Source organism: Delphinapterus leucas, chromosome 17 (genome assembly GCF_059928025.1).
Source record: "Delphinapterus leucas isolate spDelLeu-1000000601 "Yukka" chromosome 17, BTC_Dleu_Yukka2, whole genome shotgun sequence".
In the NCBI taxonomy this organism is placed as follows: domain Eukaryota; kingdom Metazoa; phylum Chordata; class Mammalia; order Artiodactyla; family Monodontidae; genus Delphinapterus; species Delphinapterus leucas.
This window is the reverse complement of record NC_143145.1, coordinates 43,033,889-43,178,067: the sequence shown is the minus strand read 5'-3', so window position 1 is coordinate 43,178,067 and position 144,179 is coordinate 43,033,889. Positions and strand designations below refer to the sequence as shown.

General features: G+C 42.8%; 1 protein-coding gene and 1 long non-coding RNA gene across 4 annotated transcripts; one reads left to right on the top strand and one right to left on the bottom strand.

The window, feature by feature from the left end:
• The first annotated feature begins 38,683 nt into the window (after positions 1–38,683).
• Positions 38,684–47,489, top strand: PDP1 (pyruvate dehydrogenase phosphatase catalytic subunit 1). Of its 3 annotated transcripts, none has more exons than XM_022584796.2 (3): positions 38,875–38,959; positions 39,734–39,768; positions 43,358–47,489. In XM_022584796.2, the coding sequence occupies exons 2-3, from the start codon at positions 39,738–39,740 to the stop codon at positions 45,013–45,015; spliced, it is 1,689 nt and encodes a 562-aa protein (XP_022440504.1). In that variant the 5' UTR covers positions 38,875–38,959; positions 39,734–39,737; the 3' UTR covers positions 45,016–47,489. The 3 variants fall into 3 exon arrangements, with proteins under 3 accessions (XP_022440503.1, XP_022440504.1, XP_089755048.1); XM_089898922.1 differs by lacking the exon at positions 38,875–38,959 and adding an exon at positions 39,385–39,497 and having other exon boundaries at positions 39,737–39,768; XM_022584795.2 differs by lacking the exon at positions 39,734–39,768 and having other exon boundaries at positions 38,684–38,959.
• Positions 47,490–68,080: 20,591 nt separating this feature from the next.
• Positions 68,081–137,530, bottom strand: LOC149746947 (uncharacterized). The gene is made up of 5 exons (XR_016388376.1): positions 137,231–137,530; positions 100,323–100,426; positions 86,256–86,428; positions 84,661–84,750; positions 68,081–81,693 (listed from the first exon to the last, which is right to left on the bottom strand). It is a non-coding gene; the product is annotated as an uncharacterized LOC149746947 (long non-coding RNA).
• Positions 137,531–144,179: the final 6,649 nt, after the last annotated feature.

Genomic DNA, 144,179 nt, shown 5'->3' with positions numbered 1-144,179 from the left:
AACATAAATGGTCACTGCGATTACCAAGTGGCAATTACTATGTGTGACAAATGGTACTACCTAGTCCTCCTACTTTAGGACTAGTTATTGTTTAAAATATGTAAATAATAAGTTGTATCTGCTTAACTATATAAGGTGAGATGTCTTTCCGTCTTTGCAATCTCTTAGCAGATTGCCTGTGATGTGCATCACATCCTGGTTGAATGCTTATTCAATGATAAAAATGTTCCCTTTCTCCTCTACTACTGTGGACAGGTTTTATAGGTTGGCAGGGAGTTTTAGTTTCTGTCCCCAACACAAGTCACTTACTGACAGGGAGAAGAGCTCCAGCTACTCGCTACCCATATTCTCTCTACATAGGAGAACTTTCAGGGAAGCCTAATTGTCTCTAGAAGATCCCTTGGTGAGTGCCCGGGTTTAAATTGTGTACCCCCCAAAATATATGTTGCAGTCCTAACCCCTAGTACCTCAGAATGTGAACTTATTTGGAGACAGGGTCTTTACAGGGGTAATTGAGTTAACATGAGGTATTAGGGTGGGCCCTAATCCAGTGTGACTGGCTTCCTTATAAAGAAGGGAAATTTGGACAGAGACAGGTACACGTAGAGGGAAGGTGATGTGAAGACAAGACAGCCGTCTAGAAGACAGGAGAGAAGCCGGGAATGGATCATTCCTTCACAGCCCTTAGAAGAAAGGAACAAACCCTGTAGTCACCTTGATTTTGCAATCTCTAGGCTTTCCAGAGCTGTGAGACAACGTATTTCTGTTGTTTAGGTCACTCAGTCTGTGCTGCTTTGTTATTGCAGCCCTCACAAACTAATACAGAGGGTGTGGGTTCAGGGCGATGAAAGATTCATGCATGAGTTAAATGTAAAATGGAATTGGTTATATAGTCTGAGGTCCTCACCTTCGTGAAAGCCTGAGAAAAAGACGGGTCAGATCACCATCCACCACACTGCCTCCCTTCTCATCCCAAAATACTGAGACACAGTGACCCATCTTAGCCTTAAGGGGTCCTTTTTCTAGCCCCAGCAGACCACTCCCAGGTCATTTGCTCAATTACATGCAGGTCTGAATTTAGTACAAGTCCACTGCAGAGCACTGTCAAAAATATAAGACACCTTGATAAAGAGTTCAGATATGTGCTTAGAGATGGCAAGAACCTTTATTCTATCCCCAGATAGAATAATGTGGTTTGATGATCTTCAAATAAATTTAAAATTTATAAAAATACATAATACACTTGAGTGCATTTGGGGAATATACTTTAAAATTTAGTTAAATGTCTTATAAATGAAATGGAATCACAGTTTGTTGGCACTGCAGCATGCAAGGGTGAGGCCAGGTCTCCCGTCGTCCTGTATTGTGGCTTTGTGATGGAAGCAGACCTGCAGGTGCCTGTCTTAGTCAACTCCAATTGCCATAACAAAATACCACAGACTGAGTAGCTTAAACAGAAATTGATTTTTCACAGTTCTGGAGGCTGGAAATCTGAGATCATAGTGCCAGCAGGATTAGTGTCTGGTGAGAGCTCTCTCCTTGAGTTGGAGACAGCTGCCTTCTCATTGTGTCCTCACATGGCCTTTACTTGGGGAGTGTGGCTAGAGAATGAGGAAGCAAGCTCTCTGGGGTCTCTTCTTAGGGGGGCAGTAATGCCATCATGAGGGCTCCACCCTCATAACCTCCATCTCCTTCTACCATCACATTGATAGTTAGGCTTTCAACATATGAATTGTGGGGTGCGGGGACACAATTCAGTCCATAACAGTGCCCTTGAGCAAAGGATGAGCCTCTTCTTCCCTCTGGGCAGACGCAGCTCCACACCTGAACATGGTCTGGTGAAGGACGTGTGGGCTAGATTTCAGGTCCCCTTTGTTCCCCCACCTCTGGGATGCATTTGTGCAGTATGTAAATCATACATAGACTGAAAACCACCAGCATCCGTATAAAGAGGTTGTTCCACTGTAGCAGCAAGTCCTGCTTTCAGTAATAGAATATGGGAAAGGGAGGGGGTCTCAAGGTAGGTCAACGTTTCCTTTGCGGCAGTTTTCACATTGGCCAGGTGGTTCTGTAAGCCAGGTCTCTTCTAGGTACTCTGTAGGCCCTTAGGCTATTTGAGGAGATTCCTCAGAATCAGCCTCTCCCACTTATCTTCCCAGGTTCTTGTTCTCCATCTGCTTTTGCTTTGATTTTGTCTCTCTTCAATTCCCAGGTCTTGGTGTGTAGCCCCTTTACTTATACATGCACTTCCTAATTTGGGGCCTGAGGCTTTCTCCAGGATTCTATGACTTGACACGTCAGCCAGGGCAGGAACTTTCCAGTCCCAGCCTCAGTTTCCACAATTCACATCCATCTCCGGGTCAGTCAGCTAGATGCCAATGGCCCAGCCCCTGCTGGCTTTCCCTTCTCCTCCCTCCAGGGTGGGAGATGATGCAGATCATCTCCAAGAGGAGTGGAGTGGGGTAGAATGCCTGGGAACTCTGGCTGCTGGCCCAGCATGTGGAGGTGTGTCTGCTCTGCGCAGGTTGTCCAACCCTGAGATTCAAACAATCTGTGGGCAGTCCTATTTTTAAAGCTCTGTTAGCTCTAGCACAACCGCTATTGCGTTTTACTTTATCTTTTACATCAAATGGTTTGATATCTGCTCACTGCCTAAAAGTCTTAAAGCTGTGGTGTATTTTGAAAATTGAGGGGGCAGGGATAAATTAGGAGTTTGGGATTAACATTAAAAAAAGAAAAAAACAGAATTGAAAGGCCTTTCACATATGTATTTTTTTCATTGAATTGTCATAAAATCTTTGGAAGGAAGGTATTATTCTTCCCTATGGGAGAAACAGATGCTGGAGGAGGGAATTCATAACTCCCACCCAACTTGAGGTTGCTGGCTTATTGCGGCCTCACTGTTTTGACCTAAAATTCTGATCTAATGCCACTAAAAACAATAACAAAATCACTGGTAACATAGCTCCAAGTGCTTCATTTCAGTGGAACATGTATATAAAGTTCTACCTTCTGAGTAATAAAACTGATCTTTATGGAGGATGTATATCAGGTTAATCAAGAAAATGCAGTGTCCAAAGCAATTTCAGGTGATCCTTCTTTTTTTTTGTTGTTTAAATTTTTTGCTAATATTGAGATATAGTTGACATACATTATATTAGTTTCAGGTATACAGCATAACGATTTGATATTTGTTCTATATTGCAAAATATCACCACTGTCAAAGGAAAGAAAATTGCACAACATAAAAGTTGTGAGTTAAGTTTTATTTGAGTACATTACTGAGGTCTATAGCCCAGGAGGCAGCCTCTCAGAAAGCTCTGAGGAACTATTTCAAAGTGGCAAAGGAGAAGCCAGGATACATGTGAACTTTTTTTTTGCTGGGAAAAGCATGTAGTCAAGCATCAAAAGATTACTGCTAATTACTAAGAACAGACATCTCGAGTTAATGATTTTAGTGCTTTTCTATATAGGAAGATGTAAGAATCTGTGGTCATTTGAAATTTTTCCTTAGATAGGCATGTTAACTATCTAGGGGCAAGTATATCCATGGCTTTTTCTTTTTTTTTGGCCACATCTCACAGCTTTCAGGATCTTTGTTCCCCGACCAGGGATTGAACCTTGCCCCCAGCAGTGGAAGTGCAAAGTCCTAACCACTGGACCACCAGGGAATTCTCGGGGCACGTATATCCCAAGCAAAGAATGTTTCCTGTTTTTCTCCATCGTGACTGCCCTTCAGGGTACACTGTCGGTGGACTGCTGCAGTGGCTAACGGCTTGATCCCTGTAGAACTGGAATGGCAGGCAACATTTTTTTCTTAACGGTACAGTAACTCCAATTAACATCCATCAACATACCTAGTTACAAAATTTTTTTCTCATGACAAGAGCTTTCAAGATCCACTCTCCTAGGTGCTTTCAAATATGCAATACAATATTACATACAACGATACAATATTAACTATAGTCACCATGTTGTACATTACATCTCCATGACTCATTCATTTCATAAATGGAAATCTGTACCTTTTGACCCCCTTCATCCATTTCACCCACTCCCCACCCTCTCAGGTGGTCTTTCTTAGTTATTATTATTTACTAAATGCCAAGTCTATTCTAGAGGACCAGAGTACATTTTTTCATACGAAATATATTATTTTGGTGGACTAGCTGTAAAAATGGTACTAGGTATAACATGTTTGACAGTAGCTTATATTTGCTTAAGTAAACAAGGTCCAGGATATGTAAGTTGGGTATAGCAGAGCCTGTTAATTGTCTGCCTCAAATCCATTTCTGCCATTCTTCCTTAGTAATGGAACACTTACTCTTCTGGTACTTAATATTCATAATATTCTGGCCACCTCAGAATAAAGACTACATTTTCCAGCTGCCCTTGATGCTAGGTATGGTCATGTGACTAAGTTCTGACCAATGAAATACAAGTGGAGGTGTTGTGCAACTTTCAAAAATGGTCAGGGGTTAGGTGGGGTCAGGGTGGAGCAGTTATGTCCTGCTCTGGCTCTTTCTCCTTCAAACCGGCTGAAAAATAGATGTGATGGCCATGGCGGATGGCAAAAAAGCAAGGTTAAATGAGCCTGAGTCCTTGAGGGTCATGGTTTGACCACATCAGCCCTGGATCCTGCCTGTGGACCCTTCTACATGCGTGAAAAATAAACTTCTATCTTCTTTAAACCTCAGTTACTTGGGGATTTTTTGTTTTGTTTTGTTTTTTACACCTGAACCTATTCCTAATTAATACTTCTTAGGAATCTGTATGAATTGTGTTCCTGCTGAGGAATGTAAATCTTTATGCACAAGTTCTTCTTAAAATATTTATTTAAAAAATGAATGAGGATTGCCTGACTCACAAAATAATTTTGTGGATGGTTTATCCTAATAGATTTTCAGTTCCCAAAGGAATCATATGGATCCCTTCACGTTTATTTAGCACCTGCTCTGAGAGGGTCTCCGTACAAAGTGTGAGAAGGTAATCAGAGAAGAGAAGGCCCTGCTTTGAGGGCACCTACAGTCTAGCTCTGGAAGCAAATGTGTAAAATTTAAACTGTGAAATACAGTAAATACTATAATAGAAGTGTAAAAGTGTTACCAGGACAGTTAAAATAGCAATTAATTCTTCAAGAAGAATCCAAAAAGTTTCATGGAAGTAGTGCCATTTCTCCTGAATCTGGAAGGATAAAGTAGCATTCCAGTGGGATCAGGCAAAGTTACAAAGTATTGAAAGAGCCCCGCAAATAGTCCTACGTGGCTAGAATACATGGGAAGTAGAGAGGATGACTGGAAATACATCTGGAAAGGGCCCAGGATCGGGTTCTATCATCACTGACTCCTCCCTAAAGAAATGCAAGTCATGGGAAGGACTAAATCCATGGGTACATGTCCAAATGTGTGTTTTAAAATAATAATGCTGATAATGACATGGCCCTTGAATCAGAGGTGGGAATGGTATTCATGTCTGTGTTCCCAGGGCATCTTCAGCATCACTATATCTTTGTCACCCGTAGTAGATATTCCTTAAATATTTATGAAAATGAATGAGAAAACATATGAATGAAGGTAATAGCAGTCGCGGAGAGGCAGCAGTGAATGGTGGAGTGAAGCGAGATCTTAATTCCCCGCCCAGGAACTGAACCTGGGTATCCTGGATGAAAACCAGAATCCTAGTCACCACACCCCCTGGCTCTCGCCCCTAGTGAAAGATGCATTTCTCACGGAGGCAAAACTGTGAAAACAGGTACAAAGTTTATTATTAGAGACACAGCAGAACAACAACTGGGAGAGTACACAGAGAAACAATTTGTTTAGTTAAGATAGAAGCAAGGCAGTGACGCACACCCGGAGAGAAGGGGTGTGGGCATCCTCCCGAAGGAGGAGGTGTGTGTGCAGTAAAGAGGCGGTTAAGTCATTTATATAGGGCAGGTCTTCCGGGTCTTTGTTTACCTTTGGCCAATTATCTGGTTTCTTTTTCCACACCCGACCTACCTTAGGACCCTCCCCAGCACGTGTGCACAACTTTTTTACAAGATGGATTACAGCCCAGAGGCCTATGGGACGGCCTTAGCATCACATATTATGGGGTGGTGCCCCCTCCTTTTTGACCCCCAAGGAGCCTTCTGCACATGTGCAATGTCTCCCTTGCCCCAAGGATGGGAAATGCATGACCTCTTGATCTTTTAACAGGGTTTAGCCCCGCTCTGTTCCTGCCATAAAAATGTCCAATGTCCGGTTATTTACCCTATTTGTGTTGCTGGTTTTTATAACAAAGCACAGATCTCAAAATATAGACAGGAGTCCGGTCATAAATATGTAGTCTTGGAGCCCGTTTGTCTCTTACTTCCGGAAATGTAAACAGGGGGCTGATAATGAATGTCTGGCCTGGAGCCCATCTTCTTCTCACCGCAGGAAGTGTGAAGAGGAGGTCAGTAGTAAATGTCTAGCCTGGAGCTCATCTATCTCCTGCTTCAATAGTGTTGGCTTTTTAAACATATGGTCCATACTGAGTAATCTAGCAACAGTTCAAATCATCACAGCCCATCTCAGAGATTATATTTTAAAATGGAATATACTTCTATAAACAACAAACACATGGATATGAGATGATTAAAGAACTCTAGACTGGTGAGAGTGTTATAGACAATAGGAGTTAGTCCTGGATGCCACTTCCTGTACCTTCCCAAGCAGGACCAGAACTATGGTGAGACCAGTGAGCTGCCCAGGGCTCACATTCAAGGAGGTCCTCCCTTTCGGGGCCACTCGAGTGCATGGTCACCACTTGCAGGACCCTGAGAGGGAAGGCCTCCTTAAATGTTATGCGCTTGCGCCTAACTCTCTAGTCTGATCTGTTTTCAAGTCTCCACCAAGGAAAGAATTTCGAAAATGTCTTAGTTGGGCTTCTCCCAGAAGCGGACTCTGAGACAGAGATTTGAGGGCAAGTCATTTATTTGGGAGACACAGGGACCACCGGCAGGGGAATGGGAAAGTGATAGAGAAGAGAGAGCAGCCAATAATGTGTGGGTTATTAAGCCAGCTACCCTAGGGGGTGACTAGACCTTGACCCCTGGGGAAACCATGGTGTGGAACACACTCTTCGGAACCCCACCCCCTGGGGGAGGAGGGAGCTGGGCATCTGTATACCACCTCCCATCAGCCTTCACTGAGAACTGCTCTGGGGGCTGTGGCCGTTCTGAGCAAAGCTGGGGGCAAAGGCCCTTAGGCACAGAGATGCAAATACCGGAACTTTAAGGTCAAGGTGCGGCTGGGCTGGGCTGAAGGCAAAGCAATGTCTGCGGTAGAACAGAACCTAGACCTTATCTGAAGCCCCTCCCCTGAAGTCTGGCCAAGATCAGGCCTTCCGTTGCCCTTAGGCTGTCAGCATGGTGCTGAGGGAGTGGGTCCAAAGATGCTGCTAAATGAAATCCAGAAAGAAAGAAGAATCTGGGAAGTGATGTCAACAGGGCTGAGGGTGGGAAGTCCTGGACAAGAGAAGGTTTGAAGCAGGCGGAAGATGGGAGCCTGGAGCACGTCCTGTACCACACAGGGCAGTCCAGTCCAGCGGCTCATACGAGGCTCCCTCGGCTGGCCGGCAGGGCGTGAGCGGGGAGGGAGTATAGTGAGGAGAGCGAAAAGAGAGTGGCCGTGGGAGCCGAAGGGAACACAGGCAGTCCTTAGAGCTCTCGATGTTAGGGCCCAAGGGGTCTGAAAAAACATATGCCTAAACCTCTTAAGTTAGCAAAGCCCCAGCCTCTTCTGCTTGGCCTCCCAGCAAGGGTATTCCCCGGGCCCCCTCGCAGCGGCCTCTCTTCCTGCCCCACTGGGGAGGCTGCAGGAGGCCTGTGGTGGAGAGCACAGCGAGTGAGGTGTGCAGAGCCAGCCAGCCTGCCTCTCCAAGGCCTCCTACAAGCTGGGGACGTAGGAACGGGGAGCGCAGGGCAGCGGAATGGTTCTGAATCTGGTGAATTTGCCAGGCCCAGGGCAGAGGGCCTCAGACTGCACTTGGTGAAATACCCGTCTTCAGATCTGAGCCCGGGTCCTGCAGATGGGCAGATAATGGATTTTGTCAGCAAACTCAGACTTTCCCAGAAGGAGCATTGAAACGTTTCTATTTCAGGTTGCACTCACTATATCTACGACTGCTTTTTTTTTGCAGTACGCGGGCTTCTCGCTGTTGTGGCCTCTCCCGTTGCGTAGCACAGGCTCCGGACGTGCAGGCTCAGCGGCCATGGCTCACGGGCCTAGCCGCTCCGCGGCATGTGGGATCTTGCTGGACCGGGGCACGAACCCGTGTCCCCTGCATCGGCAGGCGGACTCTCAACCACTGCGCCACCAGGGAAACCCCTACACTTACTTTTAAAGTAATCAAAGATCCTTTCCTTTGCGTCTGAATGGAATGCGATGGGACCAGCCTGGGTAACTGTTGGCTTGATGCAGGCGAACACGCTTGCGCAATCGCACACCTTTGCTGGGGAGATTCAGTGCGGAGTCACACCGTTGACAGCCACCTTTTGAACACCTAATATATGTCGGATAACACATGTGGTGCTTCACACTCACTATCTCTTAATCCTCATAATAGCCTTTCAAGGTAGTTTGCAAAGGTAAGTGTTGTCTCTGGTCTGCCTGACTCCCCGTTTGTGTGCAGCTCATGACGCGAAGTGATTAAAGGGGAGGTTCATGAGCCCCCGCGTAAGAGTCTGAAGATTCAGGGCCCAGGTACGACTCTGCTGGCCCTCAGTAGCTGTGTAGTCCCAGGTCACTTACCTGTCCTCTCTGGGCCTCTGTTTCCTCTGCACAGTGAGTGCTTTGGACTCTCTTTTTCCTTGGGCCTCTTCATTTCTCATGTTCTGTGCCCTGCCTAGTCTTGCTACTTAGCATGTTTCAGACTTGACCTTTAGAGCAGCTGCAAATGTGGGTAAAACAAGATAATTAGATTCATATGATTTTATTTTATTCATTTAAGCCATCACAACAAATATTTTTTAAAATTTATTTATTTGGCTGTGTCGGGTCTTAGCTGTGCCATGTGGGCTCTTCGCTGCAGTGTGCGGGCTTCTCTCTAGTTGTGGCGTGTGGGCTCCAGAGCTCAGTAGTTGTGGCACGCGGGCTCAATAGTTGAGGCGCACGTGGGCCCTCAAGCGTGCAGGCTCAGTAGTTGCCGTGCGGCTTAGTTACCCCACGGCATGTGGGATCTTATTTCTCCAACCAGGGATCGAACCCACATCCCCTGCATTGGAAGGCGGATTCTCAACCACTGGACCACCAGGGAAGTCCCCATAGCAAATATTTTTAAAACGCTTTCTAAATGGAAGGCTCAAGGAGAGACATCCTTCGAGAAATCATTATGGGGTAAAAATTTGAACTTAGAATGTGCATATGATCCCCAAAGGCTGACTCACTTCACCCAAGCTCTCACTCGATCTCATCTCTTCACGAGAGCTCTGGGAATATGCTCTGTCAAGGGATCGCTTTCACTTCTATGTCCTCAGTCTTTCCATTTTCATTGGCTCCTTTTCTTCCGCCTAGAAATGTGATTAAGTCCCTTCCATCTACACACACACGCTCACACACACATTCCTCCACTTCGTGCATCCCTCTGGGTATTACCCCATTTGTTCTTTTTCTCTCTTTCTCTCCACTTAGCTAAAATCCACAAAGGAGTTCTCCACAATTGCTCTGCACAACTTCTCATCTCCCTTTTTCTCCTTACCTTCACCTCTCATTCATGCATTTGCATTCATTCGACAAACTTTTTTTTTTCTTCTATATGCCAGGCATTGTGCTAGGTAATGTGGATACAATGACAAGGAGCATTCCTATCATTAAAATGCACATGGTCTAGGGCAAAGAAACTCAAGCAGTGTAGTGCAGTGGTCAAGAGCCCAGGTTTAGGAGTCCAACTACCAGGCTTTGAACTGTCTCTCCTACTTACTAGTTGCAGCCTTGGGCAATTTACTTGACCTCTCTGAGCTTCAGTTTTCTCATCGGCTTAATGGGGTTCATCCTAATACTTACCACCAAAGATTGTTACAAGGATTATATGAGGTAGTGCATACAAAGCATCTAGCATGGAGCCTGGCAAATGGTGGGTATTCAATAATGATGAGCAGTTTCTGTCACTATCACATTACAGTGGGACAAGAGTCAAATAGGGGCATGCAATAGGATGCTTTGGAACATAGGGACATGGTTCTTAACCTAGATCAGGAGGGAGGCAAAGTCAGGGAAGGCTTTCTAGAAAAGAAGAATGGCCTAAAATGAGTCTTAGAGATTAACCAGGAGTTAGCCAGGGGAGGGAGAAGAGAGAGGGAGGCCAGGCTAAAGGTATTCAGGTATAGGGTGATGCCAGTGGACAGGAGGAGAGTGGACATAGCTCGTTCTGGAGCAATCCAGAGAGTGTGATTAGGATGTAGGAGGAGGAGAAATTGAGCTACAGGGACTAGAAAGGCAGGATCATCAACACGGACCTGCCCCTGCCCCTGCCCCTGCCCCTGCTTAGAGCTAGCCTGAAGGCAGGGAAACCTGTGGAGGACTTCATGCAGAGCAGTGGCAGAGCCAGATTGGCTTCTGGGGAAGATCATTCTGGAAGCTGATGGGACAGGGTTTTGGAGGGGCCAGGGGACTAGTGAATGGGGAGTTGGCTCGGTGTGATGGTTAATTTTCTGTGTCAACTTGACTGGCCCATGGGGTACCCAGATATGTGGTTAAGTATTATTTCTGAATGTGTCTGTTTGGGTGTTTCTGGATGAGATTAACATTTGAATTGGTAGGCCGGAGTGAAGCATATCCCCCTCCCTTTGGTGGGTGGGCCTCATCCAAACTACCGAAGGCCTGAAGAGAAGAAAAGGCGGAGGAAGAAAGAATTCTCTCCCTGCCCGACTGTCTACAAGCTGGGACATTGGTCTTCTCTTGCCTTTAAACTGGGACTTACATCACTGGCTGTCCTAGTTCCCAGGCCTTGATACTCAACATAATCACGTGAGGCAGTTCCTTATAAGAAGTCTCTTTACACACGCGTGCACACACACGCACATATCCTATTGGGTCTATTTTTCTGAAGCACCCTGGCTAACACTGGGGTAGTCCTGGAACCCTGTCATCCTCGTTGGTCTCTGTTCCAGGCTTCTCTCCTTTCCAGTTACTCGGTATTTCTAGCCAAGTTATCTTTCTAACATATATCTGAGCAAGCCAGGCCTTCTCTTGATATTCTCTACCTCCTAGTTACCTATAGCTCCCAATTCCTCCTCTAGAGTAAAAAGTCCTTCAAACTCTAACCCCATCCTACTGGTTCAGCCTTCCTTCCTCTCTTTCCCCAGTACCAATGCCACCATTTAAACTAATCATGGTCTTTCAGACATTTGTGTCTCTTGCACCCACTGTTCCCATTGTCTGGAGGGCCCCTTTCCCTTTTTCCGCCTGGCTGTTAACCACTGATTGGCATCCAGATGTCACCTCAGGAAATCCATCCCTGATTGCCCAAGGGTGCACAGCCTGAGCCCCACTCCATTTTGTACCTGCCTCCATCATGGCAGCTATTACAACATACTGTAGGGGTTCACGTAGTGTCCATTTCTGCCAGTTAACAGGGCTTCTCAAGGGCACAGACCATGACAGTTTAAGTTTGGGTTTCTGAGGGTCTAGCATGTAGTAGGGACACGAGTCCCTAAGTGCTGAAAGGCTGGGCGTGAATAGATATATGAACACATGGATAAAAGGATAGAAGAGACAAAGAAAGTGTGATGGTGTAGATCCCAGTTATCACAGCTCATTCTTCTCTTTAACTGTCCTGTTAAGTGAATAATCATGAACTTCTTTCCCATCATTGTTTTACACTGTGTTCCAATAACAGCTAATAATCAACTACAGAATTGTTTTCATAAGATTTTTTTCTTTTATTTTTATCAAGTTTCATCCAGTGTCTATTTGGGCTTAAAGAGCCTTGGCTCTTATTATCAGGCTTTTACTTTGTACTGGAGAAATCTCAAGAACTCATTCTGGTGTTTTTAGGACCTTTGTTCATAGCATTGTTGAATGTAAAGTTAACATTTTAGGGAAGACAGAATTTCTGAAAAGTGTTCTTTGATCTTTTGAGTTATAATTAAATACATACTTGGAGTTTTACAATTCCAGTTCTATAACTTGTGCCAGAGTGAGGGAAGACTATAGAGGAGTTATGCTTTTTAATGAAAGTTGGAAAAATATGAAATCAACATTAGGGGGCAGGCAAATTTATTGTGGCAACTGACGATTGCAGGCCCAGTGAGCTTCTCATCATAATTTCCATAAAGCAAGAGAAGAAAGAGCCTGAGTGTAGATCTTTAGAATGAAACCACAGCAGGGGCAACAGAAGTTGGTTTAATGATTTTAAAAGCAACGCTAAGACTGAAAAATGCTTTTAACATTCCTAGCACACAAAAAGAATTGGCCTCAATGTTTCGCTGCTGAGCAATTGGGAAAATGAGTATTTCCATTGTGGCCAAAAGCCTGCACATTTCTCTTATGACTCATCTCGTGTCTGAATTCTAAAAGCCTGGCATGCGGAAGAACGGGCAAGTGCCACACCCTCATTTCTAGTTAATTCCTGTCAATGTAAAGTCAGGCTGCACTTCAGGGTAAGTTTTATGTGACAGTTCAATTCAGAGTATATTTTCTAGGGCCCTTGATATTTGGGGTAAGATGTAATTTTCATCTCTAAGTTAAAAGAAATTGTAGACACTCTGTTGTATGTAAACAACAGCACCGATCCTTGACACATATACCCCTTCTTGCTCTCTATACTGTGGACTTACATAAATATCAGTACCCTGACCTTGGGCAAGTAGTTAGTATTTCTGAGCTTCATTTTCCTCATCTGTAAAATGGGAACAATATCTGCCTCATCGGTTTATTGCAGGAGCTAAATGGGTGAATGTATATAAATAGCTTAGCACAATATCTAACACATACTCATTATTCAATAAATGGTAGCTGTTGTGGTGGTTTTTGATGTTGTTCATATTATTAATGATGTAATGGAAAGAACATTGGCCTGGAAATCAGAAAAAACTAAGTTTTCCCAAAGTAACTGCTTAGCCTGTAACCTATTTTGAGCCATATTTTCTCATCTTAAAATGAAGAGTCTGGCCTAGACAACTTTCCAAATTTAGTATTTATGACTCTATGAATAAACCGGTCTTTATAGTGAAGTCCTCTCAGCTCCATCCCCTGAAGTCCCTGCATGTTTCCGGAAATATTCTTCAACCACAAGCGAGTCTTGTGTCTGAAATTCCATGGAGCTCTTGTGTCTGAGCTCCATGCTGGCCAGATCTGTGTGGGTGCACAATAGCTCTGCAGAACTGCAGAGGAAAAGAATTTTTTAGGTAATGATTTTCAAATCCAAGGACATTATGTCTAGAAAAGTTTTTAGTAATAGTGGGTACACAGATAACATTCAGACTTGTCTCCAAGAGATACTGTTCCATTGCCAGTGAGAGCGGAAGATGGATGCCTTTATCCCACAAGTCCTTGATGATATTTAACCACTTTAACTTGGAAACGAAGAAGTTTTCACCTGGGGCAATAAAATTCTCCAGACGATGCCAGTTGAGGACAGACAGCCGTAACAGCACAAAAATTACCCCTTGCATCTGTATGGCTTATTGCCTCTACAAAGCCCTTTGTCATACATTATGCCCTTTCATCCCCACAACTATATAAGGCAGATAGAGACGCTATGAATATTCCCATTGCTGAAATAAGGGAGCTGATATCCAGAGAGGTTGTATGACTTTGTCTGGGGTTGCACAGCTCATAGGGCATGTGCTGTGCCTGAGAGAACCGTGGCTTACTGGATGTGGAAGGCACCTAGGCACCCCCTTGTACTGCATCTGAGCAGCAGTAATTCTGTCTTCCCCACTCACTGGTCTTCTTGGAAACTGGCAAAACATTTCAGCATCTCTGTCAGATAAAATTAAGCAAAGTTCTCAAAAAAGGATCTACCAGATCAGCTTCTCAAGCAGGTCTGCTGGATGAATGTAAGGGGTGAGAGGAAGAGAGACCATACCCTCCTTCTCTATCAAGAGATACCATTATAATCCTTATCAATGCCTTATAATGTATGCCATTGTCTTCTATCTGCAGAACTGACTAAGCAAAATTATGAACGGGCCAAGACTGACCTTTCTCTTTTTTTTTTTTTCTTTTTTTTGCAGTACGCAGGCCTCTCACTGCTGTGGCCTCTCCCGTTGCAGAGCACAGGCTCCAGACGCGCAGGCTCAGCAGCCATGGCTCACGGACCCAGCCGCTCCACGGCATGTGGGATCTTCCCGGACCGGGGCACGAACCCGTGTCTCCTGCATCGGCAGGCGGACTCTCAACCACTGCGCCACCAGGGAAGCCCTGACCTTTCTCTTGATACATGAAACTGAATTGTTCTTGTAGTATTTGATTTATTCAATTAATAAAATGTTTATATGCTGTTTTTCCTTTATAATCGGTAGATAAATGTCTCCATTAAATGTCCTAAATGACTGTGCTTTTGAACTGAGTGTCACTCTCTGTGGGTGATTTTTGTGCATTTTGGAATGTGAATCATTTGACAGTCCTACATTTACGTAGGTGGTAAAAGGTGGTGGCTCCTGCCTTTCACCACTAAGCAGCATTGCCTCTGCACGGGCTAGAAGAAGGGTCAGAGCTTCCGACTGAAGGCAGAGCTTCTGGAACTTGGGACCAGCCCGTCAGCGTGCTTGAGCGCTGCTTCCTTCACTTACTCACTCTTGCCTCCCCATCCACTCTGAACTCTACCCCGCATTCTACAGATGCAACTTCTCTTAGAGACACTAGGAAATACATAGACAAAGCCTGGAAAGGAAGAAAGTTTAAAAGGTTCTTGGGGTATGACGGAGCTCAGTATCAAAATGTGCTTGTGTCTTTAATGGGGGTCAATGTCAAAGTGTGTGTGTGGATATGTGTGTGTTTCATGGGGGTCACAAGGGGCAGTATTAAAGTGTGTGTGTAACACACACACACACATACACACACACATAGACACACTGGACCTGTGATAGGGACTCGCCTGTATAAACAAGAAGCAGGGAGCAGGCCTTCTCTGTCCTTCATAGCTCCAGTGAGTGCTGCCCAGAATAGCATTGGCCTCACTGTGGCCTCATCACGTTACAGAGCAGCATCTCCGTTCCCGTCCATCAGTCTGCCCAGGTGCTTCTCAGCCTCTCAGCTGTCCTTTCTCTCCTGACCTCTCTACCTTTGCTGTGGATTAGTTCCCTGTGGCTAGTTTGGTTTGTACTTCCCCAAACCGAATCCTAGTTCCTCCCTCCCACTCTGCACCAGCTCCTTTGGACCTCAGCTCTGGTTTCCGTCTCTGGTCTTTGAAGCACCCGCTGTGCCTGCTCTCTTCTAAGTTATTAAGAATAGGTGTTAAATGAGGACAGCCTGGACCAGGTCTTCAGCCTGATGCCTCTCTGGAGCCAGCTACCAGCTTGTCCCTGAGATGGGCACCGAAATGCTAATGCTTAGCCTCTAAAGCATGCTTTGAATCCCAGCTCTGCCACCTGGCTAGTGCTTTACTCCCTGAGTTTCAGTTCTGTGATCTTTATGATGGGCACAGTAATCCCTTCCTCAAAGTGTTGGAAGTAGTTAATGAGACAACGGTATAACATACTTAGCATGTGACAGCTATTAAAAAAGTTCTAGCTCTTATTAATAGTATCATTATTACTTGACATGGTCCTCCCCACTCATGTGACACGGATCTTCCCTCATTTTCCTTCCTCCTCCCCAGTATTTACAATTTCTAAAAAAAAATAAATTATCTCAATAACCTTTACAAACAGATGTTATCACCTCAATTTATAGGTAAGGAAATAAAGTCACAGACAGGTTATATCACTTTCTCAAGGTTGCATCATTTGGAATAAAAGCAACTGGGATAAATTAGTTCCCTCTCTGACTCCTTCAGGAAAACTTTTCTGGCTGCTTCTGGTGCCATGAACATTTTAGGTTCTGAGGAGACTGTGGTGATTAGACATGGGCCTGAGGTGGGGCCCAGTCACATGGGGAAAGTCAGTAACAGGATAATTATGGAATAGGAGGATACAGGCATCCAAATAGGTAGCCAGGGACCTGGGGGCACCCCCAGGTAGCAGGGCTCCAGAGCCCATGGTCTTTCCATCACCACAGAGTTTACATAATGCAAGCTGGAATGTGTCCTAGGGTCCGGCACGATGGGGTGCCCTGGAGGAGAGAGTCATTCTGACGGGGAGAAAGGGAGCAATCCGGGAGACCCCGTAAGGGCAGGCAGCATCGTTAGAGACAGCGTTCGGAGGACGGGACTTTGGCAGCAATTCTGAAGGCAGCACACACTTCATACCTCTCAGCAGCCACCCTTCTTCAAGGACAAGGAGACCCTTTCCCATGAGTCCCCTGAAGACCTTCTCTCACAACTCTTTGACCAGAATCGCATCGCAAGCCTGTGGAACACCATGATTGACTTAGGATAACAAGGATCTACTCATAGGCTGTGGAGGTGCCCTGTGAAAGCTAAAGCAAAATGGGGGTTCTAGCAAGGAAGAAGGGGCTGCCTGGTGGGTGATTGGCCACCAGTGTCTGCCACAACCATCCGTTATTGTTATTATGATTATTTTGGTTCTTGATTTACACATTAGCTAATTTTTCTCTCCTGTGCTTTGGTCCATATTCCTTCTTTTTGATGATTGGGGATGTTGAAATGCCCCCAGCTCACTATTTTAAGCATCAATTATTTTATTATACTGAGTTCTAATATGTTGAGGCTTGGAAGAACGGGCTGAATTTATAATTTGGAAGGCATACTTTGCATAAGTTATGAACATTCACTTGTATGATTTACCTTTTAATTCTAAAAGCAGAGCGCTGAAAAATATTGCTGGCTATATTGCCAGCCTCCCATTTTAGTTGTTTCTCTTTTGGTCAATCTCATTTGATTCCCTAACAAACAACAGAGTAGGCTAAGTACTAGAACCTCTAATTAGGGTCAGACAGGTGAAGAGACTTTTGTAAGGCCACCATAGCAAGTTTTAGGCTTCTTGGTTGCAGACTTCTCACTAACTATAGTGTGATGAGCAAAACAGTCTGAAAATGACCATGACAGCTGGCTCTGGTTGCCTGCCCAATGAGCTAGCAGGCACCAGAGACCTCCTTCTCCCAGCAGAAGTGCTACACCCAAGCTTGGCTTCCCATGGGACTGGTAGTATCCTTTGCCTGCAGCATCCTATGGACCTTCCCTGCTGGCTTTCCCAGCAGCCCCTGTAAACAGCTGGGCCCCCCAATCCAGACTATCTGGATCAAGCTGCCTGAGTATTCTCCCACTGACAAGGCAGCTTATACTTGCTTTATAGAAAAGGCAGAATAAGGAGGGATACTGTTCCTCTACTGGGACATAAACCCACACCATATTTCCTGCCAAGCACGCTTGCCTGTCTCTCTGTGGGACTGTGGGAAGTAGGGAACCCAGTACTCTCTTTCTGTGTAATCTGCCTTTAGGTTTTCCCTTTCCCCAATAAAGCCTATCCCTTAACCCAAACCAGGTGAGGTTGTAGAATTCATTCCAAACTTGATGCACAGTAGGTGGTGACTCAGAAGGGACCCAACGTACACAACAGACACCTGTTTTTTTTACATAGGTCGGAGTATGGAAGTACCATTCAATTGTCCCCACAAGTGCAAAGCTATAAATATAGTAATGCAGAAAAAAACTTATGCAAAAGTTATTTCATCCTTGTTTGAAATATATGCCCTCAAGTTATATGTATGTAATATATAATATGTGAATGTATTCATTTAAGTCACCCTACCTTTCTTCTGCAAAAGATAGCGTATAAATAAATACATATTAGTAAATGGGTTATACGTTATTCATCATTTTATCTAAGACTTCTATGTTCTTTCTGCTTCCTCTTGCCACCTTACGTGCAGAGCGTTGACATTGCTGCTTTCAACAAGATCTGAGCCCTGGCACTGGGCCTGAGTGTTTTAAGCCTTGCAGCCAATAAAGACTGAGATTCTAAACGCATACACACATATACACATACACACACACACACACACGCCCCACTCATTTATACTCTGGCAGTAGTTCATCAATGCCATTGCTAAAGTAATTTGATTTCCATAGTGATGCTAAATATTGAGATTCTAAGGGCATCAGGGGACATTCTTCCTCCCAAATTCCTCTGATCCTACAATTTCTCTCATGTCTCCACCATGGTGATCTAAGACAAAATAGCTTTTAGTAAAAGAGCTGGGTTTTCAGTAAAGTATTAACTACCCTCATTGGTAGATTACTTTGATTACTCTTTGGAATATTCTCCATCTTAATCCTCTCCTGAGTCCTCCCATATTTGCAGATTTACCTTCAGTCTTATCCCTTCCCTGAAGTCTCTCTCTGATCGAGGGCTCCCAGATCCCCTTCTCTAGCACTGTTGCTTATATGTTATAAGTTATGCCTTACACATCACCACAGAGTAACACATACATACTCACATACTGGTTTAGACACAGGAGCTGTGACTTATACTTGAGTATAAGTATTGCGTTCCCTCAGTGTCCTCCAGTTCATCTGGGAGAGGGTGTCTTATGTGCTCTTGGGAATAAATCCTCTCTCCCGATTTGACCTGCTAAGGCTGTGAGTTTCTTCTCCTGCACATTCCATCGAAGCCTGTGTCAATCGCCTGGTTGCCTGTCCCAGGCCAGTTTCCTCTCCCCCATCAACTCTGGTCCAGAAGCAGACTGGGTTCAGCCCAACACCCCGCACCCCATCCCCAGAGGAGACCCAAATGAGGAAACTCCCTTCACCCTCTAAATCCCCACTTTTTCCCTAGAAACTTCACTGAAACTCTGTTTTGTTCTTTTAATTGCAGCCTCTTCTCCAGGTCTTGTGTACAGATCATGGGGGCAGGATTGGGCCATCTGAGGGACAGATAAGGGCTGTGCTGAGGTGTAGCCACCCCCATCACTGACTTAATGACCTTGGACAATCTTGGACTCTCCTCTCTCTTTAGGATGAATTGTCACTTCCGTTAGGAGGTTTTTTGGTCCTATGCACAGCAGCCCATAACTATCTCTCCTCCTGTTTCTTCTCAGGTGAGATTGAATACTAGGGAGATCTCAGCTAAAGCTATCAGGATGGCACCCCAGTTTCCAAATAAAAAACAAATGGATGCCTACTTCCATTTATGTTGTCCCTTCCATCGAGAGATGGAGTCCTATCTCTTCACCTCTTTGCACTTGAGCCTGGCCATGTGGTTTGCTTTGGCTAATGACACATTAGCAAGGGTGATACAAACAGAGGCTTGAAAAGAGTTTGTGAATTGGGATCTGCTCTCTTTTGCTGCTTTTGGAACCCGGTGGCCAGTGAAAAGCCTGGGGTAGCCTGTTGGATGCTGCAGACACATGGCACAGTTGCCTCTGCACCATAGCCAACCACGAGACATGTGATGAGGCTGTCCACATTCAATCAGCTTCTGGCTGAACTGCCCACTGACTGTAGCCACAGGAGTGAATCCAGGCAGGACTAGCAGAAGAACCACCTAGCTGAGCTCAGTTTAAATTGCCAACACCCAGAATTGTGAACTACTCAGTGACTGTTTCCTTAACCAAAAACCAAGTATTGGGATTGTTTGTTACACAGCAATAGATAACTGATATATTACTGGAAGGGCAGAAGAGGGAATGTGGAATTGACAGAATAGGTATTCATAACTGATGGATAAAAGAAGATCTAAGGTCTTTTTCAGATACTAAAATTCTAAGATTTGATGAGAAGATCCCAATGTCTATACAAGCATAATTTATATCATTTAAATTCACAATTAAAGACCATATCTGCTTTTCCTTCTGTTTTACATTGTAAATCTCAGAGATACACAATGTATGACCATAAAGAATGACTAATAATCACCACACTGATCTCATTGCTTCCTTGCCACACCTTGTTTTGTTGCTGCCACGGCCATGCCTTTCTTGAGTTGTGGACTGTTCGTAAATGTTTACTTCATATGATTCATACCTCAATCTTGTATAAGAGCTATATGCATTAAAAAAAGAATTGAGACTTACGCATGAATTAATTTTTTAATAAAAAGATATTGAAATCACTTGCACAGTCACACACAACCATGAAAGAATGCAGTTGCTATAACACTAAAGGAAATTACCTCTAGGCTTCCATCCAGTACAATGCAATTTCAGCAACTAAAACAGAAGCCTTGAAAATAAGAGGTAATAATGGAAATGCTGACAAATCCATAACTCCCATTGCTGAAGGAGTGGCAAAGATAGACCAGAATAATAACAACACAGTGTGAATTCCCAGTATTTTTACCTTGCGTTGGCAGCAGGTGGCAGGACCGGCTTTCATAATAACATTATAATTAAATTACCCATTGTTTATCTAAATAATTTCTGAAAGCCAGGAAAAAAATAGCACTATTTAATTTTGGAGAAGATTCCATTTTGCTGAGGTTTTTGGCACACGAGTCAGAGATTTCCAGATGGGACACTGCCCTGTCCTTGTTTACATATCTGGTGTCCACCTTAGGTCATGTGGAGGGAGACGCAAGAGGGAGGCAGATGCATCTTTGTACACATGTCACAGTGAGGACTGTGGGCCTAGAACTCTGGGAAAATGTCCTCTTTCAACTCAGTGATCAGTGCTTTCCCCTTCCCGGGCTGTGACACAGTTTTCTCTTTGAAGGACAGGAACATCAGGAGAGAGTATAGACAGTTCTCATCTCCATTTATGCTGCCCCCACCCCTCCACTTGCAATTCTCTTCCCAGCCAGAACCCACCCCCAGGGCCTCAAAGGGTCTCCTCCTCCAGATACCCAGGGCTGACCCAGCAGGAGGCACGAACACCCTTATTCATTACAGAGCGTCCTCTCTTCTTATCTTGCCTTTTTTTAGCCTGAAGGACAAAGACAGAGAGAGGAGTCTTGATTTTCCTTGTTAATCTGCTCCAGCTGGCAGCCTAGCCAACATCTAAAATCAGTTGTGATGTGAAAGTTATGTTTTTTTTAACTCTAGCATCTCATTTTATGTAATTTTATGGGTAACAGGATGGGAATTCAGCTTAGAAAACTTTTAACCAACAATCATTCAACAAATAAAAATGAAAACCAGAAAGGTGACTGTGACGAGCAAAATAGCCTGCTATGCCAAGAATGTACATGAATCATGTTTCCAAAGACCATGTTTCTTATCTGTTTTATAATGACCTGGAACTTCCTTCTAATCATTCTCTCTTGGGCTCCTTAGTTGTCCAAGGATGACTAATTCTGCACTTAGAATGGTGGACACTTGGAGCCTCAGACTCTCTGAGCTGAAGGGACCTCAGAGTGCTTTCTGGTTGACCAGCTCCACCACATACCCCACACCTGTTGGGAGTTGGAGAAACAAGGATGGAGAGTGTTATGGGTTGAATTGTATCCCCTAAAAAGGTTTGTCGAAGCCTTAACCCCAGCACTTGTGAATGCAAACTTATTTGGAAACAGAGTCTCTGCAGATGTAATCAGGCTTCAGATGAGGTCACTAGGGTGACCCTAATCCAATACAACTGCTGTCCTTACTAGAGGAGGAGGGATACCGGGACAGACACACGAGGGAAGAACACCACGTAACAGATGGTGGAAGAGATTGAAGGGCTGCAGCTGCGAGCCGAGAGCGCCTAGGACTGCTGGCAACCCCCCAGAACCGAGCAAGAGGAGAGGAAGGATGCTCCCCTCTGGATTTCATAGGGAGCCTGACCCTGCCAACACTTTGATTTCAGACTTCAGCCTCCAGAACTGTGAGATAATACATTTCTGTTTTTTTCAAGCCATGTAGTTTGTGGCACTTGTTACAGCAGACCTAGGAAATGAATACAGAGTTAGGCAAACTGCCCATGATCCCAGGGAGGGTGATGGCCGAGGACACACCAGAACACAACCTTTGTGACTCCTACTCCAGGGTCTGTCCCCCGTCCTGGGCTTTATTCCTCTGAGGCATCACAGCTAAGTTGTATGCATGTATGTTTTCTTACTTCTTGTTTTTGTTCCAGATTTCTATAATAATTTCCCTCAAATAGACTTCCCTTGTCTCCCCCTTTTTTGTTTTGAAAAACTTTAGACAGATACACTGAAAGAAGAACACAATGAACACACATATTCCCTACACCTACACTCACCAATTAACATTTTGCCATGTTTATTTCTCTCTTATTCTTTCTATGTTTACTTTTGTCTTGAGCACTTGAAAGTTTGCAGACCTCAGGACATTCCACATCTAAAATGTTTCATCATGTATCTCCTAAGAGCAAAGACATTCTCCTTCATAATGATCAGATTCAAGGAACTTAACACCAAAAGGATAATCAAATAAAGATTATATTCAAATTTCTCCAACTTCCCCCCAAATATCTTTTATAGATATTTTTTTCCTTCCTCCCCTCCCCTTCCCTTCCCTCTACTGTCCTTTCCTTCAGTTTCCTTCAGCATCTTATCCTCCAGCTGCCAGGTCTCTTTCTCTTTTAATTGGGAGCATTTACCCACTTTTTTTTTTTTTTATCTTTTCCAACATTACATTTTTGAAGAGTCCGAGCCAATTGCCTAACAGAGTGTCCCACAGTCTGGCTTTGTCTGCTTGTTTCCTCATGATTAGATTCAGGTTAACCATTCTTTGGTAGGAATATTACCCAGGTGAGGCTGTGCACTTCCCATGGCATCTCTGGCAGAACCTCATGGCGGTCAACGACGCCATCGCTGAGGATGTCGGGTTCGCTGGTGATGGTGGTACCTGTCAGGTCTCCCCACTGTAAAGTTACCATTTTTTTCCTGTTGTAATTAATGAATTATCTGCGGGGGATGTTTGAGAGAAGACTTGTTCCTAACTACTTAATACAGTACATCCAGAGTAAACAACAAATGCTGACTTGGTATTAGATATCACTCCACAGCTGAAATGCAACACCTAACACGCCCTGCTTGATTTACCACATGTTTTCCATAAGGGTTCTAGAGGGGTTAAGGTTAAAACTAACCCTCCTCCTTCACGAACCACCTGCCCACAGAAATCTGAAGGTCACTCTCATGGCTTCACCAGCACATATAATATTATCGAGGTTTTGGTCTCAGGCAAGATTTCTGACTCATTAAAATGTACATTGAAACTTAAGAAGGCATACCAAAAAAAGTTAACTATATCAAAGAGTAAAGCCCTAGGTAGATAACCCCAATGCTTAAAGCACAAAATTATATTAGGTGAATCAAAGGTTTGCTTCTCAGCATGTCAGCATCACGACAGCCCAAGTGTCACGGATAACATAGAGCTTATAAAATTACACTTGTAGCAGCGTGGTATTTTCCTTGTTGGCTACCACAAAGAACATGAACTTGAGAAAGCGGGACAAAAATAGATCTCCAAAGCCATGTCAATCATTTTTGAGAGGTCAAAACCCCTTGTGGCTTTAATTGGAAATTACTGCCTTGGTAATTAGTATAATAACACGAAAACACACCTAAATCTCTGAGTGAACATTAAGCAGGGTGATTATGACCCATCAGTCACCAAGGCCACCCTCAGGGCCTTCCTATGCCACCGGAAGTTTGGTTCTGCTGTGAATTCCTGTGGAGTTTTTTCTGTATGTGTTGCAGGAAGGGGGACGCCTTCCAGGGCCCAAGAGTGGGCTCTTGTCTAACACTCGGAAATGAATTGTCGGAGGAGACACGTGTGCTGACAAAGCAAGAGACTTTAGTGGGAAGGAGCACCCGCGTGGAGAGCAGGAGGGAAGGGGAACCCATGAGGACTGCTGTGCCACGTGGCTCACAGTCCCGGGTTTTATGGTGATGGGATTAATTTCTGGGTTAGTCTCCGGCCGATCATTCTGACTCAGGGTCCTTCCTGGTGGTGCATGCATTGCTCAGCCAAGCTGGATTCCAGCGAGGAGGATTCTGGGAGGTTGGTAGGACATACGGGCTGGCGTCTCCTTTTGACCTTTCCCGAATTCTTCTGGTTGGTGGTGGCTTGTTAGTTCCATGTGCTTACCAGGACCTCCTGTTGTAAAATAACTCATGCAAATGGTTACTGTGGTGCTGGCCAGGGTGGGCAGCTTCAGTCAGTGTTTCCCCTAACACATTGATTTCCCCACTGGATTGCAAGTTCCATGAGAACAGGGGCTTGGTCCTGTTTGCCCTCCAGTGTCCAGAACAGTGTCTGGTGCACGTCGGGTGTCCAACAATTATTGGTTGAATGAAGGAATGACTCAGTACTCTTCAAGGTTAGGTGAGTTCAACATTTCTAAGCAAGAGATGTAACCTCATGGCCCCTTCATCCTCTTTTAACTTAATTACAAAATTTGCTCTTGGGAGTGTGTGTAAAGGGCCCTTCTTAGCTTCTCTCTCTTAACCTCCAACAGCTTAGCTGGTCATTTCAGGGTGGACAGCACACCTCTGTGTGCCAGACCACATCACAATTCTACCCCTTGAGGCCATGTTTCCCTCTCTCTCTCTACCTCTCTCTCTCTCTCTTTTTGCAAAGCAGGAACCAGGAAGGACATGGAATATTCCATCATCTCATCATCACTAGTGTGTTTATATCCTTCCAATATTCCATCGCTGAGTTGCTAAAGGTCATGGGGAGAGAGAAGCCTGTGGATTGTTAATAGAGTGTATAATTTGCTTAAATAACATTTTTTCTGGGCTTCCCTGGTGGCACAGTGGTTGAGAGTCTGCCTGCCGATGCAGGGGACACAGGTTCGGTTCCCCGGTCCGGGAGGACCCCACATGCCGCGGAGCGGCTGGGTCCGTGGGCCACGGCCACTGAGCCTGCGCGTCCAGAGCCTGTGCTCCACAATGGGAGAGGCCACAACAGTGAGAGGCCCGCGTATCGCAAAAAAACAAAACAAAAAAACCCCACATTTTTTTCTGTACTTGATTTTGTCTAGAAATATTGTGACATACAAGTTTGATTCATTTGCTTTAATATATGACAGTTAAGCAAAATAAATTATCTGCCCTATAAACATTATTTTGTTGTCATTGTTCATGTGCAGATGGAGGTTTCAAGGAAGCTGAAAGAATCAACCAATACACATGTTCACTTGAATCAGGACCCTCCAGACTCAGAGGTGGAAGACAGTGCAGAGCAGAGAAGGAGAGAAGGGCTAGGAGAGAGGCTCTCCTTCCAGGAGAAAGTAGCAATAATAAAAATTTAAATATAAGAATAGTAGTAGTTTGTGCTTGTTGCATGCTTATTACTTCTTTTACAACAGCCCTATGCAGTAAGACTATTATTCCCATTGTAGAGAGGAGGAAACTAAAGCTTAGCAAGGTTGTGACTTGACAGTAGTAAGGAGTGGGCAAGAATTTGAATCCTCTGACTTCAGAGGTTCTTCACCACACACGGGGCTGCTTCCAAATGCACAGTAGAAGAAGAGCCTGTTATTTACAAGTGTTGTCTTGCAAATTTTCAAGGAAATCTTTGATCATTTCTTAAAGTATTTATGCTGGGAGGAACTAAGGGCAGATAAGTTCCTGTAAGAGTTCACATAGGGGAATCCCTACAAGTGTTCTTTTTAAATCTAATATCTTTTGATATTCAGCCCTTTTATCATCTTTGTCATTCTCCTTGAATCCCTCTTCAAAGATGAAACATTCTCTAAAATTATGGATATAGCTCAACTCCTGAGAGGCATCCATTTGCAAATAGATGAAAAGCTTTTCTATGTAGGTGAGATGAACAAGGCAGACTGAAAACGTGACACGTTAAATATGCTATTGCCACTGACCTGCTCAGACACACACATACAACGGCTCACTCTTTCTCCTGTCCCCTGGTGAAAAATTAGGGGAAATAAAGGGCCCGTATATACAAAGGTTATTTTTTAATCCAACACCTGGAAAGAAGTAGAAGGTTTACAATCATCAAGCTTAATTTTATCTAAACTTCTTAAGATTTTATGTGGGTGGGGGTGAGACGGGGGTGGGAATCCTTCTAAAACTAGTATTCACGTTGGCAACAGCGGCTTTCTAAAGCTACAGTTCAAATTCTGCACCAGTGCAGGCACAGTGTTTTTCTCTTACACCTACCCTCCCCCTGCACTCCCACAGACACATACTAGAAAAACATTCAAAACCAGTTTTAAAAAGCAAGTGGGGCTCCCCTGGTGGCGCAGTGGTTGAGAGTCCGCCTGCCGATGCAGGGTACACGGGTTCGTGCCCCGGTCCGGGAAGATCCCACATGCCGCGGAGCAGCTGGGCCTGTGAGCCATGGTCGCTGAGCCTGCGCGTCCGGAGCCTGTGCTCCTCAACGGGAGAGGCCCGCGTACCGCAAAATAAGTAAATAAATAAATAAAATTTAAAAATAAAAAGCACGTGTATTTTTTTTCTTTCTCACAAATTAATTTCCCCTTAATGTAGATGTGGTTAAACCACTGACAGGCAAACAGCAGGAATGCCTTTATATGAGTGTATCTTTCTTCCAATCCCAGCACAAATATAACCATCCATAACAAGGGCTCCTAACCTTTTGGATTTCAAGGACCAATAAATGAATGAACACATGAAACTTTGGATGATTCAAGGTTGCCAAGTTTCAATTTGCAATGAAAGAAAACAAATAATAATATATATTACCACCATGACTTCATAAAGCAAAGGACAACATAACAGGAGAAAGAATGTCAGTACATAATTGCAAGATAAAGAATTTGTTTTAATCTTAAAGTTAGCTTATGGAATTTAGTTTTATTCTCACTCTGCCACAAGTCAGTGAAAATTCTATTAGAGACTGGCACTGGTCCTGGGAGCAACATTTGGCCGCCACTGATCTAAAAGAGGTCTTTCCTGATTATCATCTCCCTCCACCACTGGGTGGAACTAATCCCCTTCTTTCTCCTCAAGCATTTTGTGAATATTTCTGCTATATCACACTGTTTCATAATTATTCCTTTTTTTTTTGCGGTATGTGGGCCTCTCACTGTTGTGGACTCTCCCGTTGCGGAGCACAGGCACAGGACGCGCAGGCTCAGAGGCCATGGCTCATGGGCCCAGCCGCTCCGCGGCACGTCGGATCCTCCTGGACCGGGGCATGAACCCGTGTCCCCTGCATCGGCAGGCAGACTCCCAACCACTGCGCCATCAGGGAAGCCCTCATAATTATTCCTGTTAATATTTATCTAGCAGCTAGACCATAAGTTTTTAAAGGCACAAAGATTGTGTCTTACCCTTTTATTCACATACAGAACATGGCACAAAGCCTAGAACACAGTAAGCACTCTAAGAGAACTTATCAAATTAATTTGTACATAAGTCAGTCAAACGTAAAGAGAAAATTCTCTCCCTAGACAAAACTGACCATCTTATTTGCAAACTGGCATACCACAATAGGCCCTGGAGGGAGGTCCTAGAGATATGTAAAGGAAGTTATAACAACATCGAATACCATTGGCACACAGCTATGGCTTGCAAATTTTAACTGAAGTTTAAATAATTAGTCAACACCATTGTTCTGAAAAACAATCTCGGCTAAGAAATTGGTTTGGGGTCGTGTTTAAACATGGAGAGTGACATCGATTTATACATACGTCAAATGAAAATGGAATTTCCGGATGCAGAACAGAGTAAGAATCAAGAGGTAGGGTAATAGCCAGCAGCAGATGAGATCCTCTGTGTTCATTTATGCAGGTGGTTTATTGGTGAGTCATGGATCTGTGGTCTGAATACTGAACACTGAGCCGGCAGTTTCCTAAATTCAGGAAAACAACATGTCCTAATTTATTACCCTGACATAATTTGGCCACAGATCAGCAATGCAGTAAAAATATATTCCATAAAAATATCTTTATGGATTTTCTCATTACATTGACAAATGAGGGGTGGAATCACCTTATGGGGGGCGGAATCACCAAAAACGTCTATCCTTTATACACATATATCTCCATGAAGCAAAGAACATAAAAAGGGGAAGGAATTAAAATGATAATCAATTGTTTCTTAGGCTGTCTCTTAAGAAACAATTGACAAATTCAGAGGCTGTCAGCCTATATAGTGTTATGTTAGCTATTACTTTTCACTTCTTAGCGGTATCCAACAGTTAAATCATTTAGTGTTGTCCTATGGATCAAATTTAAATTTACCTTTAGCAGTGATTAAATAGTTATGAAGCTACACGAAGCTTTATGGATAAAATTGTGGCAGCATTGGCAACTGTAAGCGGGATCAGAGGAAGAAAACTGAAACCCAGAGCCTCACAGCTTGCTATGCTCATTCACCTATTCTTCAGGCTGAAGAAATGAAAACAGCTCTGGGGGCCAAACTTGTGCATATCTGAATCCAGTGCTTTTGTAGAAGCAACATCATGCAGGCACAGCTACATTATTTCCTCACTGAGGCTGGCAGGCCCCAAGGATCCCACCCCTGGGACTCATGCCCTGTGGACTCCTTTTCAAACTTTACCAGGGTTGGTTTGTGTGACCAATAGAATACAGAAGTGACTGTATGTCACTCCTGAGATTAAGTTATAAAAGACTTTGCAGCTTCTGTCTCGAAGTCTCTCTCTTTGTCTCTCTCAGATCACTGGCTCTGGAAAAGCCAGCTCCTATGTTGTGAGCAGCCCTAAAGAGAGGCCTGTGAGGCAAGAAACTGAAATGTTCCGTGAACAGCCATGTGAGTGAGTTGGAAGCAGTCTCCAGCCCCAGTCAAGCTTTCAGATGACTACAGCCCCAGCAGACAGCTTGACTGCAACCTTAGAAGCCACTGAGCTAGAGCCACCCAGCTAAGCCACTCCCAGATTCCTGGCCCTCAGGAACCAAGTGAGAAAATATGTGTTTGTTGGTTTAAGCTGCTAATTTTGGAGGTGATTTGTTACTCAGCAATAGGTAACTAATACACCCACTGTGATCTTGGGTAAGTTAGATAAATTAATTGAGCCTCTGCTTCTTCATCTATAAAATGGGGACTGATATAAATAGAAATATATTTATACTTATTGTCCTTTTTTCCAGAACAAATTTAAGACTACTTTCAGGGATACATAAAATATAAGGAAGCATAGATTAAAAGAGGAGGGAGGATAGAAAAACAACGATAGGGGAAAAATAAGAAAAGGGAAAGAGGTTAAAAAATAATACATTACGGGCTTCCCTGGTGGCGCAGTGGTTGAGAGTCCGCCTGCCGATGCAGGGGACACGGGTTCGTTCCGCGGTCCGGGAGGACACCACATGCCACGGAGCGGCTGGGCCCATAGGCCATGGCTGCTGAGCCTGCGCGTCTGGAGCCTGTGCTCCGCAACAGAAGAGGCCACAACAGTGAGAGGCCCGCGTACCGCAAATAATAAAAAAAATAATAATAATACATTACACACATGTTAAAACTGGGCCACAATCTGGCTCTGAAACTTAGCATAATTCCTCCAGCCTCCTCCTACCCCACCCCCACAACTGCACCACACACACATAAGGTCAGATGTTAGCTCAGAGCCCAAAAACGTTAAAAAAAAAAACCTTTTTTTTTTTTTGCGGTACGCGGGCCTCTCACTGTTGTGGCCTCTCCCGTTGCGGAGCACAGGCTCCGGACACGCAGGCTCAGCAGCCATGGCTTACAGGCCCAGCTGCTCTGTGGCATGTGGGATCTTCCTGGACCAGGGCACGACCCCACATCCCCTGCATCATCAGGCAGACTCTCAACCACCGCGCCACCAGGAAAGCCCAAGAAAATCCAATTATTGAAGAAACATATAATTATACTTAGTGCTAACATGGATGAGAATTTTCCTTGGGCACTCCCTAAAGCAGACACTGTGTGGGGTACAGGCTCAGGCCTTCACACTCAGGGGTAATTTAAGGAAATGGGATGATGACACTATGTCTCGTATCATACCAGCCCATAGTGGGGCTTATACAACAGTGTCTGCTGTTACTACTGCCATTCAGGGCAGAGTTTTACCAGTACTACAGCTCATCTCTAAAAAAGGTTTTCCCTTCACAGCCTAATACTCTTGACTTTCCATCCTCATCAATATTAAAAATAGTCCTTTTTCCCCCACAAGCTTAATGGAAACAGCTGTGGAAAATCCTGGATATTCCAAATAGTTTCTCATATTCCTTACATTGCAATAAGAAACGCAGTGGACATAAATGTCCACCCTCATGGTCACTCATGCTCAAAGCTTTGGGCCTCTTTGATACCCTCCCCTTTAAACCCTTTCTTATTGACCTCACCACCAAGTCTTAATGTTTTCAGTAATGTCTCTTCCCATCTTACCCCTCCTTTATATTCTTGCTGCCACTGCCTAGCTCTGAGTTTTAACTCTTTACTGTCATATTTAGGCAATAGCCCTGTATTAGTCAGCTCGGGCTGCCATAACAAAATACCATAGACTCGGCAGCTTAAACAAAAGACACTAATTTCTCACAGTTTTGGAGGCTGGGAAATCCAAAAGCAAGGTACTGGCTGATTCTGTTTCCTGGTGAGGGTGATTTTTCCTGGCTTGTAGATGGCCCCCTTCTCCATGTCTCCTAACATGGTAGAGGGAGAGAGAGGGGAAGAGAGAGAGAGAAATCTCCCTGGTGTCTCTTTTTATAAGGGAACTAACCCCCCACCCCCATTCATGAGGGCACCATCCTCATGATCTCATCTAAACCTAATCACCTCCCAAAGACCCCACATCCTAATCCATCACGTTGGGGGTTACGGAGGGAGACACGAGAGGGAGGAGATAGGTGGATGTATGTATATGTATACCTGATTCACTTTGTAATACAGCAGAAACTAACACACCATTGTAAAGCAATTATACTCCAATAAAGATGTTTAAAAAATTAAAAAAAAGAATTGTGGGGGACATTTCAGTCCATAGTAAGTCTCCAGTCTTTCCCAGTAGAACCAAAATGAATATGATTGTAAGAGAGCTTTTTCTCTCTTCTTTCATCAGGATTTAGTCAAGTGTCAGCCTGGGTCCAGACTGCAGCATGAGAAAATCTGACATCTTTGATATTAAAGAACCCAAATACCTGCCCCAACTCTAATTCCTGTTCTTCACCCAACATAGCTCTTCCACTCACATTTGCTCCCTCTTGTCTCTGGGCCTTTTCTGTACTGTGAAATCCAGAACGCAACACCACCACTCCCTTTCTGCAGCCAATTCCATCCTTTAAACCTAGTTGAAATCCTGGCTGAGAACTGAGAGTCTGAGTTGGAAGGACTCCAAAGGTTACTCTGTCCAACCCTCAACCTCATTCATGCATCACATATTCACCAACCCGACATTCATTTGGTAACTTCTAAACCAAGTAAAAATGAATATGATAGATTCAGCCCCCAGAGAGGTCGCAGTTTGCACAGGGAGATTGGAATGCAAACGATTAGAATGTAAGTACAATGTTCAAGACCTGAACAAAGTGCTTTGGGAGCACATTCTTTGACACTTGTCTAGATTCTACTTGAATACCTCCAGGGACAGGAAACTCAGGTAGCTCATTCCATTTCAGAAAACTATAACCAAATAAAGTTAGCACACTGAGTGTAAATCTAACTTCTACATATTTACTCTAGTTTTTTCAAACTCCAGAGGTTTCAAAGATAAATCTAGATTTCTTTTCATATGTCTGTCACTTAGGTATTTGAAGACCATACCATAAATATCCCTAAATTTCTTACATGTTCTGATTCTAGGCTCTTCACCCTGTTGGCTGCCCTCCTCTGGCTCCACTGAAGATTTTTTATACCCTTCAAAGTTTGTTGGGGATTCACCAAGGTAAAATGGAGGGAGGCTATCCCCTCCTTCGTTCTTACCTTAATGCAAACTAAGATCACATTTACCTTCTATGGAGGGAAGGGGGCACCCTTATTATTTATTGTAGAAAATCAAAGTTTTCAGTGATTCTTTTTTTCTCCCTCATTCATCTAAGTGATCTCTCCTCTTGAATGGCTCATATTGGGGCTTGTTCATACTATCTTGTACTATCAGTTAATTTTTTTATGTATAAATCTAAGCTCTCTACCTAAACAGAAGGATTCTTGGCAGGGGGGTAAGGATGCTTTTATTATTCATATTTTCCTTTAATAAGTATGTGAATGAATGAACAAGTGTTAAGGGAGAAAAGCCCTATGGTATGCAGAGCAACACCCCTTTCTAAAAGATGTCCACACCACAATCCCCAGAACCTGTGAATATGCTATGCTACATGGCAAGGGGGTGATTAAGTATGCAGATGGATTTATGGTTGTTGATGAACTGACTTTAAAGTAAAGAGATTATCCTGGATTATCACCCAGCAGGCCCAGTGTAATCACAAGAAGGCAATAGAGATCACAGTGAGAGTGATCTGAAGATGCTACTCTCTCCCTTTGAAGATGGAGAAAGGAGCCATGGGTCAAGGAACTGCAGTAGCATTTCATCGCTGGCTGAGGCAAGAAAACAGATTCTCACCTAAAGCCTCCAGAAGGGAATGCAGCTCTGCTGACACCTTGATTTTAGCTAACTGAGACCCATTTTAGACTTCTGACTTCCAGAACTGTAAGCTATGTGTGCCATTTTAAGCCACTAAATTTGTGGTAATTTGTTACAACAGCAATAGGAAATTCATTCAGGTGCTACCATTTTGTGCTATTTGCCAGCCATCATTTGGCATTTTCCTTTAGATTATCATTAATCCTTATAACGCTCTTTAGATTTTAAAAGTGTTGAAGCTATTGGGTAAATTTGGAAAGATTAGCCAGCTAGTAAGAAGCAGAGCTAGGATTTGAACTCTGGTGTCTCTGGCTCCAACTTATGCTCGTTTTATAAAACCGCAATGCCTTCAGAAGGGATAAAATCACAAGCCAGATATTGTACCTTAGTAATTCCCTAAACATTTTTAAAAAATATTTATTTATTTGGCTGTGCCAGGTCTTAGCTGCAGCAGGCGGGCTCTTCGTTGCTGGTGTGGGATCTTTAGTTGCAGCATGCGAACTCTTAGTTGCGGCACGTGGGATCTAGTTTCCTGACCAGGGATCAAACCCAGGCCCTTTGCATTGGGAACGTGGAGTCTTACCCAGTGGGCCACCAGGGAAGTCCCCTAAATATTCTGATTAGACTTCCCGAGTCCATTATTCCTAGCAGAAACTGGATACATAATTCGATAGCTCTTATTAACATTCTTCCTCTGTCTTCTTTCTCTCCGTGAACTTTTCCCTCTCCTGTTGATACTGCTTAAATATAAAATATGTAAACTGAACATATAGCTTTAAATAGATTAAATTGTTCACTTCATATCATATGTCAACTATAGTTTATTACTAGGATGTGAATTGAATACATTAGGTATTCATCTACAAATATTTATAATATCTAGTTTCCAAGGAAAACATGGTTTTATAGCTGATATCTTGGGGTAAGGGGTGCGGTGGCTTGAAGCAGGACCTCAGTCCTTGTCTTCTTTGAAGAAAGAATTCAGCAAAGAGACAGATTGTGAAGGAGATAAAGCATTTATTAGAAGCAAAGTACGTGTGGAAGATCATACGGGTGGACTTGGAGTGAGGCGCAGAATGGGGATAGCTTAGGTTGCTTACGTGGATACAGTCTTCCAGAGTGTCTCTGGCCAATCATCTCACTTGTGTCCATACTTGGCTGGACTCAGGGCCCTCCCTGGTACATGAATCTCTCAATCCAGATGGATTCCAGTGTGAAGGTTTCTGGGAGCTTGGCAGGACATACTATGGGTTGACACCCCTCCTTCCTTTGAACCCTGAGGACCTTCTCTACGCCTGCGTGGGCTAGGAAATCCCTTTGACCACAAGAATGTGAAAAATGTGGTCACACTGTCTTTCACCCAGTCAGGGCCTGATGCTACTGCAGGTGTCTTATCTCAAGGTGTTAGCAGGGGCCAGTTGTAGCTGCTCAGCCTGGGGCCCATCCATCTCCTACCTCGAAACTACAATTGTTTTTCCTGAAAAAGCATAACCAAACACTTCAGTGCTCTGACAAGAATGGCCATTCAGTGGTGATACACTTATCTGTGCAAAATTTATTGCTGGTTACAGATACAATAACAAGGGTGGAAATTTTGCAATTATAAGGATATAGTTTATCCTCAAATCCATAATGAAAATGTGAAACTTTCTGTAGTTCCTTAATTATCACAATTCACCTGTTGCAACATGCTACTTTTGTCTCTACTTGAAACGAGTTCATTATTGATCACCTATTGTGTGCAGTGGTCACTATAGCATAGTGCTTTAGAACGCAAGCTAAGATGCAAGGCAGATGACTGTACTACTTCCTACTTACGTAAATAGTGCAAATCACCCTCAGTGAGACTCAAGTTTCCTCTCCTGTGAAATGGATATAATGGTGACACCTACCTCATATGAGAGTTATGAGGATATAATGAGACAATGCATTTAGAACAGGGGATAGTATAAAGTAAGCACTGTGGGTTTATACGGGTGTATAAAAGAGACAGGATCCCTGCCCTTGAGAAGCTTATACTCTTACAGTTAAGGTGTACAGGTAAGCAAAGAATTATAGTTTTTAAGAAGTGTGCAGATCAGCAGCTACTATTTTTGAGTTCACAGTGTGGGAGCTTCTGCTGAAGTCCGCATATTGGCATGACCTGCTTCAGGGGCACTCATGACCGGGCACCTGCTGTAAAGTGCTCTAGACCCACCCCAAGGTCTCAGTTCCCCTGAAACCCTTCACCTTTTACCCTCTGTATTCTGGAGAATTATCTACAGAATTACATAAAGTAATGAACGAAAAAGTAATCCTGCCTGATTATCTGATGGCTGGAGAAGAATACCCCTTCCCCCAAACATATCATCCTTAATATTTAAAGACAGCACCATAAGCAGGGATTTCTGAAATAAAGCAACTCTAGATACCCACTTTTCATATTCTTTGTCATGTTAAATTAATGCACAGAAACTTCCTCCTTCCCAGGAGATTTTTGTCCCTAATGCTGCAAGAGAACGATGATATATATATTTCCCTCAAACATACTACTGCCTCATGAATTCTGATGAGAATGGACTACTTTTAAAATATTAAGTAAGACAAAACTGAATGCACCTATAACAGTCTCTGGCCCACAAGAAATGAGCCACAGTACATGATCTGTTTCTTTCTTACAGATGATTTGTTGATCTCAGTGCATAACTCCAAATAATTTAATTTCAAAGAAGCAGTTCTCAACCCCAGGATGGTAATAAAACAGGTACCTATTGCTTACATACTTAGTAAGTACTTGGTGATTTCCTATCCAAGACCTGGAGGAGTTAAAGATGAGTGTCTAGCAGCCTCTCTTCCCTCTAATCACTGATTTTGGCAAAGGCCATGGTAGTTCACCAGGCATCAGGCTGACAGCATCTCAGACCCACTTGCAGGTCTATTTTAAGCTTCCTGGCTGGCACCACTGAGATTCTACTGGACTATCTCCATGTGGTCACAGCTAACCTCCAATACCCCCAAGGGTTTTTATCATCCACCCACAAGAACACCAGGCCAATCTGGCTGAGCACTTGCTCATCTCCAGGTTTATTCTAGGGCAAGAAAATGACTACATGTTAATGGTCTAATTCAGGAACTGTCTTTCATTTTTGTTATCACAAAAAACACTGCGTAGACAAAACAGGTACTTTTGTGCAGTGCTTTCTTTGTACCATACTATTTTAGAAGCCCCTTCCTTTCTCCTTGCCTGTCCTTACAACAATCCTGGGTTGTTCAGTGCTACTTTTATCTACCTTCCAATGTCACAGTGTCAACAGGTGTTCTGGTGACTAAAACAGTCCGTGGGGTCAGAGCAGCAAACCCAAAGACCTTCCCTGGCCTTGGCCAGATGGCCATGTGATAAACAAACAGCACTTCTGGAGCAAGCCTATTTACTGGGTGGCCAAATGGAGCTCCATCTAGAGACAGGAAGAAAGCCAGGCCAGAGGAAAGACAAGATTGAGACACTAAAGAATCTCCCCCAGGGGTACAAGCAGTTGGTTCCTCTGCAGAAGTACTATGACTTTATTTAGAACATACTTATCACTGAATCACACAACTTTGTAGCTAGAGAACAAAACTTACACCTCTAAATGAGTTTATTTCAAAGCCATTACTTTGGGGAGCCTTTATTCTGACTCCAGAAATACTTTGGCATTGCCTTCAGTTCTCATGACAAATTCTTTTGACTATATTTACTGGTGGCGAATACCAATTTTTTGAGAGTGGGTGTTATTTTCAGAAATAGGTCATTCAGAACTAAGGCTATTAGCAGGAGGGAATCAATACTATTTTGGTATAAAAACCAAGGTGCTAGTTATAGTAAACTTGGAGTTTCCTGGGCAGATCCAAAAACAATTTGAAAAGGTAATTTAAAAAGTGCTCTGAATAATGGCAATGTTGGTGTGGAATAATGAAATACGCTACCAAGATGATCTGAAGAAGTCATTGATATGGATGTATATATTCTGGAGTCTCATGACTCTATTTTCACAATCACTAGGAAAAAGTTTATAGACAACAGGCAAGCCTAGTGTAAACTTCATTTCTGAGTCCTCAGGCAGAAATTCTCAAAATAAAAATCCACTTACCTTCAATTACCTGGTCTCCATGTCTGCAACGTAGGGGCTAAGAGGTAGTGACATTCCTCATGTAAATAAATTACTTTAACCTGACTTCCTAAGGTTTAAGAATCTCCAATCTATTAATATTATGACTTCTCAGTATCTAGCTGTAGAACATATTCCACTTGAGGGTCTGGGTTTCCTACTCACTAGGAGTCCTTAATTAAAACAAACACACTCATCTGGACATGTCTATAATACTAATAATAGCTGATACTTATATAGCCCTTACTACCTGCTTGTACTTACTTAACATGATATGTGCCAACTCAATACAACCCTGTGAGGTTAAAAAGTTTTAAAATATTACTATTTTTATTCCTATCTTACTTATGAAAGAACTGAGCCAGGAAGAGTTTGCCCAAGGCCACACAGTAAGCTGCAGAGCTGGGACTGGAACTCAGGCAGTCTATCTCCAGCTGTGCTCTTAATCACTTGGCTATATACCACCCTATACTGCCTCTATGAGACCACACAAAAACAGATACATAAATCAGATACTCAATAGAATAAAGGACAATGAAAAATATCTACAAACTTGAGCTTCTCTGGTGGCGCAGTGGTTGAGAGTCTGCCTGCCGATGCAGAGGACGCGGGTTCGTGCCCCGGTCCGGGAGGATCCCGTGGCCGCTGAGCCTGCGCGTCCGGAGCCTGTGCTCCGCAACGGGAGAGGCCACAACAGTGAGAGGCCCGCGTACCGCAAAAAAAAAAAAAAAAAAAATATATATATATATATATATATTTACAAACTTATGGGATGCTCAATTGAGAAGTAGAAAGGAGGGGTGAAGTGAGGCAAGACCCATGTAAAATGGGATGACGACCACATAAAGATAGCCACAAGAGTTCCATGGGCAGCCTGGTGCTGGGCAAAAAGGCCCTCTAATTTATTTAGAGAATAGAGGAGGCAGTTGGAAAGACGTAGGAGTTATAAAGAACCAGTTCCTGGCACTGTTTTGTGTCTATAAAAATTTTCCTTTATTACATAAAAATCAGATAATGCAAATTAATAAAAACAAAACTCCACAATGCTGTTAACATGACAGTTTTTATATCCAGCTCACATCACTTTATGAACTTTATTGGCTAGTAAGCAGATATGCTTAATAAATCAAAGTAAACTGTTTAACAGTAGGCGGGTTAAGTGCAATGATCTACCTGATACCATCTCCGAGGAAGCTTTTAGAAGTCACTATCAGTGACTCATTTCCCATAAAGAGGGGATTACGTGTGGACAGAAGGACGTGAAATAGCCCTTGACATGTCTTCCCTTTAACCCCAGGCTGCCAATACCACCCCAAATACAACTCGTCTCACAGAAGGGGAAACTGAGTCTTCTGGAGCGGAAATGACTTGGATGAAAGTCCCGACACAAGAGTCCAGGGCTCTTCCCACTTCGTCACAAATGCAGACTGCATTCTACCCTTTTCCTTGTAACCATTCAGGGCAAGTAAGTCAATACTGATTTCAAAGCCCTTCAGAAAACGTGAGCACACACCTACTCTACAGGGGAAAGAATTCCTTCATCACAACTTCCTCTTGCTGCTGTTTAGACCGCCTTTCTCTCCCTGGGCCCTGAGAGGTGCCCAGAAAATGATAGAAAACACCATCCACGGCAACACTCCTAAAATCTGCAAAGTATCAAATGAATGAGGCCACAGATACTCCCGGGTTATCACGCCTTGTTATTCCAGGCAGGGGCGACTGCAGCGAATGCAGTTTCCCGTTGGGCAGGGAGCCGCCCCAACAGCCTAAACCTACGAAGCCCCGGCCCACTCGCAAGGCGCGGGGTAGGCTCGGCCAGCCCCCCGCCAGAGGCCAGAGATTCGCGGAAGCCTGCCCGGCAGGCAAAAGCCGGTCCCGAGGCCCAGCTCGCTTGGGGATGCTGGTCCGGGCCAGACACTCCCTCCAACCCGTTCCGCCGCCAACCCAGTAACCGCGCGCAGCCCCACCCTCCACCAGGCAACCAGGCGCGGGCGCGGTCACGTGAGGCGGGCCCGCGGAACCAATGGGCACCTCGCGCGGAATGGAAGGGATTGTCTGACCCCCATGACGTCACAAAGCCGGCGGGGAGCGCGCCGCTCTTCCGCTCCCACGAGCCGGGCAGCGGCCCGCTCTCCCCCTCTCCGCCCACTCGCCACTGCGCAGCCAATCTGAAGGCGGGAAGAGCTCCGGCCCGAAAGTGTGGGCGGGGTAGGGTGGCTGCCCTGCGGGGCAGGGTCGCTGAGTGGGCCGGGCTGGGGCAAGGGGCCGAGCTACAGGGAGTTGCGCCGGGCTGTGTGGAAGGACCGCCTGGAGGTGCCGCCGCCGCGGCCGCCTCCTTGTTGAGAAGAAGCGGCTCCTCGCCTGCCGTGCCCGGTTCGTATTCCCTACTCCGGGCCCCGAGCCGGCCCTTCCGGAATCCTCCACCAGCCCAAAGTTGTGAGGGGGCGGCCGGCGCGCTTGGGGAGCGGCGGCCGCGGGCGTGTGGAGGGACTAACCCCGGAGCGCCAGGTGCGCGTGAGGGCGTCGGGGCCGCAGCGGGCGTGGCGGCGCTGGGGGCAGCCGCAGGCTCGGGGTGGTGGGCGGGCCCGCCGCGCCCGCTGTCAGCGCCGGGGGCACCGTGGGGACCCGCGGGAGGGTGGGCTCCCGGGAGGTGCGACGCAGGTGGCGCGGCGTCTCTGCCTGAGGGTTTCCCCTTACACACCTCGAGTCCAGGGTGATCCCACAGTCAGCCGCCGCGGGCCGACCCTCAGTTTTCAGGACTGAAGCCGGTGCGGCGTGGGCGGGCGGTGGATGCCGCGCGCCCGTGGGCTCCGCTCCCGGGCTGGATGGACGGGCCGGTCCCGGGGCGCGCTTCTGCGGGCGTTGGGGCCCCCGCCGCCTCCACTGTAGCTCTGCCTCTCCCGCGGGGTGGGTTTGTTTGGTTTCCTTCTTCTCCCCACCCCTTTTTTCCTCCTCCATCCTCTAACCCCCCCTCCTAGCCCCATTTACCGGGCTGGGGCGAGACCTCGCCCCTCCTCCGCTCCCGCCTCCCCTGCCGCCGCCTCCTCTAATGAGCATCTCTGCCTTGCTTTCAATGGGCCGGTGCTGCTGTCGCTGCTGCTGTCCGCGCGGGTTGTGGATGTTGTCGGCTCCGTGTTGTGATGACAGGAGAATGTGTGTGTGTCCCGGGCCCAGACGAATTGGTAGGTATTCACTTAACTACCTGCGTTGGGTACCCAGGAAGGATGATGACTGATTTTGTGTGTGGATGGTTTTAGGTGGGTCGGCGTGGAATTAAGAGGTGAGATAGATAGCTTTGATGCCTTAGTGAGTGCAATTTTCAGGTAGGGACAAAGGAAACTAATCAAACAAGTGCTGGCTTAGGGCTTCGTGTCTTCCGAAGGCAACCGGTTTCTTCATTCATGTAGAGATAACAGGAGCTGTGAAATGTCTAGACATTAACCAAAAATGCTGAAAAATCGCAGAGAGTCTTTATGCAGGGTGTTTAATCAAATTACGTAAACTGGGGTTCTGACACATTTAATGATTAGTATAGCATTTTTTTTTTCGTTTACACCAAAATTTTTGCAAAACTAAAGAGCTCTGAAGTCGGTACAGTAATTGCATTCTCTAATTTCTTCTGTGAGTTTATTGATGAAGTTGAATCATTTCTTGGCACAAACTCTGTTGAGCACATCAGTAAGAATGGATGGATCTCTTTCCTGTTGCTGGTTACAGCTCATCTTTCCTTATTAGTCGTGAGCAAAATTGGCAAAATCTGCCTAAGACTAAGATGCTGCATATAAGGTGGCTAAGTCTGGATCATGGGATAGGACCTTTTAAGTGAAATTGTGGCCAGAAATAACTGGAAAATTTGACAGTGCTTCAGTTTACCACAACTGTACCTTGCTGCGGTTCTTCCTGCCTCATCAAGAGCCGTCTACTTCATTAATTTAGCAAGTTTGTCGACAGAAGTTTTGATTTCATGGGGTTTTGTTGTTGAACCACAGGATATTCAGAAGGATACTCACTTAATGGTTTATGAAAGTGAACCATTTGAATGCTCACTTAATGGTTTATGAAAGCATTTGAAAGTACTTCGACTTCTAGTAGTAACTGGTCTGATGGAGAGAGTATGTTACTTGTACTGGTGGTGATAGAATGTTCATTAAACACAGACTAGGTAACTTCCCTAAGAATTTGACTTTCGGAGGCATGTTGGGAGTCAGTCCATATGCTAAGCCCCTGAGTAACTGAAAGATAGAGTTAATAAAATTCACTCTCTGCTTTTTTGTTTTTAATGTTGAGAATTTATGCCTGAAGGAAAAATGTATGTTAGAGTGCTTGCTGTTTGAATTTACGTATTATTCAAAGCATCTGCTGCATGAATCGGTCCTTTTTGCCACAATAGTTCAGTCAATTTCAAAAGCAGGAGGGTTGTCAAAGCAAAGGAATTTAAGGAAAGTGTGGGTTTCCTGGACTTGTTATTCCTTGATCAGACACCATATAGCCAAATCCTGGTATGCATCTATCTGTGAAAACCCCCCTCCAAACACACACACACACACAGTACTTTGATTCAATCTACTTTCCACACAGAAATACACGTTTTTCCTCTAAGATTCTTAAGTTTTAAAGTAAGCATAAATGCAAACGTATATAAAGTTACAGAGAAAATGTATTTTCATTAAGATTGGTGTCTGTTTACATTTTTAATAACAGAAAAAATCTTTACACAAAACATGAAATAAGTTAATGTGCTTTCTGCATACAAACCTAGCAAGAGATATGATTCATATCTAGAAGCCAGTGTCATGTGGCCCCACGTTTGAGCACATCTCCTGGCTCAGTCATGTACACTTAACCTTTGGATGACTTTCAGGTATTCAGTTTGAAGTGCTGTTAGTTAAGTGGTTAGTCTTGATAGATTCCTGTTCTTCTGGAATTTCTGTTTTTCATGACTGCCTCTCAGAATACTTATTTAGTTATTGATTTTATTTCCAAAATTCTAATCATTTCCTTCTATTGCCTAATCTTGTACTCAATTTGGTAAACAAATCCCTTCTTAAATAGTGTAGTTAAAATAATGGTACTTTCTATCACATGCAAAAGGGGTTCTGTATGACTGGCTTATACAGCACTTATTACAGAAGCAAATTCAGTGTTTTCTCTGCCCCTTCACTGCATTCCACTTATCTTTTTTCTAACTGTGTTTCAAAAGAGGGTGCGTGAAAATAATGTAATATATTCTAACACTCTCTATGATATTTGTAAAATTTTTTCTTAATGTGTTCAACCTTAGGAAGGAATAGTTGATATTCAGACTCAGATGGTTTTATATTCCTTATTCCCTTTTGTTTACTGCATTTGTTTTCTTATTTAAAATATAAAGCCTGTTTATTTATAGGACAGGTGAATACTTTGATGCAATACCTCAAGAATTCAGGGGAAATATATGTTACAAGAGGGATTCTCTTCTTGTAAAAATTACCTGAATTAATGATACATGTTTATTAAATTTTCTAGATAAATGCCCAGCAAAATGTTTTCAGTGTCATATAGTAAGTGATATGATTTTGGTTTATTCATGATTATAATGCTCTACCTTTTTTAGCCAAACCTTAGACCATTAGACTACTATTTCACTGTTTATTAATTTCCAAGTGCAAATAGATAACCTTTTTATAAAATGTAAGAGAAAATATTTTTCTAGGGGTGAATTCTACTTGGGATCCATTGTAGACAAAAATCATATTTCTGTAGCTTTCTTTCATGGCTGATAAGCAGAGGAAAATGGTAGCAAGTAAATTAAATTCCAGAACTGCGACCATTTATGTTATTAACAAAGTTTTAGAGCTGCTAGAATACTTAGTTTTTTTTTATCACAAAGAATACACTAAAATTAAACAACAAATAAATGAACCCTGCATTTGATATCAAAGCCTCACTTCAATGCACACTTTTTATAAAGGCACAGAGTCCAGGAAGCGTGCTCAGATAGCATCCGCTCTGATGTGTTCACGTACAGCTTAGGAAAGCAAGGCTCAAAGCGGTGATCCAGCTTTTCCAGGATTATGTGGTGAATTGGTGGCAGACCTATGTCCCTAAACCTGCCAAATTGGCACAGTACTCTGGAGAAACATTGTTTGCAAGACCATCTACTAGGATGCAGGGAGGGCATTTTGGAGCTTCTATTTTTATTCATTATGTAAAATATTTCTTGTACAGGTTATAATGAACATTATATTAATGTAGTAGCATACGTATATAACTTACAAATAATTCACGAATACACACAGGTTGGGGCTGCATCCCAACACTTTTATAGTAGTAGCCATGTGTATCAAATGCTAACAATCGACCACTGGTCTAGAAACAGGATCTTCATAAATGGGAGAAGTCCCTGTGCAATTTGGGAGATCCACGGCCCACGGCCTTTTTTAAGGATAGGGAGAAGGGTGATTGGCCAGGTAGACTGCCACTGCATAATGTTATATAACCTTCGTCTCCTCCACTCTCCCCAGCCAGATCTATTGTACATTCTGCACAGTTTGTGCTGCACAAAGAAATACAAGGAAGAGAGAAAAGTAAAGCTCGACGACAGTTCAGTCCTGGCTCCATAAGTGATTGGGAGGTGTGCTTAACAGAGTATATCCTGTAGAAATAGTACATGATATGTGTGTAAAATGTAGTGCCTTAGGAGGCACAGGGAGCCTGTAGATTCACCTGCTAAACATTTGTTATGAAAGCAAAACTAGATTAAGTAATCAGAATGTAACTTTTGCTGTCTAGGAATCCCAGTCAGAAGTTCCAGCCTGCCTCTGTTCTCTGATGCCATGCCAGCACCAACTCAACTGCTTTTCCCTCTGATCCGCCACTGTGAACTGAGCAGAATCTACGGCACTGCATGTTACTGCCACCACAGACATCTCTGCTGCCCACCCCCTTACATTCCTCAGAGTCGCCTGAGACACACACCCCATCCGGCATATGCTACCTTTTATAGGCCAAAGGAGAGCTGGTGGCAGTACACCCAAGGAAGGAGATATGCTTCCACACCACAGAAATTTTACCTTACACCTCCACAAGTCAACAGCATCCTGAAAGCTAATGAATACAGTTTCAAAGTGCCAGAATTTGATGGCAAAAACGTCAGTTCTGTCCTTGGATTTGACAGCAATCAGCTGCCTGCGAATGCACCCATTGAGGACCGGAGAAGTGCAGCAACCTGCTTGCAGACCAGAGGGATGCTGTTGGGGGTTTTCGATGGCCATGCAGGCTGTGCTTGCTCCCAGGCGGTCAGTGAAAGACTCTTTTATTATATTGCTGTCTCTCTGTTACCCCATGAGACTTTGCTAGAGATCGAAAATGCGGTGGAGAGCGGTCGAGCACTGCTCCCCATCCTCCAGTGGCACAAGCATCCCAATGATTACTTCAGTAAGGAGGCGTCCAAATTATATTTCAACAGCTTGAGGACTTACTGGCAAGAGCTTATAGACCTTAACACTGGGGAGTCGACTGAAATTGATGTTAAGGAGGCTTTGGTTAATGCTTTCAAGAGGCTTGATAATGACATCTCCTTGGAGGCTCAAGTCGGTGATCCCAATTCTTTCCTCAACTACCTGGTGCTTCGAGTGGCATTTTCTGGGGCCACAGCTTGTGTGGCCCATGTGGATGGTGTTGACCTTCATGTGGCCAATACTGGTGATAGCAGGGCCATGCTGGGTGTGCAGGAAGAGGATGGCTCTTGGTCGGCAGTCACTCTATCTAATGACCACAATGCTCAGAATGAAAGAGAAGTGGAACGCCTGAAATTGGAGCACCCAAAGAATGAGGCCAAGAGTGTGGTGAAACAGGATCGGCTACTTGGCTTATTGATGCCTTTTAGGGCTTTTGGAGACGTAAAGTTCAAATGGAGCATTGACCTTCAAAAGAGAGTGATAGAATCTGGCCCAGACCAGCTGAATGACAACGAATATACCAAGTTTATCCCTCCTAATTATTACACACCTCCTTATCTCACTGCTGAGCCAGAAGTAACCTACCACCGATTAAGGCCACAGGATAAATTTCTGGTATTGGCGACTGATGGATTGTGGGAGACAATGCATAGGCAGGATGTGGTTAGGATTGTGGGCGAGTACCTAACAGGCATGCATCACCAACAGCCAATAGCTGTTGGTGGCTATAAGGTGACTCTGGGACAGATGCATGGCCTTTTAACGGAAAGGAGAGCCAAGATGTCATCGGTATTTGAGGATCAGAATGCAGCAACCCATCTAATTCGCCATGCTGTGGGCAACAACGAGTTTGGGGCTGTTGATCACGAGCGCCTCTCCAAAATGCTTAGTCTTCCTGAAGAGCTTGCTAGGATGTACAGGGATGACATTACAATCATTGTAGTTCAGTTCAATTCTCATGTCGTAGGGGCATATCAAAACCAGGAATAGTGAGTGGATCTTACCCTGGCAGTTCTCACATGAAATAGATTTAAAGAGCAGATAGATTTTTAAAAGATACTAATACAGTAAACATTTCCAGAGGGTCATTCTAAGCGTTTCCCCATTTGATACTCTAGTCAGCCAAGTAGTCCAAGTTGACTTTGTAGCCGGGTGGCAGGATCCTCAGTCTCCTTCTGCTTAGCTCGGACCTCACAGCACTTGCACTTGAGGCACGTCAGTTCCTTACTGCAGATGTCTTATGACATTGGCTTCTTTTTTCAATCTGAGAAAATCAGGATGACCTTAGAAACAGGATCTTGAATAGGCCCAAAGCAGGGAACTTGCTGGGCATATTCTCTTGGTAAAACGAAAAAACATTATTCACACCTGCAGACCCCTTTCATCACCAAGATTCCACTGTACATGAGAACATTTATTTATTGCATGATCTCCTAGATATACAGCCTATGCATTATTCATATAACTTTATTTTAACCTGAAGTAGTTTTCAAATCCAGTGCTTTAAGCCATAAAGGACCGAGAACCAAGTAATCTGAATTTGTAAGTGTGTGTGCTTATTTGACTGGAATCCTGCTTAAATGGAAAAACAAACGCTACCCCCTTCCCCACCCCTGATTACCTAATGTGATTGAAACATTTTCTATCTTGCCACACACTTGAAGACAATAAAGGTGTTTAGTTTTATCTACTCTTAATGATGTTAAATAAAGGAAAAATAATTTTTTCAGTTTATATTAATGAAAAGCTTTATTTAGTTTGAAATAAAAGATCCAGAATGAAGAGAAGAGACTGATATGTTCAATTACGGTCATCTGCAGCCACCAGCACGTCACTCTTATCATGTAATCCCCCGAAGCGTGGCATGCTGTGTGTGCTGGGTGGACTGCTGCTGGGAAATCATACTTCTAATTTAGTAGTGATAATAAGTTTCATCACTTTTGGACTTTTAAGGATGACACATATAAAATAAATTTAAATATATAATTTGGGGGAGTAAGGTCTAATATTACCTTCGGGTGCTGAAATGAGGAGGAAGTTTTTTGTTTTTCCCCACTTAGATGTAGGTCAGTTAAAATAATTGGTTTAAAAACTACTAAATGCTTTAAACATATTGCAGCTTATAAATAGGAATGTTAAGATACATACATGAGAAATTTTTAAAGGTAACTCTTGTGCATGCCTGACGCTTAACGGAACACTTAGCAGCATCAAGTATTGTTTGCAGCAGTCGCCATAATTATATGCAGTCTCTTCCAATGCTGTATCAAAGTAAATGAAAATAAATATATTCAAATTGGCTTTTTGGGAGCTTATTTAATATGCATCAAATGGCATTTTGTTCCTGTGTTTAATGGTGATCCATGTACAGCTGTGCATATATTTTCATCACTTATTGTAGCATCACTGATAAAAGAATGGCTATGACTATGTTTGATTTTCACATAGATTTTAATACAAAACATGATCAGTTTTCCCTTGTGTAATTAGTTGAGGGGTGTTTAGGTCCTTTCGGATTTCTGTAGAATATGAACTAGATATTCAAGGACTCCCTCTGGACTGTGGACACTGAAGCAAGGTAGAATTGGCCGCAAAATTTGTTCCAATTGAAAATACACTCAGGAAGATTGCAGCTCAGAAGACCATATGTTTGTTTTCTGAGGTCTATTTTTTTTCCTTTTTTTCTTTTCCTTTTTTTTTTTTCCCTTGAGTCAGCTTGGAACTTTCCTCCCAGGCAGTATTTTGGAGGGGGAAAAGCTATTGTACTATATACTTATTTATAAATGTTTTGACAGAGACTTCATCTTTTAATGAAGTATATGTAGAATGCAGTAGCAGTTAAAACTCATTTTCAGGCTACTATTTGAATTTCTCTTGAACACCACCACTAAAGAGTTCCACATTATCTTATACTTAGTAAAGTCTCGTCTCTATATAGTACAGTATATATAAATTTGGTTTCCCATGGTCATGATCAAGATAGTAATTCTTCTTATTACACAAGAAACTTGGTCTGCAGTCCAAAAGCCTGTCTACTCTCTATAGAAATGAAAATGCAGTGTGGAGTTAACAGTGTGGAAATGAAAATAATGAAAATGAAAATAATTGGATGTTAGAAATATGAATATTATCTAAAAAAAGTTGAGATTTTATTATAATTGGTTGTCACTGTGATTTGATATCTAGAATTAAAGAATATGTGTAAACTTTCATGGTATTTAGCCTTAAACTTTTTTTAATTTATACTTTCTAACATATGTATCAACTTCTGTATTTAGTTAGTGGCTCATGGTATTTATAATTCGTCCTTAGCTAGTTAAATGGGATGGTGGTATGGTACACGGTACTTGGGGAAAACAACTGTCTTGTATCTGTGTGAAGAAATGTGAAAAGTTCATATATAATATAGAGAATGGTCAGAGTAATGCCCACAGTGAATTAAAGCTTCATATCTGCTTTCTGAATGACCTGTGTTGGTTTTTAATTAATAGTAAGATTCATTAGATGCTTTCTATGGGGGTAGATTAAACTTAACTTTAGGATCCTCTAGATAGATAGTACTTAAAAAAAAAAACTAGGGTATAATTTACGTTCAGTAAAATGCACAGGTTTTAAATGTGTAGTTTGAGATTTGGTAACCACAACCCCAATAAAGATATAGAACTTTTCCAATACTCCAGCAGAAAATTCCCTCATGCCACTTTCCAATTAATCCTTCCCCAGAAAACTATTGTTCTGACTTCTATCACCATAGATTAGTGTTACTTGTTCTAGAAATTCATACAAATGAAATCATATAATATGTACTCTTTTGTATCTGACGGTTGTTCATTTTTTTGAGGTTCATTTATGTTGACTGTATTCATAGTCTCTTCCTTATTACCAAGTAGCATTCCATAGTATGAATATATCACAATTTATCCATTGTTGATGGGCATTATTAGCCCCCTTCCTCTCCCCTTTTAGAGCTAACTTTTAGGTTAGCAATTCCCAGGGATATTATTTGGTTGAAGTGTAGATTTAACATTGCAGATGTGATTGATTACAGGTGAGTTTTATGTTCCGTACCTTAATGCTAGGACTTTTAAAAAAATGCCCTTTAAACAAGTGATGAAAATGTTTCATGGTGAAAAATTTGGAGGGATTAGGGAGTGGTCCTTTGCTAATGACCTCTCTGTACCTCTCCCACTGATAATCTTGTTGAGTTGATTTAGTTCATTAAGTGATTGAGCTAATGACTATCCTATAAGAAAAAGACAAATAATACCTCGGTTTTTGATGGTCCTGGTTTATCACTCCATCGGCCATTGCTGTGATTAGGGATGGGGAAGGAAGTGGCTTAAATGCTGACTGTTAAGTTAGGACTGGGATGGTGTAGCTGACTTGAATATCTCTGCTTTTATTAAACTAAATTAATACTTCCTAGAACAAGCTTTCCTGCTCACTAGTCAAACACATGCCTGAATATGGGTTATTGTTAGCTCTGTCTTTGGGTATAGCAAGAGAGTCTAGGAAACTGCTATCCTTAGTCTGTAGGTAAACATACCTTAATTATGATCTTTATCATAAATAAAACAATTGCTATTCACTATAGAATTTTTCAGATCGTCAAAAGCTGAGGCCTGGGCAAGCTGGGTAAATGAAGACATGTTAATGGTATCTGAGTTGACTTGTTACAGTATGAAGGTCACTTCCTTTGTTCCATTCAGAGTTTACTTTGAAAGCCAAGCTTAATCTTATTAAATCCAGTCAGCCCGGTTCTTATGACAAAATTTATACCTTGGATTGAATCCTAACAATACACAGTATTGTCTTCTAAATAGCTTTCAAATTATAAGTCTTCAAAGTAAATATATTAAGAAGGATGAAATTCATGCATTTCATGTGCCATTAATAACGATTATCCAATGCACATATTTTAAGGACCACACAATTTAGACTCAGTTATGTAGCCAATATTTAGGTTCGTAAAATATGCACATATCTGGTTTAAAATTGTTCTGATTTTTAACTTTACCTTGTTTGTCCATTTTCAGTTCTTTAAGGTCAGGGCCCGTGGATTTTGTTTCTCTCTCTGAGCCAACACAATGTTGAATAAAAAATGTTCTGCATCGACTTTATTGTACATTAGAGACATACCATCAAGTAAAAAAAAAAAACCTAAGTGAACTTTAAGAAATTTCTTCATTTGTCAGAAGTTAACATCAATCCAGATGCAGAGGAATAATTTATTCCTGTAATTTAGTTTCATTTTTATAGTTAAAAGTCAATGATTTCTAAAAATTGAACTAGTTTCCTGTTGCAAAGAATATTCAAAAGAAAAAAAAGTACCACTATACAAATTGGCACATCACACCTTTAGCCCTCGACGGGAGAATGCTTCTTGTGTTCATTGGGAGAGACCTCAAAGACTCAATAGTCAAGCGAGTCGATCGGACCCCAAAAGTCAGTTCATTTCCCCCAGTAAAACTTTGCTAACTGGTCCCCATCTAACCCTTGCCCTCTTCCCCAGCTCCTTTTGTGCACACGGTGGGAGGCGTGCCCTCTGAGGACCTGCGAAGACCTTTAGCTGTTGTTTGGAAGCACCTGGCACCCAGCTCCAAAAGAGCTCAGTAATTCACGTCGCCTTCCTACCCCAAGGGATCCGTAAGACCCTGCCCTAGAGTCACATCTCTCCTCTCTTCTAAGCCACACCCAGTTCACTGACGTACTTCCTGCCTGCATCACATGCTCAACCAACCCAAACAATCAGATTTTACTACAGTGCAAGGAGGTTAGTGATCCTATTCAGCCTTTCAGAAACCTCAGACCTGGAGCACTGAGCCACAAGCAGCAGCCAAGAAGAGTCAAAGAACCAAAGATTTTATCTCACCTGCGGTGATTGAATCAATCTGTCTCCTTGAAGGACAAGACCAATTTGATTGGCAGTGTTGACTAAGACGCGAGCCTTCAGGCATAAAAGCTGAGAAGAATGGGAAACGTGACAGATCTAAGAGAAAGAAAAAAGAAAAGGTGAGAGAAAGAAGAGAGTGGTGTGATTAGAGGCAGTAATGGGGGCAGGGAGCATCAGATCCTCTGACTCCTTGGACCAGTGACAGGGATGAAAGCAAAGCAGAGGAAAAACAGCAGCCAGCTGAATAGTGGTGACATAAAGGATTGAAAAAACCACTTTTAAGCCCTTATGAAATCATGGATTTTATGCTAGGGCAGCAACAGTTGGAATGCAAGGCAGTTTCCATTAGCGTGACCATTTTGTCTTGGCTCATTAGATAAGAGGGAAAAAGGAAAGTCTTTGACCACATGGAAAGGGAAACTGACCAGATGGACAGTTTTCTCAAAGGAACGTTGCTTAGAAATTATTTTTTCTTGCTCCAAATCTGGGGACAAGTTAAACAGCCTAATTTCACCTGATGAAAACAGAGACTAGATCATTAAAGCCCTGGTGTCAGTAGAAACAGAGCTGTGAGACTGAGCAGACCAGAGAGAGTATGTTACTAAACCAAGCCTCATGACTGTGGGGTCACACACCTGTGGCTCTTGCTTAGACGGGCAAAGATGGCTTCAGGTATAACGGGAAAGTCCAGTGACCTCGCAGCCTTAGTAATGCTAACGGTAACCACGATTACTGTTTCTCGAGCACTTACTATGTGCCAGGTCCTGTGGAAAATATACTCTGTGTTTTCTCATTTAATACTTGTGCTGCTAGTCTCTGTTTGGCCCCTCAACCCCTTCTCCAAGCCATCTCTGCCCTGCTCTGTGTGCCTGGAAGCTCCTCCAGGCTGCACCTCCCAGGCTTGCTCGTCTTCTTTTTTTTTTGGCTGCGTTGGGTCTTTGTTGCTGTGCGCGGGCTTTCTCTAGTTGCAGCGAGCCGGGGCTACTCTTTGTTGCATTTCACGGGCTTCTCATTGCAGTGGCTTCTCTTGTTGCAGCACGCAGGTCCTAGAACACACGGGCTTCAGTAGTTGTGGTGCACAGGCTCAGTAGTTGTGGCTCGCGGGCTCTAGAGCGCAGGCACAGTAGTTGTGGCAGACGAGGTTAGTTGCTCAGGAGCATGTGGGATCTTCCCGGACCAGGGATCGAACCTGTGTCCCCTGCATTGGCAGAAAGATTCTTAACCACTGTGCCACCAGGGAAGTCCCTCACTTGTCTTCTGATTATCATTTCCATTCAACCAGTGGGTAGCACCAGCAGGTGATTGGAGGGTGGGATGAGAGAGATGCTGGGATAGTTCTTCCTAGTTCTCTCCATGTTTCAAGCTACATCTCAAGCCTTAGCTGTGTCCCTCCACACTATAGCCCCTTAGGGCTGCACCTCTTCCACACTTCCGGTTCTCAGTGGGCTCAGGTCACGCTATTCCTCCCTTTGTCCTTTCAGCCTTAGGGATGGTAAAGGCTTCCTACTGCTGCTCGTCTCTGGGTGCCTCAACAACCCTGTCTGTTCCCTCATCCTTGCTCACACCTCTGTGAGTAATCCGTTCATTTGAACAATGTAAGGTGAAATCAGTTTCCTACCAGGACCTGACCAATACAATCCTTAAAACAAACTGAAGTATGATTTCCCCTATTTTACCTAGAGCAAAGAGGCACGGTAGCTTGTCCAGCATCACACACCAAACAAAGCCATACCTGTATATTCCAAAGCCTGCATGTTTAATCACATCACATTGCCCAGCCTCTCCATGTAACCAGAATGATCCCTTTGGAATTGAGAAGACCCGAGGACTGTCAAGTGGCCAATAGACAAGTGAGCCCTTGCAAAGCAGAGATAACGATCCTCAGAAGAAGCAGCAAAGACTGATGTAGGCCAGCAGTTAGTCTAGCACATAGGGAATGGAGCCACCCACAGAGTGTGCCAAGTGAGGAGTGCATTGCAGTGTCCAGGTATGCAGTTCCTCAGTTTCCCAATTCATTTGTTGAAATCTCCATGGTGGGAGATGAGGTAGAAAGATAGGAACTGCAGAAAAAGCCTTAGGTAGATAGTACATTTGAGCCTTGAACGAGAAGGGGACTAGGGGCCCCAAACCTCCCAGCATACAGGAAAATCCGGGTATAACTTACAGTCAGCCCTCCACATACTTTGTTCCTCCAGATCTACGGTTCCTCTGTATCTGTGATTCCATATCTGCAGATTCAACCAACCATAGATCAAGTAGCACTGTCGTATTTACTATTGAAAACTATCCACATATAAGCGGACTCGCACAGTTCAAATCCTTGTTGTTCAAGGGTCAACTGTACACAATGGCCGTAGCATCCTTGCAGCTAGCATACATTCAGAGAACTACTTGAGATGGCAAAGACTAGCCAAGCAGGCATGGGATGCAAGAGTTGGTAGAGGCAGGGGTGGGAGGAAGAAGTACAAAACGATGTTAGCCAGAGCCATGCCAGGCTGAAATCTGGCTTCTAGCTACTCATGGGTGGGAGACTTGACTAATTCTAAATGAGGAAGGATTGGTGGTTAGGCAAGAGAACATCTTTGTGATTTACGTATTGCCATTAGTCATTCATGTGTGTACACTCACATTTAATGAACTGGTATGTTTTTTTCAAACACAGTCATATTTTTGTTCCTCTTGATTCCTTAGTTACCATAGTGCACGATCACTGAGCTCTACTCAGGTATGGGGTAACTTGACAGCTGAACTTGGGAGACCTAACCAGTCACCCATCAAAGTCTTGGAACATTGTAACTGGATTGAATTGCCAGCCACCAGTTAGTTCAGTCCAATCTAGCAAGTGTTTATTGGGCTTGTTCATTGTTTTGGGTACTTGGCTATGTGGTAACCACCTTCCAAGATGGCTCCCAATGATCCCTATCGCCTGGCATTTATGCCCTGTGTAATATGCTCCCAGGATTTGTTTGTGTGACCAGTGGAACACAGCAGATGTGACGGCATGTCCCTCCTGAGATCAGATTATAAAAGACACTGCAGCTTCTGTCTTGGTCACTCTTACTCTCTCTTGGGAGGAGCCATGTTGTGAGCAGCCTTGTAGAGAGAACCACATGGAAAGAGACCGGTGCCTCCTGGCAATAGACACATGAGTGGAGTTGGAAGCAGACCTTGCAGCTCCAGTCAAGTTTCCAAAGGCTGCAACTCTGGCTGACAGCACGATTAACAACCTCATGAGAGATCCTGAGCCAGAAAAGCTGCACCCAAATTCTAAACCCTCATAAAACGCAGCCAGTTATTCTACTAGCAAAATGGGTTTATTCAGGAACAGTAAAAAATTGCAATTTAGGACACGCAATCTATGGCAAATCACAGGCAGATTTGGAGAACACAAGAGAGGACCTTTTTTTTTTATAGAGGAGAAGGGGGACGGGCTGTTATAAACAAGAGTCCATTGGAGGAAACTGAGAGTTTGAAGTATAGTGGATTTTCATTGGCTGAGTTGTGACAGTCTCTCATTGGCTGGGCTGTTGCCAGGCAAGGAGAAATTCTTCCTTCCTCCTACTGGGTAGTAATGTAACTTTCTTCCTGTTGTAACTGCAAAGGTACATCCCTTCCAGTTGGGTCTGCAATTGATTTACAGTGGTACAGCATGAGAGCTCCCCCTTCTGGACCTCCTCATTTTTTTAAATTTTTTTTTTTTGCGGGGTGTGCTGAGTTGGGTCTTCGTTGCTGTGCGCGGGCTTTTCTCCAGTTGCGGCGAGCAGGGGCTACTCTTCGCTGCGGTGCGCGGGCTTCTCACTGCGGTGGCTTCTCTTGTTGCGGAGCACGGGCTCTAGGCGCGTGGGCTTCAGTAGTCGCGTTACGTGGGTTCTAGAGCGCAGGCTCAGTAGTTGTGGTGCACGGGCTTAGTTGCTCTGCGGCATGTGGGATCTTCCGGGACCAGAGCTCGAACCCTGTATTGGCAGGAGGATTCTTAACCACTGCGCCACCAGGGAAGTCCCTGGACCTCCTCATTTTCAATGAGGTTTCTATTTATAGGCAAACCTCATTCATTGTGCTTCACTTTATTTTGCTTTGCGCATATTGTGTTTTTTACAAGTTGAAGGTTTGTGGCAACGCTGAGTTGAATAAGTCTATCAGTGCCATTTTTCCAACATTTGCTCACTTCCTGTCTCTGTGTCACATTTTGGCAATTCTCAAGCTATTTCAAACTTTTTCATTATTATCATATTTATTATGGTGATCTGTGATTAGTGATCTTTGGTCTTTGATGTTAGGCTCAGATGATAGTTAATAGTTAGCATTTTTTAGCAATAAAGTCTTTTTAAATTAAGGTATGTACATTGTTCTTTCAGACATGATGCTATTCTATTGCGCACTTAGTAGACTACAGTATAATGTAAACATAGCTTTTATATGAACTGGGAAACCGAAAATTTTGTGTGACTCACCTTATTTCAATATTTGCTTTACTGTGATGGTCTGCAACCAAACCCACAATATCTCTGGGGTATGCCTATATTAATTTTCACAGAAATAACTGTTCATTGTTTTTGACATTAAGATTTGAAGCAATTTGTTATGCTCTTGAAAATTTTACATTTGGTTACCCAGACATTGGTCATTCAACTGTTTTCTGAACAGATGATGTCTCCAATTTGAACGTTATCTGGTAAACAAGATGTGCAATGACCAAATATATATTTTTATGCAGAAAACATTTCTGAGATATATTGAGTGAAAAAAGTCAAGTTGTATAATACGATCCTGTTTATTACAAGCCTATTTAAAAAATAAATTTAAGACTCTCTTTCTATTATATAGATAATAAGCGCTCAATGTAGAAAATTAGAAAATACACATAAGCGGACATAATAGATAATCAAGTTGAACCATTATCTTGCTATTCAATGATAACAATTATTAACAAGTCAGTATATCAGGAGACAGTATAGTATAGTGGAATTAACACTGGCTTAGATACAGGTTGACCTAAATATGTGTCCCAAGTTGACCAGCTCCCAGAAATTATTTTACCTTTTGGTTCCTCAGATTCCCCATCTGTAAAATGGAGATAACAATAGCACTTTCTTCATAGGCTTTTTGTGAGGATTATAAAGAATAATGCATATAAAGTGCTTTGGGAGTCGTTTTCACTATTATCCTTCCAGATCTTTTGATATGCATATATACATTTAATATAAAATCAGATTGTACTATACATATTGATTTGTAACCTGTTTGTCCGCTTAATAATATATGACAAATATCTTTTTAGTTATCCCATGTTCATGGATTAGAAGAATTAACATTGTTAAAATGTCCATTCTACCCCAAGCAATCTACAAATCAATGCCATTCCTATCAAAATTCCAATGGCATTTTTCACAGAAATAGAAAAAACAATCCTAAAATTCATATGGAACCAGAAAAGACCCCAAATAGCCAAAACAATTTTAAGCAAGAAGAACAAAGGTGTAGGCATCATACATCCTGACTTCAATATACATTACAAAGCTACAGTAATCAAAACATTATGGTACTAGCATAAAAACATACCTATAGACCAATGAAACAGAATAGAGAGCCCAGAAATAAAAACATGAATACATGGTCAACTGATCTTCAACAAGGGTGCCAAGAACACACAAAATGGAAAGGATAGTCTCTCAATAAATGGTGCTTGGAAAATTGGATATCTACATGCAGAAGAATGAAGTTGGACCCTTATCCCACACCCACCCCACCCCATTTTTGCCTTATCTCTCTAGCCCACTTTTTCTCTGGTCTCTGGTCAGAAGAGCAACCTGTCTGTAACATCAATGCCTCACAGTGGATCTAGGCTGTCATACACCACTGCCCACAGCTTTGCTGTTGCTGGTTCAGCCAAGAAGGGTTCTAACTCTAGAGTGAGCTGGACCACAAAATCCCCAGCAGGTAAGTAACCATGACCAATGGATTCTTTTTGGCTTCCAAGTTCTCATTTATTTTCTCTGGCTCCCAACCTGACTTGGACTATGCTTTGCCTCTCTACTAAAATGCCAAATACAAGTACCAAAGATCCAATTCTGGAATGGTGGCAGGAGGAACTTCTCAGACCTGCTGTCCAGTGAAACAATCATAACTGGTGAAAGTTGTTTTTTAAAACGCAACCATTTAAAATCTCTGGAGATTGTCCCGAGGGCATACAGCAAATGAAGAAACATTTATTCAAGAAAACCTACTAAATCTCAGAACAGTGAGGATCTATGGCATTTGAGCTATGACCTGCTCCCTGCCTCTCCCTGCCCCCAGATAAATGTAAGGATGTATTGTTCCATCATTTGGAGGTTATTAAGAAGTTGGCACATGATTGGTCTTGGGTAGCAGAGAAGGTACTTGAAATAATCAAAGAGAATGACTCCATTTTCTGCAATTTCCTGTGCTCACAAAAGGGCAAAAAGTCAGCCTCATGATCCTGCTTGGAGAATACTTACACAGTCACAGCCCACACAGTCTAGTCTCAAAATGGACACTTATTTGAAGAAGCACAGCTCAAACAGGCATTTCAGTCTTACATCTATAAAAATTTTAAATAATCCAAGTCATAATTCGTGATTAATCTTTAAACCCTTTACCCTCAACTCTTCTCTCAAACCTAATAAATCCTAGGGGCCTCACATTTCCCTCCTGGCTTGGCCAGATCCCTCCCTTCTGCCCCTCTTCTCTAGTGAGTCCGATCCAACACTTCCCACCTCTTCTCTCCCCTCCCCCTTCCCCATCTATGCAGCTGGCAGAGGAGACAAAGCAGGAGGCTGACAGGACAACACCCAAATGATTTTGTCCAGTTGCATTTCAGTCACATTAAGCTTCTGAGGTTTTGGACTTTATCTTAGTGTTTTTGTGTATATTTTAAAAATTCGTGTTCATAAAAGAATTATTGTTATTGTACTTCGGCAAGTTATCTTCTTTCTTTGGACAGTGGCTCATGTGTTCCTCACCAATGCCCCTTTATGCTGTACCTCATCTGCATGTGAGTTTGACCATCTTTGCCTAGTTTCATTTCCCTTTCTGGGGAAAAGGCCTGCCCCTCACCTCTCAGAGCTCCCCAACCTTGGTGACAGGCAGCCAAGCCCACTTGGGGGTGAGGGGGCAGCTGCTTCCTGACTTTGTGGCAGCTGCTCCAGGGCTTGAGCCCATTTAGAGTTTAGTATGCTGGCCTCTTTGTCTGGCACATAGTAAGAGTTCGAGAAGGCTGATCTGGCTCTGCATTTGTAGCTTAGCGGCAAACTTGCTGGTCTCTTTTTTGTCACGTCACCAGCTCTCTTACAACAGCGAGGGTAACTCAGCCGAAAGCTGGCTGCCATCACAAAAGTTGGATACAAAGTTCATGTTTGATCACTGTGGGAGACAATTCAAACTAAGTTTTCTGGGTCTGTCAACTCTGTCCTATATCCAGTCTGTTCTCCATTCAGGGTCACCTTTGCCCATGTCCTGAAGAGGAAGTCTTTCCCTGTCTTGGCTCAACTAAATTCCTTTAGTTACCGAAGACGTTTACTTTCTGCAGAGAGAAATGGGTTTCCTTCCTCTCACGGCAAACTGACCTTTACCTCCCTTAGACACCAAGAAATTAAGCTCCATGTTCATGAGAAAAGGCTGATAAGACTGGGCGGCTGCTGCCAGATTCTGCCTCCTGCCTCCTCTTTGATTTGATCGTTGTCTAAAACCCCAGGGGAGATGAAAGGTGCTTCCCACCTTTAGATCCACAAAAGATGCTGCCTTGCTTCATTAGCATTTGTGAACGCCCAACACAGCCAGCTACTCCAGTGATGTCAGAAAGTCCTGGGGTAGACTAGACAGTGTAGAGCAATTCAGCCCAGCATGCAATTTTAAAATACGGTGCTCTCAAAAATAAATATAGACACTAAAGGAAACGGTATTAGGTTTAAACTGTGGTATAAAAAAATATATGTTATGTAAGATTCTAACCTTCATGTAAATCCTTTTCTCTCAGGACACCTTTCCCTGATTCTTTTTGACTTTAAAGGATGTTTGTGTGTGTTTTTTTTTTTTTTAAGAAAAAGGAAGTTACGCCCTCGGAAGCAAGAAGAAACAGCAGTAACAGACATGCAAGCTCCCCAGGTCTTCACAGGTGGGGTACAGGTGAATTCTTTGCCATTTATGGGGATCTTTTCTTGACAAGTCTTTCTTCTAAACAATGGCTTCTGCAGAATTCAGACAGCTACAGGCCACTCAGTTGCTTGTATTTGGCCAATCATTCTAACAGTTATTAAGTGCCTACTATGCATTAGGAACAGAATTTAATTCTAAAATAAGTTTAAAACACTTACTACGGCCTCCAACGTACTTGCCACTTCCCGCTCATCAGTTCAATGAACATATCATCATCAGTATGGCAGACCAATAAAATGTTTTACAGAATTTCCAGTTAGTCTGAGGCCCTTGGGACTGTATTATGACAGAGGGCATGAGTTAACTTAAAAGCTAAAGAGAGACTGTAAATGTATACTATCCCACGTGAATGCAAGCTGCTTCTACTACTCTCTTCTGATGAGAATAGAAGACAACACATTTGCCAGATCAGTGGTCATATACCATGAGCCAGAAGCCACACTGACATACTTCAGTAATGATACTAGCATGACAGTTGCAATTAGAGCTTCTGCTTAGTTGAATCGGTGGGAATCCACTCCTAGGATCCATTTGGTTTTATAGGAGACAAACCAGTGAACTAAATTGACATATGAGGGGGACAACCATGCATCCTTAGATTTTTAAGAGTGACACAGGGAAATATAGTCATTATTTTATAATAATTTTAAATGGAGCATAATCTATACAAATATTGAATCATGATATTGTGCACCTGAAACTAATATTGTAAATCAGTTATATTTCAATTAAAAAAGAATATTAAAAATTAAATAAAATTAGGTTTAAAACAAGTGACTAAAATATCAGCTCTTAGCCAAATGTAATCAAATTGTACAACTTGCCAGATGTTATCTTATTTACAAATTTGACTGTATTTACTCTGAGTGGGCAGGTTTAATACATAACTGCTCGATCTTTTTCCTCCCTGTCCCCCTATTCCCCCAGCGGGGCCTAGAAACAGAGAGAGAGGAAGAGGATGCCAATTTGGAGCCAAATCACAATCATGTCTCAGGCTTAAGCATATCCCTTTGCTTATCTTCTTGCAAGTCCTTGGTCAGTTCTCCAGCCCATTCCCCGGAGCAGCTATTTCAAAGCTCCATCACTTCCCCAAGCTCCTGTAAGTCTTCCTCTTTTATACCCCATCACCTTTCAACAGATGGCTGTCTCATACTGAGGACATTGAGGTAATCAAGTGAGAACTTGCTTAATTTCCTACTTCCTAGCCAACAACCTTATCTGTTTCTATACCTCCCTCGTTCTCTCTTGTTTTAAGTCTCACCTCTCCACCAGACTTGTTAATCAGATCCACCTTCAGCTTCTCTAGGGTAGAATCACATCTTAAGATGGAGATTAGATTCTTAAGTCAGTACATAGGGAAAAGTCACACATAGTAATTAAATAATCCATAACAATAGGTCAAAAGTGGCTTTGAGAATACAGTCCTGTAAAGTAATATATAGGTGTGAATGTACCAAGCAGACAGTAATATATAGGTGTAAGGTATATATACTGCATAAGACTACACAAAGTATACAGTAATATATAGCAAGAAATTCCAAAGAGGGATTACTTAAGTAAGCTTTTTAGGAACCTTGAACAAACTAATGAATATTCCATCTTCCCATTTGCTGTCACCATCCTAGTTTTCGTAGATAACTTTATCAGTTCCTCTCTAGCCCTTAGTTGGTTCTTCAGTTTCTTCTTCCAGATTGTAGTAAAGCCACCACTACCCACTAGTGGGTAGTGAATGACACTGCATTTCACTGTGTGTGGTCTGGAAAGCCCCACGTCCTCCATACCTCCATTGGTAGTTTCACTAAGAGGCTTCCCTGCCTGAATCCCTTCCTATAGGCAACTGCATTGAGTGCGATGGTCCACTGGATTTCCAGCATTCTTTAATAATGATTTCTCTCTCTGTCTGCCTCCTGCCCCATTAGAAGATTAAGCTTGGCCACTTATAAAAGAAATCCAAAACAGTAGTGGCTTAAGAGAGAAGTTTATTTCTCTCCTTCTCTCTGTCTCATAAAAAAAGTCCAGGAGTAAAGTGGTGCAGGGCCGTTTTGGTGGTTCCACAGTCATCAGGGACCCAGGCTCCTTCTCCCTGTCTGCCCTGCCTTTCCAGTTCATGGCTTCCATCCTCGTGACTGCTGCAGCTCCAGCCACTGCATCCACATTCCAGACAGCAGGCAGAAGGAAGGTGATGTTCAGGAAGGTTACCCAAAACTTGGAAATAAAGCAAAAGGATGGCTGTGTGTCCTACCAATGCCATAGGAGAGCACTGTCAAGTTCCCCCAAGGGTCATCTCACTTGGAGAATGGCCCTTTAGTTACTCTTGATCAGGGTTCAGACTCTAAAATTAGATGTTAATTTGTAAAAAATCAATAAGACGCAAATGAAATTTTCTCAGGATAGACGGTTTTATTACCTTGAATAACATTTGCCATTTTTGTATCTTATTAGCATTCTTATTCCAGGATTTCTTTTTTTTTCCCTACTAAACCAGCTATGTCGTCTTGCTGGCTCCCCTCATTAATGAATTAATTATACTGTGGCATGTGCTCAGATAATGTGTGGGAATTACATTTTTAACATTTATAGTTTTCAACAGCAGGAAGGACAGAAGGGCTTTCTCCCACCTGAGTCCACAGTCTCCCGAAATGTCCCACCTAAAATTTCTGCTTGTATCTCTTGGGCCACAACGTAGTCATAAGGCCACACCTAGCTGCAAGGGAGGCTGGAGAATGTGGCCTTCTAGCTAAGTGCATCAGTACCCTGATTACAATCAGCGTTCTCATTCTAGATAGGCAGAGATCAGAGAGCAGAGACAACTACTAGTCTTTGTCACAAGAATATAGATCCATTGATTATACCCCCTTTAACCTGTATTTTTGCCTCTCCCTCTGTCTTGGCTTTCCAGTTGCCTAAAAGCATACTCAAAGAGCTCTGACCCCTTGGTCCTGAATCCTTCTCCAGCTATCGTGATGACATTCTCCTTTTTCCCCAGTCAGGGTCCTAGAAAGAACAATCTTATTCGGTTCCACTTTCTCACCGCCTCTTCCACCTTCATCCACTTTCATCAGGCTTTTGTTTCTCTCACCCCACTAAGTCTGCTCTCACAGGTTACTGCTAATCCTCCAAACATAAAACTCAAATCAACTGCATCTTGCACAAGCACGTATGTAATAAATGATTACTAAATTATTCAGTGTGGTGGCTGATTTCTAAGTTATTCTTTCTTAGTACAGAGTTACTTTCTGTTCTGAATTGCAAAAGTAATATTTTAGTTTCATTATGGGCTACGTCGTTTCTTTTGACTTGTTCATGAAAAGTTAATTCTCAGAGATCACTTTGTTTCTGTGCAAAACTGCATTCTAACTTCCAAAAAATTAGCCTAACGGCACACTTTTGGAAATGACCTTTTTGTAAGCTCGGGTATGTTTATTCAGTTCTCCTGTCTATTGAATAGAAAAAAGAAATTGGATGTTTGTTGCTAATAAAAGCAGATTTCACTTAGATTGCTTCCAAACACAACAGATCCGTGACAAGGTGTTTACCTGGCTAACTCAGAGAAAAACTACCCATTTTGAAACCCCCAAGGGAAAAACACCAGTAAGATCCTTGATAATGCATTTTCCTCTATTCTTGAACTCCCTCTTGATTCTCCCTCAAAATATGGATCTACATATGTTCAAGTTCAATTTTTGTTCTAAACTAGAGATTTTAATGTCCCAAATGGATGCTTTGCCCTCTGTAAGCCTCTCCCTGTTTGCGTGCTTCATTCATCGCCTGGGGCTGCTCTTTTGGGATTGGGGGCTGGGACCTGGAATCCCGGGTGGTTGGGGATTGGTGCCGTGATGTGGCTATACTGCCCCGATGTGGTTATACTGCCCCGATGTGGCAGATTTCCTTCTATTTCAAATGCTGCCTCATTTTTTCTCTCATGCTTCCTTGAGAAACAACCTATTAATGAGGAATGGTTTCTGAGTGAGTACATCATAGGACATTGAGGGGCAGTGGTGGGCTTGAAGGGAACCCAAAACATTTCTTCCATCCCTTCCTCACAGGTTTTGGGGGACATATGCGGAAGTAAAAATGAAAGCTTGGAACTTTAGTAAGCAACCCTCCTCTGCCGTATCTGAAGAGCATCTCCAGCAGGAAGAAGGCAAAACCCCTAGGAAAGAAGTCTGTCAGTTTTTAATCAGCTGGAGTTTGTCTGACCCTGCCAAATTAAACAGAGGTTGCAGTTTGGGACTTATAAGTTAAATCTGGCCCTCGGACATGCTGCGTTTGGCTGATGGTGTTTTTTGTTTGTGTTAGGTTTTAATTTTTAAAAAGTAATATTTAAAAGAAAGATTTCATAGAATAATCTAGACTTCTGGCTTCAGCGATGTTGTATTCCTGAGTTGCAGCAATTGGTTGGAATGGAGTAGCTGCTCCTACCTTTAGATGGAGTTTGCCCACTGCATTTTGTCACATTCCTCACTTATCCCTGTTATTGCTGCTGCTTCCCTCGTTTACAATATGTGCTGGGGCCCTTTGGAATCTCTACTGTAAACAGCTGGAGATGAGAAAGGAAGTAGAGTTATAAGGGAACACTTCACAGAGGATAAGACCTTAAGCTGGTCCTTGAAAACTGAGTAGAAATGTTCTTGGTAGAGGAGAGCACTAGTTAAGAGCACTCTAGGTAGAAAAGACAAATAGACAAAAGACATAGAGTTATGAAGGTTATCGGGAAGGATCAGAACCTGAAGAAGGGCTAGAGTAATCTTTCACGTGACCTTGGATTTCAACAGATTTCAGTGCCAGTCCAAGCTCTACCACATAAGGTCTGTGTGACTCTGTGCCAGTTATTTAATTTCTTTGAGCCTCAATTATTCTGTATAGTGGACATAATAGTAACTCTACCATATGGTTGTGACTACAGAATAGTCACATGACTACAGGTCACATAGGTTTTTACTTAAAAAAATATTTACTGGAGTATAATATACATACTCAAAATTGCACATATCATAAATATGCAGTCAGTGGATTTTAATGAACTGAACTTCCATCCATGTAATAAGTACCCAGATCAAGAAACAGAAGATACCATCATTCCAGGGGTCCCCCTTATGCTCCTCTGGTCACTGGCCACCCTCCCAGGTCACCACTGTCCTGACTTCTAACAGCATAGATTAGTTGTACCTTTATTTGTACTTTATATAAGTGGAATCTTATAGTAGGTACAATTTTTGCCCAGCTTCTTCTACTCAACATTACATTTATGAGATTCATCCGTATTGTTGCATGTAGTTCGAGGTCATTCATTTTCAATGCCATATAATATTCCATTGTGTGAATACCCCACAATTTATTTACCCTTTCTTGGTTAATGGACATTTAGGTAACTTTCTGGGTTTGGCTCCTAAAAATAGTACGGTTTATGAAAATTCTAAAAAGTCTAGTACATGCATTTTGGTGAACATATGCTTGTGTTTCTGTTGAGTATACACCCAGGAGTGAAATTAGAGGGTCACAGGCTATGCATATGTTAAGTTTTAGTAGATATTGCTAAATAGTTTTCCAAAGTGATTGGAACCAATTTATATATCCAGTAGTCTATGAGGGTTCTGGTTGCTCCATATTTTTTCCAGAACTTGGTATTTTTATTTTCATTTTTGCAATTCTGATGGAGGTATAGTGTTATCTCATAGTGGTTTTAAAGTACATTTCCTTCATGGATAAGGAAATCTAACATCTTCTCATATGTTTATTGAACATTTTGGATATTCTCTTTTGTGAAATATCAGTTTAAATCTTTTGCACACTTTTTTTATTGAATCATCTGTGGTGGGTTTCTTTGTATTGATTTGTATGATTCTTTATATATTTGGTATAAGGCTTTGTTGGATATACGTATCACAAATATCTTATCCTACTCTGGTTGCTTTTTCACTCTGTTAATGATGTCTTTTGGTGAACAGAAGCTCTTAATTTTAACATTGTAAATATTTCAGTTTTTTCTTTTATGGTGAGTCCCTTTTTGTCTTGTTTATGAAATCATTGCCTACTCTAAGATCTTGAGGATGTCCTGTGTTACCTTCTCAAAGCTGTATTATTTTACCTTTTACATTTAGATCTGTGATTCATCTGAAATGCATTTTTGTTTATGATGTGAGGTAGGGGTCAAGATACATTTTTTCCCCATTATATATCCAATTGACCCAGCACTATTTATGAAAAAATCATCCTGTCGCCTCTGAAAAGGATATGGCACTGTCTCCTTTGTCATAAGTTAGGTTTCTGTTCATGTATAACTGTGTTCTGCTCCATTGGCCTTTCTGGTTATCCTGGTGGAAATGCTACACTGTCTTAACTGCTAAAACTTTGTAATAGGTCTTGGTATCTGGGGGGGGTTAAGTCTTCAGGCTTTTTTTAAAGTCTTTTTCTTTAAGATTGCCTTCATTCTCCTTGAGCTTTTGCATTGCCACATGAATTTTAGAACCAGTGAGTCAGTTTCCTATGCCCTGAAGTACTAGAAATTAGTGTCCTTGAAGTGTATCACATTAGTATCTGAGAGTCCAGAAGGGCAGGGCTTGTATGAGTTTCCAAATCAGATTGTCTCCAGGGTGACCATCCAGCGTCTTCCCACTCTTTTTCTCTGACTCCCAGTTATCCAAGTCTGCAGCCCCTGAAAGTCACTTGGGTGAAAGCCCCTCCTGCTCACAAGAATGCCAATGTTCATATCAAGGTTATCCCTATAGTTGTTAACAAGTTTCCACTTCTTGGTGGGTACCAGAGTAATGTTGGGTTCCATGAAGAAGACAATAGCCTATTCCCTAGTTCTTGCAACTTTGTTTCCTGAGCCCTGAAATAGCTCAGACTATGCCGGGAGCCTCAAAAGTTTTTCTGTTTCTTCACCTCTGGGCATAACCTCTGGCCCATGAGCCCACTAACTATTTCAAGAAATGTAGTTCAGTTTCTGAGCTTAAACATTATTCAAGGAGCCAGAAAAAAAAACCTTGCTCATCGTTTCTCTTCAAATTCCTCTTTCAATCACGAGTTATACAAATGAAGCTCCAGATATATGAGTGAATGCACAGAGACTCTGGGGCCTGGCTATGGGTATGTTTTCTCTGTTCACAGTGTCTGAGTCCCAGCTAACAAGTCAAAAATGCCCAAAACTCACACAAAGTACATAAACAATTCTAGTCTCATAAAATGCACTCGATAAACGATCCCTGGAAAGCATCTTCTATTACTGATTTAGACTTCCAACAGTAGGGATAGCATTTAGAATTTGGTGTCTATGGGGACTTCCCTGGTGGCACAGTGGTTAAGAATCCACCTGCCAATGCAGGAGACATGGTTTTGATCCCTGGTTCAGGAAGATCCCACATGCCACAGAGCAACTAAGCCCATGCACCACAACTATCGAGTCTGCGCTCTAGAGCCAGTGAGCCACAACTACTGAGCCCGCATGCCACAACTACTGAAGCCTGCACAAGCCCATGCACCACAACTACTGAGCCCACACACTGCAACTACTGAAGCCTAAGCACCTAGAGCCTGTGCTTCACAACAAGAGAAGCCACCACAATGAGAAGCCCGTGCACTGCAATGAAGAGTAGCCCCCACTTACCACAACTAGAAAGAAGCCCACACACAGTAATGAAGACCCAATGCAGCCAAAAAAAAAAAAAAAAGAATAGAAGAATTTGGTGTCTATGACAAAGCAGAGACAATAGTTTCTCTCTTTTCTTTTTTTTCCCCTTCCTTTGCCATCTCCTCTTCTTTTTCACTTTTCCTATCACTCTCCTCTTTTCTCTCTTTCTCTTAATTCTTCACTAACTTCTGTTATTAATTATAATAGCTTAAATTAATTTGCTTGAGTTTTGTAGATAGAAAATGATGCAATCTGAAAATAATGATACATTTATCTCTTTTTCCAACAACTCTTACTTTCCTTTCTTACTTCACTGGACTTTCTTTTTTTTATGTTTATTTATTTATTTTCTTATTAGTCAGCTATTTTATACACATCAGTGTATACATGTCAATCCCAATTGCCCAATTCATCACACCACAACCCCCATCCCCAGCCGCTTTGCCCCCTTGGTGTCCATACGTTTTTTTCTCTACTTCTGTGTCTCAATTTCTGCTCTGCAAACTGGTTCATCTGTACCATTTTCTAGGTTCCACATATATGCGTTAATATACGATATTTGTTTTTCTCTTTCTGACTTACTTCACTCTGAATGACAGTCTCTATATGCATCCATGTATCTACAAATGAACCAATTTCATTCCTTTTTATGGCTGAGTAATATTCCATTGTATATATATATTACAACTTCTTTATCCATTCATCTGTCGATGGGCATTTAGGTTGCTTCCATGACCTAGCTATTATAAATAGTGCTGCAGTGAACATTGGGGTGCATGTGTCTTTTTGAATTGCGGTTCTCTCTGGGTATATGCCCAGTAGTGGAATTGCTGTGTCATATGATAATTCTATTTTTAGTTCTTTAAGGAACCTCCATACTGTTCTCCATAGTGGCTGTATCAATTTACATTCCTACCAACAGTGCAGGAGGGTTCCCTTTTCTTCACACCCTCTCCAGCATTTGTTGTTTGTAGATTTTCTGATGATGCCCATCCTAACTGGTGTGAGGTAATACCTCATTGTAGTTTTGATTTGCATTTCTCTAATTATTAGTGATGTTGAGTAGCTTTTCATGTGCTTCTTGGCCATCTGTATGTCTTCTTTGGAGAAATGTCTCCTTAGGCCTTCTGCCCATTTTTGGATTGGGTTGTTTGTTTCTTTAATATTGAGCTGCATGAGCTGTTTATATATTTTGCAGATTAATCCTTTGTCCGTTGATTCGTTTGCAAATATTTTCTCCCATTCTGAGGGTTGTCTTTTCATCTTGTTTATGGTTTCCTTTGCTGTGAAAAAGCTTTTAAGTTTCATTAGGTCCCATTTGTTTATTTTTGTTTTTATTCCCAGTACTCTAGGAGGTGGATCAAAAAAGATCTTGCTGTGATTTATGTCAAAGAATGTTCTTCCTATGTTTTCCTCTAAGAGTTTTATAGTGTCTGGTCTTACATGTAGGTCTCTAATCCATTTTGAGTTTACTTTTGTGTATAGTGTTAGGGAGTGTTCTAATTTCATTCTTTCACATGGAGCTGTCCAGTTTTCCCAGCACCACTTATTGAAGAGACTGTCTTTTCTCCATTGTATATCTTTGCCTCCTTTGTCATAGATTAGTTGACCATAGGTGTGTGGGTTTATCTTTGGGCTTTCTATCTTGTTCCATTGATCTCTGTTTCTGTTTTTGTGCCAGTACCATATTGTCTTGATTACTGTAGCTTTGTAGTATAGTTTAAAGTCAAGGAGTCTGATTCCTCCAGCTCTGTTTTTTTCCCTCAAGACTGCTTTGGCTATTTGGCGTCTTTTGTGTCTCCATACAAATTTTGAGATTATTTGTTCTAGTTCCATAAAAAATGCCATTGGTACTTTGATAGGGATTGCATTGAATCTGTAGATTGCTTTGGGTAGTATAATCATTTTCACAATATTGATTCTTCCAATCCAAGAACATGGTATATCTCTCCATCTGTTGGTATCATCTTTAATTTCTTTCATCAGTATCTTATAGTTTTCTGCATACAGGTCTTTTGTCTCCCTAGGTAGGTTTATTCCTAGGTAGTTTATTCTTTTTGTTGCAATGGTAAATGGGAGTGTTTTCTTGATTTCTCTTTCAGATTTTTCATCATTAGTGTATAGGAACGCAAGAGATTTCTGTGCATTAATTTTGTATCCTGCAACTTTACCAAATTCATTGATTAGCTCTAGTAGTTTTCTGGTGACATTTTTAGGATTCTCTATGTATAGTATCATGTCATCTGCAAACAGTGACAGTTTTACTTCTTCTTTTCCAATTTGTTTTCCTTTTGTTTCTTTTTCTTCTCTGATTGCCATGGCTAGGACTTCCAAGACTATGTTGAATAATAGTGGTGAGATTGGACATCCTTGTCTTGTTCCTGATCTTAGAGGAAATGCTTTCAGTTTTTCACCATTGAGAATGATGTTTGCTGTGGGTTTGTCGTATATGACCTTTATTATGTTGAGGTAGGTTCCCTCTATGCCCACTTTCTGGAGGATTTTTATCATAAATGGGTGTTGAATTTTGTCAAAAGCTTTTTCTGCATCTATTGAGATGATGATATGGTTTTTATTCTTCAGTTTGTTAATATGGTGTATCACATTGATTTGCGTATATTGAAGAATCCTTGCATCCCTGGGATAAATCCCACATGGTGTATGATCCTTTTAATGTGTTGTTGGATTCTGTTTGCTAGTATTTTGTTGAGGATTTTTGCATCTATATTCATCAGTGATATTGGTCTGTAATTTTCTCTTTTTGTAGTATCTTGGTCTGGTTTTGGTATCAGGATGATGGTGGCCTCATGGAATGAGTTTGGGAGTGTTCCTTCCTCTGCAATTTTTTGGAAGAGTTTGAGACGAATGGGTATTAGCTCTTCTCTAAATGTTTGATAGAATTCACATGTGAAGCCATCTGGTCCTGGACTTTTTTTTGTTGGAAGATTTTTAATCACAGTTTCAATTTCATTCCGTGTGATTTGTCTGTTCATATTTTCTATTTCTTCCTGGTTCAGTCTTGGAAGGTTATACCTTTCTAAGAATTTGTCCATTTCTTCCAGGTTGTCCATTGTATTGGCATAGAGTTGCTTGTAGTAGTCTCTTAGGATGCTTTGTATTTCTGTGGTGTCTGTTGTAACTTCTCCTTTTTCATTTCTAATTTTATTGATTTGAGTCCTCTCCCTCTTTCTCTTGATGGGTCTGGCTAACAGTTTGTCAATTTTGTTTATCTTCTCAGAGAACCAGCTTTTAGCTTTATTGATCTTTGCTATTGTTTTCTTTGTTCCTATTTCATTTATTTCTGCTCTGATCTTTATGATTTCTTTCCTTCTGCTAATTTTGCATTTTGTTTGTTCTTCTTTCTCTAGTTCCTTTCGGTGTAAGGTTAGATTGTTTATTTGAGATTTTTCTTGTTTCTTGAGGTAGGCTTGTATAGCTATAAACTTCCCTCTTAGAACTTTTACTGCATCCCATAGCTTTTGGATCATCGTGTTTTCATTGTCATTTGTCTCTAGGTATTTTTTGATTTCCTCTTTGATTTCTTCAGTGATCTCTTGGTTATTTAGTAACGTATTGTTTAGCCTCCATGTGTTTGTGTTTTTTCCTTTTTTTCCCCTGCTATTGATCTCTAATCTCATAGCATTGTGGTCAGAAAAGATGCTTGATATGATTTAAATTTTCTTAAATTTACTGAGGCTTGATTTGTGACCCAAGATGTGATCTATCCTGGAGAATGTTCTGTGCACACTTGAGAAGAAAGTTCAGTCTGCTGTTTTTGGATGGAATGTCCTATAAATATCAATTAAATCTATCTGGTCTGTTGTGTCATTTAAAGCTTGTGTTTCCTTATTAATTTTCTGTTTGGATGCTCTGTCCATTGGTGTAAGTGAGGTGTTAAAGTCCCCCACTATTATTGTGTTACTGTCAATTTCCTCTTTTATAGCTGTTAGCAGTTGCCTTATGTATTGAGGTTCTCCTATGTTGGGTGCATATATATTTAAAATTGTTATATCTTCTTCTTGGATTGATCCCTTGATCATTATGTAGTGTCCTTCCTTGTCTCTTGTCACATTCTTTATTTTAAAGTCTATTTTATCTGTTATGAGTATTGCTACTCCAGCTTTCTTTTGAGTTCCATTTGCATGGAGTATCTTTTTCCATCCCCTCACTTTCAGTCTGTATGTGTCCCTAGGTCTGAAGTGGGTCTCTTGTAGAGAGCATATATATGTGTCTTGTTTTTGTATCCATTCAGCAAGCCTTTGTCTTTTGGTTGGAGCATTTAATCCATTCACATTTAAGGTAATTATCGATATGTATGTTCCTATGACCATTTTCTTAATTGTTTTGGGTTTGTTTTTGTAGGTCCTTTTCTTCTCTTGTGTTTCTCACTTAGAGAAGTTCCTTTAGCATTTGTTATAGAGCTGGTTTGGTGACGCTGAATTCTCTTAGCTTTTGCTTGTCTGTAAAGCCTTTGATTTCTCCTTCGGATCTGAATGAAATCCTTGCCAGGTAGAGTAATCTTGGTTGTAAGTTCTTCCCTTTCATCACTTTAAGTATATGATGCCACTCCCTTCTTGCTTGTAGAGTTTCTGCTGAGAAATCAGCTGTTAACCTTATGGGAGTTCCCTTGTATGTTATTTCTCGTTTTTCCCTTGCTGCTTTCAATAGTTTTTCTGTGTCTTTAATTTTTGCCGAATTGATTACTATGTGTCTCGGAATGTTTCTCCTTGGGTTTATCCCGTATGGGACTTGCTGCACTTCCTGGACTTGGGTGGCTATTTCCTTTCCCATGTTCAGGAAGTTTTTGACTATAATCTCTTCAAATATTTTCTCTGGTCCTTTCTCTCTCTCTTCTCCTTCTGGGACCCCTATAATGCAAATGTTGTTGTGTTTAATGTTGTCCCAGAGGTCTCTTAGGCTGTCTTCATTTCTTTTCATTCTTTTTTCTTTATTTTGTTCTGCAGCAGTGAATTCCATCATTCTGTCTTCTAGGTCAGAATTGTCAAAAACATTTCTTATCCGTTCTTCTGCCTCAGTTATTCTGCTATTGATTCTTTCTAGTGTATTTTTCATTTCAGTTATTGTATTGTTCATCTCTGTTTGTTTGTTCTTTAATTCTTCTAGATCTCTGTTAAACATTTCTTGCATCTTCTTGATCTTTGGCTCCATTCTTTTTCTGAGGTCCTGGATCATCTTTACTTTCATTATTCTGAATTCTTTTTCTGGAAGGTTGCCTAGCTCCATTTCATTTAGTTGTTTTTCTGGGGTTTTATCTTGTTCCTTCATCTGGTACCTAGCCCTCTGCCTTTTCATCTTGTCTATCTTTCTGTAAATGTGGTTTTTGTTCCACAGGCTGCAGGACTGTAGTTCTGCTTGCTTCTGCTGTCTGCCCTCTGGTGGATGAGGCTATCTAAGATGCTTGTGGAAGTTTCCTGATGGGAGGGACTGGTGAAGGGTAGAGCTGGCTTTTTCTCTGGTGGGCAGAACTCCGTAAAACTTTAATCCGCTTGTCTGCTGATGGGTGGGTCTGGGTTCTCTCCCTGTTGGTTGTTTGGCCTGAGGTGACCCAAAACTGGAGCTTACCCAGGCTCTTTGGTGGGGCTAATGGTGGACTCTGGGAGGGCTCACGCCAAGGAATACTTCCCAGAACTTCTGCTGCCAGTGTCCTTGTCCCCACTGTGAGCCACAGTCCCCTCCTGCCTCTGCAGGAGACCCTCCAACACTAGCAAGTAGGTCTGGTTCAGTCTCCTATGGGGTCACTGCTCCTTCCCCTGGGTCCCGATGTGCACACTATTTTGTGTGTGCCCTCCAAGAGTGGAGTCTCTGTTTCCATTAGTCCTGTCCAAGTCCTGCAATCAAATCCTACTAGTCTTCAAAGTCTGATTCTCTAGGAATTCCTCCTCCCATTGCCAGGCCCCCGGGTTGGGAAGCCTGATGTGTGACTCAGAACCTTCACTCCAGTGGGTGGACTTCTGTGGTATAATTTTTCTCCAGGTTGTGAGTCACCCACCCAGCAGTTATGGGATTTGATTTTATTGTGATAGCACCCCTCCTACCATCTCATTGCGGCTTCTCCTTTGTCTTTGGATGTGGGGTATCTTTTTTGGTGAGTTCAGTGTCTTCCTGTCGATCATTGTGCAGTAGTTAGTTGTGATTCCGGTGCTCTCAAAAGAGGGAGGGAGAGCATGTCCTTCTACTCCGCCATCTTGAACCAATCTTCCATTGGAGTTTCTTATTACACTATTTTTCAAGTTAAAATTACGTAAGAGGAAAAAAATTTACATAAGAGGAGTGGTAATGAATAACTCCTTTTTATTCCTTATTTCACAGGAAATGATTCCAGTGTTCATTAAGTGTGATCTTGACTGGTGGTTTGATACATTGTATTTACTATATATATTGTATTCTGCACTTTTATATTATATTTGGTAAATATTCTTTTTCTATTTTAGTGAGACATTTTTAAGCAAGCATTAGGTTTTGAATATTATCAAATGTAATTTTGACATATATTGGGCTGATCTCTTTTTTTTCTTTTTGAAATGTATTATGGCATAGGTTTTTAAAAACTAAAATAGCATTTTAAAATATATGGTTGACTTAAAATAGCATTTCTAAATATATGGATACTACAAAACTCCTAGAGGAAAACATAGGCAGAATGCTCTTTGATATAAATCACAGCAGTACTTTTTGGACTCCTCTCCTAAAATAAAGGAAATAAAAGCAAAAATAAACAAACGGGACCTAATTAAACTTAAAACCTTTTGCACAGTAAAAGAAACCATTGACAAAATGGAAAACCAATGTACTGATTGGGAGAAAATATTTGCAAATTATATGACTGATAAGGGATTAATACCCAACATATATAACAGCTCATACAACTCAACATCAAAAAAACAAACAACCTGACTAAAATATGGGCAGAAGAACTGAACAGACATTTTTCCAAAGAGGAACTGCAGATGGCCAACAGGCACATGGAAAGAAGTTCAACATGAAAAAATGCAAATCAAGCCACAATTAGATATCACCTCACACCTGTCAGAATGGCTATCATCAAAAGAATACATAACAAGTGTTGGCGAGGATGTGGAGGAAAAGGAACATTTGTGCACTGTTGGTGGGAATGTAAACTGGTGCAGCCACTGTGGAAAACAGTATGGAAGTTTCTCAAAAAACTAAAAAATTGAACTACCATATGAGTGGAATGAGCAATTCCACTCCTGGGTATATATCCAAAGAAAACTAAAGAATTAATTTGAAAAGATACACCCCAATGTTCATAGCAGCATTATTTACAATTGCCAAGATATGGAAGCAACCTAAGTGTCCATCAGCAGATGAATGGATAAAGAAAAGGTGGAATAAAAAAGAACTAGTCATCCATGAAAAAGAACAGCATTTTGCCATTTGTAGCAACATGGATGGACTTGGAGGGTATTATGCTAAGTGAAATAAGTCAGAAAAAGACAAATACTGTATGATATCACTTATATGTAGAATCTAAAAAATACAACAAACTAGTGAATATAACAAAAAGAAGCAGAATCACAGATACAGAGAACAATCTAGTGGTTACCAGTGGGGAGAGGGAGGAGGGGCAATATAGGGTTAGGGCAGTGAGAGGTACAAACTATTAGCTGTAAGACAGGCTTAAGGGTTATTGTACAATACGAGGAATATAGCCAATATTTTGTAATAACTATAACTGGAAAGTAAACTTTAAAAATTATATAAAAAATTGAAAAACGTTTTTTTGAAAAAGCAGTACCTTTAACCCCACCCCCCCAAATATGGTTGAGTTTGATTATCTAGTATTTATGTGGGATTTTTGCACCTTTATTCATATATAAATTGGCATAAATACACATATATACATCTCAATAATTTTACCTTTTTGGTTGTTATCTTAGTTAGATCTTGGCATTAGGGTAATGCTGGTTTTGTAAAATAGTTTGTGAAGTTTTTTTAACCTTTTCTGTTTTCTGAAGTAATTCACATAGCAAGGAATTGGTAACATTTTTTGGCTGTGAACTCTTTTTTGCAGATACTTCTTTGAAAAAGTTTCTAATTTCTTACATGACAGTGTATTCAACTTTCAACATTTTAGATAAACGTTGATAATTTACATTTTTCCAGAGAATAATTTATTCTATTAAAGTTTTTACATTTATTTCTTCTTACATTCCCTCCTTTTAATGCTTTATGTTTATTTTGCTTTCCTTTTTTTCACTAATTAGATTTACTAGAGATTTTTGTTGTAACTGCTTTTGTTGCTCTTTTTCCCAGCAAAGAAACAGAACGTGAACCAATTTACAGTTTCTCTGTTTCTAATTCATTAAATTTGACCTTTTTTTAGTTTGCCTAAGTTAGATTTCTAATTTTGTACATTGAATATTTAATTGGAGTTTATTTTATCTTGTTTAATAAACATTTAAGGCTACTTATTTGCCTCTGAGCATAGCTTTGACAATATTCCATAAATTTCAAATGAGTATAGTATTGTCTATAAACTATGCTTTAGCTTTTGGTTTGCCCCAAGTATTTAGGAGAATTGTTTTGTTTTGTTATTGTCCAAGATTCTTTCAAGTTTTTATCTTTATAGTTAGGATGATCTTTACAGTGCTTGTTTCTCTTTCAGCAGAAAGTCTTCTGATCTGTCCTTGAGGAATAGTAACTCATCAGGAAAGAATGGAAACTATCTTTCCATCCTCATCCCTCTTTGAGTAGAAAGGCTTTGTGTGTGTGTGTGTATTTCTAAAGTTTGACACTTCATCACAGACAAGCAAGCCCTATTATAAAAGCAAGGAACCTGATGGACCTTTAATTTCAGGAGGAGGGTTTGGAGATGTGTGATAGTGGATGAAAAAATAAAGCACTCCAGTCCGAGGTGTGATCTCCAAGTCCTGGGAATAGAGACTGGTTTAAGGAAGAGAGGATGATGGAACCCCCTTTTGCAAAACATCTCTGAAGTGTAGGACCTTGGAGGAAAGTGGCTGTGTGTGAAGGCAGGTCCAGATACCAAGAGCTGCAATACTGGGGCCCATGTAAGGGGAGTGAGCTTCACATGGAAGAAGTGGGTTTGCTCACAATGCTGCTCTCTTTTGAAGGACATTGTTGAGGCATGACTTGGGACACAGGGACCAGCAGTTCTGGACAGATAGAGAAGACTCAGGCTAGCAAAATTGTCTTGTGAAGCAAGGAGCAACTATGGTGAATGTGGCAGCAGGCTTAAAGAAGCTAGAGTTCTTCTTTGCTTCAGAATAAAAGCCTGCCTGTTTTCCTTTTTAAACTGCCTAAATGAACCCCTTGGAAGAGTGTAAGGGTCCATAGATAAGAGAAAGGCCCAAGAATGAAGTCCATGACCTCTCACCAGTCTGGAATGTGGGGACTCAAACCAGTTCCAATTAATTTGAGAAATAAATAAAATGTGATATTACTTGCATCCCTCCTGGGTGGAGCGAGTTATACATATCGTGTTACTTTTGAATTTTATTTTCTAGTGGCTGAAGCATATGCCTTGCATAATTTTCATTTTTGAAACTTATTCCTGTGTTCTTTGTGAATTTTTATATATGTTTTCATAAATTCTAAACATTTTCATTGATTTGTTCCTAATTACAAAAGTAGTCCATGTACATTAGAGAAAAATTTTAAAGATAAAAGCATAAAGAAGAAAATGAATCGTTTAAAATATGTTTTTAATCTCTAAGGTATTATTTGTGTACATATATTTGATACCCAGTGTTGGACATTTAGGTTGTTTTCAACATTTTTCTTTTATAATTAATATTGTGATGAATTGCACATTCTTAATTATTTATTTAGAATAAATCCTGGAAGGGGAATTATTGAATCAAAGGTTATATCCATTTTTAAGTTTTGTTACATTTTACTAAATTGCTTTCCAAAAAGTTGCAACTATCTCAACAGCAGTGTTTGAGAATGCCCGTTTCCTGCACCTGCTCCAACATTAGGTATTGTCATTTCTTAAATGCCATTACCTGAAGCAGGTCACCCTCAGCTCCCACCTGGATGACTTACAACAGTCTCTCAGTGGTCCCCATCCATCACTCCCCCCACTCTAATCAATTCTCTATACTCTACCCAGACTGATTCTTCTAACTTCCCTTTTAAAATTCCATAGCCCACAGAATGAGACCTAAATGTCCTCATGGTCCATGAGGTTCTTCATGTCCCTTTGGGGGCTCTTTAATCATCTTGTCATCCCCTTCTATGCCCCAGACATTCTGTTTTTAGAAGGAGTTATTCATATTCTCTCTCCCTCTCTGTCTTTGTCTCTTACTCTTCTTCTGTCTTCCAGCCTCTGCATATGCAACTTCCTCAGGTTGGAACTCTCTTTCCCCTGTTCCTCTGGCTAACTGCATCCTCTTCCACCAGAGCATTTGGACATTTTCATATCTGCAGTGTTCAGACTGGTGTTTGGCATTAGGCAACGCTGCCCCCTAGAGGACTCCTGTGTGCTCTGAACTAACCAGGCAACTAATTTGGGAATGTTTCAGGAAGTTAATCTCTGATGGAATATTCAGGGAATCTGATATCCATATCCAAATTATTTCTTTCTTCAGATATTGCCTCTACTGCATTCTTTCCCCTCTCTTCTTCCGGAACTTCAAAACCTGTTAGATTTTTTCACTGGATCCTTGGAATCTCTTATTCTTTGCTTCGTATTTCCCATCTCTCTGTTTCTCTGTGCTACATCTAATAGTTTCTTCTCTCCCATCTTCCACTTTGCCAAGTCTCTCTTCAGCTATGTACAATTTACTGTTAAACCCTCTGCTCAGCTATTAAGTTTACTTATTGCATTTTAAAATTATATAATTTCTATTTGGTTCTTTTTCAGTTCTGCTATATTACTTTTAAAATGCAATTTTCAGGTCCCTGCTGAAACTTGTAAGCCTGTGTTTTATTTCTAAAAACATAGTAAGCCTAGTTGTTTTATAGTTTGAATATGATAATTCTAGTAGTTAGGTCTTTATACATCTATTTCTGTTGTTTGGTCTTTCTGCTCCTTTTTACTTATGGAATCTGGTGTTTGAATTTCTGGTTTCTGAGTATGTCTGGTTATCTTTCACTATGTGCTGGTCATTGTTTTTGAAAAGTTCTTTGTAATATTAATTATGAGGCCTAGGATGAGGACATGTCTTTCCTGAGAGCTTTTTCATTTATTTTTGCTGGGTGCCTAGGGGTGTTTCTAGTCCAGGACCCTGTTCATCTAAGTTTAAGTCTTGAGTTTTCTCCCACTGCTAAGATGTGATAAAACTAGGCTATGGGTCACTACAAGGCTTCCTTCTGGTTCACCTTATTCCGAGGCTAAGGCCCTTTGGGGTCCCAGCTTAAATAGGGGATGTTTTAACACAGTAGGTATTTTTGGTGTGTTCTGGGCTTTGAGTTTTATCTTCTTGAGCCTGGATATCTGCCAGACACAGTATTCAGTTGTTTCTTTTGTATCAGCAGATGCTTCCAGGACAAAGGGAGCTTTGAGCACTGGGCTTACCTCTTTGAGTTCTTATCCTTCCCTAGATTTGAACCCAGAAATTCCTCACTAACTTTGTTTGTTCTTTGATGCTTTAAAAAATGATTTTTCTTCCAGCTTTTTTGGTTGTCCTCAGTGGGTGGATTGGTCCTAATTACCTTATCTTTCATAACATAAGTGGAAATCCTTATTCCTTGTTTGGCTTGGACCTAGGAATGCCAAGGGATAGAACCTGAATTTAGCTCTCAGTTGTGGGTCAGATATGAAAAGATCTCTCTAGACTGTTTAGGTGGACTCCCAGACTGAAAGAAGCCAAACCAAAAGAAGAGACCAAAGCCCCCTTTCAGCTCCTTAGATAAATGGCAGGAGGGTGTGCACAATACCCTCTCTAGCTGTCTTTTATCTTAGTCAGTTCTCCTGACTAGAGGCAGGCTGCATCCCTATCCCCATTACCTGGTCCTCAGATTCTCTGGCAGAGCTAGGACACGACAGCCTACAACTACCAGAGTGCACTTCTATTAGGGTCCCCTGGTCACCAGCCCTTCCCACAGCACTTTACTTGTAGGAAATACATTTCCCAGGGTGCAATGTGCCTCTGCTGGTCCCCCACTCCCAATCTCACTTGTTTTCTAATTGTGTTCTGACAATCTCGGACTGAATGTAGAACAAGGTGGAGCAAAGGGAGAGGAAAGGATGAGAAGAGCTATAGCTGCTTATTTTTCTTGTTGTTCTAGACCTTGAGTTTCTCATCCAGGGTCAGGCAGATCAAGGGATGCCTTCCTGTGGCAGGCTTGCTCTGGTTCTGACATCATGTCAAGGGTGGTATTATAGGCTAAATAATCCCCCCCCACCCCAAGATGTCCATGTCTTAATCTCTGGGACCTGTGAATATGTTACCATACATGGCAAAAGGGACTTGCTGTTGTGATTAAGTTAGCGATGTTGAGGTGGGGAGATTATTCTAGATTACCCAGGTAGTCCCAGTGTAATCACAAGGATCCTTATATGAAAGAGGCAGGAAGGTCAGAGTCAGGGAAAGAGATGTGATGACAGAAACAGAGGTCAGAATGATTTGAGGAAGGAAACATGAGAAAAGAAATGCAAGCAGCCTCTAGAAACTGGAAAAAGCACAGAAATGAATTCTCCTCTAGAGCCTCCAGAAGATATGTAACCCTGCTGACACCTTGATTTTAGGACTTCTGATTTCCAGAACTGTAAGATAATAAATGTGTGTGTTTTAAGCCAAGAAGTTTGTGGTAATTTGTTACAGCAGAATAGAAAACTAATAGAGGTGGACCATCAATTTAATTTATCATCTAGTTCTACCTCTAACTATTGTAGTTAGTGGGGACTGTTTTGTGATGCTAGTGATAAGTCTATACTATGTTCTCAGCAAAAACTGGCTTAACTCTTCCTTGTGATGGAGCAGGTTATTCATCCCCAATCAATTCACATCAGTTGTACATTTTCTGTGTAAAGTTCAGTGTTGATCATCACCGATCCAAATTTTGAGAGTCCTTTTGTGGAAATAAACTGAGATAGAATGAAAACACAAAAATACCTTAAAAATGCTATAAATATTCCCTCTAAGACAGTGTCTTCAATGTTTTAAACTATGGATCTACGTATTTAAAACAGGTTGTGAAATGGAACTTGGGAAAGACAGCGGTATGTGGCTGGCAGAAGACAAGCCCCGTCACCCACCCTGCCGGGACTCAGTCAGCCCTGAGCCAGCCACTCAGTTGTCCCTGAACTCCTGCCTCTCTCTCAGGAAACAGTGATGGATCGAGTATTTGGAAATTCGTTTTACGTTTTATCTATTTGCATAAATAGAAGCTAAAAATAATAAAGGCACAGTCCTTGCTCTTGAGTTCACCTGGGGAGACAAAGAGCTCAACAAATAATTACAATGCGGCATAATTGCTATGAGACAATGACAAGATGAGCAAATAACCGAACCAGGAGGAAATGGTAGAGGTATTCATTAACTAATTAATTTATTCAAACTGCAACATGCAAGCCCCGTGTCAGATGCTGGATAATTACTTACCCTGTGAATCATAAGCTGTGAAAAGAAATTTGCTGGAAACTCTAAGCACTCAGGGCCTCCCCATCTCTGCCCCCGAGATGTCAATGTTTGTTTGAAGTGAGGACATCTACACAGGCTGGACACACTTGCAGGTATGGACCAGCCGAACCCACAGACTTCGGAAAGACTCTACACCTTAGCCTCTGAGGCCTTGCAATCCTCCACTCAAAAATTATACCTTCTTCAAATTCCGTCAGGCCTCAGTGATGGGGTCGAGGTGACTGACCGTCTATGTAACCTGAAGCCCAGGACAGACTTGAATGTGTCCCTGAGGTGCAAACACTGTCTACCTTAGGGACCTGCACACATTTTCATGCTCTTGCCTTGGTTTCTCCCTTCTTACCCTAAACAGCTAAGTTCAACTTCATAGTCACAAAGTCTGATGCTCCCAAATATAACTTTGTTTCCCTGTACTTGAACTTAGGATCATTCTCAAAGAGCCTCTTCTCACGCTGTGATAGAAAACCTAATCTTGCCAATCCCAGGTGATTCCAGTTTAGACCCTATGTCCCTCTGGGTACTAATGATGAGAAGGGAAAATGCCTCAATTAATATTTCAATCCCTAGACAATCTCTGATTCCCTCTTTCTCTTCTTTCCTCTTGCCCAGCAAGAACCTAAGCCGAGGAGTTAGTATATCATCACACATGTGATGGTGCTGGGGAAGAAGCCTGAGCTCCACGGATTCTGTTCCCTGGGCATCCATCACTGGTGTTACTTGACCCTTCTTTTAGCAAGGCCAGTCTTGAGGACTGCTTGGGAGCCGGGTGAGGTCTTCTGCTGACCAAGCATCCACTTGGCTCCGACCAAAGTGATTTCCCTTTGTGCGTTGCACCTGCTGGCTCTGCTATGTGGTCTGCTCTCTTCACTCCTTGCCATCCTCTTGAGCAGATCAGGACTCTCCAAGACTCCTTCCACACCCCTACTTGGGCATGTGGAAAGTTCAGATTTCCTCTTTGTACTGTGGGAGGCAAGGAAGACCTGGGGGTTTGGGAGGGCTGACCCAGACCCTCTCTGCTAAACTCACCACACTGCCTTTTCTGCTCTCCTCTGGCCATCCTATGATGGTGTGGGGTATTCTTTAGGACTGTTTCCTCCTACAGTTAGGAAGAATAATGGGTACAAGGCCCTCTGTTTCCAAATCTCCAAGCCCATCCAGGATTTTATTACCACCTCCCTTGTCCACTCAGGTGAGGGCAAAGAGATGAAGGCTACACTAGCATTTCAGTTTTCTTGCTTTCCTGTTCCATTCCCTTCTAAAACTTTTCCCCCAGACCAATAAGAGAAAAGGACCTTATTCTTTCCTATTCTCTGGTTTCCAAACAACACCCTAGGTTAGGGCTCATGTGGCAAATCTGGTTGAAGCCTGTTTTTGTGAATGAAGTTACATTGGAACACAGCTCACTCATTTGTTTACTTACTGTCTGTGAGCTACCTGCACAATGGCGGGGTTGAGTCATTGAGATGAGGACTTGAGCCCTTTACAGAAGAGTTTGCTGACCTCTGTTCTAGGCTCTGAATCCTCTAGGTTTGGCACCAGATATTTAAAGCTAAGCTTTTTGAATCCAAAGAAATCTACCCCTTCACAACTCCCACCCTATTGCTTGGTTCTTGCAACTGAGAACCATGACTTGAAGACTCTTGGAACTCAAAGTCAAGAATGGAACTGTTTTCTTGGGGTTCCTTTGTGTCTTCCCTTCCTTAGCACAGGAAGTCTGGTCTGGTTCTAGTGATGAGAAGGGAAAATGCCTCAATTAATATTTCAAGAGGTCCCATGGCACTATCTCTGTCTTCCTGATGGTGCTTCTGTGGCTTCATCCCCAGGTAGACATCTGGATGGGACTGGTGCAGTACGCTTTCCAGCACCCTATGAAGGTAGTGATTTTCCCAGGAGAATCGGAGACACTGGCTCCTACTGAGCTGTTTTGGACAGGTTCACCAAATGCAAGAATCATGGGATGTGTGAGCTAGAAAAGATGGCAATGTCTACCATTTTCTTCACACCCTCCCTCCCATCTCCCTCCTCTTTAACAACGAAGACATGAGATGTGGAGAGTGTAATGAGGAGAAATGAGAGGTGGCCTCATCAAGAACACACCACACGAATTGTAGTCTTCTTCTCCCGTCTGATGACCTGGTCCTGTGCTGAAAGAGATCCTGAGAGCAGCAAGGTTCCGGGCGTCGTGTGTGAGGTCAGTGGAGCCTGGCCTCTAATGCGATGATCCCACTCACGTGACTCCCAAGGGGGTTACCTAAACAGCAGAAATTCTCCCAACAGGACAGGACCAGCAATGACCTGGAGCCCTGAGTCTCTGGATTCTGTGCTCCTGGGCAGATTTAGGGAGATCCGCCTGTCTTTCTCCTTCAATCTTTTCTCGGTCTCTGGTTTTAGGGAAGGAAAAAGATGAAAGTCACAGTTGGACTCCACAGCGACCACTGGGGTGAAGGGTTCAAGTAAAGGAGTATTGATTCCAAATGACCACTGGCAACTGTCACACCGCCCCTCCCCGGCCAGCCTTCTCTTTCTTTTCCTTCTTCTCTTGGAAATTGGTTCTTAGATAGCAACCACTGTTGACAACAGTGCAGGCTATGTTGGCTAAAGGAATACAGTGTGTGAGTAACAGCTAATATTATTAGCACTCACCATTTCCAGGGCAAATCTGAACACAGCATGCACCTGGTTACATTGAGTGGCTCCCCACCGTCCATGGTATCAGCTCTGACTCCCTCACATGGTATATAAAGTCCTCGCCAAGCTCTCCCACCTCATCTTTAATTATGTCCCCTCCAAATTATCTGTTTCATCCAAGCTTCAGCTTACTGAACTTTTTTTTTTTTAATCTAAAATGTATTTCATTCTCTTCAGCCAGGGAGCTTTTGGACAGAACACTTTCTCTGCCTAGAAAACTGCTTCTACCTCCCCAAACTTCCAACACATTGACCCACACCCCAAACTCCTATTTGCCCGATTAATGCCTTCTTATCATTCAGATTGCAGTTTAGTCATCACCTCTTCCAGGAAGCCATCCCTGACTCCTGCGTGCCATGATCCCAGAGCACCCTGTACTTCTGGGACATGCTCCTTATTATACTATATCATATTTTAATTGTCTGTTTACTTCTTTGTGAGCTGCCTTAGACCAGAGCTTTGCCCAGGTGCCTGGCACTTAGAAGGAATCCAGTAAAATATTTGTAGAATAAATGAACGAGCACATGTGTGAAACAGGTTTTGCTAATCCCATTTGCAGGGCACTTTACATGGCTTTTCCAAAGTCAGCCACATAACAGGGAACAGAGTAGAAATTCAAATGTAGGCCAACAAAATCCAAGCCCGGTGCTTTTTACAATGTCTTGTAAGGCCTCACACAAGCCTGGCTGATCGGAAGGTATAAGGGAAATGTGTCCTTCAGATAGGGTATCATCACCCACATAAACAATTAGAGAAGAGTCCAGAAGAAAACACACTAACAGGAAATCTTGATTATTGCCAGGGAGATGGAAATTAGCATTGATATCTTCCTTTACTGCTTATTCAAAAAAGAAAAAAGAACAGAAAACAACAAAAATACTTTGCCTCCAATTTTTTTTTTTTTTTTTTTTTTTTACCGTATGCGGGCCTCTCACTGCTGTGGCCTCTCCTGTTGCGGAGCACAGGCTCCGGAGGCGCAGGCTCAGCGGCCATGGCTCACGGGCCCAGCCGCTCCACGTCATGTGGGATCTTCCCGGACCGGGGCACGAACCCGTGTCCCCTGCATCGGCAGGTGGACTCTCAACCACTGCGCCACCAGGGAAGCCCCTTTGCCTCCAATTTTAAAAAAGGCTTATCATTACAGTCATTGCTAAAACTAATTGAATTCAGAAGGTGAACTGCGACAAGTGAATTGTGACTGTGACTAGACTACTTAATTTGTTGTTTTCTTTCAATTTATGACTCTTCGTCACAGATGATTTGTCTTTGATGCTTTTTCTGTTTTTGAGTTTATTTCTAGTCATAAAGAATCTGGTCTGTATAATTAAGAGGAGCTGAGAAAATATAATTAGCTAAACATGCAGGAATTAGATGGCAAATCTTCTTCATGACAGAAATGTAGCCCCAGACCACAGTTTTTCTTGGATAAAGACCTTACTCATTGACCCTCCTGGGATTGTGAATATGAATTGCTCCATTCCCTGAAGGCATTCCTGTATAGCTCCCTCTGGTGGTGTATCTGTTTAAAACCCACCTGCACAAGCTGCTTCTTCACCCTCCAGCCCCATTCCTGACTCTGGATGTGTGTGTACAAATCCATACTTGTTGACTTAGGAAGGCCTCTAGCAGATGTATATCAGCATGGTAAGGTCTAGTTCAAAAGTAAATGGTATTTGGACCATTAAGACGAATGCCAGAGGAAGAACTAAAAACAACAGTAGCAGCAACTTCTAAATAAACACAAAATCCCAGCAGGTGTACACCATGCCTTCCTCTAGAAAGGACCGGGTGGTTCTGTGAATATACGAGTCCAGACTTAGGTGCCCTTTGGACAAGCCCCTGGATGACACAGTTGAGTATCTGTACACGAGACAGAGTGATTGCATGCTATGGGATGTAATGGCATCATCATTATGGGTTACAACAGAGAAAGGTTGTTGTAGCCACAAGGATGTGGACGGTTTCATATGTGAGGACATATGTGGATTCTGAAGAGTAAAGTATTTCTGAGTAATTAACTACTCCTTGGACGTGTTTTGTCAAGTGGTGAATAAGGCTGATCTAAAGCAACAAAAGAACACAAGCCAAATGCCCCCAGCAGGCCTGACCGTGATCTGTGGCTTCAAATGGGGCCCCTGTAAGAGCAATACCCATATTTCATTGCCCCACTTGCTGAGTAAAATACTGTAAGGCACAAGGCCTCTGGAGTTGAAGTGTCTGGCTTCAAAGCCAAGACGTTGCTCTCCCCTGCGTGTACCCTTGGGAAAGTCGCTCAATCTCTCCATCCTTGGTTTACTCACTTGTCAAGTGCAGTAGTGCCTATTGCATTGGGTGGTGGTGAGGATTAAATGAGGTAGCACAAGTAAGACGGGGCTGTGTGTACATGCAGGCTGAGTAACTGAAAACGATTAGTATTCATTTTTAACCACACTAGCTGTCTCAGCGTTCATGTTGCTGGGTCTCCAGGTTGTGTCTCACATTTGCTCACAGGCAAGTAGCATCTGCCATGATCTCTTGGTCCTCCCATGGCCCTGCCCGCAGAGCTAGAGAGTACGTTATCACCACCTCCGGGCCACCGTCATGCTGCAGTGGACCTCTCCTAGGATGTCTGCTTGACTCACCACCACCCTCTCTCCCCTGGCCCCTGTGGTCCTGCTGACCTGTGTGACCCCGGCCCCCTCCGTGGGTGGGTAATTTAGGATTTGTCCTCTGATCCGTCCTGTACGAAGCAGTATCTGTCTTCTGTGAATCTGAAATTTGGAACAAACAAGCTCAGAAGTTGTCTTTGCTGGAACCAACACATGTTAACAAGAATGTTCTAGAGAGAAGGTTTCATGATGTTAATGCAGTCCTGAATCCCCAGCCACACTCTCTTCAACCGCGTCAGCTCCTGTTCTTCTCAAGCTGGAAGGTGGATGGCTGCCCCATTTAGAGCATCTTTCCCCTTCTCCACCCTGGTCCTTAGTGAAGACTTGTGCCCCAAAACACAAAGTTCTCTCACACTCCCTTTAAGTGGCAAACTGCAAATAGCCTGTCTGACGGTTCTTTTCAAGCTGAAAGTAGGTGTTTTGTTTGTAAAGCTGGAGCAGGTGGAAGAGTTATTATTGAAAGAAGAATGGAGAACATTTGTAAAATGAGCAGATCTCCTGTTTCCCACGGCATCGGGCATTTAAAAATGTCACAGGTGGTTTCACTAGAGGATTACGGACAGTGTGCAGAGATCCAGACACACCTGTTTATTTACCTCTTCTCTTGAGCATCACAATTGTGGGACAAGTTGAGAGGCAGAATGGTATAAAGAAAAGAACACTGGCTTTGGGGTCCAGGCAAACTCAGGTTCCGAAGCTTGTACCCTAATGTGTTCTTGTGATCACAAAGGATTTAGCTAACGTCTCTGAGCATCATTTCCCCTCTCTGTCAAATCAAGAAGGCAATACGATACCGCTCCGAACTCCTTAAGTTGCAAGTGATAGAAACTCAACTTGAATTGCTTCATCCAAAAGGGACTCTTGTTAGCTCATGGAGCCCAGCCAAGGAAAAGCTTCACCTCAGAGCTGGCTGGGTTCAAGGACTGGATCACCACCAGGACTGTCAGGTTCTCTTCTTTGCTGACTCTGAAAGTCAGCATTCTCTGCTTCTGAAGATGGGCAGCATTCAATGGCAGGGAACATGTTCTAGACTCAAGTCTTCCCAGATAAAAAACCTTTGTTCTTTGAGCTTCCATTGAAGACATTTCCAGGGAATTTGATTCCTCAGCCAAGGACCCCTGCCCAGCTTGGACCAATCATGGGGCCAGTGGGAGGAGGTGCTACGCTCGGATCAGCCTGGGTCATGTGACAGCCCTGGGGGTGGGTGGTGGCATGGTGGGGCTTCTGAGGAAATCACTAACAGCTGTCCCAATGTGTCCACTTCCTCGCAGTATCTTTATGATTTGAAGGAAGGCACCGAGTAAAGCTCCTGTTTCTGGAATAGCCTCTCTGGTGACAGACCTCCTGGAGGACACTTAGGGGAAAAAATGTGGGCATCTTGGCCTCTCTGTTCCTCTGACACTTCAGATTCATTATGTCTAACTTGGCACACACCTTCCTGACTCGCTGCTCCTGTAGACGGCCCCGCCCCTATGTCTGAAGCTATGCCTACACCGTTGGTATCTCCAGGGCCCTCTCAGCCTGGCACTGCTTCTCCCGCAGACACGTGAGTCTCATCCGCACCCTCTTTCCCATTCTGATGGTCATGGCTGTGGTCTGTTACTCACAACTTCCTCAGCAGGAGCAAGCTCTGATCCTGTCGCTGCTTCAGAATAACAGTGGCTCTCTGTCATTTCCCAAATGAGGGAGAGACTCCACAGCTCGGCATCTGAGGACTGCCACACTATCCTGGACAACTTCTAAGCCATCCTTGCAGGTATTGGGTGTTCAGATCCTGCTCCTGTGGAGCAAAGCAAACAGAAAAAAACCCTGTGAGGACCAGTGTAAGCAAAAGAGCAGGAAGGAGTGGGGCTGGTTGCTAGGCAACCATGCAGTGATGAAAGAAACCTGCACTGAGGCACATGATGTCAGAAGCCAGTGAAGTCGCCGGCAGTCTTTGATTTATGTTTTAGTTGGAAAGACTCACCAATTTAGGGCGCTACCTTGATGGAATTTTGTGAAAGCATTTGCCTCTGATAATGTGTTGAGGCCCAAGAAAATTTTCCCTGTTTGGTGGTAAAAAAAAACCCTATTAACTACTATTGTTTTTATCAAGGAAGGTGGGGGGGGCAGTTGGCGAGTACAGAGTGGGAGAGATTTTCTAAGTAGCAAAAAATAAGAATAAAATGAACATCATTATTCTGCTTTTCAGAGCTAGTTGCTTTATTTCATGATGGTTGCCTAGAAACTTTGTTTATATGTATTTATAAAGAAATAAATGATAAACTTAGGCCTAGAAATCCAAATGAAAAACATGCCTTTCTCAGCTCTGAGATGCTGTATTTATTCTAGGATGCTAAGAGGCCATGCTTGCCTCATTCTTCTATTTCCAGACTATCTTTTCAAGTTGCTGAAAAAGAAAAGTTATACACATACACACATACACAAACATATGTGTGTGTATATATATATATATATATATATTTTTTTTTTTTACAGGAATTTGAAGCAAATCAGAGTTCTTCCTTATTAAGCTGTTTTTCAAAGTTTGCGATGAACCATTATTGCCAACAGGCATTCATTTATTCTTAGAAATGCTTGCAAACACTCCTGGCACCTAAGCATAATTAACATGGAGATGAGCATGGGAGACACAATGCAGGAGCGGCTGATAATCCAACTTCTGCTTGTCATCTGCCTTGGCCTGGCTCAGTTGCTCAGGCAGATGAAGGCCAAGGAGATGGGCAGGGACCAGTGAGGCCCCAGATTTGGCATCTGTGCATCAAATGACTCATAGGTCAAAACCAGAATTTTTAAGACTTGCTCTGGCTGAAAAAGGCCCAATTTCCCTGTGCCTCACATCCTGTTCTGTTTTCATGGAAAAGAACATCAAAAAAATGCACGTTGATTGATTTCCCTGGCTTACTTTTTTTTTTTTTTTTCTGGTTCTAAGAAATTTCTCTTTTTCCCTTGCATAAACCTGCAGTTAATTTAGCATTTGAAATGTGAGTTTCTAAAACAAACTCCCATGAACGCTACATAGCCATGTTTGGTTTTGCTGTTCTCTTGAAATCCCCTTCTGGTTTTTGTTAATATTTAGAACAAAAAAGACAGATGGGGAAGGGCGAAGGGATTTTCCAGTGTGTTTCCAAAACAGTCACTTCTAGACAAACATCAACAAGGCAAGATATTCTAATATTGCAGTAACAGCTTTGCAGGCACCCAAAACGAGTCACAAAAACTTTAAGAAAGATTGCTGACAACAGGATCATTGCCTTTTCCTCCTAGAGAAGTCAGAATTTTCCAAGCTGTCTAAAGGACCATAAGCTTTTCTGTGCCTTTAGAGATTGCCAAATTTCAATCCTCATGACATACACGTCAATATTTCCAGAGGAGACGGGAGGGCCACAGGACTTTAAATATCAAGCTTATGATCAACAAGAAAGGAACACTACACTTATTGCATGTGTGAGAACTGCTTTGCATTGTGTGTCTGGACTACAGTACGCTCACCTATTCATTCATTCATTCACTCCGTATTTATAATTAGCAATGAACATGACAGGATTTCTGTTCTAATAGATTTTACAGGCTGGTGTGGGAGGTGACAGGAGAATGTAGACAGACATTGAATAAGCACTTACAAGTGCTCTTAGTTTTACAAAGAAGGGTGTGGTGCTCTATATAACAGTCAGAACTATCTAGTCTGGGAGGGTGTGGAAGTTTACTGCAAAGACAGCACTTGTCAGTCCAAGAAATGGAGTCTATTTTCCCTCCTTTTGATCTGTGCTGGCCCTGTGATTTGCTCTGATCAGCAGAATGTGACAGAAAGGACACCATATGACTGCCAAGCATAGTCCTTAGGGTGCCTTGTGGCTTCCACTTTCACCGTCTTAGAAGTCAACCACCGCGTAGAGAAGTCCCGCTATTGAAATCTCGTGGGGAGAGAGTGAGTCCCAGCCGGCCATCTCAGCTGAGGTGCCTGACATATAAGTGAAGCCACCTGGGATCCTCCGGCCTCAGCCAGCTAGCCCAGCGAATGCCACGTGGAGCAGAGCTGAGCTGTCCCCACCAAGCCCAACTCCATCGCAGACTCACAAACAAATGAATGGTGGTGGTTTGAAGCCCCTAACTTTTGAGGAGGTTTGTTCTACAGCACTAGATAACTGAAACAGGGGGCCAAGGGCGGTTTCCGGAGGAAGTTCAATTTTAGCTAAGATTTGAAGAATAGGTAGAAGGGGCCAGTGCTCCAAGCAGATGGAGTAGCATGTGAAGAGCCCAAGAATCATGGCACCGTCAAGAACTGGAAGAAGCCCAGTGTCACTGGAAAGTAGGGAACCTGGGGGAGAGTAGCTAGAGTGGAGGCTGGAGGGTAGAGAAGGGCCAGACAGTACAAGACTGGCAAGAAGAGACTGTACATGATGACCCTTCCCTTCATCCTACATGGTTAGCAGAGCAAAAGTGAAAATAAGTACTTCGCCGAGAGAGGAAAATTCCAAACTTGGACTTTGCTAGCACGGTGCTGATTACAAGTAAGGTCTGAAGAGAAAGAGAAAATTTATTTATACAAAAAGTAGCTGTTGAGCACCAGTCACCTTCGTCATGGGAAAAAGAACTCACAGTTCATGCCTGCTAAACATAGTCAGCGACATGCACATAAAAAAGCCAGCCTTACACACACACACACACACACCCCTTCCAAAATCCAGAGGGAGCTTCGAGTCAGGTAAGCCTGTGTCATCTCAGAAAAGTCACTTAATTTCACTGAGATTCATCTGTAATCTTGGAAAAACAACACTCCTTCCGTAGATTATTGGGAGTCTCAAGTGAGAAAAATGTATGTAAGACACCTAATAAAATACATGAGAGATGCTAAAAATACAGTAGGAAATTAAAAGAGAAAATCTTGTGTAAATATAGTTCCAAGCAAGACAAGGCATATTTAGTAACACGGCAGAAGTGGAATTCAACATTTAAGACAACAGCAAAGTGCCCTTCTTTTGCCTTCTTTATTGTATTTATCAGGAAATCTATTTCTGTCAGTGGTTGTAGACCACCATGAAAAAAATTATAGTTTGTGTTGTTAGCAAAGCCTTCTCCGAAACCCTTTCCCACTCTCAATGACATGATAGGGAGTCAATAACATATCTTTTGAGACTGTCTGACACTGTGATGTTCGAATGTGCCACAAGGAATGTAAATGAATGGCACTTGGTGATTATTATGTGCGAGGCACTTTGCATACATGAAGTCATTTTACTTCCCCAGCAATCTCCAGTGATAGGTATTACTCTCCCATTTTGCACATTTGGAAATCGAGGGTCAGAGAAGTTGCTGTCTTCCCTGACACTAGGTTCTACAACCAGAAAGTGTCAGGCTCCAAACTCACATCCAGGTGTACCTGACTCCAAAACCTGTGTTTTCTGCCGTAGGCCAAGCCCCCTCTTGTTTGGAATACCTGTGTTTAGATGCACTGTGGTTTCTGAAGGGAGTTGTCCCAATTTAAAACTTACGGGATCTCACAAGAGGCCTGCAGTGTCTCTTTAAGGACCACCCTAAGTCTGTGGCAATTTTTTTTAAAAAACAACTGATATATCAAAGGAGACAAACCCTAGGGAAGCAGATCAGCTCTTGGGAGAAGTGGATCATTTCTTGGGAAGGGGATCATTCTTCGGCACAATGAATCAACATGGTTAGCTCACTGGAGACTGCTCAAGAAAAACACCGAGGTGAGATCTTCCGGCAATGACCATCACCTCACTGTCTGCTTATTTTTAACATTACTAATCTATTTTAAAGCCTGTAAAATTGCCTAAGGGTCAATAGAGATGGTCTCAAAGGGCCATTTTCGCTCCAAGATTCTATTATCTCACAAGGTCTGCCATATTGGTTTGCTTCGGAAAGGTGGAGATGCCCCATGTGCACAACTCTGATGGCTCTCATCCTGAGTTCAGGCTCATGTATATCTAAGAATGGAGACTCTCTAAGACAGTCTAGGCTAAGTAACTTCTTCCAAGGAAGGAAGAAAATAAACATTTATTAAATTTTGTTTTGTGCTGGGAAATAGGCTAAGAATTTTCCCTTACATTATTAAGCCTAAATCTGGCAACCCAGCCTATCAAGGCTAAATTTGACCTAAAAGCAGTTTAAGAAAAATTCCATCTTCATCACTGGTACCTATTTGTTATGGAAAAATAGAGGCTGAGATGGGTAGATATCCATTCTTCCATACATCAAAATACTGACTGGCTTGAGATGTGACATGCACACAAAACTTGGGAGAATTACAGAAAAGAGCTGGGTAGATAGCAAAGAGAACATTTCAGTGCTATGGTGAGACATCCCAGACAAACCCCAGAAAAGGAGGGAATATACAGCCATCACTGAGAGTGGAGGGGCGTGTGAACGGGCTTTTTAGGGACACCAGAAAGGTGGTGAAAGCCAGGATATAGGACAACAGCCAGGAGATGTGACAAAAGTAATAGGTGTGACAATGACTACAGCTTTTCTGTCAGGACCCTAACCACACAAACATCAGTCCACCTCTGTTGTATGAATAGGAAATAATGGCGTCATTTGCAGCAACATGGATGCAAATAGAGATGATCATACTAAGCGAAGTAAGCCAGAAAGAGAAAGACAAATACCACGTGATATCACTTATATGTGGAATCTAAAATACGACACAAATGAACGTATCTACAAAACACACACAGACTCACAGAGATGGAGAACAGACTTGTGGTTGCCAAAGGGGAGGGGCGTGGGGGAGGGAAGGATTGGTAGTTTGGAATTAGCAGGTGAAAGCCGTTATATATAGGATGGCTAAACAACAAGGTCCTATTGTACAGCAGAGGGAACAATATTCAATATCCTGTGATAAAACATAATGGAAAAGAGTATGAAAAAGAATTTATATGTATAACTGTGTCGCTTTGCTGTACAGCAGAAATTAACACAACATGGTAATTCAACTATATGTCAGTAAAATTAAAAAAAAATTAAGAATGGCACCAACAGTTTCCTTTCTGAATACGAAGAAGAAATACAAAATCACTGTCAGCAGTGCAAGGGTTAGTCATATATAATTTAATCCTACAATTAACTCTGAGGTCAAAAGCTAAAGGAAATTAGAACGAAGAGAATCAGAGCCTCTGGGACGCTTAAGAGGGTTCTTGGCGAGGCGATGACAGCTGCGGGGAGTAGTCAACAGATGGAGCTAGTGGGCTGCTAACCCCTAAGATTTCAGCAGGGAGCAGGGCTTTTGCGCAGAGAGCTCGGCTTCCTGCGGTGGCAATCACGCTTAATCAAATATACACACATCCCACACAATCCTGTTAATGGGGTCAGAGAAATATGATTCGAGCCCAGGTGAGGCGTGGGCAGCTGACGGCACAGTGATGTGCGTGGATCCTGCGTGGGCTGTGACGCAGCCCCAGGACAAAGCCGGCCCTTTTGCTACCTTCAGCCCAGAGGATGTGTGTCACGGAGACACAGAGGCTGGACCTCAAGGGGTACCCACTTTGGAAATACGAGAGCTCTGTCCCTTTTATTTTATTTAATTTACTTACTTATATTTCTCTCACTTATGAATGATCTCATCTGTCCAGAACCGGCATTTTCCCAAAGAAAATGTTTTTGTCCATAAATGGAAAGAAAAATCAGCTAGAAACGTCCCCATTGTGATGCCTGACATAACCACAAACCCGGCATGAACTAGGGCCTTGGAGAGCAGCCTAAAATCAGTGGCAGGGCTCCTTGGGAGGGGAGGACAGCAGCTGTCCCCTGGTGAACCGCACCCCTGTGGTAGCACAGGGTTTAAGCTCTGTGAAGGTGGAAGCTGACCCTGCCTGATATGACTCAACGGTTTTATCTGCTCTACCCCTGGCATCCTGCCCGGCACACAATAGGTGCTCAATACTTGACCCTTGACTGAATGAACCAACAAATGACTGAATGAAGCTTCCAGGTAGGAAGGCTTCCAGCATACAGATTATTCTTAAATTCTGGCTCTTAAATCCTGTCAGGGACAATGTCCTGGGGAAGTTATGTGACCTCCTCTTGGTCATTACTTCTTCAACAATAATGTGCTGTATTTGTCACTATATTCTCAGTGCCTGAAAAATGATAGGTGATCAATAAATATTTTGTGGAAATGAGACTCTGTGCCTCAGTTTACTCATCTGTAAAAGGGGTACCATGATATCTACCTAGAAGGATTAAATTTGTTTCCATCTACAATGCTTTTTGATCATACTTCATACTGTTATAAAGATTAAATGAGGTGATATATTTAAAGTTCCTGGCCCATAAGAAGGGTTGAATAAATATACGGTAACTATTATTTTTGTTGGCAAACATCTCCACTGCCCTCTGTTACCTTACTCCAGGTAACCCTCAAACGTGAACCTGGCTGTCTGCATTCCACCTGTCCTCTCCTACACACCCTCTACTCATCTTAGTTTGCACTTAGAGCCATTCAAAGGGTGTCCCAATTCTGAAGGCCCTGACCAGAGATCATTATCCACTTTAGCCCAAAGCTGGAGATCTGCCCCTAGCAACACGAGAGAGAGCAGCAGCTGCACTGCTCAGCCAGGAGAAGGCAGCTGGCTTCCTGGGAGCCAGGCCCATTTCCAACCATCTCCTTAACCCAAGGTAGGGCCCCGAGGAAGAACACTGCAGTCTAAGCTTAACCCTAGGTCTCAGGGGCCTCCCTGGTTGGAAAGATACTCCCAAAGGTAATCCTGGCCACAGCCTCCTTGAACTTTACTTTGGGAAATATACTAATGGGGGCTTCCACCTCAAGATTTGGAAGTCATATACTCAAATCTATAGGAGATATATGATTCTAGAAGCTTCATGGAAGTTCAAAACTTCAGGACCATCTGGAAGCTTCCAAGAGGTAGACTCTAGGTGAATGAAGACAATTTTCTTTCCAGGGTGCTTAAAGGCAGCCTGACCTGGAGAATTCTTGACGAGTCACTCAATTCTGTGTTTCTATAAAATGATGACACAGAGGGCTTCCCTGGTGGCGCAGTGGTTGAGAGTCCGCCTGCCGATGCAGGGGACACGGGTTCGTGCCCCGGTCCGGGAAGATCCCACATGCCGCGGAGCGGCTGGGCCCGTGAGCCATGGCCGCTGAGCCTGCGCGTCCGGAGCCTGTGCTCCGCAACGGGAGAGGCCACAACAGTGAGAGGCCCGTGTACCGCAAAAAAAAAAATAATAATAATAAAAATGATGACACAGAAAAACCCGACAGCAACTCGACTCCTTGAAGATTGTTCTTCTGTTTGGATGGGAATGGATGATAAGCATCTTTTAGGGAAGAGACAATGCTTATGAGACTGCATTTGTGTAGTGCTTTGACAGTTCTTTCAATTTTATATTTGTATTGTCTACAACTCTGTCAGTTAAGTAGACCAGGCACTTTTAATCCCATATTACAGATGGGAAAACTGATATTTAGAAGGTCCAGCTGATTTTCCAAACTTGTATTTAATTACAGACAGACCTGAAATTTGTTTCCATCTACGATGTTTTTTAATGGACCATCCAGCCTCCCAGCTCCCAGCCAAACTTGGAAGAATCTGAATATCAGTATGATGCCTGCCTCCATGACAGGAAACACATAGATTGTTGTGGTTCAAATCTTTCTTATAATGAAATGTCCTTTCCAAATGTTTTCAGAAACAGACTCAAATATTTTTGAATCTCTTCCCTTTCAACTTCTCATAATTAGCTTCAGATATGTGACCGCTATTTCCCATGAATTTGTCTTCTGAAAAATGTATGAAGGAATGTCACCTTAGGAAAATAATTCTCTCTAAAAAATATGTGAAAAGTTGTGGCCTATAATTTGAAACAGTTTGGCCCAAGATTGACTTTTGGGACGGCTGAGGGGCACTTCCCTTCCTAAAATACATTCCTTAAAATTCATACAAATTTACTTACTTGTAAACATTGACATACACATGATGAATTTAGCTTTGATTGACTTGATTATTTGATTGGTTTATCAGCTGGGTAATTTTCAAAGTAAGGTTATAATCACATACTTTTATTCAGAAATAACACCTCTCACAACGTCAGCTTCTTCACTCTTGTTTCTTAAGAGTTTTTGAGGAAATTGGCAACAGGACAGTCCCTTCTGTTGGAATAAGAGTGTGTAAGAGACGGCAGTGGATATCTGGAAGGTTTATGGGCTTTGGAATTAGACCTAACTTTGACACCAAACTTGATTAGTTCATTCATTCATTCATTCATTCATTCACTTGAAAAATCATCCTAGCCTATATGCTGAGCATTGCTCTCTATCTAGGCATAAGTGATGATGAATAAAACTCACGGGTCCTGCCTTTGTGGAACTTATAGCCTAGCAACTTTTTTCACTGTCCTTACGCAAGTTACAGTACTTCCCTGAGCTCTATTTTAAACTGTAAATTATTCAATAATGGATACTAAAACACTAAAATGAGGAAAGATGTTTTCTTCACAAGACTGTTGTGAAAAGTTATTTAAATAGCATGAAGCACCTGGTTCATGGCTAGTGGTCAAGTAAATACTGGTGTTTGTCCTACTTAATTAAATCAAGTTCCACGGCAGAGGGCAGTAGAATCACTGCTGACCTCTGCAGTCTCAATAAAACCCCTGCAATGTGGGCTTACCCTCACCACGCTGCTCACTCAGACCTCCCTTGCAACTTGGCCATCTCAGTGGGCTTTTTTTTTTTCTTATTTTATTTTATTGAAGTAGATTTGATTTACAATGTTGTGTTAGTTTCTGCTGTACAGCCAAGTGACTCAGTTATACATATACATGCTCTTTTTCATATTCTTTTCCATTATGGTTTATTACAGGATACTGAATATAGTTCCCTGTGCTGTACAATAGGACCTTGTTGTTTATCCACCTTATATATACTAGTTCGCATCTGCTAACCCCAAACTCCCAATCCTTCCCTCTCCCACCTTCCTCCCCCTTGGCAGCCACAAGTCTGTTCTCTATGTCAGTCGGCTTTTCTCACACTTCATCCTCTTCAGTCTTGGCAGAACACTTTGTGTTACTGACCACAGCTTCTACTATTTCTCTCCCATCACTCTTCCTGTTTCCCAGCTCCTTTCTCTCCTCCTCCCCCTCCTCCTATTTATGAGGACTATCTCCATGCACATGGTGCCCATATCTTTTTCACCGGCTGTGACCTTTCCTTCTTCTGACATCCAGTTCCATCTGTCCACCCCCAGGCATGCCTCCAGCTGAACAATTCCAGAACTGATTCTATCATCTTCTCCTCAAAGGGGCCTCCTCTTACCTATTGATTTCTACTTATGAAGTTGAATTTTTCAGACCCTCCCTGTCCCTAAGTTCCACAGACAAACAAAGATCAAATGCTGATTTGGCCCAGTCTCCTGAATCTGTCCCCTCCTTCTCTTCCCCATCACCTTTGTGCAACATCTCATACCAGTTACTCAGACTACATCAACAGCCTCCCAAATGGGCCCCTGCTCTGTCTTCCTCCATCCCACCTCGCTTATGCTACTGAACTCAACTCTATTCCTAAAGCGCAACTCTGATCACCTTGCTTCCTTGCTCAGACACCATTAATGACTCCCCAGAGCATACAAAGTAATGTCCGGTTTCCTCAGTCTGGCACCTGGACACCTCTTCACAATCTGACTTCCACTAACATTTCTGTTTTACCTCTTTGGGGCTCTCTTGCCCACACTCCTGCAGATTATGTCCAGTGGGGGAGATCAACACTGATCAATGATCACAGGAGCACGCATCTGTAAATTAGGATATGGGCTCTGAATGGCAGAGAGGATGCTATCAAGTCATAAAACTAAAATCTTGGTTTGGCACATTCAAGGAGCTGACCGCAGGTTGGAGAGACATGAACAGAGGGGACAGTGTGGGGTTGTGACTGGAGAAGGGGCAGGGCCAACCACTCAGGGCTTTAGGGAGACCCTGTGGCCGACTTTGTTCTTTGTCCTAATGGCAATGGAGCCATTGGATGGTTTTAAATATTATGGGCGGGATCATAATCTCAGTTTTAAAAGATGATCCTGCGGCAGGTAAGCTCCTCAACAAGGCGGATGTTGCCTTTAGCTCTTGGTGGCCCTCAGTGCCTGGAAAAGGGTCTTCCATAAGGAGCTGTTAAATGAATATCTGGACAAGAGGAATGAATGCAGACATAAAGGAAGAGGGGGAGATGAAAAGAAGAAGAGGAGGTAGGGAAAGCCTGGTAAATTGACTGGAAAGAGGTGAAAGCCACTTGAGTTGTATGTATAAAAGAATGAGATACTTTTACACAAATATTCTAAGTGTGGGCTACCATTTCATAGCTGTCACCACAAGTCGGCAGAAACCCTGTTGAAATTTGGCTTTGGAATTGCCTTCAGAGGCTGTTTATCAATTACACACCTCAAATCTCATTGTCTTATTGTCAAATTTGGTACAAACTTTGCCTATTTTTTCCTCCACGTTTTCCTCCATGCCTATATGTTCTTTTTATTTGCCTCCTTCCATTGTTTTCTTGAATTATAAATTATATGCCTCTTTATATTGTTTATTTGGATTACAAACTTCTAGAAGACAGAGACTAGATCTTTTAAATAAATTTTAATCAGAAAAGCAGCTGTTATGGATCTTGGTGCCCTACAGGGGCTTTTCCCGTTTACTGCGAAGGTAGAGGGTGTAGGGGGGAGGCATCAGGGGTTGATGAATTGAAAAGGGGACCAGGATCAGGGCAGAAGAAGGAGTCTCCTGCCTTTTTTCTTTCTCCTTTATCTAGTACACAGGATATTGAACTTAAAAAAATATATATATATACCAATGTGGAGAAATAGCTTTCATAAGGAGAGTATGGTGTGGTGGTTCAAGTGTGGACTCTGAAGTCAGAATGCCTGGGTTTAAATTCAGACTGCATTACTTACTAGCTGCGGGGCCTTGGGCAAGTGACTTAACCTCTCTGTGCTTCAGTTTTCTCATCTGTGCAACGGGCTGATAATACCACCTATCTCCTGTGGTTAATTAAAGATTAAATACGGAAGGCACTCAGAGCAGGCCTGGTCCATAGGCCTGGCACTCAACTGTTTACTTCCTCCAATTTTAAGATCCTTTGTTCCATAAGATTTGAAATCACAACTATGAAGTTTGATGCACATTTTTCATTTATTCTCCTACAGAGTTTATTTTGATGGTCCACAGAAATGTAATTAGCATCATGCAAATATTTTGGTTAGGGCTAAAAGCCACCTCCAACATTTAGCACAAAGGACAAAATGCTTAAGAATCATCACGTTTTGAAAGCTGAATGTGAGAGCTCTGTAGGTAAATCCCCTAACAAGTGAGAAATTTTTGAGTAAGCAATAATTTTGTAGCAAAACGTTAGGTAACAGCTGCAGGAAGTATTGAAACAAACAGAGCCTGGGGGTTGGTGTAAGTGAAGGATGCAACCTGGTGGAATAATTTATTATCTGGAACAACTGAAATACTAACTCTATACATATCATCTGTATAGGAAATCTAAGGAATGAAAATACTTCCATGTCATCTTGGAACATTTATTGTCGCAATGTTTACCTTTCAAAAGTAGGTGTGACGCTCGTTAGGCAGCTGTGGTTTTCTGGTATCATGTATAGAGAAGGTAAAACATATGTGTATTTATTTGATATTGTCAGAGTTTCCAGTCATTTCCTAGCCTGAGTATGGCAACAATTTTCCGTTTCATCATTGTTTTTATTTAATAGAATTTTTTGGAAGTATTTCAGCACTTTAAGTAAATGATGAGAGAACAAAGAAGAGAGAGGAGAGAGAGAGAGAGAGAAAGAGAGTAGGCAAATGAATAAGAGATGGGAAAATGGTAGAGTCACGCGCCAATAAGTGTAAAGATTAAGTAAAAATCTTGCATATGTCTCTATTGTGAATTAAAAACCACCCATGAAGGCATCAAGATGACCTCTGGCCAGAGACTGAATCATCTTTGCATGGCATCAACATGACTCCCCTGTGCAGGTCCTCAGGAAACAGAGCAAACCCCCGTTCCTGATCTGAGAAGACAGCCTGGGAACATGTTCCATCCATGTGCATGAGGATCTTGACATGGAAAGAGATGATACACCCTTCTTCCCTACATGGTTCATTCTGGTTATTCATACCCCTAGAACTGAGAAGTTCATAATATACCGCCTTTTAACTGCTGTTTATAGAAATACACTTGTCAGAGTCCATCAAAGTCATGGACAGTGTAAAGAATGGAGAAAGTGTCCAATGGGGAAGAGTCATAGAAATCACCCAAATGAGGAAATTATAAGTAGATTTTCCATATGACTCCTTTTCTTTAAGGACATGTTCCGTGTACGCAATTCTACTTTTGGGCAACTCCAAAGGAAATGCCCCCTCATCCCTCACATTCACCAAAAATTCAAACAGGAAGAGATGGATGATCCTTCCACATTGTCCCAATTAATCCTCAGGGATTGTCTTTTTATTTTCTAACTTGACAAATTAATCAATGTCTGTAGAAAAATAAATTAAAAAGTTGAATCCTTTTCATTTCCCCTGCAGCTTAAGTTGCAGTGGAGTAGAATGGTAAAACATATGTTTGTGAAGTTTAGGGCTGTAATGGTGTATTTCTTCTGAAATAAGCAGTATGATAGAGTTTTGGGTTTGCACCATTTTAGAGATGGGTAAAAACAAGACTCAGAGATTTAAGAGATTTATAGAAGAGTCAGAAACAGCCCATTGCTCTATATTGTAAATCACCCCATTTTGACTGAAATTGCCTGATTTACAGAGAAGAAGCCTCATGTTCACTAGGTATAAGAGATGAAGAAGAAGGGAGGAAGGGGGAAGAGGGGAAAAAGAGAAAGGGGGAAAAAAGGAGAAGGAGAAGGGGAAGAAGAAAAAGAAGAACAAAGAACTACATTATTCTTCTCTCAGTCAGTTTTCCCAATTCAAAGTCAGAGCCTGGTAGCTCAGGTAGAAGGGACATGTGGGGTTAAACCTGTACCCTCTGAGTGCTCGACAAATTAACTGAAGGGTGTTTATACTGAGCTGTCATCATGCTGCAGACCAGGCTGTGAGGAAGGGTGGGTTTGATTTATTCGCTGTTTACAGCAGTGAAAACAACTTGAGTGAAATTAAGGCAGACTTAGTTTGTTGGTTGGTTCTTGGCCAGCAAGGATCATGTGCCTGTCATATTTACTCAGCTCTTACTACTGAGATTGCACAAAAGTTTAGGCAGTGCAGGGTGTTTTTAATTTTTTTTTCCAAAGTAATAAACTCTAGACATTCTTAGGTATCAGTGTATTTGGATAGCAGATTTCAAATGTAAGTACAAGAGAAGCACCAGTCAGTTGGTTTTTCAATGAAAAGAAATTTGTGATTAGCAACAGATAAAACTAACCATGCTTGTTGTTTTTGAAAATCTCTTTTCCTTTGGTATTCTGTAGTTTCATTATAATATGTCTGAGGATGAGTTTATTGTTATTTACACAGTTTGCAAATTGTTGGGCTTCTTGAATCTGCAGATTCATATCTTTCTTCAATTTTATAAACTTCTCACCATGATCTATTCAAATAGCCTCTTTCCTATATTTTCTCTGTTTTTCCTATCTTCAACTCCTATTAGCGTATGTGGAACACCTCGTTTTGTCCTCTATGTCTCAATGTTTTTGTGTTTTTCATCTCTTTACCTTCCTGGGTTGATGGGCTTTGGGTGATTTCCTTAGATCAATCTTCTAGATCAACAGTTCTCTTTTTTCTGTGACTTGTTTGTTGTTAACATGTCCATTGAGCTCTAAAATGAATACATATTGCATAGTTTTAAAATTTGAAATAATTTTCATTTTAAAATAATTATAGAATTATAAGTTGCAAAAATAGTACAGAGAGTTCACGTATACCTATGTTCAGCTTCCCCCAGTGGTGACCTATTAAATAACTAGAGTGCATTTTAGAACCTAAGGAGCTGATTGGCACAATACTATCAACTAAAGAACAGATTTTGCAAGTTTTTGCATGTAATCGTATTTTAAGGTATTTATGTATAAATCTATGACATTTATCACAAGTGTAGATTCATATAACCACCACTACAGTTAACATACAGCATTGTTCCATCACCACAAAGGAACTCCCCCATGTTACCTTTTTATAATCACACACCCCCCTTCCACCTTCTCTTAACTCTGGACATCCACTGATCTGTTGTCCATCATCTCTATAATTTTGTCATTTTGCGAATTTTATATAAATGGAACTGTACAGTTTGTAATCCTTTGAGACAGGTTTTTTTTCACTCAGTATAATGCCTTAGAGATCCATCCAAATTGTTATATGTATCAATAATTTATTTAGAGGGTTCTTTATATATTCCTGATACAAGTTCCTTGTTAGATATGTAATATGCAAATACTTTCACCTCCAACAAGTTTTAGCTTTTACTGCCCTACTTTTTATTTCGAAAAGTTCTATTTAGTTCTCTTTTCAAGGTCAGCCTGAACTTTTTTTCAGAGAACCTTATACTTTCTCCTTAAGACCTTCTTTATATAGTTAATCCTTTAAGTCCTTTTAAAGATCATTTCTATTCAAGAATTATAATGTTTAAAATTCTAATTCTGTCTTCTGTATTGTTTGCTGACTCTTTCTCACATTATTGTTTCCTCATATGTTTCACAGTTTTAGACAATGACCTTGGCCTCATTGGAATTTAATCTCTTGAAATCCCTACAGAGACACATTGAGGGGATGTTCAAGAGAGGTGTTGCTTTTACTTTTGTAAGGTACTCCAGGAGTATCACCAGCTAAACACTACTTTTTATGCTATTATCTCAATTTAAAGTTTCCTACATCTTGCCCATGGCATGAATTTCAACACCAGATGGTTATGTGGCTATAAATCCTCAGTGATATCTTTTCTATTTTTTTAAAACTCCTATCCAAAGCTAATGGATTTTTTAAAAAAATTATTTTAAAATTCTGCACTGCTTCATCCTGGCTTCATGTTGCAGTTTCAGTTCCAACTTCTTGTCTCTAGGGCTTAAGGCTTTATCTCCTGTTCCTACACAGGGATTAGTATCCAAACTCCTTCCCTGCAGCAGCTGAAGCTTCAAGGCTCATGTTGACCTTACTGGTTTTCACTTCCCTCATTATTTTTGGTGACTGATGATTTCTCTTACCTTATTGTGAGCTTGTCTCTTAATTTAAAATATATATTTCATTTAAAAATAGTGTATTTATAAATATTTGTTATTTTTTATCCAGTATTCCTTGTGTTTAGTAGTGGAAGAGTTTTCAAACTATCTAGACATGTATTTTTCCCATTAGCTGTTTATAACAAATTTTACAAAACCGTGAACTGACTCCTTTAGTTGAACGATGTCAGTATTTATGATGGAGATATAAGGCTTTGTGTGACTTTGTAAATCAATATGCTTTGAGAGTGTAATTATGAGGTTCTGGCTCTCAACATAAATGTCACATCTGCAGAGAAGTCTTCCTTGACTAATTCCCAGCTCCAGTCTTTCTACCTCTTTTTCTCTCTCACTCTAGTTTAGTTTCTTCAAAGCACTCACACTTTCTTATTTTTTTGATTCTTAAGATATATTTATTACAAGCCTTCTCCCCACTAGGATGTAAGTCCACAAGGTTGTGTCAGATCAGAGCAGAAGGATGGAGAATAAGTTTACCTGTCAAGGAGTCACCCAGATACTAGTGATGTGAACACATGGAACATGACATAGGTGACCAGAGATGCATGAATGGAATGCAGTTTCAACAAAGAAAATGGAAATTTAGTAAAAATACATTGTGTGCTATTTGAAGGGAGAATAAACATATTAAAAACAAAAGAAAAGATTTTAGCAAAATCTGGATGACCATCAGAATCATTTTCATTGTAAATCAATTAACAAAAAATGAAAAAAACAACATTTTCATCACCTACAGTTTTGCACGTGGATAACTTTTCTTTTAAGTTTTATTTTTATGTAAACTACACACTATTTTATAAAACACAATAAGAAGCAACATCTCAGGAAGTGTCTGGTCATGCCCACTAGGGGTGGCACAACACTGCTCCCAGCAAGGTTGGAAAAGCTGCCCTTGAGGAGGCAAGTTGCCCAAGCATGGTGGGCAGCAGAACCTTCCCTGGGTTTGCTCTTAGGAGCTACAGAATCTAGAAAAATATGTCTGAGGGCAAGAATTTGGCAGCATTTCTCCAGCTCTGGCCAAGGTTAAGGAGATCTGGTCTGGGGCATTTAGTACAAGGATAATTGCTTCACTTCTGCAGCCTGAATGAAAATGCCATTGGGAGCATCCCTTTGATCTGATTTCATATATCAATAGCAGACATTCATCTGATTGAGAGTGTGGTTGTCCAGGTGTTCTGCATGGCAAACATGGACACTTTGAACTCTGAGAAGGATTATCCCTCCTTGTAATTAGTGAGCTGGCTTTCTGGTTTATACATATGTTTCTTGTGAACTTTGTAAGTGGATCGGTCCCAATCAGCCCTAGTGCAACATCAAGTTTAATGTCTGTCCAGCTGAAGATCAGACTGAAGTTTGGTCTGGGCAACAAACCAGCCTCCAAGACCTATGGTTCCCCAATTCTCATTCCTGGGCTGGCAGCATCCGATGACCCAGGAAGCTTAAAAATATTTATTCCTGGACCCCACATCAGTCTTTCCTGATTCAGAGCTGGTGTGAAGTGGGGAGAAGAAAAGGGAATCTGTTTTTAAGAAGCCTTTCTGATGAATCTTATGCAGCGGATTTGGGGAACACTGCCCTAGATCATTTTCTTTTCCATCCCCTTGTAACTGGAATGTGCATCTTTTTCCCCTTGCCCCCAAATAATGACTCTGATTTCAGAGGACTTAATTGAGTTTAATGCAATCTCCAGTGCTTAATCATCCTATGGGTAATTGCATTTTGAAATAAGAGCTTGTTAGTGCAAATAAATCTTTGCAGCATTAGGGCCTTCTCATCCTTTGGAGCAAGGAGAAAGGTCAGGTTCAGTTCTAATGTCCTTTCACCCATCCTTCTGCACCCCTCTCCCACATCTCGTGTCTCTTTCCTATTTACACAGTCTGCAAAAATTTATGTTCCAAGGAAGGTGCTGTATGCAGCTTTCAGAAACCAGCTGCCTCTGTGCATAATTTCAGTTGGCCCGTGAAGATTCTTTAGGAGACACAGGGTTTCATTCAAGATCTCATGCCTCTCCCAGCCACTCTCTCTGCAGAAAGCATCTACTTCTTTGGAAAATAGAGAAAAAATCAAATTTAGTATGTGGGCCAAAGTGCTGTGACTCAGGATTCCTGTTACTTTGGTTGGGGACAGGGTAGAAGGGATTTTGATATCTTACCTTCTGCTAATTGTTATTCAACTAGGAAAAGAGAAAAGGAATTAACAGGGAATGAAGGGATTGAACAAATAAATATGGCTTTCATGCAGAAAACTGAGTTGATGCCTTTTTTAAAAAAAATGTATTTTATTGTAGTATAGTTGATTTACAATGTTGTGTTAATTTCTCCTGTACAGCAAAGTGATTCAGTTATACATATATATATATATACATACGCACACACACACACATATATATATATATATATACATACTTTTTCATATTCTTTTTCATTGTGGTTTATCACAGGATACTGAATATAATTCCCTGTGTCATACAGTAGGACCTTATTTTTAATCCATTCTATATATAATAGTTTGCATCTGCTAATCCCAAACTCCCAATCCATCCCTCCCCCACCCCCCTTTCCCTTAGCAACCACAAGTCTGTTCTCTATGTCTGTGAGTCTGTTTCTGTTTCATAGATAAGTTCATTTGGGTCATGGTTTAGATTCCACATGTAAGTGATATTATATGGTATTTGTCTTTCTCTTTCTGACTTATTTCATTTGGTATGATAATCTTTAGGTCCATCCATGTTGCTGCAAATGGCATTATTTCATTCTTTTTTATGGTTGAGTAGTATTCCATTGTATATATGTACCACACCTTCTTTATCCGTTCACCTGTCAAGGGACATTTAGGTTGTTTCCATGTCTTGGCTATTGTGAATAGTTGATGCCTTTTTTAGAATGGCTGCTATGGAGAATCTTTGTCTCCAAATTAACCTACTTACTGAAATTTACATGCTGGTAGGCTTTAATTCTATCTTGAAATAAGTGAAGTGGAAAGACTTAAAGAGAAGCATAAATTACTGACAATCCACAGGACGCAAGATCTCTTTCCCCAGGACCAGTGCTAGGATTAGAAAGTACAATTCTCATCATTTAATCTCATTATCATTTGAGGATGGTAGCAACCCCTGGCTACAGAGTCCAATTCCATTCATTCAATTCTTCAATTTTATTCAATAAATATTTGTTAGTTACCCCATTTGTGTGTAGCATTTTTGAGGATGAATACTGTACATTTCACAAGAGTTAAGACTATCTTGTGTGTGGCTATTCAGTGTCCATTAGGGTGAAGTCTAGGAACTTACATGAGAGCTCACATCACCTGGAGTCACATGGACTTGATGATTAAGTTAAGATGTCTTAACATATTGCAGAACTCCTATACCTTGTGATGGATTGATAACAAGTATTTTTCTCTCAATGCCTCTGACAAAGCTGTGGAGGTCACAATGCAATGAGTGGTTAAAGTACTGTACAATTCCCTCAAAGAGGAGCTTGCACTGCTATTGAAAGAGGGTCTTGTTCACCTTAGAGAAGCTTTCACCTAAAACCACCTTGCATGAACTTGATAACGCATTTCTCAAATGTTGTCTATTGAACTTTTCAAGACAGTTTTCAAGACAGACCTAACATATTTTCAGTATGGCACCAATTATATTCTATTTCAGAAAAAATAGAAGAGTTTAAACATCCCATTAAACAGAGTGTAGAGAGGAGTTGTAAGTGAAGGGTTAAAAATGGTATTTCTCTTTTCCTCAACTTCAAAACTGTCATGAACGAATGTATAATTATCCATCACTTGGCACTGTATTAAACATATTACAATTATCTGTATCTGTACATCTATATCTATTTATAAATTGCCTCTGCCCTCTAACATGTCTCAGTCTGACAAACACGGAAGAAGTGTATTTACAACCCAGCAATATATGTAAGAGTGATATTCAAAATTGTGAGAACCATGTGACCAGGACAACTGTCAGTCCAATCACATACTGCTGGGTGCAGGCTTGGATATAATCCTGGAATATATGGACACCAGATGCTGAGATGTGTGGAGATCAAGCTGGGAAAATGAAATGTTCTGGGTGCATCAAAGAGGTCTCCTTGGAAAGAATGGGTCTTGAATTGGGTGGTGCACAATGAGAATATGTTTCGGCAAAGTGCCGAACAAAGATTGTTTCAAACAAGAAGTGGGTGCAGAGGAAGATTAAAGGGTGGGCAGCCAAGGAGTTAAACTAAGGCATCACTAGAATATAAGGAAGTGGAGAAAATTGCACTAATTGGATCTTCATTCAGGGAGAGAACTACAAATGTTTGGAAAGACTATTTTGATAAGCTGCTTGGGATGGTGGGAGGAGATTAAGGGCCTGTAAGTATGTTCATGTTCAAATAACAATACCTGGTCTTTGAATCTCCTTTTATTTTGCTGATTGGGTTACTGCTTCTAGTGGTCCTCCTCCCCATTCTTAATCTTTACCCCAGCCCCTTTGCAGAGCTCAGTTATCTTAAGTAAATATTGAATAGGTGTCTAAAGAATATTGGTTTGAATATGGGAGCCAATCCAGAGTGCCACACATCTCAATCTGGCCAAGATGCAGAGCTCGGACTCTATGGGAGGGAGCAGGTAGTGTGCCTGTAGTAGAACTATTTCCACTGAAGAGAGAGATACAATGGGTAGCATGGCTTGCTAGAGAGAGCACAAAATTTGCAGTCAAAGCACCTGGGCTTCAGTCTCAGCTCTGCCGCTAACTACCCATATATCTTAAGTAAGTCAAGAATGTAGATGGTTTTTTATTCATCGTAACATCATCAGGAGCTAACAGGATGCTACAGGGCCTGGAGACGTGGAATAAATATTTGTTGACTATATGAGCATATGAATGAGTAAATGAATGACTGCTCTGAATTTCGGTTTCTTCGTCTGCAAGATTGTGATAAGATAAGATCTTCTTGAAGTAGGGTTCTTTTTCTTTTTTCTTTCTCTCTTTTCTTTCTTCCTTAGATTAAAGGAGAGAATGCATATGTATGTTAGCTCTATTGAAACCATAAAGAATCCTCTAAACTCCAATAGTTTTATAGTCAGTCTAGTGATAAAGATAGGTCAGGAGGTATAGAGGCTGCCTTGTTAATGTTGAATGTGAGTCTAAGTTGACAGGGATTCTAGAGTTATGCAACCCCTGCTTTGGTATCACAGCTATGAGGACACATACCCTGCATCCCCAAGTGAAGAGCACTGAATCTGTGTATTGGAAAATGCTACAGTTCAGTCTATGTCCTGTGAGTTTTTTCTCTTTTACTACTCACACAAGAACACTTCACTCTGGTGACCAAATGTATTGGTGTTTTCCCCACACAAAACAATTCTCCATGACATTATCTGGATGTCCTACAATTTAACTCAATTCTGACACTGTCTTCCTGGAGATAGCATCACATCCCACAGGTTAAGGGCTCAGTGCCACAGGACTTCCCCCTCCCCACTTCAGATGCCAGTTGCAAGTCCCAGGCTGTCACCTGTGCTTCTGACCCATTGGCTATAATTCAGAAGTGGCCATGCCCCCTCCTTGGGTTTGATTAATTTGCTAGAGCAGCTCACAGATGCTCACTTACTTATGTTTACCAGGATATGATACAGGATACAAATGAACAGCCAGATGAAGAGGTACATAGAACTAGGTCTGGAAGGATCCCAAGAGCAGGCGCTTCCATCTCCATGGAGCTGGGATATGATACCCTTCCAGTGTGGATGTATTCATCTACCAGGAAGCTCTCTGAGTCCCACATTATTGGAACTTTTATGGAGGCATCATTGCCAGTCCTTCTCCCATCTCAATAAAGTGGAGGGCAGGGCTGGAAATTTTAAGCTTCTAATCATAGCTTGGCGTTTCCCAGTGACCAGCCCTCAATCAGGAGCCATCCAGAGTTGCCTCGCTAGAATAAAAGAAACTCCTATCACCCAGGAAATTACAAGGGCTTCAGGAGCTCTGTGTTAGTAACTGGAGGCAGAGATCAATACATATTTTTTCTATTATCTCACAATCTGAAACCATGACCAGTATTTTACTAGTTCATGGCAAAATGGGGGAAACAAGGTGCTATAATATATATTTTAATAAATCTACCTTTATACAAATTTGAGGATTTTGCTCTTTTTTCTGATATTATGTTCTTCCTTATTTTGGTGTCAAAATATTCTTTTAAAAATAAAATTATGGCAGTAGTAGATATTTATTTTGAATGTCCTTATATATCAAATAATAAGATGGAAATTATCTATTACTCCTTTAATAATAAAATGGAAATTATCTATCATCACTCCTTTAAATTATCTATCACTCCTTAAATTGTATTCATCCAAAAAGCCCCCAAATTCAGCAAATGCTAATCCAGGAGAGTTCTGGGTGGACACACAGGAATTTGGGGCCCCTGCTTCAGTGTCATTGTCGGGTTATTCAACCCACTAAAGTTTGGCAGTCACAGAAAGAGTTAGAAATTCCACAGGTCAAAAAAAAAAAATCATGTAAAGCCATTTTGGAATGTTGTTCTAATGAAGCAGTAAGATACAAAAAAATTATTTTTGAGTTTTTGTCGAGATTCTGACATCTCTTATTAACGAAGTAGGTGGCTAAGAAGTCTACACTTAAACCAAATGGACCCACCAGCTGAAATTTGAATAGATAAAATTACTTATGACAATTTCAGAGCTGGTTTAATTCACTGGGCAAAATGAGGTGCCTGTTTTAACTTGACTCTGGCATCTTCTATCTCTCTGCCTTTTCCAAGATAACTTTTATTTTATTTTATTTTTTAAATTTTATTTATTTATATTTTTATTTTTGGCTGCGTTGGGTCTTTGTTGCTGTGTGCAGGCTTTCTCTAGTTGCAGTGAGTGGGGGCTACTCTTCGTTGTGATGCATGGGCTTCTCATTGCGGTGGCTCCTCTTGTTGTGGAGCACAGGCTCTAGGCACACGGGCTTCAGTAGTTGTGGCTCGTGGGCTCAGTAGTTGTGCACGAGGCATGAGGGATCTTCCTGATCCTGAACCAGGGATCGAACCCTTGTCCCCTGCATTGGCAGGCGGATTCTTAAACACTGCGTCACCAGGGAAGTCCCCAAGATAACTTTTGACCTAACTTTAAAAGACTGATTTTGACCAAACTGAGTAGGTTTTGGCCAGATTGGTATCAAATTACATTTTGAATTTGATATCTGATTTAATCCACAAATCAAGATCGAAGCACAAAAGAGGCTGTCAAGAATTTGCAGATGGAATTACCTTTTATTGTTCTTAACAGGTTTCAATTAAGTTTAGTATGTGGGTAGAAGTTATAGAAGTATTTGTTTGCAATACTTTCTCAAACCTCTTGTCCTCAAGTCATTTTTAGGCCACTGTACTATTTCCTGCTCTTATGCCTCTTAATTTTCCTCTATGGTGGTTTGTCTCTTTCTGTGAATTCTTTGATTATGAGCTCATCCCTAAAAAAGGTTTTTTGTTCTTATCCCCTCCTGAGGAGGTCCTATGAACCTAGAGCTGCAAATTCTTTTTTTTTTGCGGTACGCGGGCCTCTCACTGTTGTGGCCTCTCCCGTTGCAGAGCACAGGCTCCAGACGCGCAGGCTCAGCGGCCATGGCTCACGGGCTCAGCCGCTCCGCGGCATATGGGATCTTCCCGGATCGGGACACGAACCCGTGTCCCCGGCATCAGCAGGCAGACTCTCAACCACTGCGCCACCAGGGAAGCAAGCTGCAAATTCTTTACAGAGCAGTTCGACATTTGCATCTACTGAGCCCTAGTGTTTTCAATGTTCCTATACTACCTTCATTTTAATTTCTTAGCTTGGGATTCTGGTGCCACACAGATAGAATACATGTGGATTCTGATGTGCAGGTACGCAGACCTGGATTTTCAACTTTCCTGAATTGACTCTGGCCTCCTTGAAACCCCAGACAGCAAGCTCAAAGCTTTCCTGGGCTGCCTTGTGAATTTTCACTTGTTATTTTTATATGCCCTTTTGTCACCATTGGGCTACCATTTATTAAGTGCTTATCTTGTGCCAGATCTTTTGCAGACACCATTTTATAGGGGCCTCTCTACTCTATCCACAAGGCAAATGTCAGTGTGCTCTACCCATTTTTTGCACCTCTCCTTATCAGTACTTGAAGGGGATGTTTGCTTTAGGCCATTATAACAAAAGTATTTGCTGAGAATAACTGAACTAATAATTAGTTTAGAGTTAATGTGTGCAACATAACTATTTTATCTATAAATGAACAGTATATTCTGTGACATCCATTCATTTCCCACAGGATTTAGGGAAAACCCATAGTCCAGAGTCACTGGGATCATATGTTAGACTACTTGAGTACAGATTATCCTTTTTTTTTTTTTTTTGGTCTCAGTCTATTTCTGGCCCTATTTCCATGACCCATGCTGCTCTACCTAGATCTACTGTGGATACATAATTTTAGCATCAGAGTGTGTGTGTATATGATTTGCAGAAGGCTTTCAGTTTTTCTCACTGCAATTGTTCGAAATTTAGGTCCTAAATAGAGCTAAATGACTTGCCATTTTCCAAACTTACCGTTCCTCACCACAGTCTTTGTCTTTGTATGTGGAGTTCCCCTACCTGGAATCCCACAGTAACCTTTCTGCCTGACAAACACCTACACATCTTTCCAGATCAAGTTCAAATGCAGCCTCATTTGTGATGTCCACCCTTAACCTCCCAGCTAATCCACTCTTCCTCTGTGCTCCCAAAGGACCTTTGGCATCATAGTGACTGGATTACCATTATTTGCACATAGGTTTGTTTCTCCCATTAAATATGAGCCCCTTGAAAGAAGGGAGTGTGTTTATCATTTCTGTATGTTTAGCAAGCAAGAGTTCCTGTCACATAACAGGTGATCAAAAAATGATTGGGGAGTGAATGAATAAAAGTTAAAGGTTTTTTACTTCATCAACTGTATTTCTATTCTAGAATTATTTCTATCCTTTTTTTGGTGTTATATAGATATGTGTAATGTAGGGATGTGTTGATTCCACCACATCAGGGCTAATGAGTTTTACAAAATGTCTAGGAATGCCTTCTACAAAACTACCTTCTGAAACTGTGGTAGGGTGGGTTTTATAGAATTTATCAATCTGGATAAAGATCCCGATTTGTCTGTGTAACAGTCTCATGCTCATGACTCATGGGTAAACTCATAAAAATTCACGTGATCCCACCCAGAGGCAAGAGCAGGAGAAATCCACGACGTATCCTATTAAGAGCCTCTGAGTTTTATAAGTGACAAGTGGTTATTCTCTTGCTGTTTTCAAGATTATATTTTTGTTTTGGATTTCAGGTGTTTTTTGTTTTTTGTTTTGCGGTACACAGGCCTCTCACTGTGTGGCCTCTCCCGTTGCGGAGCACAGGCTCCGGACACGCAGGCTCAGCGGCCATGGCTCCTGGGCCCAGCCGCTCCGCGGCATGTGGGATCCTCCCAGACCGGGGCACGAACCCGTGTCCCCTGCATCAGCAGGCGGACTCTCAACCACTGCGCCACCAGGGAAGCCCGGATTTCAGTATTTTTAATGTGATGTATATAATTGTGGCTCTTTTTGCATTTATTTTACTTGGAGTTTTTTGAGTTTCCTGAATGTGTAGGTTATTGAGTTTTTAAAATAAATTTGGGTTATTTAAAAAAAAAAAAAAAAAGAGCCTCTGGGTTATACACATTATTCCTGGAAGCACTGGACCCTAGCTGTACTTCCAGTTTATAAATGCCTCATCACATTGAAAATGTTTGCAGTTCTAAGACCAAGCCACTGTGCATAGCTCACCAGCTTTCCAGTACATGGGGGCACAACTGAAAAGCTGTCAAACCAGCAGAATGATGGCCTGGAACTCTGCCATCCAGAGGTTCGGGGCATAAAGACAGACTCACAGAAATAGATTGCTAGACATGGAAGAAAGGCTTGATTTTTTTTTTTTTTTTTTATTGAGGACTCCAAAGAAATTTTATTTATGTGTATTATATTTATCAATATTTACTGAAAATATTTATTGAAAATTAGAAAAGAACATTAAAAATATTAATTCATTTAAAAGTAACAATACATCCATTACTGGTTAAAATAACTAATGTATTTTTATGAAAAATAATTACATTTTCTCAAACAAAAAAATTGCTGAGAAGCATGACATTGTTTTACATATTTGAAAATCTCCTTAATGGTCAGTTTACTAGAAGAGCAGTTGGACTCTACCATCTACTTCTGCATTCTATCTGCTTGATCTCACATGTCATGTAACCCCTGGAAAACTCCACTGTACACTTGTGAGAGAACAAGTGGAAAAGGGAACGTGACTTGGACTCAAACTCTAATTAGAAAATGAAATTGGATCCTCTCTCCTCCCCAGCGAGAGAAAAATAACCCTATTGCCTCAAGGTGCTGACAGTGGAAGGGACTAATACTATATCATAGTATTGTTATGAAAATGGTTTTGACCTTGCAGATCTCAAAGGGTCTCAGTGACTCCCCAAGATCCCCAGACCACACTTTGAGAATTGCTGCCTTAACGAGATGCAGCCATACCTGACGCTATCTACTCTTACCAGTCTTGTGAGCCTACCAATATCCATTTATGTTTTCCCTTAAACTGCTGGAGTTGGGTTTCTGTTACTTGCGACTCAAAGAATTTTGATTAATACACAAATAAACCCTTCATGGTTCTTCTTCGTTTAGGAAAAAATTTAGGAAAGCTTAGGGCAGTCTCACAGATGCAGCTTTGAATCTTTTCTCTCTTTGTATTTTCTCCCTCCTTCCTTCTAAGGCTTAATTTTTATTTTTGTTTTATAAATTCAGTGAACTGGGCAAAGCAGCAAAAGTCAGGTTCTATCTGGTTTACTTCCAGCAAACCAGGGTTTTGTGGTTCTATTTCTTTTCCAAGATATCTCATCTTGGAGATGGGCTTTCATCTTTATCAGTTAAAGGGAATAGAGGCCGACTTGGTGGCACAATTCTTGCTGGTAAGAATGAATCAGGGGACTTCCCCGGTGGCCCAGTGGTAAAGAGTCTGCCTTACAATGCAGGGGACGCGGGTTCAATCCCTGATCAGGGAACTAAGATCCCACATGCTGCGGGGCAACTAAGCCTGTGTGCTACAACTACTGAGCTCACGCGTCTCAACTAGAGAGACTGCATGCCACAAACTACAGAGCCCATGCGCTCTGGAACCCAAGTGCCACAACTACAGAGCCCATGCGCCCTGAAGCCTGTGCACCACAACTAGAGAAGAGAAAACCTGCACACCACAACTAGAGAGAAGCCCGTGCACCGCAACCAAGAGCCCACATGCTGCAGCTAGGACCTGATGCAGCCAAAAATAAATAAAGTAAATAAATAATAAATAAATCTTTAAAAAAAAAAGTGGACAGGCTGTGAGTTATGTTGTTAGTAATATAACACTTTCTACTTTGTTTTCTCTCTCTCTCTCTCTCTTTTAGAGGTTGATATTATATTCCCAGTCATTGGGCAGAATTATGATTACAATTATAATTAAACTAGTACTTTGAAGGGCCTTGAACAACTTTGCTCTGACAGCCCTCCCACCTCTGATGGCACGCTGCTTGGACAGGGGACTACCTATCTAGAAAGGCAATGAGACAGCCTATGAGATGTTACTGGTTTTGGAGGCAAGAGACTGGATTTGAATCTTGACACTGTGATTTACTGTTTTATATTCTTGTCTCTCTGAACCTAAGTTATCTAATTTGTGAAGTGGGGCTAATAGAGCATTCAGTTTATGGTAAAAGTAGGCTAGGATAGCACTTCCATGGCGTCAGCAAAGAGCAAGGTGTGGCTGGGATGTTGCCGAGGTCAATGACCCCCCGAATTCAGTGACTCAGTTAAGAAGGCAGGTCCCAGGGCTTCCCTGGTGGTGCAGTGGTTGAGAGTCCGCCTGCCGATGCAGGGGACGCAGGTTCGTGCCCCGGTCCGGGAGGATCCCACGTGCCACGGAGTGGCTGGGCCCGTGAGCCATGGCTGCTGAGCCTGCGTGTCCGGAGCCTGTGCTCCGCAACGGGAGAGGCCACAACAGTGAGAGGCCCGCGTACCGCAAAATAAATAAATAAATAAATAAAAAATAAATAAAAAAAAACAAATGTCAACAAAACAGCTTGTGTATAGAAACTATATTCATTATAGCCCCAAACTGAAAACAACCCAGATGACCATCAACAGGAGAATGGATAAACAAACTGTGGCATATCCATTCAAGGCAATACTACTCAACAATAGGAAGGAACAAACTACCAACACATGCAACAACATGGATGAATCTCAATTACATTATGTTGACTGAAAGAAGCCAGTCACAGAAGAGTACGTTCTTTGTGATTCTATTTTTGTGAAATTCTTGTATAAGCAAAACTAATCTACAGGGGCAGAAATCAGAATCGTGGTTGCTACTGTTGGTAGGTGTGGGCTAAAAAAGGGCAAGAGAAAGCTTTCTTGAGTGACGGGAACATTCTCTACCTTGACCGGACTGGTGGCTACACAGGCGTATTTATTTGTCAAAACTCAGAGAGGCACTCTATAATATATATTTTTAAAACAGAGAATTAGTTCAAAAAAGGAAATAGAACCACTGTGCTTTGTTCAGAACACACTTTGGTACATTTTAAAAACAACAATAAATCAAAGTACGTTCAGATATGGGTCACCAGGAGGAAGAAGGGTCAGGAAGTGATGATGCAATGAGAAAGGTGAGGAACAGGGGAGATGCAGGCTGGAGAGAAGACAAGTGGGGAGTGTTGTGTCCTTCTATTCATTCATTGGGAGGGCAGTTGTGTGGTTAAATGCGTGTAGTTATTCACTGAAACTCCAGAGGGCATAACCAGGACCGAGGGGTAAAAGTTAAAAAAAGGAAAAAAGTTAAAAAGAGGAAGATTCTTCTAGATACCAGACAATGGGGCTGCAGAGCAAAGCAAAACTTGGACAGTCATCAGGAAGCTGCCACAGAGCCTGGACAAGAGGTGGTGAAGGCCTGGACCACACATGCTATGGGGATGGAGAGGATATAAAGGGAGAGTGGGTTTGAGAAGTGTCAGGAAGTACAGCTGACGTGACACGTGTGTGTGTATGTGTGTGTGGTATACAGGGGAGAACAATAAATTAAGAATGACTCTCACATTTTGCCTAAGAAGACACTGTTGGTATTAGTTATGTGTCATAAGATCTTATGAATCATGAAATTGTTTTAAAATGTTAGACCTTAAAATTGTGCAACTGTGCCTGACTCAGCGATTGAAATGGATTTTTTAAAAAATGTGACTGAGTCACAGAGCTATTGGAAACAGGAACCAGAAGCCAAACTACCCACCTGTCTGACCTTTCAAAGTAACAAGGTAAGCTGGCCATTCAAGCCCCATCGCACCACCCTATTTTCAGTTTCCTGAACTTACTTCTCTGATATTTTGTAGTTTATATTGTCTGTCTCTGTCCACTAGAATATAAACTTCTTAAGAGCAAGGATGCTGTGGTTTTACTCACTGCTGCATGTCCAGCTCCTAGCACACTGCCTGTCACAGAGGTGCTCAGTCAATACCTGAGGCTTGAAGGGAGGTTTCAGGCAGAGCTTATCTGGTGATGGCTGCCCGGTGGGTGGGTACGAAGAACTGCAGAAACACATGCCAGAGTACGTCAGCCATTCACAGATGCTGTGGCGGGCGTTCCAGATGTTTGTTTCTTTAAGTCTAATGCTCTCCCGATACCTCTGCAGCACTTATACCTCGTGCCAGTGCAGATCCCATGAGCCCCACACCTTGCTCCAGCTGCCACTACTCACACAGCTTCCAGACAGGACTCCAAGCAAACTAATACTGCAAACACACTTGTCCTTTCCTGCCTGGGTTTCTCTGATGCCAGCGTGTGAGATCCTACAGGAACCTGCAGGACACTCATAAGTGTGCAGTTCAGAAATGCGAGCATGATGGAGCCACCCTTCATCAAACGGGCACAGGTATCAATGCACAAATATTTCCCCCTATTGTAATTGGGGCTGGTAGCTCCGAGATGACACATTGCAGGAGGCTCCTCAGAAAGTTCAGGCAAGATCAAGCAGTAGTCACCTGTTTCAGGGGCCAACTTGATAATGCATGCTTACGTTGGCTTTCCCTCTTCCCTGGTTCCTAGTTCCACTCCGCCCTTCTTCACTCCTCCCTGGGATCAGTTCCCAAATGATAACCGACCTGCACATGTGCATTTGCCTCAGGCTCTGCTTTCTGGGTGACCCAGGCTAAGACAACAATCTAATTTTCATATCCTCGAATCTGACAGTGTTTTCTTGGTTCAGGAAAACCACCTGTATATAGGTCAGACACCTCTGGCAACAAGAAGGACACATTAAAATCCTCCCATGTCCTTTAACTCCCTGGTCCCCTGAAGTTCCGGGGCAAAGTGAGGATGAGCACGTGGTCCTCATGTAAAGGCAGCATTCCAAGGCCTCACCAGTTATGGTCTAATGGGTAGTGGCAAACCCTCCCTGAGAAGAGCAACTAAGGGCAGAAGCCATCTTCAGATGTGAAAGGCGAGCGCGAGGCTAGGTTGGCAGCTGACTGGAAGCACACTGATGGGCTGAACAAGCAGTAGCAAGGAGATTTCTCAACTTCCAATGCAGTTGAAACCAAGGGTAATCATTAGTCAAATTCATTTCACCTGCCTTCGCTAATCAAGGTTTTTTTAAGACTTGCCGTGTTCTCCAAGTGGAGCGTAGCCTAAGCGATAAATGTTTGCCTGAACTGTTTTCCAGGAACTTGGAGTTAGCTGTGCCTAGTTCAGGCAGAGCTAGTTAAGACTGGTTAGGACCACCAACCCTCCAACTGGGCATACACAAGTGTCCACCGGGTGACCTTTTGATGTCAGAGGACTGAAAACTCCACCCTCAGATGGTGTTAAGCACCTCCATTTTTGAATGTGCAGAGGTCTGTAGCTTAGTTACACCCACGCAGAATGACGATTACTGTACCTTTTTCCAATTACCTTTCCCTATGCTCCCCCTGCTTCTGTATTCTTCATCCCATAAATACCCAAGCCCCTTGCCTTTGCGGAGGTAGATCTAAGACTTGTTCTCCTGTCTCCCGACTTGGCCACCTTGCAAATAAACCCTCTCTTTGCTGCGTTTTTGCTTGCGCTGTGTAGGTTAAAACAAAACTGGTTCGGTAACAGTGCTGCATACCCATACCAACTACTGAGATCATTGATGGGGGCAGAGAGGCTCTGGGCTGGGGACAAAGGACAAGGACAAATAGTAACAGCAAAGTTTCTTCCTCTCTGGTGGGATCTGTATCTCATCCCCTGGCCTTTTTTTAAAACAATTGAGCTAAAATTCACATAACACAAAATGAACTGTTTTAAAGTGTACAATTCAGTGGCATTTAGTACATTCACATGTTGTGCAACGATCGCTTCTACCTAGTTCCAAATAATTTTCGTCACCCTAAAAGGAAATTTTATACCCAGTACCCCGCCCCCTTCCCAGGCGCTGGCTATCATTAACCTGCTTCCTGTCTCTATGGACTTACCATATCCTGGATATTTCATTTAAGTGGAATCATACGATATGTGTGACATTTTGATTGTCTAGTCTTCATCTGATGGGCATTTGAGTTGTTTCCACTTTTTGGCTATTGTGATTAAGGCTGCTATGATCGTTTGTGTACAAGTGTGTGTTTGAGTCCCTGTGGTCAAGTCTTCCAGTGTGTAGCTAGGAGTGGAATCGCTGCCCATCCATTTTCATGAGGGCTTCTTTTACCAGTGCGCCAGTTTGAGTCCCAGAGACTCTATGTGCCAGTTGGTTTCCAGAGGAAATTGATAACCACTTTACACGAAACATCTGTGAAAGGCTTTAAGATGACCACATAACTACAGTCATCCCCAGTATTCGTGGAGGATTGGTTCCAGGGCCCCGCCATGCTCAAGTCCCTTATACAAAATGGTATCGTATAGTGAGCGCTCTGGATCTATGGGTTCGGCATCCGTGGATAGGGAGAGCTGACTGTACATCCACTTGGCCAAAGCTGAAGAAGCTGGCTTCTGGGGATATCTGAGGGAGCTGACCTAAGTGCTTCCCTTGTCTCCCTTTTCTTCACAGTAAGGATCTCAGCCTTACTGTGAACTTACTTGGATGGGTCGGTGAATTTGGCTGTGGGTGAGCACCGTGTGTGTGTCTTGTCTTTGAGCACAAAAGCTGGATTTAGGTACATCTATGAAATCATTTCAGAAAAGCAAGCAAGCAGTGTCCCTGTACCCTTATTTCCACATTCCCTTGTGGGAAGTCCTTCAGCTGGGTGACTGGTTATTTATACTGGTTATCATGTAAGCATTATCTGGAACAAACTTTGAAAAATAGAAAAACGGGGGGAAAAATAGAAAGGATTTGATACTACGAAGCTTAAGGTCAGTTCTCTGAATGAAAACAAACTACCTGTACTGTGACAATCTGGGTTGGAGTTGAAGGCTTTCTGTTTTCCACGTTGTGAATGCCCTGTAGACTTAATTCAGAAACATCTCACTGTGGCAGTTTTAAGACATTAAGTCACCATTGGCTTTGATTAGTAGCAATTCTAAGAAATGAAAACTGTTTTAAACAAGAAATGTCCTGGAGTTCTCTTCTGGCAAACTGTTCTGTTTTGGAAAGTTAAGCATGTGTCTGAGTATATATGTTAGTGGGGGAAGAATCTGTGGTCAAGATTGAGACAAGAAACGCTAATAGGGACAGACAACGTATTAAAATATTTGTGACCGGTCAGGTCTCGGTCCCTCACAGCTTGACCTTTTAACTCAATTCAAGAGCTGTTACTTCTGAGGTGTGTAGAGGTGTCCAAGTGCCTCTGCAAGAGTGAGGCTTCTCACTTTCTTGCCTTGGTGTCTCTGCTACTTTGAGCACTCTGAACACTCCCCTCTCAGATTTTCCACTGTGGAGGTCACTGACAATGGAGTGATCAAACAGAGGCAGGATCGCTGAGGTATTTAAGTTTCTGTTCATAAGTCTCTGTGGGAACCTTGCACAGGCCCTGCTTTAATTATTTTCTTTCAGAGCCCCAAGGTCGACAGGAGCAACCCTTTGGGAGCAGCCTGCTGTTTTGATTTTAACTCTCCTCTCCATCAGTCTGATAAAGTGTTTTAACTGGTAACGGTTTTCATAAGAAAGCTGAATTTGCATCTTGGAGTTTCATACGTATTTCAGTAATGTATGCAGAAGGAAAACTGCAAGGAGGTGTGGAGAATTTTAGCATTAAGAATTGAGAAAAAAACAATTAGCCAACATTCCTAGGAAAACTCCAAGTTCTAAGTTCTACGGTTCCAGCAAAGCTTCCTTTCCCACCTCATCTCCACAAAAATAGTGTTCCCATAGCAGCTAATAGCTATCGCTCCTTCACTTACTTGGCACTGTGCGGTATAATCCTCTCTCAAATCTTATGATGGGTGTTATAAACTCTGCTTTACGGATGAAAGAATTGACGCTTAGGAGCAAGCAGACCATGGTGGTCAGAAGCATGAAATCAAAAGTAAACAGAAATAAGTTCGAATCCTGTCTCCACCTCCATCAAGGTACTTGATCTCTCTTTGCTTAGTTTCTACATCTATAAAAAGGAGCCAATAAAACCTTAGTAACGAGGTCTTACGGTTGCTGAGAGGATTAAATGACTGTATAAATGCATTTAACTTAGCAGGAACATTCAAAAAGGGGTCCTTCAGCTCCCTCTGCCATGACAGGTTTTAAATCCCTGGCTTCTGTTCTTGGAATGGCCTCCCACCTGTAAGTGTCCGTTAAAGTGAGGCTATAAAATTGAGCTCATCCAACCACCCACCATTTCACTGGAAAATTTTCATAAAACTGTTTTCTCTTTGCTGAAATAGAGATAAGAATAGTTTCAATCTCATAGGGATGTCACGAGGAAAAAGTGAAGTAATAAGTACAGGGCCTGGCACCATGATATTTAATGTGTTTTATTAACTACTATTATTATTACTAAATTACATACTATTTAATATCTATTATTATTTTTACTATCATTTAACCTTTAAAATCTATACTAATTTCCTTGCCCTTCTACCCTTATCAAGGAGAGAAAAAAAATGATCTGTCCCTACTTTTCATAAGAAGAATTTATACAAATAATTATTCTTCAACCATATCTATTTATTTTCCATTTTCAGACTTGACATTGACCTAGCTGTGCCACGTACGTTGCAGTCCAGGTACTAGAGGGCAAAGCATCCTGGAATGGCATCAGGAGACCTATGTTCTAATCTCCAACAGCACTAATTTACTGTGTGACCTTGGGCAAGTCACTTGACCTTTCTGTGCTTTGGTTTCCTCCTCTGTTAAACAAGAGACTGGACTGAAGTCTCTTTTAGCACAAAGATTGCATGTTTACAACTCTTCATGTGTGTAGATATATATGAGTACTATCTCTGCATCATAATTATTTTTATTATTTAAACCTGCTTTGTAACTAGCTCATTTAAGCCTTTATTTCTATTTTCCTATGAGATAATGCACAGAGTTCTGCAGGAGGTAAACAGCAGAGACAGAACTAGGAAGTACAGACCTTGACCTTCAGCCTCTGGTTTAGCTCAGACCTAATATTCCACTATAGAACTCACCAGAGCTGTGGGAAACTAGAAGAGAGCGGTGTGAGGCATACTGTCACCTTTTTCAGTTCTCAAGGATGCTCTTATCATTCTTTTTATCCAAATGTCTCTGCTTTTCTTTGCTTTGGACATTTTTCAAATATATCTAAAAATTTCTCAAAAAATATTATCAATAGTTCTTAAAGATATATTTCTTACCTTACACACACGTTTATGAAGGTGAAAAAATTGTTAAATTCTGTTTGGCTCGTAGAGGTATAACATTTGATACCTTCAGTACCTTTAAAATGCTTAAATTTAGAAGCCACAAAATATTCTTCCCCTGTGACTGAAGGTCCAGATTTCCCTTTTAGTACTTCATGCTTAGATTTTTGGAAGCCTGATAACTCTCTCTCATCATTATGATATTAGCAAAGCCTTAAAAGGTTGACCAAAGGCTTTTTAGATTTGATGGAGTTTGGAGTAAAAGCAGAATTAATAGTTAAGAAAAGAAACTGATTCCTCACAATCCATCTTATCCCAAGACGAATTTTCAGCCTAAACTTCTGGCAGAGACATTTTGAATGATTTTGTAATATCTTACAGTTCCTGGAATGGGCAGGTGCTACACAGATGGGAAGACCTGTGGGCTCATGGAGATAACATGAACATCTCTGCTGTTGCCAGCCTTGGGTGAGGCTAGTCCTTCTGGAGCCACTGATCAGTCGCATGAACGTAACACTGCCCTCCTCCTAAGGGCTCGAGACAGACTTGTACTGAGCACATTTCCTTCCTTTTCTTAATTTTATGTAATAGTGATGTACCCCAAATACAGCACAATACCAACTGGCATTTTACCACATGATTTTTGGCTGTATATGTATAAACACATTTTATGTTAATAGTTACACAGTTTTAAATGTATATTATAAAACACTGAGCCCTTTGAGGTTGGCTCTCTTGTAATTCCCACTTTTTTTTTTTTTTTTTTTCTTTTTTTGCTGTACACGGGCCTCTCACTGTTGTGGACTCTCCCGTTGTGGAGCACAGGCTCCGGACGCGCAGGCTCAGCGGCCATGGCTCACGGGCCCAGCCGCTCCGCGGCATGTGGGATCTTCCCGGACCGGGACACGAACCCGTGTCCCCGGCATCGGCAGGCGGACCCTCAACCACTGCGCCACCAGGGAAGCCCTGTAATTCCCACTTTACAGATGAGAAGGCTCAGGCACAGAGCCGTTAGGTGACCAGAGCACGGTACTCAGCTGGACAGCACCAGAGCTGGGATTCAAACCCAAGCAGTCTGGCTCCAGAGCCTGACTCTTACCACTGTAGCTTACTTGAATAAATATATACGCAGGGAATTATTACAGTAAAATGGTGAGATACACAGCACTCTCAAGATTTACTTATTTCTAAACAATAATTATTTATTATTGTTCATACATCTGTGAATCTGCTGAGGGTTGGTTGACCTTGACTAGGCTCAGCTGGGTGGCTCTGCTCCATGAGAGACAGCAGCTGACCATCCACTTCTCCCCGTGGGAACCAACATTACCAGTTTCTTGGATATCTTTCCATATATATCTTGTGCACAAACAGGTTAAAAAAGAATCCCCCCTTTAAACACAGTTGTGGTATATTTTACACACTGTTCTGTATCTTGAAGATGCTTGGTTTTAAAGGAGAATTATGGAAAACAATACAGAGGTTCCTCAAAAAACTAAAAACAGAACTGCCTTATGATGCAACCATCCCAATTCTGGGTAAATATTCAAAGGAAGTGAAACCGGGATCTCGAAGAGACATCTGTTCTCTTATGTGCATTGCAGCATTGTTTACAATAGCCAAGATACAAAAACAACATAAACGTCCATCAAACAGTGAACAGGTAAACAAAGTATGGTGCATATATATACGATGGAATATTATTCAGCCTTAAAAAAAGAAGGGAAATTCTGGGAATTCCCTGGCTGTTCATTGGCTAGGACTCTGCACTTCCACAGCAGGGGACATGGGTTCGATCCCTGGCTGGGAAACTAAGATCCTATAAGCCGCGAGGCATGGCCAAAAAACTAAAATGAAGAAGGAAAATTCTATCATTTGTAACAGCATAGATGAACTGAGAGAACATTATGCTAATTAAAATAAGCCAGATGCAGAAATACAAATGCTGCATGATCTCACTTATATGTGGAATCTAAAAATGTCAAACTCATGGGAATAGAAGAGCAGGGCCTGGGGGAGGGAGAAATGGGGAGATGGTCAAGGGGAACCAAGTTTCAGTTATCAGATGAATAAATTCTGGAGATCTAATGTACAACGACGTGACTATGTTAAGCTACTGGTATTGTATACTTGAAATTTGCTAAGAAGGTAGATCTTGTGTTATCAACAAACAGGCACAAACACACACACACACAACCCTCCTCCACCACCAAAACAGAGACATGTGTTGTGGCCAGCAGAATTCTAATTCAGGTCTGAAATGGGGCCCTGGATGTGTATTTTTTTTAAGTTCCTTCCGATGATCCTGTTGCTTGAATTAATTTGAGAATCATTTCCTATTGACAACACAGCAAAAATGATCCAAAGCACGAAGTCAGAACAAAATGTTTCTACGTATTAAAATCTATCTCATAACGAATTAATAATTTAATTAATTAAAAGAAAGGAGAATGATAGGACCGTAACCAGAAGAGAATGAACTCTCTGACGATGGTTGTGCCCTTTTCTTTGATTTTTCTTTTTTTTTTTTGCGGTACACTGGCCTCTCACTGTTGTGGTCTCTCCCGTTGAGGAGCACAGGCTCCAGACACACAGGCTCAGTGGCCATGGCTCATGGGTCAAGCCGCTCTGCGGCACGTGGGATCTTCCCGGACCGGAGCACGAACCCGTGTCCCCTGCATCGGCAGGCGGACTCTCAACCACTGCGCCAACAGGGAAGCCCTCTTTGATTTTTCTAATCCTGGAGACTCTTCAGCATGTTTGGATGTCCAGAGGAGAAAGCCAGGGAAGTCAACTTGGAGAAGGAAGCAGGGGTGGTAGTGCAGAGATCAGAGAACTGGGGGTCAGGCAGACCCCTGCCATAGGCTAGTTTTGAGATCTAGAGAAAGTTACCTCACTTTCTGTGCCTGTTTTTGCATCCATTGAATGGGGTAATAACACCTATCTGAGTGGGCTAGTTTGAACGTTAGAGTTTAGATAAGAGAAGGAATAGAATGTGTTTAGTCTATGCCAAACCTATAATCAGCTGCAAATGAGTTGTGGACTTGAACAGACTCCTGTCTGTGCCCCTTTGCCCTACTCGAGCTTGTTATTGGGTAACAGGTAATTATTCATTCTGTGGTGCTGAGATTAAAAATCTTATGGGAATTAGTCACTTTTTACTCTTGTCTGTTTTTTCCGTATTGCTTCTGTTCTTCAAAAAGAGTAAAAGGTGGGGGCTTCCCTGGTGGCGCAGTGGTTGTGAGTCCGCCTGCCGGTGCAGGGGACACGGCTTTGTCCGGGAAGATCCCACATGCCGCGGAGCGGCTGGGCCCGTGAGCCGTGGCCGCTGAGCCTGCGCGTCCGGAGCCTGTGCTCCGCCACGGGAGAGGCCACAACGGTGAGAGGCCTGCGTACTGCCAAAAAAAGAAAAAAAGAGTAAAAGGTAAAAATACACATCTGAGGCTTTCACATAGTAGTCGCTGTGAAAAATTAATAAACAGAAACCTTAGTTTATAGAGTTGGCAGACCAGAAGAGAGAGCTGTCCTGTCCTGCGACCGCAGCAGAGCCCGACAGGAAGAAGCAAGCCTCCTCTCTCCTGGCAACGACTCAGCCAATGAAAAGCCATGGACACTTGGTTTACTCTAGCCCTCCCAATTTCCTTTTCCCCTCTATAAAAGTGCTCTCCTACCCTTGCATTGAAAGGACTTGCACGCGGCTCACCCTAGTTGCGAGCTCCATGTTGCTTTTCGTTTCTCTTTTTGTTATTTTTTCAATTCTCTGCTGATCCAGAACAAACCCGTTTTTTGGCTGGAGAAATAAGTGGTGGGTCAACATTGCAAATTCCAAATCCATGCTTTTGCCAACTATGGCATGAGCCTAGTGTTTTGCTCACGTTAAAATCATTTCTGTGACCGTTTTAGTTCATGAGCTTATTCTCAGAACGTACTGCCTTGGAGCATGGACTTTGCCTCTGACACCCTGTTCAGCAAAGTAGGTCAAAAGTAATTTAAGGTGGCAAATAAGGCATGGCTCAAATATTGGGGGAATGAGGGTTTTCAGAATGTCTTGGCTGATCAGATCAAAGTGTTCTGTATTCTTTGTCCGTCTCTGCCCTGCCCCTGGGCTAGGAAATGTGCTGGTCACACAGCCTGTGGGGAGTGGAGGAATGAACTTTGCCACCATCTCTTATTTCCCAGGGCAGACATGCAGATATCTGAAAATGCCCAACATGATGGGTGTGCTCCCAGGTGCCAGCAGTGCAACCTGAAGTGCAACCATGTCCTCTAAGGCCCAAGGAATGGGAGCTTCAAAAGCCAACTGACAACAAGCAAAGATGTCTAATGGTGACCAAGCATTTGCAGCCCACCTGGCTTCACCCTCTGGGAGGATGGAGTGTGCATTGAGGCCCTTTTAGCAGAACAACCGAGCCTGTCATATCCAGGAAAATGTTCCTTTGTGTCATTTCCTCTGTGTCTCATTTTAGAGAAGAGAATTGGATTCAACCTTTGTGACCCTCATGTTTTATCCTTACAAAGTCTGTTCTAGAGGTATTGCTCATTGCCAATTTAAGAGTTTAGGAGACAGCACTAAGACTTTTTTTGGGGGGAATACATCTTAGCAAGAAGTGATGTGACAGTAACACAGCAACAGGTCCAATTGATTAAATTACCCACGGAAATCTCCCACTGACATCAGGAAGGTATTTGTACCACACTCAGAGTGGAGTGTGAGTCACTCTGAGTCATGGACATATAACCTCATAGAATTCCTCCGTTTGGGATCACATTACCTTATTAACAAGAAAGGTGTTTTTCTGAGTGTGTTTCTCTCTCGATGGCTCCCAATCATCCCAGATGAAAAAATGTAGTCATAGTGTAGATTATATAAAGTGGCAAGTTATTTGAAAATGCATGTGCCCTTTGCTTTCAAATAGTGCTCTTTTTGGAGGGGTGGGGGCTGTTTGCTCTGTCAGAACAAAGAGCATTCCAGACGGAGGAAATCTCTAGAGCAAATGATCTAAAGTGAGGATGAATTTGGCAAGTATGAGAAATCATAACAGGGTCAATATGGCCACAGTGGAATGGACGAGGGAGAGGATGGACTAGGCATGGTTGCCAAGGTAGGTGAGGGCACGATCCTGCCAGGGTAGGAAGAATGGTTACAGGGGGTAAGAAAAAAAACAGGGAGATGATGATAGAAGTCCAAAATAAGATACAAGGGATTGGATTAGGGTGGTAGGAGTGGAGATGGAAAGAGGGGAGTGGACTGAGGTAGGATTTGAGATGCAGTTGACAGAATGGGCTATGGATTAGACTATGGTGGTGGGGAAGGGGGCCATGGGGAGGGGAAGAGGGTTGCAAAGAAAAAATAATCAAAGATATCTCTTAAGGGCAAGCCTGGGATGCAGGCCTTTTCCTGGGAGGGGTGAGGCAGTACGAATTAAGGGTCTTGTTTTGGCCATAATAAGTATGGAATGACCACTATGCATCTAAGTGGTGATGTCCTAGAGGAAGTTGGATACCTAAGTGTGGAATTCCTGGAAGAGGTCAAGGCTGGTGATACTGATTTAGGTGTCATTGGCTTCCAACTTAAAGCTTGGAGACTAGACGGAATCACCTTGGGGGAGAGAAAGAATGGCCCAGCACTGAGGGGTGGAGGGGTGGAGGAGAAGCTGTTGAAGGCAGCTGAGAAGGAGGGGCCGAGGAAGAAGAGGAAGGTGGGAGGCGTGTTGTGGATGCCAGGTGGGGAGGGAGGAGTAGCTTGTTGAGCTTGGTAGATGGGTCAGGGAAGATGGTCACAAACAAGTGTCCACTGCATTATACCACACGCAGATCATCAGTGACCTAGACAAAGGCAAAGGCAGCATATGGGGTGTTTGGTAACAGAAAACCAGCTGAAGAAGGTTGAGTAGACACAGTGGAACAAGAAGGTGAAACGGATGAAAGACAGCTCTTTCCAGAAATATTGCATTATCTTGTTATAATTATGATACAAAGGTGTGTTGGTCTCACCCCATTTAAGGATCAGAAAATGGAGACCTAAGATCACCTGTCGGTAAGGATTAGAGTTGGTTTTTGACTCACAGTTTTGCGACAGGAGGGAAGGGGGCAGGGCACAACCTTTAAAAGAATGACATAGCCATTAAGGACATGACGTAAACTGGTTAGAACGGATTAGGCCCAAGATGGCGAAAGATTAAACTTCCAGTGCACCTTGAGCCTCATTATGCACTCATTGTAATACATTAGCATATGCTAAATGACAGGTGCCAGGACAGTTCTGAGGTGACCATAAAAGGACAAAGAGTGGGTGGTGACCAAATTACTGGAAATCCCTACCCCTTCCCCAATGTAGCTAAAATAATCCTCCCACTCATTAGCCCATGAAATTACCCATCCCATAAAAACTAACAACCCCATACCCTGGAGCCTCTTGCTTTCTGAGATGGCCCCCACTCTGTTAATGGAGTGTGTATCTCCCTGAATAAATTTGCTTTTGTGAGGGGGAAGAGCTAAATCAGACTCCACCTTGGATCTGTTTCTTTGACTTTAACCTTTGCTTTTCCAGTTGCTTTTGTTATTATAATCATACACATAATGGCCTGCCTCAGGGAACCCTGCCCCTCTGCCTGAATGTTACTAAAGTGCCTTTGTTCAGCTCACAGACATTCTGACCCTGCCCCCCTGTGAATGGCTGCAGAAAAGAAGAAATCAACACATCCCCTCCTATTTTGCAAGATAAATGGCCTTTTTTCCTTTACTTCCTCACCTCCTCCCCCTCTGTTCTGTAAAAGAAACTGGCATCCAGACCCTGATGAGATGGTTTCTGGGGGACCCTAGTCCGCCATCTTCTCGGTCTGCCCGCTTTCCGAATAAAGTCATCATTCCTTGCCTCACCACTTCATCTCCCGATTTATTGGCCTGTCATGCGGTGAGCAGAGCGAGCTTGGACTCGGTAACACTTTCACCCTACTTCAGCTCGCTCTTGAATTCCTTCCTACGAGAAGCCAAGGACCCTCACTTGACGGCCCATCCCAGGGACTCTCCTGAAACCTGGAACGTGACCATCCTCTCGTGCCCCATTTTTTTCCTGCAACAGTTTGAGTTCTTAAGCACAATTCTTTTGCCTCTCACTCCACTTCACTCTCGAATCCCACAGCTCCTGGGGTAAGGATTAACCATATAGGGACATCGCTAGAGGAAGACAGAAACCAAGTTAAGGGCAATTTCTCTTTTAAATGGCAGTGACCAGAGGCCGTGGTGGAGGGAGTCCCTTCCCCCGCCCCTGGCACCCCTCCCCAGGGATGACATAATCGTGCCCGTACAGGTATAGCCTGCAACTCTAAATCCAGTCTATTTCTTATCTCCTTATCTTAAACAAACTGCCCCAGAGTCTAAAAGGGAACAGTGGCTACATTCCAGAGAATCAGATTTTGCCTTGTGGAATATAGGCACAGGCCTCAAAACAGCCTAGCAGGGAGAATGATTGAAACCTGAAGGGTCTGGCTTTATATATAGGCTTGAAATGCCACACTTTCTATCTAAGCTATCCCAAAAGAAAGGAGAGAGAGACTGTCAGAGCGAGGCCCTCAAAGAGGACAAAGAATGTCTGTGATCAGCACTTTTCTCATCATTCTAGAAAGATTCGCAGCCGCTTCTTTCTCTGCATAAACTGTTTCCTAATGTGAGGCTTAGTTTTCTTTCATAAAAGGTGAGCTCGAAAACCATGCCAGAGGTGTCTCATCTCCTTGGAATGAGTTTTCTTAAATTTAAAATGAGGAACAAAGACTCAATATCGCGGTTCAGAGATGTTTTTCCCCATGCACAGGCTCCTTTATTGAAACCAAAAGTTACATGGATCCAACAAACTTATGTTGGTGTGAAGAGCATGTGCAACTCCCACCTAAATCAAGTGAGCCTTGGAATATAGTTTTACAAGTTTAAGTGTAGAATCCAGCGCCATTCCTCCTGGAATGAAGAGCCGTTTACAGTGCGAGTGGCTTCACGTAGAAGGCACGCAGCCTCAGGTCGGGCAGGGAAGGCAAACACTTCTGAGCATGATCATGGTGGTACCCCACTGGCAAGGCCCACAGCCAAGCTTAGAGGACAAAGGCTGTTCCACAAGGTTCCACAAGGTGTGAGGTCTGCTAAGGGATCAATAGCCTCCTTTGATCCAAAGCTGCATGCTTTCCCACAGAAACTAGTAACTAGTCCTCTGCTTGGCAAAGTTACCCTCCCCCCCTCCCCTCCCCTCCCCTCCCCTCCCCTCCCCTCCCCTCCCCTCCCCTCCTCTCCCCTCCTCTCCCCTCCCCTCCCCTCCCCTCCTCTCCCCTCCTCTCCCCTCCCCTCCTCTCCCCTCCCTCCCCCTCCCCTCCCCTCCCCTCTCCTCCCCTCCCCCTCCCCTCCCCCCTCCCCTCCCCCCTCCCCTCCCCCCTCCCCTCCCTCCCCTCCCTCCTCTCCCCTCCCTCCCCTCCCCCCCTCCCCTCCCCTCCCCCAGATGGCTCTTTTCAGATCAGGAGGCTGATCTGAAAGGGTCCCAGTTCACCGGAATGGGCTCAGTGCCCTCTCAAGCCTCCACCTGCAAAAAAGCCCAGAGAAAAACCTCAAAGGGCCCAAAGCAGCCTCAGGGCAAGTTACCAGAATCCACAGCCAGAACCTCGGTCTCCTCATTTACTTCTGCAAATAAAGTGGGGCAGCGAGCGCCAGAGTAAGAACTTGAGGATGTGAACGGGGGTTCCTCTTCTGGGGAGAAAGTGAGGGAGGGAAGGAGGTGACACCCCAAGAGGCCCTCTCTTTGCAGAGGGACGGAGTTGGAAAGACCTTCTCGGGAAAAGTAGAGGACAACACATGAGCTAGAGAGAGGGCAACCTTTGCCCTGCCTCTGTCCGCCCTGAGACCTGCCCAGCCCTCAGTGAAGCACCCGTCCACAGTGGTTTTGCCGGCTTGGCCTGGAGGAGGCCTGTGAGGCAGGCTGCCCTGGAGAAGGACAGGCTCTGAGGGAGCTGGTGCCCACCCCACCACGTGGAAGCAGACGTACACCCTCCACTCATCTGTAGCAGCAAAGACAGAGGTGCCTTCTTGGAGATAAAGAGGAGGGGCCTTGCCACCTTGGAGTGGCTTGGGAGGAACACTGGCTGAACTGTGGGTGGGGAAGCCTTGAGCCTCCCTCGTGTGGCCAAGCAGACTCAGGAATGCCCACGGCAGTGAGCTGGAGGGGGACAGCCCAGTGCTGGAGGCTGGGCTCTGCAGCCAGGCTGTCCAGTGTGAGTCTCAGCTCAGCCACTTATGACTGTGACCTTGGACAACTTCTCTGGCCTCGCTGGGCTCCTTTGCTCACTGTTAAGAGGGGGATAGAACTACTTCACAGAGTTGGTGAGGACTGAATGAGTTCACACATGGGAAGTGCTTAGGAGGGTGGCTGGCGGGAGTGAGCAGGTGCCCTGCGTTGTCTTTTATTGTCTTGATGCTGCACAGCATGTGCAGGACTAACTAGATCTTATGCCTATGGGTGAGGGTTAGTGTCCCCCCCTCAGGCCACTACTGGGCTCTACCACGGTTCTCACCTCCCCTCCCATCTCTGGGCCCCTCAGAGAACCATTGGGAATCCCCAGAGCTCAGCAAAACATAGTTTGGATAGAACTACACTGGGTGATCTTTGGGGTCCTTTCTGGTTTAAGGGCCCATGTGTGATTAAGAACTCCATAAAGCGGCTTAGTCTAAATCACCTTCTTTGAAGGGGAAGTGTGTTCTTTGGGTCCCTCATCAAAAAAAAGTCACATTCAGCACCAGGCTTAAGCCAAATGGTGTTTTCCAAGCCTCCCTGAGTCCCCATTTAGTCCCCTTCTGACTTGTCCTGAGGCACCTGGACCCCCCCATGCCCCAGCTGTCCTGAGCACCGGGCAGGCCTCCCCAGACCATCCTCCCTACTTCCATTTCTTCCGTTCCTCTCTCACAGCCTGCAGCCACATTGGGTGGGGCTGGTTCAAACACACCAACAGGCTCCTTCACCTCTCACCCAGTGTCCCTCAAACGTCGCCTTCCCAATGAGGCGATACGTTCAGCCTCCGCTCCCACCCCCAAAAGAAGATAATAGCAAAGTCAAGGCCATTTTTTCGTTCAAAGTGGAAGCTTCCCTGACCTTGAAAGAGTGTAGTGATCCTCTTTGCTTGTGACCATTAAAATGCCATTGAACCCCTCCAGCATTAACATAAGCGGATTTAGAGCCTCTAATTCAAAACCCACTTCATGGGAGAAAAGACAGAAAAAAGAAACTGCTCCTGACGTGGTTAGGGTTTAACTCTGAAGCGCACGTGCCCCTCCCAGAGCCATGGCATCTGTTCAGTGATAAGGGTCCTGCGTTCTGGCAGCTCTCCACGCTGCAGGCTGCATGTGTGACTCACCTGGGGAGACTTCAAAACCACTAATGCCTGGGAATAGGCCTGAGGTGAGCAGAAGCCGGGGCGCTAGGGTTTTAAAAACTCCCCAGGTGGGCTTCCCTGGTGGCGCAGTGGTTGAGAATCTGCCTGCCAGTGCAGGGGACACGAGTTCGAGCCCCAGTCTGGGAGGATCCCACATGCCGCAGAGCAACTGGGCCCGCGAGCCACAACTACTGAGCCTGCGCGTCTGGAGCCCGTGCTCCACAGCAAGAGAGGCCACGACAGTGAGAGGCCCACGTGCCGCGATGAAGAGTGGCCCCCGCTTGCCGCAACTAGAGAAAGCCCTTGCACAGAAACGAAGACCCAACCCAGCCAAAAATTAATTAATTAATTAATTAAAAAAATATATAACTCCCCAGGTGATCGATGTGCAGCCAAGATTGAGGAAACACAGCCCTAGAGTGATTGAAAGTGCTGACGTGACTTTCACAACCAACTGCTCTTCTGAGGTGGGTCCAGGCATTCAGGTTTTTAACCCGCCCCCCGCCCCCCGCCCCCCGCCGTGCTCCTAAAGTGCAGCCAAGGCTGAGAGAATCACTGCTCTGACCAGTGGTTCTTAAAGTGGGGTCCCTAGGTGAGCAGCATCAGCACCGCTTGGGAACTTGTTAAAAATGCAAATCCTCAGGGGCCCCACCCCAGGTGGGCTGGATCAGACTTCGATCTGTGGTGTTAATAACACAGGTTTAGCAGGGGAGACATACCATACATATTTACAAATTGCAATGCTTCCTCATCTATGATTTTCTATAAATAAAAAATAATAGGGGGGCTCCATCGAGATTCCGCCTTCTTCCTTTTCTAGAGCAGGAACCACTGCTTCTTTTTTTTTTTTTGCGGTATGCGGGCCTCTCACTGCTGTGGCTTCTCCCGTTGCGGAGCACAGGCTCCAGACGCGCAGGCTCAGCGGCCATGGCTCACGGGCCCAGCCGCTCCGCATCATGTGGGATCTTCCCGGACCGGGACACGAACCCGTGTCCTCTGCACCGGCAGGCGGACTCTCAACCACTGCGCCACCAGGGAAGCCCCACTACTTTTTTAAGTTCATAGAAATGTAGACTGCCTCTGGGAAAAGCCATGATAAATCATTTGTTGCAGGTGAAGGAATGTTTGTCAGAGCACGGATTTGCGGCCCACCCATACACAATTAATTGACCAGGAGGAGAAAAAAGAGGGGAAAATGCGTAAATGCAGAGGTCTGTGAATTTTGAGTGGGTTTCATGCTTGTACCATTTTCCAATTCTGGAACTTTTCATCTGCCAAGCCTGTCTAAACATTGGAGCACATCTGGCATTTTTAAGTTTTTAGCGTCAAACTAATTTTCTTGGAGTCCAAGCCAGACTCTTCTGGTAACTAAGTAACAATTCCAAACTGTGAGTAACAAGAGATTCAAGTCAATGTGTAAAATCCTGCTTTTGGTCTGTCTTTGGCATTATTACCTTTACAGACTCCAGAGTAAAAGCTGGAGGGGGAAAATGAGGGAAGAAGAAGATACAGAGCGTACCCATGGGAAAAAATTCAGGCAACCCGGTACACTAAAGGGCAAGCTGACCTGGAGCCCACCTCTGTGAGGTGAGGGCAGGGGGTGAAGGCACCTGAAGCTCTGCACACAGCCCCCTGCCCCCTCCTCCCTTTATGTGATACATACATTAAAGGAACAAATCCCAAGCGGCTTTCAGGCTATAACAGACTAAACTGTGTTAAGACGCGTTCCAAATCTCATGTTTCACAATATCACAATTAAAGCAAAAAATGATGTTGACAACCCGTTAGGGATATGAACATCTCCTTGAAGGACACTGTTCAGACATTCTACAAAACAAAGCCTCTTAAAGGAATTCTGGCACAAGGAGTTTGTGTTCTGCAGATGGAATGCGCTTGGAGAACAATCCTTGAGTCCCTTGGATGTGTGGGGCTCCCTGATCATCAGTGAAGAGACTGAGCTAATAGGAGGAGGCGGAGCCCAGGTGTCCTCAGAGGCTCAGCTGTCTTCGCAGAGAGGCTCCTGAATCCCCTGATGGCGGGGAGTCCTCTGAGGAATTCCTTAAAGTGTAGGTTCCTCAGCTCTCATTCAGGAGGCCTAGGGTAGGACCTGAGCATCCAGGTCTAAACAAATTTGCACCTGATGCTAATGTGAAGAGTTTTTGTTTTTTTTTTTTTTGTCTGCACCAGGCAGGATCTTAGGTCCCCGGCCACGGATTGAACCCGTGCCCCCTGCATTGGAAGGGCAGAATCTTAACCCCTGGACCGTCAGGGAAGTCCTGATGCTAATAGTTTGAAGACCTCCCTTTGAGAAGCATTCTACAGAATTGGCTCCAGAGGATTACCTGATTTACTAGCATTTTGTTGTTGGTTTCCAGCCAGGCCAGCAGGGTATCAAATTGGAGAACCAATATGTACCATCACCAACTTCATCACCAGCTGGTCCTAGCCTTTATTTCTCTCTGTGGAAGGGCCTTTACTCCAGCTTCCTGGAGCGCCGAGGAGGGTGCCCTCATCTACCCAAGACGTCTGCATGTCTGTGCTCCCACTCTGCTCCCTGCAGAGACCTAGCCCAGGGCCAAAGGTGCTGCTGACCCCGGCACGAAGCATGCCAGCCCTAAAGCGGCAAGGCCCAGTGGAAGGAGGGCACTGCAGGAGCTGGAAATCCTTTCATCCACCTTTGTGACACTGACCCAGGGTGGGAACACTGGGTCCTTGGACCCTTTAATCAACAGAAACTGATAAGAGGCCAGGAGAGAAATTCAGGCAAGGCTTTACTGGGACTCATGCTTCAGCACAAGGGAGAGAGAACAAGTAACAGGTGCTCATGCTTGATCCCCAGGTGGTTGGGGAGGAATGAGCTGCTTCCTTAAATGGGGTGGGAGGGGGTCCACTGGAGGGCTGGCTTAGATGGTCTGCTCACCCCTTTGGTGGTGCTGTGTGCGGGGATCACGGGTAATACCCTGCTTTTAATCCCAGCACCTCAGAAGTGGCAGTTGGACTTTGGCCTTTTTTGTATCTTATTGTTCATAATTTGCCCAAGCTGCACATGCGTGCCGTTATTTTTAGTCCCTTATAGTTTCTTTGTATTCCGTTACTCGAGGAGACGGTTGTCCAGGTGCAAGCACTGCAGCAAAGGGTCCCAGGTCCCAGGTCCCAGCCTGGCTCACTGGGAGCCCCGAGGGGGAGCAGAGGCAGGAAGAACCCCAGGCCTGCCTCTTGTGCCAGTCGCCCGAAGGGATGGGGGCGGAGCCATCCTACGGAGACTTTGCTTTGGCAGAGAGGTTACGTGAAGGGGAGGCCAGACCTTGGTCTGGAATGTTCCTGTTGATGCAAAGAGGATTTGCTCTGCCTTTATGAAGTGAAAGGACGCAGGGCTAGTGAGGCCAGCGACACTGAGCATGTGCTCTTGCTGGACACTGTCCCTCGTTACTGCATTTCACTCTGACAGTCAGCGGGTGATGGAGCCTCATTGCTCCACTTCCTTGCCAACAGCTGGTATTGTTAGTCTTTCTCGTTTTTGTCAATCTGGTGGGTATAAAATGCAGGTTGTATTTAGTATTTCTCTGATTGCTAATTAGGTTGAATTCTTTTTAAAGTTTGTGTAATGTTTCCCTCTCTGAAATAATGTCCTGCTTTTACTAGTAGCTTATCCTGGCTTTGATGATCTCTGACGTTTGGTTTTCTCTGAGCCAGTCCAGGAGAAAAGAGAGGGGGGAGGAGTGAAAATGTTTCTAGACTTCAAGGAGAGAGAAAATTGGAAATAGACCTCTGTACTGAGGGAATAGGCTCCAGGTGCATGATGATGGTCAGGGCCGGAAGGAGGCCTCTGCCATGAGAGTGGCCTGGGTAGATTTGACCCAGGACTTTAGGGAAAGTGATGCCTGGTGCCCAGCCAGGTTCCTTGTTTAATGATGTAATTGACTGAAACCGCCCACCCTGGCCAGGCAGGATAATGACTGCTTGCCGTGAGTTATCTCACAACAGGAAGTCCCAATAAGGAACACGGAACTGACAAGCTACAGCCAACTGGAAGAATTCGGGAGGGGCAAAAGTAGGGAGGAGACACCAGCCCGTAATATGTCTGGCCAACCTTCCAGAAATCCTCACACTTGAATCCATCTTGGCTGAGAGACGTGGGCACCACCAGGAAGGACCCGAGTCAGACCAAATATGGGCACAAGCAAGATGATTGGCCAGAGACAAGCCAGAAAGCTAACCCCATTACCTTAAAACCTGAGACTGTGAGCCGTGTGGCAGAGCAGTTCCCCTGGGTTCCCCTACCCTGCTGCTCTCTGCCCTGGTGCCCCTTCCCAATAAAGTCTTTTGCTTTGTCAGTATGTGTGTCTCCTCGGACAATTCATTTCCGAGTGTTAGACAGGAGCCCTCTCTCAGGCCCTGGAAGGGGTTCCCCATGCAGTAACAATTCCATCATTACAAAAGCCTTCAGCGGGCATCAAGAACATATGCTGGGAAGAAGGTAGTGTGGCATGGAGAGGTAGTGGATTGGTCAGAAGCAGTGTGAGAAAAAACCAGAGCAGAATTTTGGTACAAGTGACGAGAGCGCCCTGGCAGGCTGTGTTAGCAGCACTACCCCTTGGAGCTATTAGCACTATTTGGGAGTGTATCCTACTGTCAAGACAGAGCTGGGGCCTGATACTAAAGGAAAGGGCAACCCAGGTGGCCTAGAATACAGGGGACATGCAGTTACATCAGGGAAAGGTGAGGGCCAGAAACACTTAATTCTTTGAATCACCCTCCCCCATGCCTTACTGGATCAAGCCTGCCTTTTTCTCTTCCTGTAGGAGCAGATCCTTTCTCAGGCGGACCTCTGTCCCTCAGGCAGCCCAGCTCATAATTTCTAGGCAGGCCTGGACATGTCTGAGTCCCAGCAATGAATCATCTTAGAAAGATGTAGGATGCCCACTATAGGTTTTATTTTGGTTTAATTATATGCCCCCACTTTTTAAAATTGAGGCAGAATTCACATAATATAAAATTAAACTTTTTGAAGTATACGGTTCAGTAGCATTTAGTACATTCACAATGTTGTGCAACATTTCCTGGTGGCGCAGTGGTTGAGAGTCCGCCTGCCGATGCAGGGGGACGCGGGTTCGTGTCCCGGTCCGGGAAGATCCCACATGCCGTGGAGCGGCTGGGCCCTTGAGCCATGGCCGCTGAGCCTGCGCGTCCAGAGCCTGTGCTCCGCAACGGGAGAGGCCACAACAGTGAGAGGCCCGTGTACCACAAAAAATAAAAAAATAGAACTTTGACCCACAACCTACAGTAACCTGCCCAGGAAACCAACCTCTTTATCTGCAATAAGCAACCCAGGAAGCCAGCCTGGTATAAGTCAGACTTGAGGAAGCCAGATTGCTATCTCCAGTGACAATCCAGGAAGTTAAACAATAACTTCTGTAACAATCTGCCAGGACTTGATTTATAACTGACAGCTTCCAACTTAGGACCAACCAGAGAAAGCCAAATACATCCCCTAACCAGTCACCTAGGATGCCCCATTTCTAGTTAGCCCTCTGGAGCTTCCCCATGCCAACAGCCTCCAATCAGGGAATACCTGAAGCCTCCCCCTTTTTTCCACCTGTAAAGCTATCCCACTCCTCTGTCTGCCTTTGAGTCTCTGTCAAATGTTAGTGGGAGATTAGCTCAAGATGGCTGAATAGAAGGACACGAGCTTGCCCCCTTCTTATGAAAACACCAAAATCACAACTAACTGCTGAACAACCATTGACAATAAAATGCTGGAACCTACCAAAACAGTATACCCTATATGCAAAGATAAAGAGGAAGCCACAGCGAGACGGTAGGAGGGGCACAATTGTGATAAACTCAAATCCCATACCCACTGGGTGGGCGACCCACAAACTGGAAAACAATTATATCACAGAAGTATCCCCCAGGAGTGAAACTTCTGACCCCACATCAGGCTTCCCAGCCTGGGGGTCCAGCAATGGGAGGAAGAGTCCCCAGAGAATCTAACTTTGAAGGTCAGTGGGGTTTGATCACAGGACTGGGGGAAACAGAGACTCCACTCTTGGGGGAAACAGAGACTCCACTCTTGGAGAGCACACACAAAATCTCATGTGCACCAGGACCCAGGGGAAAAAAGCAGTGACCCAATAAGTGACTGGGCTAGACCTACCTGCTGGTATTGGAGGGTCTACTGTGGAGGCAGGGGGTGGCTGGGGCTCACTGTGGGGACAAGGACACTGGCAGCAGCAGTTCTGGGAAGTACCCATTGGCGTGAGCGCTCCCAGAGGCTGCCATTAGCCCCACCAAACAGTCTGTAAGCTCCAGTGCTGGGTCACCTCAGGTTAAACCACCGACAAGGTGGGAACACAGCCCCACCCATCAGCAGACAAGCAGGTTTTCCTGAGCATGGCCCTTCCCACCAGAGGGACAAGACCTTCCTCCACCCACCACCAGTCCCTCCCATCAGGAAGCTTGCACAAGTCTCTTAGATAGCCTCATTCACAAGAGGGCAGACAGCAGAAGCAAGAATTACAATCTTGCAGCCTGCAGAACGGAAACCACAATCACAGAAATTTAGAAGAAATTAAACGGCAGTGGTAGATGTCCCAGATGAAGGAACAAGATAAAACCCTAGAAAAACAACTAAGTGAAGTGGAGATAGGCAACCTTCTGGAAAAAAAATTCAGAATCATGATAGTGAAGATGAATCAGGATCTCGGAACAAGAATGGAGGTAAGGATCGAGAAGATGCAAGAAATGTTTAACAAAGACCTAGAAGAACTAAAGAACAAACAAACAGAGATGAACAATACAATAACTGAAATGAAAAACACACTAGAAGGAATCAATGGGAGAATAACTGAGGCAGAAGAATGGATAAGTGACCTGGAAGACAGAATGGTGGAATTCACTGCTGCAGAACAGAATAAAGAAAAAAGAATGAAAAGAAATGAAGACAGCCTAAGAGGCCTCTGGGACAACATTAAATGTACCATTATTCGCATTACAGGGGTCCCCAGTAGGAGAAGAGTGAGAGAAAGGACCTGAGAAAATATTTGAAGAGATTATAGTTGAAAACTTCTTTAACATGGGAAAGGAAATAGCCACCCAAGTCCAGGAAGTGCAGAGAGTCCCAGGCAGGATAAACCCAAGGAGGAACATGCCAAGACATATAGTAATCAAATTAACAAAAATTAAAGACAAAGAAATAATATTAAAAGCAACAAGGGAAAAATGACAAATAACACACAAGGGAACTCCCATAAGGTTAACTTCATAATAATCAACTATTTGTTTCATGGATCATGCATCTGGTGTTGTATCTAACAAATCATCACCATAGTCCACGTCATCGATAGACTTAGAACTATATGCTTTATGTATTTTTACATACAATTTTCATACGTCCACACCTGAGCAGCATATGAGTAGCAGTTTATTCTTTCATTGGTGGTGGAGAATCTGCCTGAAGCACTTTGTTTCTTTATGCTCCTGTTATTGTTTTATCTATTTCTATTTGAGTCTAGATCTTGGATTCCTGTGATATGTGGCATCCATTAGAGAAAAGCGAATTAAAATTGAGCACATAGGGCTTTATGGTAGAGGTTCCTGTTGGGCGTCAGGGTGACATGAGGGTTGAGGCAGGAGGTTCAGTAACCTGTCTTCACATTTCTGTAGAGGAGAGGGAACCTCCATTCTATTCTCCAGAGGACAGACTTCTGGAATAATGCTTCTGATCCCTCTCTTAACCTCTCAATCCTCCTCCTGTGGGCAGAGTGATTATCTGGTTGTTGAGATGACTAGAGTTTGACATCCATTGGTCCCTGGATGTGCATGTTCTCTGTTGGGCAAGGTTAATGGGTTAAAGGCACACTTGAGGTTCCCTCCTTCTTCCCATCTCACAGTCTCCTAGACTCGCAAGTGTAAGGCCAGGCCTAATGCTCCATGCTGCTTTCCTGTGCCCAGTACCCCAGGTTTGATTTGGAGGAATGGGGTCAAACCACTTTGTTTTCCAAAGGTCTAATCATGCTCTCCAATCAGCTTGGCTATCTAGAAAGTGGATGCTTTTCTCCCTGTATAACTCCTGTTTACTTCTCAATGGATGCAGAATCTGGAGGGCAGAAGGGAGAAGGCTATGTTTAATTAACACCTCAGAATCCCCCCTTCAACAGACCTGGAGTGGTCCTCAGTCAGCCACCACCGCCTCAAGGCCTCCTCCATGGTGAGTTGTGATGAAAGCCTCCCCAGCAGCACATTTGTGGGTAACTTTAATTTTCAGCAAGTCCCCCTTCCCCCATCTCTCCTAACTTCCTACTTCTTTTCCACTCGATTCCATCCATAATGTAGGTAATCATAAGACTTCGGTTTGCTTTTTCTCTGGAAAAGTTTGGATATTCTTGATTTGATACCACTGAAGTTGAAAAAGAAGCACTTCTTGGCTCCTCATTTTCCTCATATGTGAGCCCTGTCTTATGGGATTGTTGTGAAGATTAAATCAGACAATGCATATGAACTGAAGAGCACAATGCCTAGCCCAGTGCTATAATAGTAGATGCTCTGTAAATAACAGCTGCTATTAATGCTGCTGTTGTTATTATTATTCATTATTATTCAGACTCTTATCCATCACTTCTCCCCACCTCTGGCAGTACTATAAAACAAAGCTTCGATAATTGATATGGAGACTTGGACTGCTCTACTTAGGCGCCATTTTGGTTAGTAAAGTCATTCTTCATGACTTATTTGATTCATTAAACCAACTAGAAGAATCTGTGGCATTTGAAATAACCAATGATTCAGAAAGAGTTTTTCATAAAATATTTGAAAACTGGGTAACAGAAACTGGCAAATTCCAGCAGAATGTGTCCCTCAGAATTCTATTGACCTCTAAGGAAATCAGGGCATCTAACCTCAGAAGACTGAGAAAATATTCCCCATATTTCCCCCCAAAAGGATGTCAGGTATTCAAGCAACTTGGAAGGATTTCTCATTTCCAACATTTTCCCAAAGGTAGAAACACTTTACCCTGCGCGCGCATTTGAGGACTGAAGCCTACTCTGCAGTACAGATTTCCACTTCTTAACCCACAAATTGTGAACAGTCCAATTATTGATTAAGATATTTGAAGCTCTAAAGGTAATTAACCAAGTTGACGTCTTCCACTGAAAAGGAAATAGAGAGATTAAAGTACAGAGGAAATGGTTGAATATAAGGTAATCTCATATGTGAGTTAATATTTCTATTTGTGAAACTGTGAATGTTTTAGGATGTTTAGAAGTAAAGCCCTGTGTTATGCCACACGATGTTTTTCAGTCTGGAACTCAGAGGGTTATTGAATTCTCTAAAATTATCTGTAAAATTTGGGGGGTATCTGTATGTACATTTTTCTTAGGAAAAACAGTATCTTCAGAGAAGGAATTCCTTAATGACACATGAGTAGGATGTGGCCAAATGCGATTTAAAGAAAATGTAATATACTCAATAATAATAGCTCACATCTCTGGAGTAGTTGGTGCCAGACAATATGCAAAGCATTTCCCATATTTACCTTATTTCATCCTTCCAACAACTTTATGGGGAAAGGGAGAGGGGCTATTGTTATCCCCATTTTGAACCAAAGAAATGGAAAGCAAAAACGTTAATTAATACACCCAAGTTTACATAGCTAGTAAGTAGAGGACCTGAAATTCACACCTGGCCTGGCTGACCCCAGACCACTGCTATCCCTGGTCACCTGGTCAGCTAATAAGAAGCCATTTTTCTGTTCCCTTTTTGGAGCTGGCTTCAGAGCCTTGCTCTAGACTCACCTGCTGGGTGACCAGAGACCCAGAGACCACTCAAGAGCCTGGTCCCAGGGCTTGCATCTACCAATTGCTTTCCTTCTCCAGCTGTAAGAAGATACCCAAATGGCAACTTTTCTGCCTGTGGCTCCTAAGAACATGGTACCATCAATGTATGGATCCTGTCTACAGTAACAAGCTGCTACAGAACCAAGGTGCTGTTGAAGTCCCCAAGTGGACGCGATAAAAAATTATAATAATGAAGCAACCTACTGCCCTATTAAGAGGCATCCTTGATTAAGAAGGGCAAAAATCAGTGATTCTTTTTATTTTTAAAGATTTTTTTGATGTGGACCTTTTTTTTTTTTTTTAAGTCTTTATTGAATTTGTTACAATATTGCTTCTGTTTTATGTTCTGGGTTTTTGGCTGTGAGGCATGTGGGATCTTAGCTCCCCAACCAGGGATAGAACCTGCATCCCCTGCTTTGGAAGGCGAAGTCTTAATCACTGGACCACCAGGGAAGCCCCTCAGTGATTCTCTTTACCCAGAGCAGCCACATTAATGTCCGTCTGGTTTTAGCCACCACTGAGCACCACTGCCTCTGTGGTAATGAGAAAATATTCCCAATAAGAAATATTTCCCTGCACATTTTTTCTGTGTGGCTCTGACCTGCAATTGGGCAGGTGTCCTGTCTCTTCAAGGCAAGCAGAGTGAGGTCTCCTAAGAATGATATCTCTTGGGCAAAATGATATATCATTTTCATCAGCAAAAATTAGATTATCCCAATTTAATTAGCACCCCACCATCACCCCTCATCAGCTGTATGGTAGAAAGACAGCCAGGACATATCAGGTAAAAAGATTCAGGTGCTTTTCTAGCCCAAGTCTGCCTCCCTTGTTAGAGAAAACAAAGCAAAGTGAAGCAAACTAACTCCTGGTGGAATCTGAGCCGCAAAGAGCAAGGAGAATTGAGCCATTAATTAGGAAGTAAGAAGGCAAAGGGGCTAGCATCTGTTAACTCCTTCCTTTGTGCCAAGCCCTTTGTGTACCACAAATGTTTAAATAGACAGCAAACACAAAAAGAATGATGAGCCTCCATTTTTGAAAGATTAAAGATCAAAAGAAAGGTTTTGACCAATGTGAGGGTATAAACTTTTAGAAATGTAAATGAAATAGACAAATGTCTACCTGTTATATTTATTAATTTATCAAGATGTATTATAAAAATTATAGTAATTCAGAAATACTGCTTTTAAACATTCCCAATCTCATATGCATAAAACCACCTTACATAAGTGCTTCATATTCCCTTTACTATCACTGTATTTGTCACAACTAAAGTCACTTTTTGAGGCATCTAACAGTTTTCCAAAACACGGCGACTTTACTTCCCACTCAGTTGCTTTGAGATAACATTGCTTTTTGAGTCCATACAATAGGCTGGTAATGAAAATTTACCTTAGGCTCCAAATATCCATTTTCATAAGACTTAGTACAGATGGTTTTTTCATTCATTCTCTAAATGTGTATTTACGATATTTATAAAATAACCCCATTAGTATTGCTTTTTAAAGTGATCCTGAAAAGGCCTGTTTTCAGTGATATCTAGTATTTGCTATTGTGAGGTCATATCCCTAGATTTATGGCTAAATCTGTATTATCCTCAGATAATACAGATTTATGACTATATCTATATTAAATTTGCCTCCTTTGAAAAATCCATTGTGTAAAGCGACCCTTATAACCATTCCAAACTGCACTGACAGAACATCGTTTCAGAACAATTTGTCCTTCTCAAACAGTACTTTATCAAAATAATATAAAGGGAAAGAATTCCTCGGGCAAAGTCTTCCAGCTACCACTTTATCAGGGAATGCGCAGGCAGGAGCCGGGTGCTGGGCAGGGGCAGGTATAAGGTGCATTCCTGAGCTGCACCCTTGTTGGTATCAAGGCAAGCAAGTGTTCCATCTCTCAAGACACCCTCCAAGAGGCCTTATAATTGCGTTTTGGCTCAGGTGGGATGAGAGGGAAGAATTCATACCCCTGCCCTAGTCTCCCTGGGGTCAATATTCGTCCTTGGGGAGCTATCGTCCCTCCCCTCCTGGGATGCTCAGCATGGGCACTGAATGGACCTCACAGCAAAATGGCAGTGTCTGCAGGGAGACCCAGAAGGGGCAGGAAGAAGGTGCAGCAGGAAGTGGGACACTGTCGATGAGTTACTCCCATGTGAAGCCACACAGCTGGTGGCCACAGCAGCTGGGAGTTACCTTGGAAACAAGTGAGTCTGAGAGGCTATGAAGTGGCCTTTAAGAGGCCTCTGATACACCCCATAATAGGAAGACTTAGTAGGGACACAAATATAAGGTAGTTCCTTTTTCCTTCTGAGGGCTAAGTTTTCAGGGGGACAAAGAGCTCACCTTATATACAAGCATATATGGTGCATTGTCTATTTACCCCTCAGAACAACTCGGCCAGGTAGGTATTAATATTCCCACGTTACTTAAGAGGAAGCCAAAGCTCAGAGAGGTTAAGTAACTTGACCAGTGTGACACAGCTTGCTGGGACCAGGACCCAGGTCTGATTCCAGAGCCCATGCTCTTTCCACCACAGAGCCCCTGGTCTTATCACCGTTATGATCAGGAAGAGAAAGAAAAATGGGTTCTTAGGAGAATGGCTCTTTTCACCCCGACTTTTGGAGGAAATTAAGTGGACCCCTCCCCACCTCTCTACATGGGGGTGACAATGATCCTGGGAACTCAGCAGAACTGGTTCAAAACCTCTGGTTCCTATCACTTTGGGACTTGAGCTCCTCTCCCCAGCCTCTCTCACTGTTCTTTGGTGGAACACAGGTGAGGGCTTCCCAAGAAGATGGAACCCGGGCCTGAGGAAAGAGCGGCAATGAGAGGCTCCTGCCTTTGACCCACCTCCAGGAACCCTGATGTGGGGCATTGTTCACCTGACCTGCTTCGTGGACACATTTGCCCCCTTCCTCCCACCCCTGCTGTCACGCCTGTTCTCTCCATCCTCATTCTCTTGACTTTTGAGTGGATTCCTGCCGGATCCTCCTTGCTGGTCTCCCTATCTGCAGAATTCTCTCCACTGCCCCTGCTCTCTGTGCTCCCCGTCATCTCCTAAACTATGCTCCATGTATGCACTCCTGCTTGGGTGGGTCTCCATGGCCGTACTTTTGCAGAATGGCAACAAATCCCAATTTCTTCGCCTGCCTTGACCTCCGTCCGTGGTTCACTCCCAACCCATCACTCAAGCTGCTTCACCTACCACTCCCTTTCACAAACACTGTCCTTCCAACAAACTGGATTTCTTGCTGTTCCACACACA

What these genes read in the sequence shown, in the direction of transcription:
- PDP1 (XM_089898922.1), top strand. Translation starts at nt 39,412, where the DNA reads ATGGACGGGCCGGTCCCGGGGCGCGCTTCTGCGGGCGTTGGGGCCCCC. An exon ending in CTGCCTCTCCCGCGGGGTGG is followed by an intron (nt 39,498 to 39,736) that starts GTTTGTTTGGTT and finishes TGATGACAGGAG; the next exon opens with AATGTGTGTGTGTCCCGGGC. An exon ending in TCCCGGGCCCAGACGAATTG is followed by an intron (nt 39,769 to 43,357) that starts GTAGGTATTCAC and finishes TTTGCTGTCTAG; the next exon opens with GAATCCCAGTCAGAAGTTCC.